This window comes from Phragmites australis, chromosome 19 (genome assembly GCF_958298935.1).
Source record: "Phragmites australis chromosome 19, lpPhrAust1.1, whole genome shotgun sequence".
In the NCBI taxonomy this organism is placed as follows: domain Eukaryota; kingdom Viridiplantae; phylum Streptophyta; class Magnoliopsida; order Poales; family Poaceae; genus Phragmites; species Phragmites australis.
Window position 1 is genome coordinate 24,777,259 of NC_084939.1, and position 112,966 is coordinate 24,890,224.

Genomic DNA, 112,966 nt, shown 5'->3' on the forward strand with positions numbered 1-112,966 from the left:
CGACTCAGCTATCTGTGCCATGCCGACCCAGCCCGCCCACCCCTTGGGCCGTGCCGTGTCGACCTGGCCCACCTACCCCTTGGGTCGTGCCGTGGCTGGGCCATACCTACAGTGTCGTTCTTTGGGTCGGCCTAGTAGGCACGATCTATTTGGACATTACTAGTCAGAGGCGTTGTGCATTAGGTGTTGTGTCGTGGGCGCAGGGTAACACAGTAAGTCCTAGGTTTTGCTAATCTAATCAAGGTATTTTGAATTGAGATACAGTGACTTCAGAGGAAATTGAAGTCATTGCGACTTCAAATCGTTGTGTCTTTTGATCTTAGATGGATAAGATTTTGCTATAGTACTTGTGTGAAGTCGAAGGATCCAAATCCATTTTGACTTCTGAATTGAGAGATGGGGGCTCCTACGGTGCCTGTTGGATGGGCCAGTGCAGCATAGATGGGTTTAGGATACTACCGGGCGGTGACAGGCACACAGAGCTGTCTGGTCTGTGGTGGCATTAAAGAAGCGCGGACTTTAAATTCGTTCTAGACTTAGACCGAGTGGCCAAATATTAAATTGATCAAGTGGATACATTTCTTTATGCGGAAAATGATCGTTCTAGACTTGCTTGAGTTGATCACGACTGGGTTGCACGCATTGTAGAGCAATGCGATCATGCACTATTGCGCCCAGTAACATGAAATTCCTGTTGGCGCTTATTGTCTTATTGAAACCATGGCCGTGTGGCTCTCTAGCCTTTCTCTGTTACCCCTCTGTAATCTGCACTTGACTTTCAGTGTGAGTCGGGGTATGACCATTTTGTCTAAAAAAACATGCAACTTCATTGAGGTCTGCATTATAGGAAGACCATGAAACTTTGTGCTTTGTGATGTGCATTGCAGCGCTAGGCTGTTGCGCGCTGGCATGTTAAATGTAATTTGTGTTACACCAGTTTCAATACTACTTATAGTTAAATGAGTGAAATGATCTTAAAACTGACACAGTTTAGTAATGGTAATAGAGGTGTCCCAATTTGGTTGAGTTCTTTGTTTAATATTGATTTTGGTTCAGATTTTTAAAAGTTGAAAGTACTAACTACAGTATATCCTTGCTATTTTCGTCGTTTTTGAAGGATTTTCATATATTATTTTTTATGTTCGTTTGTATAGAGTTCAAATCATGAGTTGTGAATTCCTTGAAAGTATGAGATATGCCTATATTAGATACATCATTTCCTTCTTATCTCTTATACTTTTAGTTTAACTTTTGTTTTTCCTCCTTTCAGGCCCAAGGAATTTACTTCTGTGTTTTACAGTCTTCAGAGTTGGAGAGTAAGATGGCCTACTACTTAAGATCATTTTTTTCTTTAATTTTATGCAGGCGAACCAATCAGCTATTTTAAATAAGTAATGCTTAGCATTGTATATTTACCTTTCAACATATCATGCAGGCAATATTTGATAGGTTTGACCGTGATCGAAGTGGTAAATTGATACAACAGAACTGCGTGATGCTCTTCTCAGTCTGGGATATTCTGTTTCTCCGACCGTGCTAGACCTGCTTGTGTCCAAATTTGACAAGACTGGGGGCAAGAGCAGAGCGATCGAATATGATAACTTCATCGAGTAAGATCCTTCCTTCAATGTAATAGGTTCATTATTTCTCAATGAATTTACATGTTTTTTGTTCCGTATTCTGGGGAAAAAGAACTTGTCTTATCTAGTGAAAGATCTAAATAGAAACTGGTTTGTTCGTCAATTGGGCTCCTAAGTTTCAGTCGTGTTTTCTGATCCAAAACTAGTGATGGTTAAAAATTGGAAAAATTGAATATATTATATTTGTTTCCATTTTGTCATGTATCACAATCCTAACTCTGTTTGTTTTACCTCATTGCAGATGCTGCCTCACAGTGAAGGTAATGCATCCACCTTACTTCTTCTCCGTGCTCGAAGCAGTCTTAGAAAACTCTTTTGTTCTTATCCCAGAAATACATTTCCAATCCTGTCTGTGCTTTTCTTTGAACTATTTTTTGAACGAAACATTTCTTTGGACTACATTTTCAGGACCTGACTGAGAAGTTTAAGGAAAAGGATACTGGATTCTCTGGGTCCGCAACTTTTACTTATGAGGCTTTCATGTTGACGGTGCTCCCTTTTCTCATTGCATAATGGGGCCCATGTACTTCAGTGTTGAGAGAAAGATTTAAGCATACACAGACGGGCAAGGAGCCCAGTGGTTAGGGCTCTAAGGTGGGAGCCCGATCGGCGGGGGTTCGATTCTCCCGTCCCGCACCAGCCTATGGTCTCCTGGAAGACCGCGCAGATAGGGTCGTGCCATTAAAAAAAAGAATTTAAGCATTTGATGCCTAATTGTATGAAAATGGTTATGCTCGTGGAGTTGTTTAAAGCTTAGATTTAATTCTGGGGATTTAAGCAATGTTGCGGTTTCGCCAACAAGACTGTTGTATCTTAAAATAAAATCTGACGGTTGCTATATCTGGAAGGAATGCTGGGATGGTTTATGGTTATGGGTGGATGGATGGCTCAGAAAATGTGAGCGCTGAGTATATACTTGGTCTGTTTGTTCATTAACTATCTAGTCATCTTCTCTTTGAAATCAAATTGGGTCGGCATGCTTCTTTGCGGCCGCTCGGCAGTCAGGTAAGCACCTTGCCAAATTTATCTCAGGTTGCTTGCTTTCTGCGATCAGCACCACTACGGCTCTACCCCGTTCGACCACAGCTAACAGGGCCAGCGCTACCTGGCTCGAAAGGAGGAATGATCAGTCAGGGACGCGCGTAGTCATTTCATGGTCACTGTTCGTGACATTATCGCTGCAATGGATTGGTTGTTATATTGCTTGAATCTAACAAATTCAAGAGATAAGAGCAGATCATATCGTAGAGTCTAATCAATCTATCCTAACAAATCGTATCCTACCTAAACAGTCACATCCTTCCATAATAAACCGATGTAGCATACACTCTTTAACAATTATTGACCAGCGCCAGTTGTGGCACTAACTGGATGGAACCGATCGCAAAAGAAAAGCGAGCCGTCCATGTTAGCTAGCCCATGGGCATTACAACTCGGAGCTGTAGATCGCATCCTGTAACAATACATACATATCATTTACAGGAATGATTGACCGATGGCAACAAACATCAGTGAAGAAACCAACCACAAGGGAAGGTTGTTTGACCCACACAATTCACTTTACAAGTTCATATTATGCGAGTCTATCTCCCCTTAAAAACATGTTACGCGAGTCTAGAAGGGAGTCTGGCACAGCGGGCAAGTTGATTTGTTGGATGTTGAGAACCACTTGTAGAGGCAGGCACCGTGGAATTTGTGCCTGCAAGTCTTGCACGCCAGCCGCGGAAGGCTGTGGTTGCTCGTGTGGAGAATGCTGTAACAGATTGGGCATTCCTCCACGCCCTCAAACTCCTTGTCAAAATTGCTCTTCCACGTGCGGATCGCCTCTGCTATTGCGCCATTCTGCAAGAGAAAAATAATTTGCTTAGTTAGAGCAACATTCTATTAGAACACCATATACAAATATAATCAAATGTATCTGTCATTCCTTTTTTCATCAGAAGCCATCTACTGTCCTCTTATTTTTGTTCTGAGAGCAAGAAATTACCTGGTTCCGGACGAATGATGTGAGGGAAAGCAACCATTTTCTACACTTTACTTCACTGATACCTAAACTTCTAGTGCATTCAACATCGACATGGCGAAGGGGGTAACAATTGGGGAGACGTATAACAAGATCAATTCCTGTCTCCTCCTTTTTGTATGTAGCAACAATTTCATAAGCTGACCGGTTGACGCTAACTGAGAAATTCTCATCAGCATACACAGAATCCTTAACCTGTAAAGAGATAAATAATTAGTTGCAAGGGCAATAATAAGTCTCCAAGGATCATGTTGGTTTCACTTGGAATAGCATTATCTGATTTCTGGAGCAGTATGTACGTACGTACGGGTGTAGGTCAACAAAATTAGAAGTTACTGAAAACCAAAGGAATATTAGTAGAGGGAGTAGTGTGCATTTAATGCCACTAAGTCTTTTTTTACGGTCAAGGGGGGAAGAGTGTCCCCACATGAATTTTCATTTGAAATAAGGCCTTAGGGGAGACTGGGTTTGTGAGCACAGGCTCCAAACCAGCAGCAGCAAGGAGTTACATTGGGGGGCTAAGTTATTTACTTATTTTACTGTCTAATAGATTATTTTTCTAATAAGCTTCGAGCTGGTTAATAAAAACTCAGTAATGCTAGGCCTTGCCAATAAATTTTAACATGCATGACACTTTTTCACAACGAAAGGCTAAAGTGCATCTTCCCACCAAAAAACATGTACATACCTGAGAAAATTCGTCTAGCAGAAGAGGCGGGCTGCACCATTGTCTGGTAAAGGACTCGATTGAGAATGACAATGAACGGTCTCTCAAGGTAGTAAACCATGTGCGCACAAAAGAAGGTAGCAGTCTAATCATCATCCCGTACAATGACCCTGCAAGTGAGGCCATTTGCCAAGTCCCAACGGGCCAAAGAGATTCCACGTATGGCAGCAATGAGCAAGTAACTATGGCATTCTTAGAAGCTTTGGCAGCAACCTCAGCTTCTGGCATGAGCACAGCATCCTTTTTCTTCCCGCTCGGTGCAGCAATCTTTAGTGGGATATGCTGGAAAATGCAATCCAATATGGACGGACTGATCTTATCTTGTATATATTGAAGGACATTTTCCCTAGTACTGGAAGATGATGGTAGTAACTGCAGGTGGGACAACAACAATGCCCACGCAATGAAGACATCAACCTAGTGAGAGAAAACACCAATCAACTGTTAGCACATGAGCTAAGGGAAATTGCTGCTGAATTTAAAATCACGTAAAAATAGTATACCCTGTCTCGAGCTGTCAGATCTGTTTTGAGAAGTTCAGATGTTGGAAACTCAATTAAGGATGAGAGTTCATCTCTGAGATATAGGGTCTTATCCGAATCTGGCACCAACTTGGCACTTTGGCTTATGTCAGATTGCTGGGCAGATGAACAATTTTCTCCCAGAGAACAATCTTTGACCAGTGAAAGTTGACAGAAGGGATCAGACAGAAGTAGAGAGAAAGCGGCAAGCTGTAAGTGAAATATTGGCTTTGAGGAGAAAAGAATCGAATATAGACCACTGACTGAACCCTTGGTAAGTCCCCACAGTTCCATGGACTCTAGTGCAGACTTTCTAATCTCTGGTGAAGCATTATTGATGAATGATGCTACAAGTTCCCAAAAATGCAAATAAGCATGACGACTGGAAGCTACGACGGATGAAGCCTCTTCACTAAAATAATTTGCAATTGCCTCTGAAACACCAGAAGCCAAGAATAAACGGAGGATACTCTCTACCATCTTGTCATTACTCTCAGCATACTCCCCTGACCTAATAAGCTGCAAACTCTGAGAATTTTCTGCTTCTTGGAGGTTACCAAGATGGTTGAGGTGACACAGTGTAACCAAAGCGGATTCTGCAAAGCTTAATGTTAACTCGTCTGTAGTGCTAACCACTAATTTAAGCTTCTCCAAGGTATCTTCACTTGATTTATGGTTTATTATGGCATCGTTTATGCCATCTGTCATTTCTTCCACAAGCAAAACAGACGATTTGATACACCTGAATACCACACGGAATACAAAATGCCAATCATTTTCCTGAAGTTTTGTCCAGCAATAGCCAACCATAACAGCCGTCAGTTTCACTCCCAGTAATTCAACTGTCGTTGATATCGCACTTTTACTAGTGGACGACAATGACGAAGATGCGCTATTATAGAAAATCTGGTATTTCTGAAACAGTGTCAGCAGTAATGATCTTTCTGCATCACTGATCTCTCGTTCAACCATAACTACTGATTTCTGGGCTCCTCCAGTTATCCTCAATGGGAAGCAAGACATCACCACTTGCATCCAGTCCTCAATATCTGACAAAGTACGAGATCATATTACATGACTGTAAAAGCAGCATTGTACCTGTATCATCTAATAAGAATTCTAATAAAGCATACCTTGAACTGGTACTTCCCTTGGGCTGGATGACAGACAAGAGATGGCCTTATCAAACCAACTCAATATGTTTTGCCCCACCAAATCAGCATACAAAGAATCTTCATTCAATTTCAATTTCTCTGACAAGGGTTTGATGATGGTACTCATAACAAAGGGAAGAACCTTCAGACATTTTATATTGATTGTTGAACCAATAAAAAGATTGCTTAATAGTTGCTCAAAAAATACAAGTGCATCAGATTCTCTCCAAATACAATCATTGGTGTTAGTAGTAAATAACAAAGCCACAAGAGCACGGAGAAAACGGTTTTGAATTTTCTCAATCTCGTTGTCAGAAAGATGCCAAGCATTAAACAGCATCCACTGACCACTCTCATGCATAAGGGCACCGCTTAGCAATGTGTCAAACAACAAGGACACAATGCTGACCTCAAGACATGATTCAATTTTCATGTACTGAACCAGAGAAGGTAATAATGTTTTCAATGCACTCCCCCCTGTCCATGTCCAAGTGCAAAGGATCTCACCAGCCACCCAGGCTCTAGACGAGGAAGAGATACGTGAAGTAATATCAATTGATTGTGATGTGGCTTGATGTAGATTTCCTGGAATACCTAATATCACTTCACTAAAGCCAAGATTGAGAATAAGGCTATCAACAAAAGCAACAAATCGCTGGTGTCTCAGTTCCTGCACCAAAGGAATTATTGATTTAGTCCTTTAGAGATGGTAAGTGACTATCAACTCTCATGAATAGAGTGCCATTTCACAAATTCCAGAGCACAAACCTCAGACAGTTGACAGAACAACAGAAATCAAATAAAAAATAAATTGTTTCAACGATAAATAGTAATATACAACAGACAAGCAACACCTTTAGTTTAAGAAATGACATCGTTTCAAAGTAAGTGTTGGTCATTTGTTATGCTAAATAGAAGCCTGGACTGCAGGTGAGGGGAGGACAAAGAGACACTTACAATTTCATCTGTGATAGTTGGCTCAAATTGGACCTTCGTAGATGGCTGCCCATTTTGTAAATATGGCTTCAACCAGAGCGGCCAATATTCTCCCTCAGATAACAAAAGATCAAAAAAACTTTGCAAATTTATGTGATCAAGACAGGTGAGCTTCAACATGTCCACCACCCACTCTGAACACAAGACTGCTGTCTCATCAACACGTAATTCTGTCATCTGAAATACAGCAAACTTGACAGACTGAGCTAGAATATTCACCAATCTATTCAAAGCGCATGAAGGAAGGTTATTCCAAAAGGATGGACTTAAGCTTTGGAGAAAAGCTTGTATACTTTCTGCAAGGCTAGCCTTCAAATGCATCTCCTCATCCAAATGATCTTTTGAATTTTTGCACATAGAAGCACCAACATCGATATCGTCTTTATGACCTTCCAAATCATTTTTGCCACCAAGAGTTAAAGCCATGCTACATTCCCATTCAATGATAAACAGAGCTGCCAGAATAGAAGGAAACAAAGAATCTTCCTCAGTTGACCCTAGCGAAAACAAGCTACCCTGAAGCACACCAAAAGCAAATCGAGCCATCTCAAAGTTTATTGACAAGGAATGTTCTTCTGGAAGCTTCAAGTGTCCTGGTTCAGCAGGCAACAACAGAGCATATGCAAACCTTGCCCATTCAAAAGTTGATGTGACGAGTACAGATGCCAAATCCTTTGAAATGAATCCAAGAACTTTGCAAACAGTCTCAGCAGAAAGAAAACAAATATGATCCTCTTGATCTGAGCCACCAAGTGCAGCACTGAAATTTCACACATACAATTCAGGTCAAAATCACATCAACAAAAGATTGAACAGACTATCATCGATATAGCAGTGCCCTACTAAGGTGAATTGTTTTAAGTTTTGAGTGTGGGCTGACCTAGATAAACTACAACATTATTGGTTAAGCGGACATGAGTGTACAAGTGTAACAGGTCCGCATTCACCAGAAGTTTTGAAAAACAAAAAACCCAATGCACCTGCTGCGTGGAAACAAAAATGTTCAGAACTGAGCAAATAAAGAAGTAGAAGCACATACCATAGAAAATTAGCATGAGAATCTGCAGCATGCAAATCACAGAAGACAGAAACAGCAGCAGAATCCAATAGGTCATGCCGCCAATGTTCTGGCAGATAACCATTTTTCTGTAAGTTTCTTAGCTTTCCCCCAGCAATTCTTTCTCTGACTTTCTGAAGTAATAGTGTAAGCAATTCAAATGGGTCCTTAATGTTTGAGGTCTTATCATCAACAGAGTGCTTTTGTTTAGCTTTACTATAATTGATGACGGAACTCCATTGGTCAAAGAAGCACTCATCTTGAAATAAGGAAAGCAATAAATCAATCTTTGAGTTGCAGGTGCTATATTTTCCATTCAAGCACCAAGGGAGAAAGTCATCATTGAACACCTCCAGATAAGGCTTGATATCTGATATTTTATCAATTTTCTGAAAATTCTTTAAAAATAGAGGGGTGGGCCCAAATATTTCAACCAAAACTGAAAGAAGCTTAACAAGGCTTGGAGTGTCCTGCATCAAAGCAGAATGTTTTATCAACTTCAATTGCTAAGTAAATTGCACGTCTGCATAGTACAGCATAAATTCAAATCAAGGATAGCTTTCTCTCAATATCTGCATCATATATGTTGGTGAATGATATAACAAAATGGAAGAAACTGGGTTTAGCTTGGCACTAAAAAAGAAATTTGTTTTAAGGTCTTAACCGCTTGTTCTACCTATATGTAAGGAAAGCTACTCTCGTGTCAATAGAGCTTAGGGCCTGCCTTACTGTAGAGATTAATTTCATATGTGAGAAACAAAAAAAAAACAATATAACTGAGTCTCATGACGACATAACTATCCAATACAAAAGAATAAAGATTATGTAATCATCATCCTAAAATAAAGTGACTGGTCTTACCATGGACTTGATAGCTGGCAAGGATTGTTCAACCAGTGGTCTAGCTAATCTTTCCAGTGGCCATGCTTTACCTTTCTGCACAACAAGTAGATCCAAAGAAAGAAAGAAAGACACAAGTTGTTCTACATGATCCTGAAACTTTGACAGCTTCTCCCCTTGTTGAATTATGTCTAAACAGTACCTTAACAGCGACTCACAAGTAACTTCTAGCAAATGATTTTCTGTATCTGCAATCACATCCAGTATTTCAATAATACATTTCTCCAAATCCTGAAGATAGTTTGTTGGGTAGCGTGTGTTTGCCACCGACAGCGAATTTTTGTGAGATAACTGAACACCATCAGTAGTTGCGCCATCAGACAGCAAAAGATAGTCACACCAAACAATTTTGGCAAGTATATCAATTATAAGCTTGATGCAAATATTATCTGAAGAATCTCCTCCAGAATATCTGTAAAAAAGAAAATAAAACTATTGCATAGAAACTTGTGAATTTGCAAATTAAACTCAATGAACCAGTGTACTATTCCAGAAAGGATACCTTGATACATTTTCTAGAAGCCACAAAAAGCTCTGTTTAAATGCAATACAGAAAGCCAAACTATCAGCAGCTGATAACTGTCTGTGGTTCCTTCCATCCCAAAGATTATGCAAAAAATCAAAAACAAATTGTTGCCCCATCCCTGCTTTCGATGGTATAGAGTCCAAAAACTGAACTAGGAGAGGGTATGAGACTTGTTTGGACCCATAGCATCCATTTCGTAGGAAATGCCAAAACCGACTGAGGACAACTTTGTTAATATTGCAATATGACCAAGCCTCTGGGAACCTTTTAGAGAAAACAAGAATTGTATCCCACATAGAAGAGTGACACGACGCATCCTTTTCATGGAATGCACCAAGTAGAGTGGGGGAAAGTATCTTCATGGTTTCTTCACCAAAAACATGAGGAACATGTTTGATATAACTTGAAAGCAGTGAATATGTAGCTGACCGTACAACAGCACTTTCTGACTTGAGGACATCAAGAAAATATTTATGCATATAAAATGCGGCTTCAGCAGAGTTTAGTGTAGTAGATCGAACTTTTGACAGACTCCTATTTTCACTATTGGTACTGTCTACATCACAGTTTTGCAATTTTACTCCTAGTAAAATGTCGATAAGAGTTGCCATAGCCAACAGTGATGATGATATTACCTACAGAGGGAGATTAGAAAAGGGATGACAGGTATTAGAAGCACAGTTGGAACTTACAAATATTTACAAACAGGTATTAGAAGCACAGTATGGGATGAAATGAAGCAATGACCATATTTACGTGCGTGCGCTAAGAGCAACAAAACAAAACGAGTGCTCCTCAGGAATTAGAACTAGTATTTTGAGATACAGACTTCCATCCTTCTTTTTGAAGAGAGAATGGGGCACAGATTATGATTTCTGAAGTATACATAGCATCAGTTGAGGAAACACTAAGGAAAAGAAAGCTGGAAAATCGATCAGTTCAGTTTTGAAGATTGCATAACTGATTTATTTTGTATCAGTTGGAAATATTTTGAAACAGATCGCAGATTAATAAACACCACATGCAGTATAATCCATAAAGCATACCCTCCGATGCATATCTTCCAATTCATCCGTTGGTGTAGCCTTGTCAGACAAAGCTTGTGTTGTTAGCTTCAAATTCTCATTTAGGTAAAGAAATGTCTCCTTCACACATAACATTAGCGCATCCAATCTTCTCTCTGATTGTGGGAATGCCGCCTACAAATGAGCAAAACGAGTGTTAAAACTGAACACGCATGAAAACCGATATAACATAGAAGAATAATGGAAGACTATAGTTGAAATACATCAATGGCCCTCCATTTACTGGTTGTATTCTAGAGTTTTGTGGTGCGCATGTTAATCATGCGCAGCGTAAGGGTGTGTGTTTGTTTTGTTTTTGGTTGGCTTTGGGTTGTATTTGGTCCTCCATTTCTCACAGTTAATTGTCAACAGATTCAATTTGAATTTATTTATTTATTTTGGTTATTTTGAGCACCCTTTTCCAAAAACAAGGGCTTACTTGGATTGGTGGGGATCGTACCCAATTCCTTTGGACAGGAGGAAAACGAACCAACTTTCCTGCCAATCCGAAGTAATCCCTTCCTATCCAAACAAGCCCCCAATGGGTTTAAGTTTACTGCGAAAAAGCATTCCAGATGAAAACTGGCTGCAGCAAATTTAGATGGTCGTTCAGCTGAAGTGACTTGCAGCCAGTAACATCAATCAGAGAAGGAATTATAATAACATCCACCTCAAATGAACGTCGAGCAGCCTGTGCAACCTCAGGAGCAGGGTCAAACTGAGAAAACCACCAAGGACCCATCAAGGACTTCAGATGTGGAGCTATACCCTTCCTAAAACAGTGTAGTAAATGACATCCATTCAAGATTGACCCAAAAAAAAGCAAATTAGATAGAAGGAAAACTACTAAAGTCCTACTGGCCTACTGAGGCATAACATCATTTATAACTGGACCAAGCCAATAGCGTAGCAAAGATAAACAGCATAGACCAGTTGCACCTCAGTTGAAAGAAAAGAGATGGACATACTTGACTGCTGTGACAAGGCTAGACATGGCCTCATGAGTAGCACGACGGACTTCTCTGTTATAGTCAAGCAGCAGTCTCTTGTACTCGAATGTCTAAAAAAGAAGGAAGATAATATAGCATGCATCTTTTTATGGTAATAGCAGAAGCATAATCATGAAACAGACATTACTCTCAGTGCATTGAAGAAACAAAGTACTCAGAAAACAATGAGCTGTCACGAAATAAGTAATCAAAGCACTTAAGTATTAACCATATTGTCCTTTTCCTTTTTTTCACATTAACACATATTCAAGCTTACTAGGAACATAAGCAAATATAAATGTAGAACATGTGACGCAGCAGAAGGGCTGGACTACTGGTTTGTATCCATATGATCCTCATTTAACAAGTCTTAATCCAAAGCTTTCATGGATTACAGCAAAACAATCTACGAATGCCAAAAAAGAATCTACAAGTCCATGCTTCCATTTGACTGAAGGAAACTAGCACATGAGTGTTGTGTTTTGATCAAACACATTGCAAACAATATAAATATATGCAAGACACAGAAAAATAAAGAAGATTACTTTGACACTAGGCGTACTTTCATGCAGATATAAAATGGTACAAAGTAAGACATAATAAAGTTGCCACAAAGAAGCTTGTTTTACTCTTATGAGGACTGTAAGGATAGAAGAGCAACATGAAAATGCAACAGAGTAATTGAGAAAAATACCCATTGTAGAACAATTTGTACAACTTCCTCGCCAGGTTTTTGTGCAAAGAGTATAGAGAGCGCAGATAATGCCTTGAGCTGCATTGAAGAAAAGAAAAGAACTGTAACATGTTATGACAAAAAACTTGTGAATAGCAAATCTGTGAAAGCATATGCAGTGTACTATCCAGAATTTCATGTGTTTTTGCAACATTTTTCTACACAAGAAATATACATAACTTCAAACATTTGACTTTTGAAGTTTCAGAAAGAATTGATGTTTCTGAATGGGAATGTCTAAAATACTTATTTTATTTGCCATGAACTCTTACAGACATCATGAGACTAATCTTGTCTAGCAAACCATCTGTTAATATGCTTTAGGTTAACAATACATTGGCGTGATAGCCATGAAAAAGAACAATGTTGAGTGGCGATAGATAGTACGATGCTGATGTTATGGATGGTTTTTTTTTTAGTGTAGAGAGAGTGTAACTTGGAAGGAAATGATGGGAAAGATCAGACATTATTTGGAAACTGTGACATCTCTTTTGAAAGATAGTGATTGGCTAAGCTACTCTCTTTTATTGCATGAATGTGTGTCAGTAGGGCATCACTGAATTCTTGTTATACAATAATTGATAGACAACAATGGCAAGATATGTGTACTTTAACTAAAGACGTTCAGTACAAAAGCACAAGTGTTATGAAAATAAAATTGAGAAACAAAAACAAAGGCGAGCGAGAAGAATCTGACTAGCAGTCTGACCTTTGTTGTTGGATCCTTCCTTCCTAGCCTTTTCAGGTGCTGGAGCACTTCACTATCCACATCCTTCATACAATTACCAGAAATAAGGTATGAGAAAGTCCATGAGCGTGAAGCCATGAACAGCAAACTAGAACCAGAGCTTGTGAACTCAAAGGCTGTTTGCAGTGGTATGTCAAGTTAGAAGCTGCTGAACTGAACTCTAAAAGTAATGGTTGTAGCGTAGGTGCGATGAAAATATAGCATTGTTAAACCTAAAAAATAGAAAAGGCAATGGATCATTCTGGTCCAACTCCGTATATATGCTAAAACTGAAATTCAATTCGATTATAAATCCCTGCTATGATAACAGGACTTGGGAGTTATTAGATGTTGGTTGGCATATCATCCATTCTTCCTTTGATGTTGCTTTCCTAGATAGAGAGTACCGATTTGGGACCAAAGCAATAAAATTACTTAGGTGATAAATTCTTCTACTAGTGAACTAAGCAACGCAAAGAGACCTAATAGTGCTTGCGAGCAACGGAGACGATAGTAACAGGGGGGGGGGGGGAGAGGAAGCATACAGGGGTAAGGCGAATCGGGGCGTCGGGGTCGGAGGGCGAAGCGGGCTCAACACGGGCGGCGCCGTGGTAGCCGCCGAAACCGACGGTGGGGGCGGCGCCCTGGGCATGCGGCACCAGCGACGCCGCCAGGCCGCTGCTGGACGCGCGGTTCTTCTGCTTCCCCATCGAGGTTGATCGCTTCCTCACCGCCGCGGGGAGAGGTTGCGACCCTGGACTTCTCCGCTCCTAGGGTGTGCTGCGGCCGGATCCGGAGCTTCTCCGACAAGCCTTGGAGGTGACCGGGCCTGCCTGCCTATTCGAGAGCTTTGCGACCTGGGCTTTGGCGTTGGGCTCAGAAACAGATGGGCCCGGGCCGTTTTCACCATTGATGGGCCATATGGCCCAACCCAACCCAACATGCTTACGATTGCCGTCCGGGCCGTTTTTTATTTTTATATTTTGAATATCAAAAAATTGCAAAAACAGGTGTCTATTGAAAAAAGTTGTAAAACTAGACAACTATCGTCCACCAAAAACAGCCGATGGGTTTAAAAAAGTTGTTTCTCATTGTATAGGTAAATGTTTGAGTTGAAAATTTTTGGAAGCTAGATTATAATATCCTCTACGCTACCAAATATTTTTATAATTTTTTATGACTATTTCGATAATGCTTAAATTTTGAGAGCAACGGAACGTAACTTTTTTTTATTCCAACGGGCGACAGGTTTATTTTTTAAAACATATTACCCGTTAGAAAGGCGATAGACTGATAATAACCTAATTATGCAATTTTTCAAGCGAACACTTATTTTTACAATTTTTTTATTTTCAAAATATATATAAAAAAGCTCCGCGTTGGGCAAGTCCGATTCGGATCACTACTGGATGAGGTCTCCGTCCTCTGCCGACTCCAACTCGGGGCCTCGGACACACGCCGCAATATAACTCGCAGCCCGCGCGCGAAATCCTGGTACGATCCAAGAACGAGTACGTCTTGCCCGGCCGGACGCTTCCAAGAACGATGGAGTTCGCGGCGTTCTGGCCGCGGCCGCTCGTGCCGCCGGGCTACCGCTTCACCCCGACCCCGGAGGAGCTCATCCGCTACTACCTCGACCCCTGGGTCACCGCCCGACTCCCCGCCGAGCTCCAGGGCATCGTCTGCGTCGCCGACGTCTACAGCGCCGACCCGGACACGCTGACATCGCAGTTCCAGCGTTTCGGCCACGACGGGAACTGGTACTTCCTCTGCGTGAACCGGTGGAAGGGCGGCAAGGCCGGGACTTGCCGGATGAACCGCTGCGTGCAGGGCGGCGGCACGTGGCACGGCTCAGGCAAGCGGAAGCCCGTCGGACGGTGCGGGTACCGGCAGGGCTTGGAGTACCGTGACGTGGGTGGCAACAAGACGGCGTGGATCATGGAGGAGTTCGGGAGCAGCCTGCCAGCGACCACCGACGGCGAGGGCGTCAAGGTGATCTGCAAGGTGCACCGCTCGCCGAGGGCGGCAGCGGCCAAGAGGTCCCGGTTGCATGGGGAGCACGGTCACACCGCGGGGTCGGCCGTGCCATCACCGGCCGATGTCGGGCGCTCCTACGACGGCACGTCTCAGGCCGCGCCGGTGAGTGCGACGGCAGAGGAGGGACGCCGAGAAACCAACATGGTGGTGTCCAAGAGGCTCCGATTGCCTCATGAGCAGGGTCCCACCGCGGTCTCGGCAGCTCCATCACCGCCCGATGTCGAGTGCTCCTATGCCGTCGCGTCTCGGGTTAAGCCGGTGACCGCGGCGGCCTCGACCACCCGGCAGCAACCCATAATGGAACAAAGCACGGGACACCACCGTGCCGGCGTCAATGGCGGCGCTGGCGCCGCAGTTATCAAAGACGAGCCAAAGCCATTGGAAATGGTGACTCCAGACTTGGAGTGGCAGCAATTTGCAGAGATGGATTATGGCTTTGGGTGGCAGCAATTTGCAGAGATGGACTATGGCTTTGGGTGTACCGCTGATGATGCGCGGCTGAATGAATGGACGGCTAGTACCTTCTCTAAACGTCTTGACCCCAGTGATGGTGTAGAAAAGAACGACGATCCAAGGGGCGATACGGCAGCGAGTTGATAAATTACTGGGATCCACTCCACTGGTGTAGACTGTAGAGTTTTGCAGCATTAGACTGACTCACTGACTAGCTCACCATCACTAGACTGGCTCCAGTTCAAAGCGTTCAGCTCTGTTCAGACAACCTATGGTGGCAAGAGTTGAATGAAGTGTAGCACTGCTGGCTTCAGAAAAAAAAATGTGGCACTACTGATGAAAACTGAATTTCGATTAGTCAAGTAAATGTACCTTTTTTCAAGAACAAAGTAATTGTACTTCGATTAATCAAGGACTTAATTTCCGTGCCCCCATGAAAATAGAGTTCATAGTGTTCATCACCATCTTTTTCTACATATCAGAATCTGGTGGTGAATGGTTGCAAGTTGGGACCATGCATGTAACGAGAAGACATGGAACAATTTGGCAAAACTAAACCTTGACAGTTGTAGGTTAATTATTCCAAACAGGACCGAAAAGAGAAGGTAGCCGTGGTGCATCCGAGGTTCTCATGAATCCGCTAATGCTAGCAAATACATAATCTTCTCAATCACTCTTCTTCAGCTATAAGTTATCAGGACCATCGGGAAGTGGCACGTAGCCATTTGGACTTGCAGAAATTTCACCTGATTTAACTGGTATGCACTTCAGGATGACACCAACGATCAAGCTGACAGATCCAAGACCGACGCTTACCAACCAAAGCTGCCAATTAAGCGGAACAGTGCAGGCAAAAGTGCCGAGAAATTCTATGATCACCACTTGAAATGCTACTGTCGAAGCTATAATTGCAATAAAGATCCAATTGCTGATGATACCACGGAAAACATTAATCTTCTGCATTTCCCTGCTATTTATTTCATTGAATACCTGATGCAATATAATTGAAACATCAGAATCAGATCATATGTTCTGCAAACGAACAGGTTATAAATGTAAGCTGGGGCCAAAAACAAAGCATTTGAAACGACCTTGACCTCAGCATCACATAGGCATTAGGACCAAAAATGTATTGGTAACTCACCTGGCAGAACACAAAGGAGTTGAATACGAGTGTATTGATAACGGATTTGGAATCTGCACCCTTGATGTTCAGAAGTCGTTCGCCACCAAACATGAGACCTCCAAGTACAACCAACTGATATAAACTTTGCCCGATGATATTTCTCCACATGACCTTGGTAATGAAATTCTCCCCTCGCCGAACAGGCGGCCTCTTCATCATGTCATCATTTGGAGGCTCTGTTGCTAGAGCTAAAGCTCCTAATGTATCCATAATCATATTGACCCACAACAACTGCACTGCTGTGAGAGGAGCACTGCCTGTGATGCACGAGTCAAAATATTGTTACTTGAATAGCGGATATCAAGAATCATTAAAGGAACAACCATGGCAGCACAAAAAGAATATTAGAAATGATGATCGCACCTGTAATACATGCTGAGACAAAGTTGATGACTAAAGCAACAATATTGACAGTCAACTGAAACTGTACAAACTTTTGGATGTTTATGTAAACGGCACGACCCCACCTTGCGACGTTTATTATAGTTGTAAAATTGTCATCAAGTACTATCACATCAGCACTCTCCTTGGCTACCTGCAAAAAGGTAAGGTTATACCATTATCTTTCAAGGATCATGGAGAGTTGCGGAAGGACAAGCCAAGCCTTTGCGAGGAGTTCTAAACATCCAGGTATCCAGTCAGCAAGAGATTATGTTAATTTCTGTGAGGCCATAGCAACAAACTATTCAAATGACAGAGCTGAAAACGAAAATAAAATAACTAAATAGGTTATTTTTACCAACTTTTCCCAGCGTAGAATCACTATTTATGTATTCAGCTGTCACTTAATCAGTTGCTGCTAAAGCCACGTCCATGAATGAATGCAAAATAACATAGTACCTCTGTCCCTGCTATGCCCATAGCAAGCCCAATATCTGCTTCATGTAATGCTGGAGCATCATTCGTACCATCACCTGTCACAGCAACCACCTCATGAAACATGCCTCGCAAGTTTGTCACAAGGGTATGCTTGTCCAATGGTAAAGAACGAGCCATGACCTGTCAATGTTTGTAGATAATTAAAATTTTGTTCCAAACTATTAGTGTACCCATAGTCTGAGGAAAGCAAATGCACCTGAATCTTGGGTATCAAGTCCCTCATCTCTTCCGGGCTCTTGCTACGGAATTCTGGCCCTTCTATTGCTATGCCATCATCAGTCAATATACCACACTCTTTAGCTATAGCTTTAGCTGTATTAATATTATCACCAGTCACCATCCTCACAATGATACCAGCAGACATACAGGCCTTAACAGCATCCTTGACTCCAGGGCGCACAGGATCTTTGATGCCAAAAATGGATATTAGAGTAAAACCACCTGTCGGACTATCTGAATCACCATCGAAATCATCCACTTCCTTATATGCCAGGCACAATGTCCTTAAAGCATCCGAAGCAAAAGAGTTGATAGTATCCAAGATATTCTTTCTCTGACCTCCTGATAAGGGAACACTATTTCCATCACCATCAATTATCATGTCACACATTTGCAAAATAATTTCTGATGCACCTTTGCAGAACCAACGGTATGTGCCACTGGGTAACGAGACCAACACTGCCATCTTCTTCTTAACCGAATTGAAAGGCTCAACCTTAACTTTGGTGCACGTCCTATCCTCAGCGCCATGAACTTCTTCCAAGCTCAAGCCAAATTCTAATATCGCCCTTTCTGTTGGAGTCCCTAAAACAGTTTGCTTACCATCCTTTTCTCTGACTACCTCTGCACTGGTGTTCTCAAAAATGCCCTGCAAAAGTAGGCTCAATGTGGTTGGAGAAATGGCAGAATTCAGATCTTTCAAACTATTGTTACTGGTAAGTAACTTTGAGACCTCAGATATCCATATCTTGTCAACAACCATATGGTTAGTAGTCAAAGTTCCTGTTTTATCTGTGCAGATGGTACCAGCAGATCCCATTGTCTCACATGCTGAAAGATGTCTTACAAGTGCTTTATCATTCATTAACTTTTTCATTGCAAATGCAAGACTCAAAGTGACAGCTAATGGCAGCCCTTCAGGAACAGCAACAACAATAATAGTGACTGCTGTTGCAAAGTAGTTTATTATTGTCAATGCATCAGTAGAATACCATTTGGACAAACCAACTGTTAAACATTTTTCAATAAGGAATCTAACCATCAGGACTACAAATGTTAATGTGGCAAACAACAGGCCAATCTTCCCAATGATGGTTGCAACTCCATTTAGCTTAACCTGCAACGGTGTCTCGTCCTCTCCTCCCTCACTCAACGTACTCATCAACCTTCCCCATTCAGTGCGCATACCAACAGCAGTAACCATCATCTTAGCAGATCCATCTTGCACTTTAGTTCCAGCCAAGATGAATGGCTTATCCTGAGAAATATAAACTGGATCGCTCTCACCTGACAAGCTGGATTCATCAATCAAAAGAGAGTATCCGTGAATGAACAGTCCATCAGCAGGTACTTGGTCCCCAATTGATAGGTGCACAATATCACCAACTACCAAATCATATATAGAGATCCTTTGTCGAGAGCCGTCTCTGGTTACATGGATAAATATCTTCTTCTTTTCATTGTCTAGCTCCTTAAACTGAAGTGACTGCTTATAGTCACTGACAGCAGTAACCATCACAACTAACAAAATGCTGAGTATTATTCCCAAGCCATCATACATGCCCTTCGGCCAACCTTCAGATGCGAGACCAACTACAGCAGATATCAAAGCACATACCATAAGAATGATAAGAGTCATGTCCTGCAACGCGTCCCAGACAAACATCCAGAAGCTTCTTGAAGGTTTCTCTGTGTAACGATTGACACCATAGATGTTTTGTCTTGTATCTAAGTCACTAGCCGATATGCCGTGGTCGAATGTTGAACGAATTTTTTTGGATATCCCGTCTACCCTACCATGCATCTTTAAAGCTTTCAAATCATGCTTGCTTGTGATCGATGCCAATTCATCTGGATTAATGGAAAATCCAGCTTTCATAATATCCTGTGTTAGCTGGTACTCTTTCTTTATGGCACCTTCAACATCAGACGGTTCACAAGTTAGATGGAATTAGTAAAGCGCCAAAATAAACAGTAGCATGATAAGTTATGTAGCACCATCGATGAAATTGAACGCAGCCTGCTGCACGTAGAGGACAACCCGAAGATTTTCCTGGTGAACGAAACAAAGAAAGAAAAGCTTTTACTACTTGCATATAAGACATTAGTTCTTTCCTCACATGTAAGATATGAGATACAAGCTACTGCCTGAATATAAGACACTTGTACTTTAGTAACATACTGTAGCATTTCATGTTTTTCAAAAATGGATGTGAACCCACCCTATGCGCCAAAACTAGAGCAAATAATACTGATCCATTAATTAACTCAAGACAAAATGCTGGATTATCTCAGTCAAACAAACAAGAAAAGCTAAATAGATGTGGAGGGCATTAAACTATGACGATTTTAGATATGCGCCGGCCTCATCGACGGGACCAAAGGTGGTACGACGTATGTACTTGTCAGTACTTCCGTTTTGGCCCCTCGCAAGGCTGCTTCCTGGAAGTTTCCTCGAGCGTCGCAGTCAAACAAACAAGAAATGCTCTGACTGCTTTTCCTAATGGTTAGTTACAAATCACAATTAAAAGATCTGATGGCAAGGGGAATTTTGGCCCGGTATATCCGATTTATCGGGTCTTTCCGTGGACCCAGTAGAAAATTTTATCATGTTTACTGATATTTTGTTTAAATTTTATTTGAATTTTGTATGATAATTTCGGTGATCTCCGTAAATTTTATTTACATTTACCGATAAAAACTTTGGTAATATGCACTTCTTAGCAGAAAGGATAAAGATGAATCAGATACAGTTAGGCAGAATGGGTCAGTCGACTTGAAAAGGGATCAGATCCCCGATGCAGTTAGAGTGGAACGGTCATAGTTGGAGGTGAACAGTATTTTCCAGATGTGTACTGTAGTAACGCGACGATTCAGTCACCGTGAACAGTATTTTCACGGTGGGCTAGGTTCTTTTGAAGCAAATATACTGTTTATAGAAGCATCCTATCGAATCCGTCCATTTACGATCCAATATTTCACGGTAAAGTGAAGTCCCCACCGTGGAGCCAGAGGATCTGGATTCCTTGAAAAAGTGCTTATAAAATTACAGATGCAGAAAGTGTCACATGCTGGGCAGTTGGGGAGATGCGGAGGAGAGAGACAGATCGGAGCATGACCTATGGAGGGAGGGCGAAGGGAGTAGAGTGGTGAAGGGTAACTGACTGTAGTGGCAAGCACGTACCTGGATGGAGCGTCGCTTGGCTTCGTTCTGGCTGCGGCGGTCGAGGTCGGGCACCATGCGGAAGCGTCGGCGGCGGTTCTTGACGAGGGCGACGGCGGAGCGCCATCGCCGCTGCGCCTCCTCGGAGGGGTTCTTGGGCGGCAGATCGAAGTGCTCCTTGAGACTCCTCTCCAACCAATCCATCGGTCCCTCCCTTGGCTCGCGCTCCTCTCCCAGCTCCCTCCGGGGCGACCTCGCCGAGGGCTCGAGCGGAGGAAGAAGCAGGAGAGGGGAGGCACCCAGACACAGTGCGGGCACTTCCGGCCTATATGTTGACCCTTGGGCCCACTCAGCCTGCCCATAGATAGCGCGTCGTGCTGACCAAATGGTACGTACGCGTTTTTCTTCCCTCGCTCTTGACCAATCAATGGACGGAGCATCTCTCCTGAGGACCTTGTTAACCTGCTTTTGAGTTCTACGCTCACGAGTGCTCATATTTTTAAGATTATATTTTTAAACAAAATAATATAGGTACACGTACATATATTTAATGATTAAAATACGTGTTATATTACGTAAAATTATATCTCTAATCTTATCTGACAGCTGCCTTGGGATGTCCGTCCGATGGCCGCATGAGGGGCCAGCAGTGCACTTTGGGCCGTCCAGTGCACTCCGTGCGGAAGAGTCGTACGGCGGATGAAAACGAGCTGTGTACGTAGCACGTCCACCTCTTCTAATCACTTTCGTGACGCCCATTACTACTTGTTGCATATGATCGTGACCCCATATGCTCTGCTAATGTTTCCTAGTTGAATAAGTGAGGCATCAATGTTTTGATATATGTTGGATTTTAATGCGGAATTGATCTGAATCTACGTAAACATGGCAGTGGTTGCTCTGAATTGATATGTTGCCAGTAATGCTTGATTGTTTTGGTCCGCCTGACAGAAGAAAACGTTATTCGCGGCGGATTATAGTAGCACCTATTTGTAATTTGATGAAGTAAAACCAAGATAATTTAGTGAACAAGGTTATCCAACCAGAAAATCTCTCAAATAAGTTTGACTCCTTCTGTTGCAGTGTCAGAAATTGTGCAAAAGCTTTTGTTGTTGAGCAAATCAGCGAAACATGAAAGTCTTGGTCTATATATCGAAGACTAAAATTGCCCCATAAAGAGAATAGGAAATCGACAAACCTACCTTAGCACCCAATTGGCCGTGGCGGTGAGGTTGCACGATTGTTCAAGCAACTGCGTTTTTGTCTCTGTTCATATCATATTTATACTATAGCATATAAAATATGCAAAAAAAAAATATTTCATCTAATTTGTCAATTTGCCTTAGTATTCTTTAATCCCTAAATGTTCGAAGGTCGTGCGATTGATTTTTTTGTTGGCACCATGATGGACACAAAAGTCAAAGTTATTTTTATTATTTTTTACATTAGATAGCAATAGCAATTGCAGAAGAACATAGACGAGAGCTGGAAATAGAAGTTGTCTGCACAACATCCAACTAATTTTCGATTAAATCAGTTGAATTTACATTGTTTGATCTAGCTAGCCATCATCCAGCAAATAAAAAGAACAAACCATATTTACTACCCGAATTTGTGAAAGCAGGGGCTCGTATAAAATGCAATGCTTCTATATGATTTTGTTGATGGTTCAGCTAGATTCGAAGACAGGCAAGATATGAATAATGACGGATGTTCACATTATACAAAAAGGCCAAACTTGACTTAAAATCTCCAAATATTACCATGGGGCTTATGGTAGAGATTTATTTATTTCCCTTTTTTAAAAAGATCCATGAGCTCATAAAAAAAGCAAATTTGCTTACTTTTTCCCAAGAGCAGGAGGCCGGGGACAAAATGTAGCTCATATCTTTTTTAAAAAAAGTGGTGTTACTTACAATATATGAAACAAAGATGGTCAAATAGGCTGCACGGCCCGGCACGGTCTGGGCCCATTTGAGGCATAGCCCGTTTAGGCCCATTAGCTAAATGGGCCGTGCCGTGCTGGTTCACGTGCTGCGACTCTAGCCCAGGCACATCCCATTTAAGATCGGGTTGTGCCCTGCCAGCTCACGGCACGGTAGGTCTACTGACTTTTTTTTTCCGTCAGTTTGTCAGCTCACGGAAAATTAGAAAAAATCACAAAAACTTGTTTTTACTCGGAATTAGACACCCGACCTTCTACTTGTGAATCAAACACATTACTATTGCATAACATATCCTATATGGTATTAGATCTAAACAAATTATATAAAAATATGAACAGCTAAACGGGTCGTGCCGTGCCCGCCCGTCATACCGCGGCTCCAACCCAGACACGGTCCAAATCATCTTGCCGTGCCATGTTTGGGTCATATCAACAGTATCGTGCTTAGGACTTACCCATATTACACGGACATTTAGACATATTTAATACGAAAAGTAAAAAATTTAAATAACTTACTCAACAAGTTAGATAGGGATAGCTTGAGATATACTAGACGCTTATAGATGACAAATTATACCTTCCGGTCGCCTGTCCATCTGATCTGATGGGGCCACTGGTCCTGTCCGTCCGCGCGAGCGTGCCGGTGCTCCTGACAGTCCTGTCCTGTCCTGTCTGCATCTCGTGGGCCATTGCATACCAGCGGACGTGGCTTGAGGCTTTTCGCAGCAGTTATATAGGACGGACATGCCAAAAAGGGTTGGCTTGCAGGGCAAGTTTTCATACGCGCCGTTGGATCTTCTGATCGATAATGGCGTGGTTGATTTACTAACGTGAAGCAGACGGACTGGATCAAGCACGACATCTTCCGGATTTTGTATGACTGGCGGCTTCAGCTTGGATGAAATCAAGAAACCAACGGGAGAATCATAAGTACCTCCATGGAATGGAATCATCGATACATACTGAATGTTAACTATAGCGAGCATTAATCATCAGGGCGTGAAGAAGCCAATTAGCTTCGGGACAATGTCAATAATCAGTGCAAGTCTGAAAACTGCAACAGCAGCAGAATGCTTCAGACAAAAGGAGAAGTAAAAGTGGTTAAAGTTTCAACAAAAGGAGAAGTGACTTCTGGTCGAAACACCAAATGTTTCAGACAAAGGAGAAGTAAAAGTAACTAAAGTTTCAACAAAAGCCAGTAGTATTCATTATCGCACCAATTAAGCCAGCTACTGAATACTTGTTAGCAGCTACTACGATAGATCGACCTGAATCAATCAACAGAAAGAAGCTGTGAGATCGACTCGCTCAAGCATTTCCTCTCTTCTTGTTGGAAGTGTTGCTCTGGTGCCCCTCCTCAGGAACCAGCTCGGTTATTCTTGGCTGGTTGACACAAGTTTCCAATCCTCGCCAGAAACGGTAGACAGCAGTGGTCGTTGTCCTCGCCAGGATCGGGCGCAGGCTCATGCTCAGACCCTTCAAAGACAAGCAATGAACACTACTTGATCAACTTAACAATTAGTAGATGCTGAAATGTTACATCGAAAAGAATAATACAGAAGACCTTAAAGTAGAAACTGATCACCTCTGCCGTCGTGTAACAATTGAGAAACGAGTGCAGATAAATCTATAGCAGTGTAACAAACGTGAATTGGCCAGACAGAGCAAATTACCGATGACCAGGAATGCATATATAAGCTAGCATTCTTAGTGTGACTGCCATATTGTTCTCATACAGATTACACATAATCTATATTAAGCATCATGAAAGAACTCCGTCGCGCAAGGAACCGGCCGGCAATGTCAGCTGGTCAGTGCGTGTTGTTGGGGCCGTGTCACCCGCATTCGAGCCTATTCGACGTCGGTTCTCACTAAATTCACAGAAGGGGCTCCTATTTCCATAAAAAAATGCACACACTGAAAGTAGCAAAGTAGCTATCAACGAAGACAAATTCTGTTATCCTTATCTAAGGAGATGCATAATATAATCAAACATGCATCAATAGCAAACGTAATGTGTAGTGACAGATGCGCGCATGATCAAATTAAGAGAAGCTAACTGATCTCGGACATGAAGTTTAATTCCTGCAGTCAGCAGTCAGCACTCAGCAGAGAGTAGCTAGCATTAACGACCGCGCAAGTATACTACTACTAGGCTCGATCGATTGCGTAAAATGCAGCGCATACTGAGATGCTGCACACTGCCACAGGTGGTAATCGATCCGCCAGTTTAAAGTGCGCTCAGCAGCAGGAAACAGTTTGATCTCGGGCAACCAGACCAATTAGGTAGAAGTTCGATCATTAAACGTTAGCATGCATGCACACTGCTTAATTAGTACCCCCTATCAATGGCAATGCTAGCTATGATCGATGCTAGAACAGCGTACGGTGCACTGGTCAACATAGTATATCGATCAGTTATGCAATCGATCGAGAACGTCCGCAGCTGGAAACAGAACCGATGAGCATGCATGCAGTGCAGGATAGATGGCGAGATCGAAGAGAGCAACCTACCAGTTGAAGTTGCAGAAGCCGAACGAATTGTAGAGCTGGACGAAGAATGGCGGCGTGGAAGCGTGGGCGTGGCTGGCAGCTCCCAGGCGTGGACGAACCGGGAGGAGTGGAACACCGGCATCAGCGGGAAGTCCATATGGAACGGCTCGCACTCCAGGACCTTCCTGGCGCGCAGATCGACGGCGAAGATCCGCGAGGTGAGCCAGAAGTAGACGACGTCGGGGTTACGGGGATGGAGGAGCGCTAGCACGGGCGTGGCCTCCTCCAGTCCGGTGTCCTTGTAGCTGTGGTCGTCCCAGATCTCGGCGAATGGCACCCGGTGGTCGAGCTCCCACACCGCGTTGTCGACGAGCGTCCACATGCTGACGACGGTGGACGGCGCGTCGCGGTCGATCTGCACGTAGCGAAGCTTGCCGGCGCTGGGCTTCACGCAGCGGAGCTTCTCAAGGTCGAGACGTGCCTCAGTGGCGGCGGGTGGCAGAGCGCAGCCGTCGGGGAGAGGGACGCAGCGCAGCTCCGGGCTGCGAGCGCAGGGATCGCAGGCGAGGAGGCCGAAGGAGAGATCGACCCACCAGAGGCAGCCGTCGTGGGAGGCGACGCCGTTGCTGCCCCAGTACTCCGGGTAACGCGTGGAGTAGGCGAGCTCCTTCTCGGCCCACCTGCCCTTGGCCGTGGAGTAGCGGATGAGCGTGGCGTGGTCGCTGCCGCCGATGGGCTGGAGCTCGGCGATGGCGTAGTGGCCCGCGCGGCGTGGGTCGGCCATGAGGCCGAGGTTGCCAAGGTGGAGGATGGGGCGGTCGGGGTCGGGGAGAATGCCGGCGAGGCCGATGTAGGGGTTGCAGAGGAAGTAGGACTGGTGGAAGTCGCGCTGCATGGAGAGGTAGAGGTCGGGGCGGTCGACGATGAGGGGGCCCTCGGCGCGGCCCTGGCTGGCGAAGAGGAGGAAGACGCCGGAGGGGTCTACGGCGACTACGCAGGGGTAGTTGTCGACGGTGGCGTCGTCGCGGCAGACCCAGCGCGACATGGTGACGTAGGAGAGGGACGGGGGTGCGACGAAGGAGGCGGGGCCTGAGACGTGCTCGCCCGAAGGGAAGTCCTCGGTCGGGGCCACGCGCGGGACGGCGGCCAGGATGACCCACTGCGGCGGCGGCGCGTCAGACATGGTGGCTTCCCTTCCTGGAGCAGAGGCAGAGGCAGGGGTGTGGCGGTGGCGTGCGTCGAGGAGGAAGCAGGCAAGTAGTAGTAGTGGCAATGGCAAGCGAGATCGATGTGGGGCCGGGTTGGGTACTTGGGTGGCTTTGGTTAGGCTCTGCTTGATTCCTTTCGGTTGGTAGGAACCTTGATGGTAGATTGTTAGATGTAAAAGTTGAATTGTAAAAATTAATATTATTTAATAAGTGAGATTTTGAAATTGTTGGTTTGTTGTATTTGGATATCAAAAGTCGGTAATACCTCTGGATATTTAGGTGACATTTATGTGTTGTTGTTGCTACGTTTCATATTTATCCTACAACAGTTTTTGATCAGCAAACAAGTAAAGTTTAACCAATCTTATATATCCTACAATAGCTCCTGACTGGCAAACAAGCAAATGGATATCAAATTGGAATGGCGTTTACCTTCGAAATATGATTATGCATAAATAAAATAACAAAAGGTACATCATCCATACAAATTTGAAATTTTGTCCAAAAAATAACCCGTTGAAAATAATCTACTCTCTCATAGCAAACAAAGCATTAGCAAGATTATCACGAAAGTCATTCATATCTCCTTCATCTCCTAATGCATTGCCACCGCTCTCTTGAGGTGAAGATGCTTAGGGTACTGGCATATAGTTTTTATCTTGATCACACATATCAAATTCTTCATCCCTCAAAGCACTATCTCAAATGAAGTTATGAAGAGTCATGCATGCAAGTATTATTTTTGTTTGCTTAAGTATAGGGTAACTCGGCAAGTCCAATAATATTCTCCACTTTATTTTCAAAACACCAAACGATCGTTTGATCACATTACGAAGAGATGAATGCAAGTGATTGTATACCTCCTTTTTGTCATTAAGACATGGGCCTTGTTAAAACTCTGGTAAATGGTACTTTGTCCTTTTGTATGGAGCTAGAAAACCGGCTTGATTAGGATAGCTCGAGTCAACAAGATAATTTTTTTTCTGAAAAACAAAGTTCAACATGAGAAATAATATTGATATTGAAGCGAGCGAGATGACAATAAAACAATATGTGACTATGCCATGTGGAGGATGTGGAAACTTATCCGCATACTTGCACAAAGCATCACAACCTCATATCATGTACCGATCCGGGCCATCCGGCAATAATGAAAGTGAACCTCATATCGAAATCACATACAACCAGCACATTTTGAGTGAAATATCCATATTGTCCCACATGAGCAACAACAAATTAACATAACTTCGAGAAAATATTACATAGCAGTAGATAGGTCCATTGAACAACAAATTAACATAAGTTCAAGCAAATATTGTATAGCAGTAGATAGGTCCATTGAACAACAAATTAACATAAGTTCATTAAAATATTTGAGGACTACTAATAGCCTTCCTTTTGACACCACATCTTCAACCAATTGAGCCTTCCTTCTTTAGTTGTTATGGTGCGGAACACATCACGACGTTCAACTTTACAAAAAGTTGGCTAGCCATGAAATGCTCCATAGTTTCTTCACCTGCACCACACTCCACAACCAAGATCATCGCTTCCTTAATGGATTCAGACCTCAATTCACCTTGCATCACCTTCCTAGCTACAACACTATTAGCCTGCATAGTATCTAATATTCCCTTCATTATCTTTACCATGGGGTTCTTTACTCTCTTCTTTGGCTAGTAGCAGTATTGCTACTACTCCCTCTTTTCAATGGATTGGAACCTTCAGCAACGTCTTCATCTTCTCCTCCAGCTCCTTCACCAACTTCTTCACCATGTCCTCCAAAACCTTCACCAACTCCTTCACCAGGAACACCAGAAGAAGAACCATCTACTACTATATGTCGAAACATGATCTCAAGTTCATCTAGACACTCTGGTGGACCATCCTTAAGTTTTTTCCATTCTCCGTGTCCCTGAAAAACATATATAATATTAGGATTACTATGGCTGCAATACAGTAGAATGTACAAAATGGATAGCACTACAAATTTAGTACCTTTGTGTTCTTTATCCACCACGTGGGGCTTGCCGTCATTGTTCCTTTAGCACTATCCTATCCTAGGCCTGTCCGTTTATTAATGCTTATCCAGAAGCTATACAGACCCTTAAACGCATCCCATCGGTTCTTAAGTTGCATTTTAGTGTAACGTAACCTTGTCCTTAATAAGTACTTCCCAACTATGTTCTTATAGCCTCTAGTTGTCATAACACAAGAGGCCTATTCCCAGCTCTTATTTTCTCCACACATATTTCACAAAATGCCATATTGTTTACGGTTCTCCAATCGGCTTTGTCTGGAACAAACTCATCCTTCTATCGGTAAAAAAATTGCAGCAAGCAACTATCGGAGGATGAACTCCACAAGCGGGGATCCGGAGGGACCCCCTTTGAGATTCGACCGGGGGATGATTCTGAGTCTACCTCGTATGTGAAATAAATGGGAGTAAATGAGATATAGGTGGGATGGATGATCGGATGCAGGGGGAATAAATGCTCAGGGGATTTTAGACAGGTTCGGGCCGCGCGGAGCGTAATACCCTACTCCTGTGTGTATGCTATAAATGCTCAGGGTATGTCTCTCTGAGGATCTGCTGTGGACAAGGGATTTTGTCTAGTCTAGAGCTTCGTGCTCCTTGTTCTTCGTCGGCTTGTTTTCGGTGTGTCTTGATCTTCTCCGGGTTCCAGAGTTGTTCGATCCTCTAGCCTTCATTTTCTTCTCCGAGGAGCCCGCCTCTCTTTTATACCCGTCGGGGCGAGTAGCGTGCCCAGAAAGGATGGCGCAAGTTCCAAGGCGCCATAAATGAAAAGCAACCATCATAGGCTGCAGCTTGAGGTGACGGGGAGGGTTGAAAACACGCCCCCGTCCGATCCTGTCACCATCATCCTGCTTTTCGGCGGGTGCTGCAGGGAGGGCCCATCGGACAGCCACCGAGCAGCCCAACGTGCCCGCCCGGTCAGAGCAAGCCTGACACAGCAGGGCGGCAGGCGATATGCCTTGAGCCCTGCGACGTTATCCCAAGGCGCGCCGGATGACGCGCGACGGGACCTGCGCATTAAATGTCCCCATGCCTCCCTACCAGGCAGTGGTAGGGACTGACAGCAGGCGTGGGGGAGTGGTTAGAAGTGACAGACCACGCGCCCTCTTAAATGCAGCATCGGGCCTCTCACCAAATGATACCTCACCGCTGAGCCCCCGTGGGGTCCACCGGCAAGGGGCTCCTCGGGCCCTCGGGGAACTGTGAGTACTCGGGGACTACTGTTCATACCCCCGAGCACTCTCTCCCGGATATGCCTTTTCTTGGTCCTCAGGGAACTCAGGTGCTCGGGGACCAGTATTTATGGCCCCGAGCACTCTCTCCCGGATATGCCTTTTCTTGGTCCTCAGGGAACTCAGGTGCTCGGGGACCAGTATTTATGGCCCCGAGTACCCTCTCCCAGAACTTGACTTCTTAGGTCCTCGGAGAACTCGGGTGCTCGGGGATCACTGTTCATGGCCCCGAGCACCCTCTCCTGGAACTGTGGCTTCTCTTGTCATCGGGGAACTCGGGTGCTCGGGGACCACTGTTCATGGCCCCGAGCACCCTCTCCCGGAACCGAGTCTTCTCGGGTCATAGAGGAACTCGGGTGCTCGGGGATCACTGTTCATGGCCCCGAGAACTCTCTCTCGGAACTTGGTCTTCTCGGACATTCGGGGAGATAATCCCTGAGGGAGGGTGCCACGTGACACTCTGTTGTCCTGGCCTCGGGACTCGGGGACCTCTGGTTCCCATGTCACCGACAGCAACCAATTCAATTAGTTCTAGCATCAGTTCTAGCACCAGGCAACAAATCAGTTCTCAAGTTCAAAATGTGTGTTCGGCTAGAATAGATCATCTACTGATATGAATGTTACAAACATTTCATCAATTCTAGCATCAGGCACATATCAGTTCACGCAACGACTAAACATCAGTCAAACGATTCAATTACCTACAATCCCACATCAGTCAACCAATCAATTAAACTTGTACCTACAAATCATAGTACATCTATACACACTTGTAGCTACAAATCACACATTAGACATAGATCACAACCATGCACAAAATTGCCTTTGGTCTGTTTACCTCAGATGAAGCACGAGCTGCATTTGCACCTTTGCCACAACTGCGGGAGCCAACAGGGTAGGTCGTGGCTCCTGGAGGGGCGATGGGGCGGGCCGCTACGGCTGGAGGTGTGCGAGGCCAGGCCACCACACCCGGAGACGCAACAGGAGGTGCGCCAGACCGGGATGCCTCGCCAGCGATGGCGTCCCTGAAGGTGAGGGCGGTCGCGCTCGGGTAGGACGAGCTCGCACCACGAGTCAAGGTAGGGGAGAGTTGATGAGTGCCAGGAGCCGGGCTATGCGCCATAGTGTCGACCTCCTCCACAAGATCCCATTCGCTCGCACCGGGGAGGCCCTCCATCTCGGGGTGGCGGCGCTAGGGTTTCACGAAAGAGAGTGAGTCGGGAGAGAGAGAGCCAGAGGAGTCGGGGAGAGAGACCGAGCGAGCTAGAAGATGGAGAAAAACAATTCTATCGGATCACTTCCCGATGGCACAGGCGGGTAAATACTGGGCAACTTGAGGACTAGTCTCGTTTCCTCTCTCCACACAATCCATAGAAGCTCCATCAAGCTGGATTGTGGATTCGGCCACAATCCGGGGATTGGATTGTGACAATCCATTTTCGAATCAGCCCGTTTGTTTGCACAATCAGATTGTGAAGCAAAATCCATAATCCACAATCCGAAACAAAGGGGCCCTTAATTTGGTGATGTTTGGGTTCCAAACTTCGAATTCGATCTCGCCATTTGATTTGGTTGAATCCGGATCTAGCATGCAGTATTTTGTGAGGAGCGCCATATTGATTTATAGGCGAACACAATAGATGCGACACTATTTATGTTAATACTATTGTATCACTTTTATTGCACACAGGACCATATATCAAATTTTATCCATCTATTTCAGATGAAGAGCTCTAACTATTTTGAAGTTACCGTGACTTCATTTCAGATCAAAACTAAGATAGATTTACACAACGGAGAATCGAATTAGGATTTCACAAAGTCACAGTGGCTTCACTCCCCACGAGTCGTGCAAGTTTAAACAACAAGGCTAAGTGCTACAATACCTCATAAACAGTAAATATCGGCAAAGTATTCCCGTGCACAGCAGTACCTCGTGAACAGTGAATTTGCCAGGCTGCACATGCTTGTTGCAAAGGATATCTAAGCTGCCCGTTGCTGTGATTGGGCCAAAAACAAAAGCCTCACAACTAAACATGCTAGGAAAGCTCGATCTTGAATTTGTTCTACTATACAATCTTGAATATGCGGCGGTAAGCAAGATCAAAGAGACATTCTAGTCCATCTTCAAGGTATAAAAGTCGAATTCCAAAGTTCAATGGTTTTGTCAATCTAATAAGTTTGATTCAAAAGTTCTAGAAGTTTGTTCAAATAATTTCGATTCTAGGAGTTCACGAATTTTATTTTGAAACTTTAATGAGTTGATTCAAAAAAATCTATATTCAAACAAGTCCAATTCTAAGAGTTCACGAATTTGATTTTGAAAGTTAGATACGTTGATTCAAAAGTTGCGGAAGTTTATTCAGAAACTACCAAATTCGACTCCAGGAGTCATGAATTTTTATTTTGAAGCTACCAAACTCAAGGTTTTTTTTTGGATGGGGCATGAGGAGTGGATGCGGTGAGGCATGTTAAAATTAGTGGGGTTGGCTCATGTAATAATTCCTAATAAATCTTAAATGCTCATATTATGGAGATGTGATTTATGTTGAGTCCCACCCTCTATTAATATTATATTGCTAATAGAGGTAGAGGCAGTGGGTTTCTTCCTATATATGCAAGGATCTCTACCTCATTGGGTACACATACAACATAAAATGCTAATTGAGAGTAGCTATAAAATTGAGAACGCTCTCCTTACGTGAGTCTATATAAGAGTTAGGGTTTTGCCTCTTTCTCTTTCGGTTGTGCTGCCGCTGTAGTATATTCCATGGCATCGGCGTGCACCGGCAAACAGGAGAGTAGGTCTCCGAAACTCTCGCTCTTGAGATCTTGCACCGGGAGAGGACGAATAATGTTTTTGGGAAGCGCTCCATGCAACTGCTCAAGTTTTTCACAACGGCTCGTCTTCCTAGTCGCTTTGGCGCTACTTGCTATCATCGTCAACAAATTCGGTGCGTCATCAGCAGGATCAATCGTGCCGTTAACACAGTGTAACCAGCATCTTCAGCAACCTCCACAACGTAGGGCCAGTACGTAAAAGCCATGTTACTCATACTTTATTTCCTATGATTCCTAATTTTGAGTATCATGACTACAAGATGCAGGAAGTGATTGTATATCGTGGAGCAGTATCATGACTACAAGATGGTTGAAAATTACTCTGTAGTCGAGCAGGCTCATGAAGTTCAATACATCGTGAAGGAACTCGAACTACTCAAGATCAATGTACCCGATAAGTTTGTGGCTGAAGGCATCGTTGCCAAGTTACCTCCTACGTGAAGAAACTTCGCCACTGTTCTAAAGCACAAGAGACAAGAGATTACTGTTGAGAGTTTGATCACGTATCTTGATGTTGTGGAGAAAGCTCGGGCTAAGGATTTGAGTCTAAAAGGAGACGAGGGACAGACTAGCACCAATATGGTACAAAACTCCTTCCACAACAAGAACAAAGGGAAAGATAATAAGCAAAACAAAACTACCATCTTCAAGAAGAAGAAAATAAACATAGCAAAACTGTCTTGTTTCGTGTGCGGTGAGATTGGTCATTTTGCCAAGAATTATCCAGATCGCAAGGGAAGAAAGGCTCCACAAAAGCAGAACTCAAAGAGTGCTAATGTGGTGACCATTGGTGAAGCTGGAAATGGAGCTACAGGGTATGAAAATTTATCTTCAGTGTTTTCAGTATTCTAGTCTAGTAATTAGTGGATTGATATAGGGGCCAATGTTCATGTGTGTGCTGATATCTCAATGTTCTCTTCTTATCAGGTCGTCTATGATTCTTATATCCTAATAGAGAATGGGTCACATGTTTCTGTTCGTGGTGTTGGCACGATAGATCTGAAGTTTACTTCGGAAAAGATTGTGCAACTGAGGAACATACAACACATCCCTACAATGATAAGAATATAGTTAGCGGCTCTCTTCTTTTTAGAGATGGGTTTAAGGTAGTGTTAAAGTCTAATAAAGTAGTAGTGTCAAAGCATAGATAATTTATTGGTAAAGGCTATGAGTGCGGAGGTATGTTCCGTTTTTCCTTTTTGATTTCAGCAATAAGTCTGTGAATCATATTTATGACAATGTTAATGATGATGCTAGTATTTAGCATTCGCGGTTATGTCATTTGAATTTTGGTTCTATGACTCGACTTTCCAGCATGAGTTTAATTTCAAATTTTTCTATGGTCAAAGGTTCTAAGTGACATTGTTGTGTGCAATCAAAACAACCTCGTAAGCCCCACAAGACAGCCGAGAAATTTGGCACCTATAGAACTCATACATTCAGATCTGTGTGAAATGAATGGTGTGTTGATGAATGGTGGAAAAACATATTTCATGACTTTGATTGATGATGCGACTAGGTATTGCTATGTTTATTTGTTGAAAACGAAAGATGAGGCTTTAAATTACTTTAAAATCTATAAAGCAGAAGTTGAGAATCAACTAGAGAGAAAGATAAAAAGAATTATGTCAGATCATGGTGGAGGGTATTTCTCTAGTGATTTCGACTTATTCTGTGATAAACATGGTATTATTCATGAGAGGACATCTCCCTATTCACCTCAATCAAACGGGGTTGCCGAAAGGAAGAACCGCACATTGACTGACTTGATTAATATCATGTTAGACACTGCGGGATTATTTAAGACATGGTTGGAAGAAGCCCTGTTGACTTCATGTCATGTCCTGAATAGAGTTCCTCTCAAGAATAAGTAGAAAACCCTATTTAAAGAATGGGAAGGGAGAAAGCCATCACTTTCTTATTTGCGCACTTGGGGATGCTTGGCGAAAGTCAATGTACCAATAACTAAAAAGCGCAAGCTCGAACCTAAAATAGTGGATTGTGTATTTCTAGGATATGCTCATCGGAGCATTGCTTATATGTTTTTAGTAGTTAAACCTGAAGTACCTGACGTGCATGTCGATATAATGATGGAGTTTTCATGATGCAACATTTTTTGAGCATGTATTTCTTATGAAATATTTACATAACATGTCTAGACTATCTTCTGAGATAATTTCTAAACCTATTTGTCGGTGTATCTGGAACCGGAGGTCCCTGAGTCCCGAGGCCAGGCCAGCCGTCCGCCACGTGTCACCATCCCGTGAGGTTCCTCCTGCGAAGTGAGGAAAGTCTAAGTTCCGGGAGAAGGTGTTCGGGGCCACAGTCCCTGGTCCCCGAGCACCCCAGTTCCCCGATGACCCGCAAAGTCTAAGTTCCGGGAGAAGGTGCTCGGGGCCACAGTCCCTGGTCCCCGAGCACTCCAGTTCCCCGATGACCCGCAGAGTCTAAGTACCGGGAAGAAAGTGCTCAGGGAGGTGCCCGGTCACCCCCGAGCACCCTAGCCCCTGACGATCAGGAGAGCTAAGTTCCGGGAGAGAGTGCTCGGGGACTGCGCGCAGCAGTCTCCGAGCGCACGGTTCCCTGAGGGCCAGTGTGAGAGTGCTCGGGAGAGAGTGCTCGGGGCTGCACGTGGTGGCTCCCGGGCCCTCGGTTCCCCGAAAGATCTGTGCAAGAGTGCTCGGGAGAGAGCGCTCGGGGAGGTAAACAGTACCCCCGAGCACCCGGTGCCCCGAGGACAAGGATAAGCATTCTCGGGAGAGAGTGCTCGGGAGGTGAACAGTACCCCCGAGCGCTCGGTGCCCCGACGACCTAGGAAGGCCCCCGAGGGGCCCGCTGATGAGGTGTCAATCAGTCAGAGGCCTGAGGCCGTATTTAATGAGCGTGCGCGACCTGACATTCCCAACTGCTCCCGCCGCAGTGTCAGTTCCTGCCACGTTGTGGCAGAGAGGCGTGGGGCTATTAATTGCACGGGTCCCGTCCCGTATCATCCGGTGTGTTTCGGGATAACATCGCTAGGATCAAGACATTCCGCCTGCCGCCCTGCCGTGGCAGAGGAACAAGACAGGACGGGCACGCCGGGTTGCTCCGTGGCTGCCCGGTGGGCCCTCTCTACGGCGCCCGTTGCCAGGGCGTTTATGGTGACAAGTGACCGGACGTGCGCCGCGTTTTCCACCTCCCCGGTCACTTCGCCCAGAGGAAATGATGACGCCTTTCCCAGTCATAGTGTCTTGGAACTTGCGCCCCCTCCTTCCCGTTCGGGGCATGTCGCAGCCGGCGAGTGGATAAAAGAGTCGACACACCCAAGAAGGAAGAGAGGCCCGCGATCAACCAAGAATAGACCGAAAGAGAATCCGACCAAAGATATATCCGAGATGTCCAAGAGACCGCAAGCATCGAGCACAGAAGCACCAAGAATCAAACCGTAGTCCCTGCCCAAGAACAGAGAGCCTCAAGCTCTTAGTTAGACACAATATTCTTGTAACCAACAACATCCTTGAGGGACTTCCTCAGGACAGTTATTACATCCACACAGGAGTAGGGTATTACGCCCCCCGTGCGGCCCGAACCTGTCTAAATCTTCCGGTGCATTTACTTCTTTCAGCACTAGGTCATCACCCCCACCACCGGCCGTTGCATTTACTTTCATTCATTTCTCCGACGAACTTATTCAGGATCATCCCTCGGCCGAATCTCCAAAAAGGGGGTCTCTCGGAATCCCTGCGACAGGAGTTAATCCTCCGACACTACTCCACATCTTGAGTTTATTGAACAAACACATGAGCAAAATCCCGAGGAGGATGTCAGTGATGCTCCTAGGAGGAGTAAGAGACAAAGGACTGCAAAGTCTTTTGGTGATGATTTCACTATGTACCTTGTGGATGACACTCTCAAGAATATTTCAGAAGCGTTTGCATCTACAGATGCAGACTACTCGAAGGAGGTTGTTCGGAGCAAAATAGATTCCATCCTCGCAAATGGGACTTAGGAGGTCACAGAACGATCGTATGGTTGCAAACATGTTGGCTGCAAGTGGATATTCAAAAAGAAGCTTAGGCTCGACGGTACTATTGAAAAGTACAAGGCTCGGCTTATGTCCAAGGGTTATACCCAAAAGGAAGGTGAAGACTTCTTTGATACTCACCTATTACGAGATTGACTATTATCTGAGTATTACTTTTCTTGGCTGCCTCACATGGTCTCATTGTTCATTAGATGGACGTTAAGACATCTTTCCTTAATGGAGAGTTGGACAAGAAAATTTATATGGAACAGCCTGATAGGTATGTAGTAAAAGGTCAAGAAGGCATGGTGTGTAAGTTGTTGAAGTCCTTGTATGACCTTAAACAAGCTCCTAAACAATGGCATGAGAAGTTCGATATAACTTTAACATTGTGCTTGTATGTTGATGAGGCAGATAAATGTGTGCTTTTCAGTCAATGAGGCAGATAAATGTGTGTACTATCGCCATGGTGGGGGCGAGGGAGTTATATTGTGCTTGTATGTTGATGACATACTGATATTTGGGATAAATCTTGATGTGGTTAATGAGGTCAAGTCTTTCTTATCTCAAAGATTTGATATGAAAGATCTGGGTGAGACTGATGTAATCTTAAACATCAAGTTAATCAAAGGAGAGAATGAGATTACTTTTACACAATCTCATTATGTTGAGAAGGTCTTGAACTGCTTTGGCTACCAGGACAGCAAGCCTTCTCCAATACCTTATGATCCCAATGTGATACTTTGAAAGAATAAGAAAAGTGGTAGGAACCAACTGAGATACTCTCAGATTATTGGATTACTCATGTACCTAGATTGTGCTACAAGGTCTGACATCTCATTTGCTGTGGAAAAATTGAGTGGCTTTACTTTTAACCCGGGTGATAAACATTGCCGTGCGCTTGAGCGAGTCATACGATATTTGCTTGGTACTATGAGTTATGGTCTTCACTATTCTGGGTACCAATCGGTACTGAAGGGTTATAGTATTGAAACTGGATATCTGATGTTGATGAGATTTACACCACAAGTGGATATGTATTCATTCTAGGTAATGTTGCCATGTTATGGAGATCTTGCAAACAGACCATCTTGACGAGGTCAACTATGGAAGCAGAACTCACTGCATTAGACATAGCCACTATTGAGGCAGAATGGCCGCATGAGTTATTGATGAACTTACCTATGGTTGAGAAACTGGTACCGGGTATCCTTATGAACTGTGATAATCAGACGGCTATTATCCAAGTAAACAGTTATAAGGATAATGATAAGTCCTCAAGGCATGTAAAGAGATGATTGAAGTCTGTCAGGAAATTGAGAAACTACATAGTGATAATCTTGGATTATATCTAAACAGCTAAGAACCTGATAGATTCCTTTACAAAAAGACTATCACGGAGTGTGATAGATAATACATCAAATGAGATGGGTGTGAGACCTATGTGAGTTATATCATAGTGGTAACCTAACCTATGTGATCAGAGATCCCATGAATTAGGACTTGAGAAGAACAAGCTATTGGTCTAACTGTAGGAGAGTATCTTTGTTGTTTGACCCACTCGAGTGAAGATGCAATACTCTCAGAGATCTGTAAGGCAGGTTAGCTATTACTTTAATGTGTTTTGTTGGCTTTAAGTAGCGAAGATGCTGACCTACATGGCATTCTTGAAAGAACACATATATATGAGTCTAACTGTTGGTCGCAGTCTATGAAATTTGGGTGATCTCTAGTAAACTCATGAAGAGACTATGAAGTAGGACTTATATGCTCCACCCGCCGGGTAGCCTACTGGCAGCCAAGTATCAATTATGACTTTAAGTAAAACTGGTTTGCACAAAACTTGCAATTCACGGCATAATCCATTATTCAAGTTGTCAATGAGTATAGCTTGATGTTCTATGTGGATGTTCAACTTAACAGTCTCTACTGAAACACTAGTATATCAAACAACAGTGGAAAACTAGCAATTCTCTATAGGACTTTGAGATCTGGTGGGGGATTGTTAGAATTTTTGGGGCCGGACCATGTAATAGTTACTACTAAATCTCAAAGACCCATATTACGAAGAGGTGACCTATGTTGAGGCCCACACTCTATTAGTATCATATTGCTAACAAAGGTAGAGGTGGGGTTTTTTTATCCATATATATATATGCAAGGACCCTCACCTCATTAGGTACACATACAACATAGACTGTTAATTGAGAGTAGCCCTAAAATTGAGAACGCTCTCATTATGTGAGTCTATATAAGAGTTAGGATTTTGCATCTTTCTCTCTCAGGTGTGCACCAGCGAATGGGAGAGCAGGTCTCCGAAACCCTTGGTCTTGAGATCTTGCACCAGGAGATGGTGAATAAGGTTTTTGGGAAACGCTCCGTACGACTGCTCAAGTTCTTCATCATGGCTCGTCTTCCTAGTTACTTGGGCATTGCCTGTTGTCATCGTTAATAGATTCGGTGTGTCATCAGCAGGATCGATCGTACCGTCAATACAGTGTAACCAGCATCTTTAGTAACCTCCACAACACAGGATCAATACGTAAAAACTATGTTACTCGTACTTTATTTCTGCGATTTCTAATCTTGAGTATAGTAGATCTAGTAATATATTGTGCTTTCGTACGCAATCTAGATTATGCTCTGATGATATGATCTTATTAGTTTATCAGTTTTTGCTTATAAATTATTTATGGATTAAATTAAATTGAAATATGCCTTCTTTTACAATAAGACAGAGGTTAAAAAATGTAGAAGTCCTCCAAAAATAAAGTAAGAGAATATTTTGATACATTGGCACTGCCTCTGGCGGAGGACTTGCATTGGCTCATAAAGGTTGGTAGCTGCATATGGAATGGTGGAGGTGCACTGCTCTGCTTAGGGGTAAAAACGGATTGGATATGGATGGATAATAGTCGTTTCGTATCCTTATCTGTAATTTTAACGGGAAACGAAAACGAATACCGATAGTATCGGAAAAAAATATGGTAAGGACACAAATCGAATACAAATACAGATCTGAATATGTATCAAATGATAAAGACCCCTTAAATTATGTGTATAAAAACAATAAAAATATTAATGCAGTATAACTTCATACATAAGAGAAATAAATTATGCGTATAAAAACAACAAAAATAACAATGTAGTATAACTTCACACAAAAGAGAAATAAATTATACGTATAAAAAAAACAACAAAAATAACAATGTAGCGTAACTTCACACATAAGGGAAATTCTAAGTAGTTAGGGTCGTGGTGAGTTGTTGCCCTATTGATGATAGTCATGGGCTTGCTCTTCAATGGGCCGGTGAAAAATTAAAAATGGATATTGTTCGTTTTGAATCTGACCGGATATCCGTTTTCGTATCCTTATCCGTCGTATCCATATCCGGTAAGACTATCCGCATCTATTTTTCCAGTTATGGAGCAGATATTCGTTTTCAACCCTAGCTCTGCTGCATAGATGCACAGACCAAGGAGGAGGAGATGGCAGTGCCGAGATAGGCAAGTATGGGAGATGCTAATTCTTAGGCATTTGAAAACAGCAAAATTCTCAGCCAACGAAAATTGACCGCCGAATTGTGATCCAACCATCTAGAGGTCATCTTCAACCTCCCGACGCCTTCTCGCTTCCCCGCGTACGGTAGTCTCCAGTGGCGTCCCCACCATCAGATCCACGTCCACCACCCAGTCACACTAATCTCTCCGTTTTGGAGCTCCTCGCCCCAGCACCGGCCCACCAGTTGTCCATCGCCTGGCTCGCGCCACGTAGCATCCCCGCTGTCGGATCCACACCCACCACCCCCGTGCGCTAACCTCTCCGTTTTGGAGCCCCCCCCCCCGCCTTGACACCAGCCCATGGTTGTCCATTGCCTGGCCCGCGCCAACAGCATCCCTGCCGCCTCGCCGCTCCACCACCGCGCCCACCTTCTCTGTTGGGCCGACCTGCTACCTGCCAACCTCCCTCTAAGGCCACATGGCACAAATCCTCACCGGAAAAGCTCACAAACGGAAGCCCCGAACCCTAACATCTCCTCGACGATAGAATTTGAACGTCGCCTAAAATCTTGCACGATTTCGGGGATACGAAGAATAGGAAGAGTGGGCAAGTATAGTTGAGTCATGCCCACTTTTCTTCATCAAATAAGAAAAAAAAAGTGACTTGCGTGGGGAACAACGGAGGCCATGTCTGGTGTTCATGACAAACAAACAAAAAATTAGAGCTTCAATTTGTAAGCCCAGTGTTCAAGGACATGTCTGGTGTTCATGACAAACAAAAAATTAGAGCTTCAATTTGTAAGCCCAGTGTTCAAGATTCAAATGAAACCAGGGAGAGGAAGGATAATTGATCATATGGAAATGGATAGGATTTTTTAGTATAGGTCGGAGAGTTGATAGGGCAACTATTTGTGATGCACATTCAAATAATTAGTTCCTTTGTTTAGACACGAATTTCATACACTATGGTTTATTCATTCATTTCCTTCCATTCACAGCCTATGCTGAAATGATGTAATAATATTAAAGCTGTGTGCATCAAACAATACCCGGAACAGATTTTCAGTTTCTAAAAAATTGTACCTAAGTCATGTTCTTTGTGTGTGTGTGGGGGGGGGGGGGGCTCTTCGCAAATGGTTGGGTTGCAATGAATAAATTAATAATTTGTTACTGAAAAGATTGATATTTTGATCATGATGTCACTCATCTTCACTGCTTTAAAAACATGAATTGGTGGTCGTGATGGTCATCCGTCCACCACCCCCTCACCTGGTTTCGACACCGACAGGTGGGCCATCCCAAACATGTGTTTCCTTGCCTCGCTCATTCCCTGGCTCCCCTGCTCTCATCGCCTCTCGTGGACCCCACTCCCTCCCCATCCTTCCGCCCATGGCTGCGAGCATGCGAGTCGCAACACCAGCAAGCCACTTTTTGGGCCGTCGCCTAGACCCTCCTCGGACTGTCGCCACTTGGGACTCCATCGCCTGTGGGAGCAACCGCCTCACGGAGCCTAATTGCCTGCGCGAGCCGCCACCTCATGTGGCTAACGATGAGTTGCCCTTCTCAACCCCAGCTCCTCCAGCGTGAGCGCGTGGGAGATAAACAGAGAGGCAGAGCGGAGAGGGGTGGCGTTGCTGGTGGCCATCGGTGGTGAGAGCTAGCGGAGGGGTGGCGTTGTTGCTTGTGTGGCATGTGATGGTCCGGTTTTGGCCCGCGCCCTACGTTGCCCCTCTCCTTATCTTCTTGCTATCTCAGACGCCCCTTGCCCGGCCTCTCTTGCTGTAGCTGCTATGATTGTCCCATTTCTTGCTCTGTCTTGTGGGTGAGGGGAGCTTTTCGGAGAAGAAATCGTGTGTGCGTCAGAGATAGTGAGTGGGGCACTGCAACCAACAACTTTTGTCTTTTACTTTTCTTCTCTTCAGCATAGAGGAGTGGTGAACAACTGGAGCTTCAGAGCTTGAGGTTTTCTGTACATGCTACACAGTGCTAATGGTCGCTACAGTTATATGCCTATCAGGTAGAATTTGGGTATTAGAATGCTGTATAGCAGGTGTTGTAACCTTGGTCGTCTGTGTCCTAAACTAAGGATTTCCTTTCAAAATTTGACACTCATATTATAATGACAGGTAGATCACTACGAGTCACTGACACATATAGTAGGATGTCAAATCATTAAAGGTATACAAATTTAGTGTTATATCCTAAAATATCCCAATATAAACATTGCTACAAGGCTCATGTACTATGGAATTATTTCAGCTAAGAAAATATGCATTGCAATCTCCACATAAGTTGAGAAAGGAATATTTTTATGCATTTATAATGTAACTCATATCATTGGGTTTAGGGTGTGACAAACAATAATTATTTTGATTGACCAAATATGTTTGGGTGTAACAAACAATGCTAAAAGGCTAATACGATAGTAGGGAACAATTTTCTGCTAAGTAAATATAGTCATGTAAATGGAGATTGAATTTTATTATGTAAAGGTAAATTATCACAAGATGTCGTCACATCGCATAAGGAAATTTGCATATTTTGAATTTAGAAATTTAGAAGACCCTTATTTATGATCCATAGCAACATACCGGTACTTCAGCTAGTTTCAATAAAATATGAGATCATCTAAATCAATAACTATATTTTAAAATGATAAATAAGAGAAGCTAACTTTTGACGGTGAAAAAAATAAATTCAATTGGCTCGGTCGCGACCCCATCGCACCAAACTCTGGTCCGCAGTAGCATTCCGATCGATCCGGCTCCTCCTCCCGTCTCCATCCCTCGCGCCGATGTTCCTGCGGCGGCTGAGAACGTCCGCCGCCCTCCGCCGCGGTGCGACCGACGGCGGTGTTCTGGCTGCCCTCCGCGCCGAGCTCGCCCACGAGCTCTCCTCCTCCGCCCCCTCCTCTCCCCCTTCCTTCCACTACCAGGTAACTCACCACCTCGTTCGGCCCCACTGCTCAGTGACCCCAATGCCAATCCACCTTTCTCTCACAATTCGCAGGAGGCGCCCGACTTCGCCACAGTGTCGGACGTGCCGCGTGCGCAGGACGTGCTCCTGCGCCGCCGGGCCGATTCCGAGGAGGTCCTCGTGTCGGCGCTGCTTGCGCCGCTGCAGTTCGTAGGCCAAGGAGCGCTGCCCAGGGCCGCGCTCATGAAGGTGTTCGTCAGTAAGCCTGGTGCGACGCCCGTGCTGCGGTTCGACTGCCGCACGTTTTTGGTTGGGGAGGGCGGCGGCGCTGCGGACTATGCTATTGATGCTGTTCGGTACCACTCGTCGCCTGCTGACGATGGAGATGACAAGTATGAAGGGCCGGAGTTCAGGTGATGCTCTTCTGCCGTTGCCCGGTTTTAATTGCTGTGGATGCTGCTATAGTGCTATGCGCGCAATGCGTGAACTGAACTAATAATGTGGGATTTACTGCAAGAAACCCTGTAAAAATAATATTTCTTCCTACACATTTGCAGGATGATTTTTATCTGCATTCTCCTTTTCTTTTTGCGAGGATGATTATCATTCATGTTAAAACTTATCTGTTATCACATCATATTTGAAGATAGCCTATGCTTTCCAGTAAATTCATGGAATTTATAGATAGTTACTCATTGCAGGATTAAAATTGTAAATTGTATTGCATTGAACATCAGCATTTCCTTGACTCTCGTGGCAATATCTTCGGCATCAATTATTAGTATTTTGTTGCACTTTGAAGACACGACATCCAACTCCTTGTGTTTTCTACCCGGAAATCATGGATGCAAGAAAGCTGTTATTGCCCTAATATGGCTCCACTCCTTTCCATTTGGTAGCATTTTGTTACCACTTGGTTGTCATTAACATCTCAAATAGATTTATGGAGTGAATTTAAATATATCAGGGGTTGAATCACTAGTATGGGACGGATAATTATTTTACCTCTGTAATATTTTGATAATGATTCAAGTATTTATACTTGGTTATTAGATCTGTATGTAACCTGTGAGGTGCTTATTTGCCAAAATATTTTAGACCATATGTACTTGTAGTCAGAATTTTAATTTTATATTTACCTTTCTTTCTTGATGAAGGGTGTTGAAAATCCTAGAAAATTTGTCTGATTTAGGTAAGAATGGCCCACAAAATATGGCTACGTAGGCAAGGATCATTGTATGGTCCATCACTTCTGAAATTCCTGTTTGTGCTTGTAATTTCCTATTAAAGATTAATTGTTGCCTTTGTTAGGGAACTGGGAAGTAAGTTTGCAACGTCATTTGTTTATCATTAATGCGCATGATTTAGCAGAACTATGTCTAACCTCTATGATTAGGAACTGGGAAGTAAGCTTTGCAACACCATTTGTTTATCATTAATGCACACGAATTAGCAGAACTATGTCTAACTGAAAGGATAATGATATCACAGAGTGGGGTGAATAGGCGTTTTTGTAAAAGTTCGTACCCTTTGGAAATTTGGTCTAAACTTGCAACGGAAATAAACTAACGGATTTTTCACAAATGAAAAACCTAAATATGCTAGGTTCAACTAGTGCACAATCACTCTAAACAAAATGTGAATATTACAATCCTAGAGTGTGACAAAGGTTATTAAATCTAGTAAGATATGAAACAAAACTCTAATTGTAAATTCTGAACTTACTGTTTATCGGATGTTTTGATACTGTTCATGGGATGTTCTGATATTATTCATCGGAATTTCCAATCAGCGCAAAACAATAGATTTGAATATCACGAAATTAACTCAATGCACATACAAATAAGTATGCAAGCATGAATATCAAAGTAATGCACAAGAATAAGGAAATACGGAGACAAATAATTTGTTACCGAAGTTTGGATATCCATTGATATCCTACATCTCTGTTGAGCAAGCTCGGTCATACTTGAGTCGGGTCTTTTTCAACTATTTTCCTCACGAGGTTGCGCAAATACACTCCTCGCCTCCACTATGGCCAACTCTTTCTCCACTCCGAAGATGGTGAGTCTTGCAACCACTTTCAGGCCTCCTCACAATCTTCACTTGAGAAGATCGTCGGCAATCCACCACTGAGCCGTCTAGGAGATGGTGGTCTCCAAGAGTAACAAACTCCCGAACTTGTGCACGATCAACGCCAAATGCTCAAACACACGCAACTCACTCTATCCTCACTAAGCTACAATGGCTTAATTCTCACAAAATCTTGATAGAGAGGGGAGGGGAGCACTCAAAGGTGGAACATCAAGTTCTAACACCACTTCTCAGCACCACAAAGCTAGCCAAAAAGCCTCCAACATGCTAGGAGCACAAGGGGTATAAATACCTCACTTTGAAAAACTAGCCATTGGAAAGATTCTGCACTGATCTGAACTTCTGATTCCCGTATCGGAACTTCTGATTCCCGTATCGGAACTTCTGATCCCATGTATCCCAACAGTCAAATCCGGACGAAACTCACTCTTGGACCTAGTAAAAACAACACATCGGAACTTCCAATGATTAGATCGAAACTTCTGATTAAAAGCTAACTTCAAACCGAGAACCTCGACTCTTCTGAACATCGGATGTTCCGACAGATCGGAACTTCCGATCATCGGAACTTTGGATCAGAATTTTCGATTTCAACACAGCTGACACCCTGAAAACGGCAATAATTTTTGATCCCGATGTTCGATTTCGACGATTTTGAACTATATGGAAAGCTTATTCAGAGAGCTACACATCCCTACTGAATTCATGATCCCAAACACATTATATCAAAATAAGGAACACTCCGAAAGCCGTTTTGAACACTTTCACCTATTGTACAAAGCTTAATCCTCCAAGATTAAACTATGTACCACATGGAACATGCCAAACACCAATAAGACATAGCAACAACCAATTTTCGCCACTAAGGCCAACAATAACAAAGGGTTAAATCTAAAACACATTTTAGATACCGTGGACTCCTAAAAAACTCTCAACACAAACCATCTCATACTAATCACATAGTTTGAGCATTCGACACAACAATTGAGCAACGCTTTCGGCAGCCTCTCTTGATAGTACGGTTATCGATTCTATAACCTGGTCTCCCACTAAACTCCTTGAGACCGATAAAACTAGAAAACATATTCTAGTTATACCTTTGCCTTGAGCAATCCCATTAGACTTGACAAACACATCATCTAAACCTCAATACTTCTCTCAGCTCTTTAAGGCTCATCATCAACTCCTCTTCTCTTGATGATAACGATCATCCTCACTTCAATCTTGCTCTTCCAGAAGCTTGATGAAGTTCACTTGATTGCTTTCCATGCACCAAACGTGGAAGACTTCTTTCTTTTTATCATCTTCATCCGGTTCACCACTTAGGCATAAATCGCAAGTATCAATCACACAAGTTGTCCACTAAGTTTGTTTTAATCTTGCTGTTTCAACTTGACATTAATATCTCAATTCAACTCATGCCTTCTTATGGAACCTAACCCTAACTCACTCTCAAGCACAAAGCACATGTGTTAGTCAATAAAACCAAATTGATAACTTTATACCTTAAGTCACTTAATCTTCACAAGTGACTTGACCTTCATTCTTTATTGTTAATCTTCACATGGAACCTAACCACACTCACTCTCACATGGATTAGTCCATAAAACACAATTGACAATCTCATACCTTTAGTTACTTATCTCTACAAGTAACTTTGTGTTCACGCATATCGTCAATCTTCTTGAACTTCTCCTTCATCTCATAAGCATCAATTAGAGATCATTAATCTTGATGTATCTATCTTGGTCACATGGTATTCCTCAATGAATCCATGCTCAATATTCATGCATCACTTATGGAATAATCTGCTAACAATTCTCAACACAATTATTAGTTCATAGGTTTGTCATTAATTACCAAAACCACACTTAAGGCGTTGCCACCTAATCCTATTTGAAGTTCATGGTCTGAAAGACGCTTGTCGGTTGACGGTCATGATAGTTGATATTTGTAGGTAAAAGTCGCTGCTAGTAGTCGCATCAACTTATCCTGATTTCCTATGCTATTTTTATCCTAATTTGAGATATCATGATCTTGTAGTTTTGTTCATTGTGTTCAACTGGATTGATTGAAATGGGTTAGCAAAGCTTTGCTCAGTACATCTGTTATGGGCGGCAGATTAGTCTAGGTTCAGATAGAATCCAACTCGATTAGGCTTAGCTGTTGGGTTGTTTTAGATTCGGTTTGTTAGCTAGTTGGATTAGGATTCGGTTTGTTAGTAGGTTTGTTAGCTGGATAGGATTAGGTGGCCGGCTATTTATAGCTGGCATTAGGCATCGTGTATCCTCAAGAGATAAAGAAGCCCCTACTTTATCTATCTCTCTACCTCTTGGCTGTTTCTCCCTTCTCTCTCTGTTCTGCCTCTGTCCTTTCTGCTGTTCTATTCTTCTGCTGAAACCCTCTGCTGATCTTGCTGCTCCCCTGTGCCTCCCTCTCTGCTTCCCCTCTCTCCTGTGCTACCTTAGCCAGGCTCTTCCAATTTGGTATCAGAGATGCCGTGTTCCAATGCTGAAGGATCTAATCTGCAAACCCTAGATGCATTGGCCAAACTTGTGGCCGAATTGAAGGAACAGATGGCTGATATGGCCTTGCAGATGGCATCGATCAACAAGAGAACTTCTGAAACAGCAGACCAATTAGCTGTTTTGCAGTCCAACTATCCATCTGGCTCTTCTCGGGCACTCCAATCAATGGCTGCTGCCCCTGCAGCCCCATCTGTGCAGGCAGCAGCACCATTGGTGCCGGCAGCCAGCTCTCCAGCACCATCTGCGCTGCTGCCTTGCCACACCAGCACCCTCCCCAACCATCTGTGCTACAGCAGCCATCCTTGCCGCCCCATCCATCCATGTCGCAGCACCCCTGCCCTCAACTGCCACCCACCACCACCATCCAACACATCCAATTTCCCCTCACACCACCGCGCGACTCAGGGTGCGCTGAGTGTGTTGCAGATTTGGCCAGGAAGCAATCTTTCTTAACCACCGCAGGGGACGTGGCTGCAAGAGGAGCTGAAGCATGTGAACCTTACCAAGACTCCATGGCTGGTCGTGTGCGTACACTCGCCATGGTACAACAGCACGGCTACTACTACATGGAGAGCGTGAGAATGCATGTTTAGTTCCATCGCTGGATCGTCGATGTCAATGCCTGCCACATCCACTCGTACGAGCACACGCACCTTGTCTTCAACATCGCCAAGATGATGTTGGCTGATGCGTTTCAGCTCGAGGACGAGCTGTTTGTCAAGGGAGGGAGTGATGTTATGGGCGGCAGATTAGTCTAGGTTCTGATAGAATCCAATTCGGTTAGGCTTAGCTATTGGGTTGTTTTAGATTTGGTTTGTTAGCTAGTTGGATTAGGATTCGGTTTGTTAGAAGGTTTGTTAGCTGGATAGGATTAGTGGCCGGCTATATATAGAAGTCCCTCCTTTATCTATCTCTCTACCTCTTGGCTGTTTCTCCCTTCTCTCTGTATTCTGTCTTTGTCCTTTCTGCTGTTCTATTCTTCTGCCGAAACCCCCTGCTGATCTTGCTACTCCCCTGCGCCACCCTCTCTGCTTCCCCTCTCTCCTGCGCTACCTTAGCTAGGCTCTACCAACATCCTAAAAAGGAATGCAATAAACTTAGGGGGTGTGATTCCAGATGTAAGGAATCTGATTGGCCTGTTTGTTCCATATATTCAATGCCTCATATCAACTTGGGTTATTTGGGTTAAATTTCTTTCACTTGTTTGAAGCGAGTCAGCTCTGAACAAGAGTAGTTTGTGGGACATAACCCACCATGTAATGTTAACCTGAAAACTTGGCTTAAGATACTCAATCACTACCAGTTTGTTGTATGACAATGATATCTTGTATTGTCATCGGTCCATTTATTGACCAGAGCATAATGGGAAAAAGAACTAAGTAAGCCAATGCGAAAAGAAAGAGTCTTACTTGAGGAAATTCTTGTCATCAGTGTAGTAGCAGTTGTTCACGAAGGTGGTATTTGTTAACGCTTTAGTGCAATGGCACCTATCTTTGTCTGTGTGCTGAAGTAAAAAGTAAATATGAAATAGTGTGTATGTTGTCTTTGAATAGAGCATAACTGGAATTTGTGCCACTCATTCCTGAACTCAAGCTTATAAGAAGCAGTTTACTTTGTCATTTCTTCATATAAGTTCTTGTAAGAAAAGGAGTTCTATTCTCATATCGATTCACCAAATAGGCATATATGATATGATGTATGTTCTCCAGAACATCAAGAAGCTACGTACTTGTTCCTTCAATTAAAATCCTTAGGAAGTTGGGTTTGTACCTTCTCATTTGCACTCAGTGACAGTGCTTGCCTTTCTTTATGCAGAGATTTGGATCCTCGGTTACAGGCTGCATTACAAGAATACCTTGTTGTCAGAGGCGTCAACTCCAAACTGACAAGCTCACTCCTCCATCACTTGCTTGAGAAGGAGCGAGCCCAGTATGTGAATTGGCTGAAGACTCTGGAAAAAACTTTCACCAAAGATCATTGACCCAATCCTCTGTTTAACTTTGCTCGGAAATCTTTTATTGCTGAGTCAGCTGTATACAACATATCTTGTTGGGCCAAAGCTGGAACAGGTGTTAATTCTATCTCGATGCATTTTCTATCCTCTGATGTGTCCGGTCGGCTGTGATTGCCAGTGGTTGCTTAGAGGTGATCAAGCACCTGGAGCCTGGAGGAGAAGAAACTGTGGAGCCATCTCGCTATTTTGCAGGAGATCAGAGTGAAAACAGCATGGCTCCAAGGTCTTTGCTTCAAGCATGAAAGCAGGAACTGCAACGGAGAACCTCATGACTTGGCCAAGGTGGCGTCGATGCCGAGTTCTGGCCGAAATGTTTCCCCGGATACCTCCGTTGTATCCTTGAACATTTTGATAAATGAATAAAGCTCCTGCTTTTCTCTCATTTCTAACCAAAAAATGCTCATGTGGTACATCATACACGTAACACGTCAATGATCATTCAGAAGTTCCACCCTGATCCTGTACATTAATCATTGTTTCTAGAAAGTATGGATCACCAAATCGCAAGTCTTGTTTGCATAGCTAATGGATCAAAAGGTGGAGACGCGGACCTTTTTTTAGCTGTGGACACGGACATTTTGGTCAGAAATTGCCAAAAACAAAAAAGACCAGCATTTCAGCTCCTTTTCTTGGGGGGCAAGAAAGGAAAGGACTGGGCGTGAGGTGAACAATTGGTGAAACTAAATTCGGTAAAAAAAAAAACTAGTACTAGATCTATGATGAAACCAGTAAAAAAATTACGTTTAAATTTGTTTGAATTTTATCTTATATATCCAATAAATCATATTTATCGATTTGGCTATCTCACGTCGTCGTCCTGCCTCGTCACACCCCTGTCGCCGTGTCGCCTCGTCACACGATCCAATTAGCAAGCCAACCGGACCGTGCCTTGACGGTCCATTTAACCATGTCTGGTTGCAACGTTTCTTTTGTCCGCTGGATAAGAACGTCCCCACCAAAAGCCGAGGCGGTTGCCACGCACAGAGCGGCGGACTGGACCACCAAGGCCGCGTGCGCCTCACGTCGTTTTCGTTTACCACCTCGCAGGGCCGCAGTCCCGCAGCGAACGCCTGATATCGATCCCCAACCAACCTCTCACCCAGCGGCCCTCTATAAATCCACCCGCCCCCCGCCCTTCTGCTCCTCACTGATCAGTCGGTTTTAGATCCTCTCCCCCCCTTTTCCTGGTCCTCCTCGTGGCGACGGGTAAGTCGTGGGCAAGTAGCAATCGGTTTTGGTCTCACGCTTCGTCCTTTGTTCTTCGATTGATTGATCAAGTGCTCTGTGCTCGTGCTGGCTGGGTAGATCGCTTGCCTATCTTTCGCGGTGCTTGATCCGCTCCGTTCGTGGTCTAGGTTGGTTGATGCCCCCGGTGGCCTGGTCTGTTGAGTTAGTTTTTCATAATCCTTGCAATTTGAGTTGGAATAGCGACTGATTGCGTTTTGTTGATATCTAGGGTTATGCAGTACTTTTTTGCTTCGATTGTTGTTTGTTACATGGATCGCTTTCTCAGGTCCCTTTGATTGGTTAGCATGACCGAAACAAGATAACTTGAAGGGTGTGGTTTTGATTTGTCCCTGATCTACATGGTGATTGATCTGTTCAGTTGAAAGTTGTTGGTTTGTTGCTTATGTCTTGCTATTTTAGGATGCTAATTTGTGATGAAAATCAGTAGCTGTTGCTTATTATAGGAGATAATTGGACTGTTCAGAATTCTGCACTTTTTGCTCCTGATCCTATTTCCCTTATGATTTGGATTTGGTCAGTCCAATCAGAAGATTTAGACATTATAGGCGATGTCAGCGCTATGACGTAACATGTTTATTTCAAGGAAGCTAATCAGACTATTTTAAAGGTGGTTGCAACTAAGGGTCACGTCTTGAAGTTTCTGTGGTTGAGATAGGATGCTTTCTTTGGGAGTGAAAACAGTTCTTGATTCGGAACTATTGATATGATCATGGAGGTGGTTCTGCAATGTTGTTCTTCAGTATCACTTTTCAAATCATTTCAAGCTGAAGGTTCCTTTTAAGAAAACTTGGGTATATATTTTATTTTCCTCCTGAAGCGCAACTTGATGCTAGTTCATGGTACCTATAAGGTTGTAGAAGTGTGTACCTTTGAAGCCATCTGTTTGGAGCTTCTTCTGCGTATGATGTGGACGAATTTGTAAGTTGTGGCTGCTTTACCTATTTGCTGATGTTGTTTGTTTCTCTGGTGGTATCTTAAGGTCTTCAGTCTGATTTTGGGATATTGCTTTAACCTGGATCTCTTATTATCTCCAACGACATAGTCTCCACTGATTTGGTTATAATTTTTGGTTTCATGGACACTAGTTTTGGCTTCTGCTATTCAATCATTTGCTGGATTGCACGCTCATTCAAGGGTTGAATCAATCTATAACTTCTGTCGGTTCAGTAGTCTTGTAATTTATGTTGTAGAGTATGCATGATGTTAAGTAAGCATCTTATCTATGTCAAGAGATGTAATTATTACAAGATATGGATATCAGTGTAGAAGGATTTTGCCGTAACCTTTGTGCATTATTGGCATGATCCTACCCATTATAAATTATTTGTGACTCAACTTTGTTATGGATCAGCAAAATTATTAAATATGGTGCTATTGTCTATTTTCTTTACTGTCTTGAGTCTTGGCTGAAGTATGGTATGAGGTTTTTTGTCTTGAGGTTCACGATTATGTCTATCAAGAGTTGTAGATTGTGATTTGTTCAGTCTGCTTGTGCTTGCTGACTAGGTGTTGAGGTTATTGGTTTGCTACTTATGTCTTGCTTAGGATTATAACTTTTGTGATATAAACTAGTTTCTAATGCTTGTTATTGGAGACAAGTGGGTTGTTCGGAATTCTGCAGTGTTTTTGCTTCTGATGTTTCCTTCTTGATAGTCAAGTCTCATCAGAAGGTTTTGCCATGATAAGATATGGTTGCTTAGGTGTGTCAGTTTTACAGCTCTATGATGTCAATTTATTGTTTACTTCACCAAGTTGTACTGGTCAGATTATTTGATGGTGGTTGGCTGGTTGCAAGGTATATAAACAGGTCCATGCCCTATAGTTTCTATGGTTGAGACATATATGTTTTATTTGGGAGTTAGAATGGTACTTGATTCAGAACTATTGGCATGCTGATGAGATGATTTTACAATGTTCTTCAGTATCTCTTTTCACCTTTTCGGTCAGTTCAATTTGAAGGTTTCTTTTAATAAAATTTAGGTGGATTTTGATTGCATTCTCTGAGGTGTATTTTGATGCTAGTTTGATGGTACCCTAAAAGTTTGTAGAAGTTTTCCTTTGTAGTCATTAGTTTGAAGGTTCTCCTGATTTCATGTCCTTGCCTGATAACTGTGGAAGCATTCTAAGAGTTGTGGTTGCTTTACTGATTTGCTGCGGTCATTTCTTTCTCTGGTGGTAGCTAAATGTCTCCTATTAGATTTTGGTACGATTCTTTGATCTGAATTGGCTAAACCTCCGGATGCTATAATCTTCAATGATTTAGTTTTGAACTTTGGCTCTATGGGCCCTAGAGGTTTTGGCTTATGTTATTCCATCATTTACTGTCATGGTCATTCTAGTGTTGGATCAGTCTTTAACCTTTGTTTATTCATTGTACTGTCCTATAATTTATGTTATGCACTATTTTTTTATTAAGCATTCAGGAGCTATAATTAATATGGATGTCTGTATAAAAGGATTGTTATAACCTATAAGTTTAGTTAGCATAATCATGCTTATTATGAATGAATGAATGTAGCAATGGAATGACAACCTTAGCATGCTGAATCTTTCATCCTCATTCAAGTACTAGGCTCTTTAGTTTGGTAAACTTAACATGAGCTAGAAAGGTCCAATATGGTTGTGTGAGTTACATGTTTGTTCCATTTAGCTTGGTTGAGGAATAAACTTTATTGTGTTGTTACTTTGGTACGTAAAAACTAGAAATGTGGATATGTTTTAAATTTATTTTTACTTGCAAGTAAGTTATCATAGATGATGTCTTACATTTAGTCCCTTTAAATTATGGTGTGACTCTAGAAGTATTGATAATTCTGATGTAACATATCATAGTTTCTATGTGTATAATTTAAGAAACTTTTTCTCTATTGCTAGGTCCTTGAAGTCATTTCACATTACATAGCATTTCTCTCAGCATTTTAGAAATTGTCGCTTAACTTTTTGTAGATGCAAACGTATCTCTATTATTGAGTAGTAATCACTCTAGCACATTTTCATCTTCTCACTTTGTTTGTTGCTAATTATCATCCTAATGTCGGAGAGATATAATCTGGATATTGTGCAAATCGTTGTTGTAATTACATAGCAACTTGTGTATATTTTCTTCTAGATCTTTTCTTGCCTGCATAATTACTCTTCATTGTCAAGTTTTTTTCTCTAACAAATACCCACATGCACTTCTTTCCTGAATTGCATTACGTTTGTATTGTTTCTTAAATTTAGGGATGTGTGGTATTTAAATTTTGTTGGCTTGCCATATTTGTAGTTTCATCATTTGTCTTCTTTTTGGCAATGCTTAGTGAAGAGAACTTATCTTGAGAATAATCGGTGGAAGAATTGATATGAACTCTTATTTCTATCTTTACATGTGTAGAGCTTTCTTCCATACCACTCTATGCATTATATAATCTCGATGCTTTATTTTTTGTGTTTATCTGTTCCTAAACCTTTATTTGGACTTCCTTTTCTTTTTCTGTTTGAGTAATGTAACTGATAAATTAATCTAAGTTGTTATTATGTTTATTTTTTTCTTGTTGTCAAGAGTCTTAACTGAAGTCTCGTACATGGTTCACTATCTAGTCTTGACTTGAAGTTCATGGTTATGGAGTATCTGCTTGAAACCTAATCATCTTGTCCTATCTATGAATTCTTTGATGGTCATTAACAAGCTTAATCTGATATTTTGTGATAAGTAGGTATTAGTCTAGTTCTATGGTTTTATTTTTTAGACTTCTTTTAAATAGCCAATTGAAAACTAATCTATTGTGTTCAATAACAATTTGATTATCTTTTTACCAGATGTTACTTGCATTTTATTGAAAGAAGTGTTAGTCTGTTGATCTTGCTGATTAAGTGAACCCAGAACATGTCACTTTGTCCCAATGCTTGAGTGCTTCAAGTACTGTATTTCTAAACTTGTATTTAACACTTCTTTTGATTTAAAATTGCGCGAACTCATCTTAATATCCAACTAGGTTTGTATGTTCCCCTCCAAAAAAGAATTGTATACTGACATTTTCTTTCTTCTGGCTAATTATTTATGATATGTTATTTCTTTCCCTTCTAGGTTGAGGATAATAACAGAAGTCATGTTCTTTAATTTGATCATGTCATTGATGTGGTTCATTTAGTATTGTGGTATATTCTATTGCAAATTGATCTTGTAGAAGAGTGTGTGTTTTGCTGTGTATTGCATTCTGAGTGCTTCGTTGTTGTGATGAAATGTGATCTTTTGTATACTTATTCTATTGTAAAATTACATCAAGTTTTTATTTGATTGTTTTATATGGTCTCTTTTAGTACATAGAAACAGAGAGGATCTGAATGGTTGCACTTTAGCCATATTAACATTGTTGGTTGACTGTTTTGTTGGGTAGAAATTGCATGTTACTTAGATCCATGTTGTACTGTTAGTTTTCTAACATTTTGTTCGTTTGATGTGAAGGAGCATGTCTTCTGATGTGACAATATATACCTGTTTATACGATTGTGCATTTTTATGTCTAATTGTGATTGTGACATGAGTTTGAATAAATAAAATATTAGGCTATATCTAAAAGAATAGCCATAGAGAATTTAGTGCTTCAGTGTTATGATTTTATTTGGTTCATTTGTTGAATTAGATTGTGTTGCTAGTAACTTTTTCTAGTTGCAGTTTGTCTTGCTAGCTGAACTCCATGTTTTGAACAATAAATTTTGTTTGCAAATCAGGAATTTGTTTAAGAAAGAAAGTAGATACCTAAGAGGCTAAGACTTTTCTCTCTCAACCGTGCTATCTATTATGTGGTTCAACTCGAAACAATTTCAGAAATGTTTGTACCCTTGCATATCCTATCAACTGGTACTCAATTACTAACATGAAATTTCTGAATTGTGTATTCTTTAACAGATTAGTTGATTCCTTTCTTCTGTGCCACAATAATGAGTTCATTTGTTAGTTTATTGTACAATTTCATTCATAACTATTTTGGTGCAAACAGCTCCAATATATAGCTTTTGTTGGTACCAGTTTATTCCCTGAGTACCTTTGATGCATGCATTATAATCATGTTGAACCTGCAGTTAGAGTAATTTCTCAACTAAGGATAAGGACAAAGTTCCAACGTACAACCTTTTCTAGCCTTTTTTTCAACCTTTTTCTTGCAAGGTTTTCATAATTGTTTGAGTTTTGTACATCCTAGTGTAACATTGCAACCCTGCTCATTTTTTAATTTAATATCCATTTTCTAATTATTATTGCTTTGATCAATTTACTTGTACTGCTTACTTTATTATATTAGTTTCTATAAATAGCTCGCATGATATGTTTGAACTTGATAGTGTCAACTTGGGAGGGTGACTTGGGACTTGTGATTGTTGTATTTCTAGTCTTATTTACTATATAAGGAGTTGTTGGCTTGCAACATTTGTCATTTCAAAAGGTTTTTATCGTGTGTGCGCGTTATTGCTGTTTGATTCTATTTTTCTCGTATCACCTTATCATTCCAGTGGTGTGCTCGTGCTCAGCTGTTAAGATGATGCATTTGGAAGTGAGTAATGCGATGTGCTTGTCTTATGCTAACAAATTGCGATGTCCTTGTACCGTAGAACTAATGATTTTAGTGAACTCTTCCAAGCCTTTGTAGGGCATTGATCATATCGTTACTCACCTGCTAGCAAACTTGAATACTGATAGATACATGGCTCGCCTATGTGTGATTTGTCTTTCCTGCCATAGAATATTTATTTTTCCTCATGGTTGCATTTGCTTGTTCTGTTCATAGTTACCTTCGTTTGACTACTTGATTTTGCTTGTTTCATTTTCGTTAGCTATTTATAGCTCCCTCTGCTATATGTGGTTTGTAATGATGGCCGACCGTAATGAAGTTCTTTTGTGCTCTTGTTCTTGATGTGATTGGGGGCGCTGGGGGTTGGATCTTTTTCCTTCTCTATTTTCTTTTCTTCATTGTATTTGTGGGTAGGTGTTATAGGTTGTTTGGAGGGTTGAGGGTGCCTAACACTGCAAATGCCGGTCCCAAGCCCGGATAAAATAAAGTAGAGGGGGCACCACTGAACGAGAATACCAGTAGTTTCTTTGAAAAAGTGGTGTGGAAGTTTTTTAGGGTGCGTATAATTTAACGAATTTTTAAAATAATATTATTTTATTGGGAAATTGTAAAATATAATTTAAAATTGAAAATCCTAATTTAAAAATAATATCTTTTCAATTTGATTTTTTTGCAATTTTCCAATAAAATAATATTATTTCAAAAAAATCCTAATTTAATCAAGTAACTAAACTCCAGCATCCACGAACGTGTTACTTTTTGTTACTGCTTTGTTTATCACACAGCATTTTGCTTTGATGTACATCAGAAATATTTGCAAGGAAATGGCTCAAGGTGAAGCCTTGGATTGCTCCAGAGAGAAGGGTCTCTGCTCTAGTACTCTGGTGATTCTTCATGCTCGGCTGTCTCAGTGTAGGATCCGAGGACGAGGTCAGAGTAAAACTGCAGCTGCCTGCATGCGTACATGTAGTGCAGTATAGCCGACGTTGAAGCAATCTTTCTGCAAATTCGGAGGAAAAAGAAAGAAAACATTTATTAGTTTGTCACAAAGAGAGGCTCAGTGTAGCCTTTGGCCTAAATGATCCTTCTCTTTTGTTAGCACTTAGTACTTGGACAGCCTTTGCCATGACTAATTTTTAATTAATTGGAATTTTATAAAACCCACCCCGATTTGAGCTCACTAGGCAAAACGATTAAAAAAACAAGCTTCGTCAATCTTCAAGCTGTATATTTTTATCTTAAGTAGACGTTGTGTGATTACGTACGTGTGGTGATATAAGTATGTGCGTACATCTATTGGTTGTATTGGTTTTTTAAAAAGACTAGCAACCACACACGTGAAATCAATAATATTATGATAGTAACAAAAAAAAATTAACAGAAAAAATAATAATGTATTAATACTTTTTAATGCTCATAGCGCTTATTGATTGCAGGTTTTCAAATTGATTGAAAGTTTCTAAACAATTGACCCGGGGATCAATTTTGATCGTGAATCATTTAATCATGTAAGATATACATGAAAATTATTCAAATGTACTATAACTTATTTATTTTATAAGAGTACAAGAATATATAAGATGAAGCTTGGAATAGGCGGTGCCCTCACAAAGAAAGAAAATGGCAATTGTGTGCCGTAAAGGCTAATTATATTGGGCTCAGCCCAGGAGGCCCACGCAGTTCTGTTCTTCACTATCCCAGACCAATCACGCTCTCAGCAGTCAGCCCCAGGCCCAGCGCCGCCACTCGGCTCCCTCCTCCACTCCATCCCTCGCCGGCCGCCGCAGCGCGTCCAGACCCAGCGAGCACCCCGCGAGACACAAGAGCGCGGAGGAGAGGAGGGAACTCCGAGGAATATGGGGTGGAAAGCGGCGGAGAAGCTCATCAGGCACTGGAAGATCCTTCGCGGTGACAACGTAATCTCTCTCGTTCTCCGCTCCATCCCCCAGTTCCTCTTGCTAGTCCTCTCTTTCCGTTGCGGGATCTCCAATTCACTCTCTCTGCTGCCAGGTGATGATTATCAGAGGCAAGGACAAGGGGGAGGCCGGGCTGATCAAGCGGGTCATTCGGTCGCAAAATCGCGTCATCGTGGAGGGCAAGAACTTGGTAATTTGTTGTTAGCAGTCCTCGCTGGTTATCTGGCCTGAATGCGGAAATCAGTGCACAAGATGTGTATTGCTATCCTGCATTTGGTGGTTACTTTGGAATCAGCACAGTTGCATAAATGGCAGTTTAGTTTGTTGCACGCTGGTTGTATCGATTGAGTGGAACCTACCCTCATTAGCATTGCACTTTAGGTGTTCGTCGAAATTTCCAAATGGCTACAATTGAAAGGCGGTCTGTCATAAATTTTGTGCTAATTCTTCTGAGTTCAGACTAGCGTTGGAGCTGTGCTCATGGTTTATATCTAGTGTTGTAAGTGATTAGATGATGCCCAGCCTTTGTCCCCATTGCACTGCTTTGAGACGGATCATATGAGTTTGGCCTGTAATTACTGAATAACTAAATCTAACTCCTCTCCCCAAAGTACCACACTTCCATCATGTCACAAAGATAGCAAAGTTGGAAGAGAGCACTTACTAATAGGAAGTGGGAACTGAATGGTTGTGCACGTTCGTTGTATCTATAGATGAATGTTGGCCTTAGCTCTACAAATTCGTTAGAGGTCAAAGAATAGCAGTGGCACTTAAGGGGAACAAGCCAACCAATATCTATTGTTAGTACATTTTGTTTGATTGAGGAGCATAGGACAAGTATAAATTCTTGTTCTGTAACAGATCATTTTTTTGCTGCTTGCCTTCCATATCAGCAGTTACAAACTGACATTAAGACCATCTAAGTTTCTTGCTGAATTAACATATTTAATAAGCCCATAATCGATAGATGCTCAATAACCCAATTAGCTTATAGAGTGGTAGCAGACTGATTTGTGTTGTGGAATTGGCTGTGATGAATACCAAACAGGAATGATGAAGCTGTACTTCTCTCATCTTTCTAAATCGTTATGCATTTACTGAAAATATGTTGCACACTTGCTTGTTTATTCCGGTCACTGTTAACTGCAACAAGCAAAGGGAGACTTTCATTGTCTTGTGACTTGTCATGTCCTCTTGCACATCAGAAATTACGTAAATAATTGTTCTATCATCATTTCAGGTTAAGAAACACATTAAACAAGGGGAAGGGCACACAGGTGGTATTTTCTCAATTGAAGCTCCACTTCATGTCTCAAATGTCCAAGTAGTTGATCCAGTCACCGGGTATGAATATGATACCTGACCACCTTTTAGTACCCATAGAGATATTGCTTTCACTTCCATATTTATGAAATCATTTGTTAACACATTGTTTACTGCAGGAAACCATGTAAGGTTGGATATAAGTATTTGGAAGATGGGACCAAAGTCAGGTTCGCTAGAGGAATGAATGCATCTGGTGCTGTGATACCCCAGCCAGAAATTCTGAAGGAGAGAAGAAAACCGAGACCCACATCACGTATGTCTCATAAAAACTCCTTTTACGCTCATTACATGGTGACCCGCATCATGTATGTCTCATAAACACATCTTGCATGCGCACTATACGGTGCCTTCAAGGCACATTAGTTCACTAATAAAAGGTGTGAACCAAACTAAATGGAAATTGTGCTGCAAAAACTAAAACAGACATGAACTAGTTATGTTTATAATGTTTTCTTTATTCCCCCCTTCCTGTTGCTCTGATTTTTTTAAACTGGAACACTATATTTGTTTTATCTATGTTAGATAACTGATTTCCCTGTAGTCACCCTGCTGCAGTTGCTTGTGCTGACGATGTTTGACATGCTATACTTTTTGGGTACCTTTTCTGCACAGGCATGAGAAAAGTAGTTAAGGGGCCATTTGGATTGTAGGATCTTCGTAGGAATATTGGAGGATTTTTCCTACAAGGGCATTTGAAACAAAGGAATGGACCTGCAAAATTGAAAATTCCTATGGAATGCATCCCTACACCCACCCTCAAATCCATAAGAAACCTTTAGCATGAGCTCAAACCTCATATTTTGAGAAGTCCAATGCGTGCTCCCTCTTTCTCTTCTTTCATCCAAAATTCCAAACACAACACCTCTAGCAGGAAAATATCCCTGTATTTTGGAATCCTGTAGGATTCTATAGTACAGGGCATTCCATTCCTACATTTTCCTATTACTGTGTTTTCTAATTCTTGCATTTCAAAGAAGCCCTAAATAAATTATGGAGCGTAGAGGCTCTGATGTTCTGTTTTGAGTACTAGTTATGAGCAAGCTCCAAATATGATATTGGCTGCGTAAGTAAATGAATAAGTAGATTTAATCAGTAGAAAAAACAAACATTTCGCCATATACTGTTTGTCTTTTTTCAAGTGTCTATTTTGTAGTTGCATGCAAGGAAATGCATTCTGTTCATATTTGAGTATTGGTTACATGTCCGTTTTGTGATGGGAAACTGCTCTGTTTTTTTCCACTCATGCAGCTGGCCCAAAGGATACACCAATTGAGCTTGTGCTGGAGAAGACCTACGATGACAAGGCTGGAATTGGTATGCCTGATCTATAGCTGCCGCGTTGGCTGTGTTGAGAGAGAGTTCAGTGTATGTGACCAGATCCTAGTTAAGTTATTAGGGGTCGATGATTGCAAATCTGCAGTTGTACCATACTTCCCTCATAATAATCATGTATTAACGATTGAAAGAGGGATTCTTCATTTGGTCGGAGTTTCCGGTTCTTCAGAAATGCATACTTGAATGTTGGCAAAGATTTGTATCTTCTTAATGAGATATGGATTTATGAAAAGAGATGGAAATTGAACTGGTTCCCGGTAACATGTCACGTCCGGTTTTTAAAAATAACAACCAGGTGTATTCTACATATATGTCAGAATCATATGTCAGAATCTGTTTCATCGTACATACGGTGACATCATCAGAGATAAACAATTCTATATCGAACAAAAATAACTTTATTGAAACAAATATCAGAGTTTTTAAACCGCAGCGGAAGAACAAGAGGAAATTTCAATGAAGGCTTCAAGGCACACCACAGGTAATCGATTGGGGGCAACGCGACCTAGGATGTTCCGTCTTCATTGTAGTCTTCAGCTTCCTTGATCTTCGTGTAGCCTTCTCCAACTGAACAGCATTTATTATTGAAAATAGCAAGTGTGAGAATATATTGTACTCTGTAATTGTAGAAAAGTGTGATATGAGGGCTTAAGTCAAGAAAAGGTTAGACACTGGTTTACTGCACTAAGCAACCTTAACCTATAACTCTCAGAATCAGGTATCCTATTTACTAAGTGTGAAGACACAACTTAAACAAGAGAAATAGCTCATCGAATTTTATACAACTACCAAACTCACCAGATCTTCCATATCCAGCTAACATAACTCACCAGGTAATCCCATTACCTGATTACCGAAACATCCATACCAGAACCCTCATCCCAACTGATCAAGAAGAAGTCCAAACCGCTCTTAACCGTGAGCACAGAGTTTGCACACTTTACCCACGAGTCGTGATTCCCGTTTTGCTTCACACTTCTGGGGTATAAAGCCGAGATCTCACTACAAGGCATTTACAAAGCGTCTCCAAATCCATATACACCCACTAAGGTTTCACCGCTAACAGGGATTTCATCCATTGCAGAGGTCCCCTCTTGTGCCACTCAACCATCCATTGGTGCGTACAGAATAAGGAGGATATTTAATTAATTGGCCAGACCGTACCCATATAAGCCTCGTGGTTGCGCTGTTTAGCCGGGTTACATGCTTCAAAAATCGGTCCTTAGGACCCCACACAGAAATAGACACATTCCTATCATGCGGCACAACACATGCGCCTTCATGCACCATCAATATACCAACCATCCTGTTAGGATACCTATTATATGTTGCTACGAAAGATTACCGTACATGATTCATGTTGCATAATCGTTAGTTAAGTTTAACTTCTAACCCAACCAGGACAACGACTAGCATATCTACCATTTTCTTCCTATGACTCATCAAAGACGACAAGGATAATCGGACAAAAGCTAGTAAACCCTATTCATAAGTTTTCAATTTAGATAAGCGTGCAATGAAGGATAAGCAACTAACTTAAATTCCTAAAATATGTGCAAGATGTTCAAGAACACTTGCCTTCTCCGAAGTGCTACTCAGTGTTATCGAAATCTTGATCTTGAATATTCTCGAACAGCTCCAGGACAGGATCGTCTACACGCGGAGAGAACAACACACTAAGATCAAGTGCAAAATGAAGCTAACACAACAAAAAAACGTGAAGGCAGGCTTGATTACGATTTTTAAAAGATCTGAGCGCAAGAATCGTCCAAATTGAAGTTATGGCACGAAAGCTACGGTTAAACAAATTTTTAAACAGCTGAAAACGATGAAAACTATTTTTCTGAAATTAAGCCTAAATTTTAAAAGGCTTAAAACATTTATTGATTTTTTTCTAGAAATTTATACTAATTTTATTTATAAAAACACATTAAAAGCATTTATTTTACTAAAAATATATTTAAAACATTATTTGAAATATTCTAGATTTTCTAAAACTATTTTCTAGCTAAAAACATTTATTCTTAATATTAAAACTATTTTTAGAATTAAAACCTATTAAAAAAATTTATTTAAACATAAACTATTTTCTGGAATTTTTCTATTAAAAGAAAACATATTTTCGGATTAAATCTATTTTGTGAATTATTTTTCTAAAGGCAATTCCGAGTTATTACGTAAGCGCTAATGTCACTGCTGATCGGGTTGCTAACTCGGCTCTGATCGACTGATTGGACTGCCATGTCGGACAAAATTGCCCACGTGGCGCACTGACTTGGCTCACATAATCCCAATCATCAAAAGGGACACGTGGCGTGATCTAATTGGCCCGCGAAGGGGTATGACTGGATCTAATCGTGGCTGTCTATGTGAGATCGAACGGTTGAGGTCGGGCCTACCTCTTCTCCGATGTGAGGGCGACGGCGGTGAGCTCGAGCAACGGCGGAGGACGGCCGGAGGCGATGGGAATGGCACAACACAGCTCGGACGTTGACGGTGAGCGGTGAAAAAGCATCGGGGATCGACGATGAAACTCGTTTGACGGTTGCAGCGCATCGGGGAAGCTCGAGGAGGCTCGGCGATGGCGCTCAGGCTTGGCGGAGGTTCAGTGGTCGCAGGAGCTCGACTGCGGCGACAAAACTCAATGGAGATTGGTCGGGGACGTCTACGTGCAAACGGTGAACACGGGCACAGGCTCGGGCGGCGTTGGGGAAGGCTGGAGTAGCTCGATGACGGTGACAGGGTGCGACGGAGCTTCGGCGGCGGCGCAAGCGCTCTCAGGTGGAGAAAACTTGACGGGATGCGCGGCTTTGGGCGCGGTATGATAAGAGGAGGCCCGGCTGGGGGTTTGATTTGGATTATATAGACGCGGGTGGTGGTTGCGGAATTCGCGGATATGGTTGAGGGCGCCAACGATCTCGGACGGCCGTTGCAGCGTTGCGCCGAGCGCGGGAGCAATTGCGGAGACCGGCGTCACATAACAGATGCTAGCTGTTCGTTTCTTTACTTTTTAAACCATCTATTGTTTCAGAATGCATCGCTTTAAGGGTGCTTCATGTAGTGGTTCTGGGAATTTACACATTTAATTTTTGCAAGTTTTATTTGTCAAGGTAAATCACACTAGTAAATGATACATTCATGACCATCACCGGTTGGCAATTTATACTTTGTAGATAGTTACTGCACACAGATTACGGAACTTGGCTATTCGCAGAAAAACAATTTGTATTGGGAGCTGGCAAACATATAATGTACTACTCAACATGCAACAAACAACAAGCAGCTCTTGGACTACCCCAAGACTGACATTGGCAGTGATAATGTCATGACATATATTAGGGTTTGCACAGGAGATTTCTGCCCGAATCAATTAAACATACAACGCAGTTACGTTCATGACAAAATGTTGTCTCTGTGATCAAATTTTATCCACAGAAAAAAATTACTAGAAAAAATTACTAGTGTCGCGATCCTACTGCAAGATATGATCCTCAAAAGTGTTCTTCAGGAGCTCCTAATCTGAGCACGCATGAACACTGCTTCCCGTGCGATTGCAGCTGCAAACGGGTCTCTTTCGTTGCGCACTTCGTCGTCCACATGAAGCAAATCCTGCGACGTGCATGCGTGCTGCTTCGTGCCGCCATCAGCTTCGGCCGTCGTTGAGCCCGCAGAGTTCGCCGCCGTTTCCTCCTCTGCTTCGTCTGTCGGTAAGGTGTCTTCAAGAAACTTGACCAACTCGTCGTCTACCTCTGCTTCGTCTGTCGGTAAGGTGTCTTCAAGAAACTTGACCAAGTCGTCGTCTTCATCTTGGGCCGCAGCAGGGGACTCCATGCAGAAGGGATCACGTGCTGCCATCGGCGAGCAAGGTGCTCGCGCCATCAGGGCCAGAGGGGTCTGGACGGACGGTGGCTGAGGCGGAAGTTGGCGAGCTGGCGCTTGCTGTGGCATGCTGCAGGCACGTACCGCCGAGGGAGTCCGCAACGGCGCCAGTTGATGAGGCGGCGCACGCGGCCGCGGTTGTGCGTACGCCATCGTGCGGCCCGGCTGTACCACCGGACGAGTCTGTACGGGCGCCGGAGGCAGAGCCGAAGCAGGTGGTCGTGTCACCGAGGGAGTCGACGAAGGAGCCGTACCGTGGTGAGGCACGCACGGTCGTGGTGGTGCGTGCGACGTCGTGCAACCGGGCTGCACCGTCGGAGGGGTCGGGACGACGACAGCACATCGCGTCCGCTTGGGGTGCGGCGGCGACTCGGCGACCGGCGGCGGCGCTGGCGTCTTGGGCGCCGCCTGCGCGATGATGGGCTCCTCAGGCGCAGGTTGCAGGAAGACAGCAGCGGATTCTTGGCGCGCCTCGGAGTCTGGAGCAGCCCTGGGCGACACGTAGACTTTGCAGAGCACGCGCTGTGTGTCGCCGACGACGGCTTCCTTCAAGCAACACGAGTACTCCTCCATGAGCCAGTCGGAGAACACGTCGCCCTTCTTGTAGCGGAGCTTCTTGACCTCGCCGACCTTGGCGCCCGCGCCGTCCAAGATGACCGTGGTATGCTGCGAGCTCCAGGAACCAGGGCCGGCGACGCGCACGGCGCCCTTGCTGGCCTTCCCTGTCTTGTGCGGCTGCAGCTTGCAGGTGGTGAAGAAGAACCGGTCTCCGGTCTTGGGCAGAGGGCGGAACCGGCGGGCGAGGGCGCCGGGCTCGCAGGCGTAGACGTCCGCATGGTGGATGGCGGGGCGGACGGCCTCGTGCAGGGGCGCGCCGGCGATGAGGCGCGGCAGGTAGTAGGTGACGGCCTCCTGCGGAGACGGGTTGAAGCGGAACCCCAGATGGAAGATCTCCTTGCGCGGCGGCGCCATCTCGATCCCCACGACGCGGAAGAGAAGAGATGGATGGAGGCACCGGAGGGGAGCGGTGCCGTGGATTTATAGGCCAAAGCACGCGCTGCGGGAGATCCATACGCAGTTCGGTATCGAATCGGACTCGAGCTGAGGCTTGGCGTAGGATCCAAGTCGATCTCCTGCTTGTTTCCTAATCTGTTGCCATGTTTCCTAATATGCATCTCTGCTCTGCTCGCCGGCGGCAATGGATGCTCATTTCTCTGGGCGTCAGGTGGTGAGGGACCGAGGAAGACCAGAGCATGAGCGCGCCAACGCCGACGACCATGTCGCCTCAGACCGCCCCTCCCCAGCTCACCTTTGAGGTGTTCGCCCTTCGCCGTCGAGGCCGAGCCAGCATCCAAACGCCGAGTACGCCTCCAACAAAGATTAAAGATGGCTATAAGATAGGGTGGTTGTGAGCCCATATAACAGTTCATAACCGTCACATGAAATTTTGAAAGAAGACGTCTAAAATTTAGCATCCGTCATAATTATGCACTGTTGTTGAAGTCTTTGGTCTTCACCACGTGCAACACCTAGACTCCGTGGACGGTTGGATGCGGCTTGAGGAATACAGCGTCGCCGTTCGACGGCCGGGATGCAGTACGAAGCTTGCCGCCGGTGTGGTTTGTTTGAGGCCCGTCAACGTCAAGTCGTGCGGCGTCGCCGGCTCGGCGCTTTGTTTCCAATTCCACCCTTCTTCCTCGCACCGCGGCCGCCTCCGCAGCGTTTGATGTCAAGAAGGCTCCTGCCCCGCATCACCCCGCTCCCGCGCCGCCGCCGCCGCACCAGCCACAACCCGCCGAACCCACCCATCACCCCGGCCCTCGCGCACGTCCTCGCCACCCGATCCACCAACCCCACCTGGGCGCGCTCCCTCGCCGCGCTCCTCCCCTCTCCGCTCTCCGACGAGCGCCTCGTTGCCGCCGTCTCCTCCCTCGCCGACCCCGACCTCGCCCTCGCGCTTCTCTCCTGGTCCCAAACCCACCACCGCCATGCGGGCCCCGCCGCCACACCTCTCGCCCACTCGGCGCTGCTCAGCCTTCTCGCCCGCTCCCGCCGCTTCGACGCCGTGGACGCCACGCTCCACTCCATGTCCCTCGCGGGCGCTGCCGCGGCGCCCACGCGCGCCTGCCTCGGCGCGCTCGCTGCCGCCTACGCCGACGCCGGGATGGACGGGAAGGCCGCCGAGATGTGCGAGCTCACCAGGGAGCGGTACGGCAAGCTCCCTGAGGCGGCCCACTGCAACCGCGTGGTCAGGCGTCTCGTGGAGCGCCGGCGCTGGCAAGACGCCCGGAAGCTGTATGACGAAATGCTTTCTGAGGAGGGCGGCGCGGATAATTACAGCACCTGCGTGATGGTCCGAGGGCTGTGCTTGGAAGGGCGAGTGGAGGAGGGGAAGAAGCTGATTGAGGCGAGGTGGGGAGCGGGGTGCATTCCGCATGTTGTGTTCTACAATGTGTTGATCGATGGGTATTGCCAGCGTGGCGACATGGGGAGGGGATTGTTGCTGTTGGGTGATATGGAGACGAAGGGATTCTTGCCAACCGTGGTGACATATGGAACTATTATTAATTGGCTCGGGAGGAAAGGTGATTTGGGGAAGATTGGGAGTTTACTTTGGGAGATGAGGATGAGAGGATTATCCCCAAATCTGCAGATTTATAACATTGTTATTGATGCATTGTGCAAATGGCAGTCAGCATCACAGGCAATGGTTGTTCTGAAGCAAATGTTTGCAAGTGGGTGTGATCCGGATATCGTCACATTTAATACTTGGATATCAGCGTTTTGCCGGGAAGGGCATGTTCGAAAGGCTGAGCGACTTTTGAGGGAGGCCATTAAGATGGAGCTGAAACCAAATCAGTTAAGCTATACTCCTTTGATTCATGGCTTCTGCATCAGAAGAGAAGTAATGGTTGCATCGGATTTGCTTGTCGAAATGATGGAAAAAGGACATACTCCCGATGTGGTCACATTTGGAGCATTAGTTCATGGTCTTGTTGTTGCTGGGCAGGTCAATGAGGCCTTGATTGTCCGGGAAAAGATGGTAGAGAGACAGGTGATGCCTGATGTTAACATTTATAATGTATTGATTAGTGGTCTATGCAAGAAACAGATGCTTCCTGCCGCTAAGAACCTTCTTGCAGAGATGCTTGAGAAAAATGTCCAGCCTGATAAGTTTGTGTACACCACTTTAATTGATGGTTTCGTTAGGAGTGAGAATCTCAGTGACGCAAGGAAGATATTCGAATTCATGGAAGAAAAAGGTGTCTGCCCTGATGTTGTTGGCTACAATGCTATGATTAAAGGATATAGTCAGTTTGGAAAGATGAATGAGGCAATTCTATGCATGAGCAGCATGAGGAAGGTTGGGTGCACCCCAGATGAATTTACATATTCTACAGTAATTGATGGCTATGCTAAACAAGGTAATATTAGTGCAGCCCTAAGGTTATTATGCGATATGATGAAGCGGAGATGCAAACCAAATGTTGTTACATACTCATCACTAATGACTGGCTACTGCAAGATAGGTGATACAGACAAAGCAGAAAATTTATTTGCAAATATGCAATCTGAAGGTCTATTTCCTAATGTTATACACTATTCAATTCTAATTGGTAGTCTCTTTAAGAAAGATAAAGGAATCCAAGCTGCAGCGTACTTTGAACATATGCTGCTTAACCATTGCTCTCCTAATGATATTACATTGCATTATTTAATTAATGGGCTAAAAAATTGTATGCCTTGTATAATCAACTTAAACTACAGCAGCACTGTTAAGGTTCACAACAAGAGTGCCCTTTTAGATGTATTTAAGGGATTGGTTTCTGATGGATGGGACCCTAGGATTTCAGCACACAATGCTATTATCTTCAGCCTGTGTAGACATAATATGCTTGGGAAGGCACTGGAGTTGAAGGATAAGATGGCTAACAAAGGCTACTTGCCAGACCCTATCACCTTCCTTTCACTTCTTTATGGCTTTTGTTCTGTTGGAAAACCAAGGAACTGGAGGAGCGTCCTTCCTAATGAATTTCAGCAGGATGAATTCGAGATAATTTTTAGGCACAAGACGTTATTCGATCAGCATGCAGTTAAGCCAGTTAGCTGCGAAGTCTCTAGGGTTTTACAGTTATATGTTGAGGAGTTTCAGTCCCTACAACAACCAAAGCAGAGATTTGCTGGTTCTTGACTCACGGAGGCATGGTTTGCCTGGCTTTTGGAATCAAGGTGTAGCTTTTATTTGGATTTTGACTTCAGAAACTGAATACTGAGCAGAATAGCATGATTTAAAATGCCAAAGCAAAGTTGCTGACGGAGAATTTCCTCCAGCACTGATTTTCAAGACTGGCAGTGCTATTAGCAAGACAAAATACCCAGTAAAGATCTTCCCTGAAGGTAATAATCTTGATATATATAGTTTTAGACAAGTTTAGACAAAGCTTGTTACAAAATCTTTGTTTATTGCCAAATATTTCGTGGCAACTGACAACCATAGCAATGCTGCTTGTATGTGTCTGTTAAATTTCCATTCTTACAACAACCTGTAATTTTTCTTAAAAAAATAATGTTTTCCATTCTACAGGTGTATTATACTGTGTTTGAGAAGGAAAAAAAAACAAGTGTATTATATCTACAGTTTACTTGTTGGGCAAAGGCTGTTGCATAAACTTCAGAGGACTGCCGGATGGCACCTCATTGTTTTAGATAGTGACCATTTGAGTCGTACTCTAAAGTTCTGGCATGTCACATTAAGTTTTTTTGTGGATGGCCAGATAAAATGTGAGGATATTTGACCAGCCTTCCTGACCAACACTTGAACTAAGCATGGATACATATTTTGCTTTACCCTTTCTATTTGCGTGTGTATATTTATAGTTTTCAGTTGGGGGCTTGGAGCTATTACCGTGGTCACATGCTATGTAGCCTTCCATTTACTGAGATGCACTTGTATACTGTATAAGCTATTACCTTTTTACCATCCTATTCACATTGTTCTAATTGCCTAATGTCTTCCAGGCTCCAGCATTTGTCATGATATATGATTCATCAATTCTGGTTCTCTATGAATAGCACTATATTGTAGATCGCTTATCACCCACCATCTCATCATCATTGTTGTATACAGTGCATGTAGAGGAGTGGCACATATGTGAATATATACAAGATTTGGAGATATATGAGAAAGGAGACTGTGGCATCTATTTTTATTATCCCATCCTGATGCTACATTAACTGCCGTTGATGTTTTCTGTTTGTTTTAATTTCTCAATAATTGTCCCTTATCAGTTAAAATCCTACATATTTTTTCTCATAGAGTTGGTCCTTCGCTCATTGCCCTATTGCTAAATTCATTTATCAAGGTAAAGTGTATAACTTTTTTCATCTGTTCCATAATGGCAGGCATTGAAATGCAAAATGACAGAATGATCGGCTGTGAGGGAATTAGGATTGCAAGTGTTAAAGCTCATGAACATTGAAATGCCTTGATAACCAAATCCAATCAACTCTATACTGCCCTTGGTATTTACGCATTGGGCTCCTGCCTCTCTCTCTCTCATTGTTTTGCAGGTAAGCAAATCGACCTGCTTCCTGATATCACTGAGAACTACTTTTTTCCCCTGTAGGGCATTAGCTTAATCAGAAGTTGCATGTGCAGATACTTCTGTATATAGTTGCTGACCATACTGAGTTATTGACCGTATTACTCATTATCACGAGAGGCGCTATGACAAACAGTTCAACGTTGTATCATCACTAGGCGTGTGTTTGGTTCACCATACCTGGACTGGATGGGATCGCCCTGTCCAGCTTTTTGCTCTCGCCGGGTGTTTGGTTCACCGTCAAGGGCGGATATGGCCATCCATTCCAAGAGAATATTCGTTCCAATCCTGGATGACCTGATCCGGCAAAAAAACCCGGCCGCCGCAGCTAGCGTTTGTCTGCCTGTGTTTCCGTGTTCATGTTTTTCATTTAAATCTCGATTTTATATGAAGTACAAAAGTAGTCTAAAAATTCAAAATGTTTTAATGAGTAAACTAGAACTCACTAGCAATCCGTTTTAATTGATTTGATCCAAAATGTCTGAGCCAGTATTTAATTAAAATTCTTAAAAAAAACTTACTTTTATAACTTGTAGTAATTTTTAGTGCCTCAAAAAATTCTTAAAAATATGGAATAATTCACTAATATTCTTTTAATGTGATGTACTAATTTATAAAAATATTTTTAACTCAAAGTGAGTTATTTGTAATGCTTCATCTATATATATTTTTATCATTTTATGTGATATTCTCTTTTAATTTAATTTGACTTCAAACGAATTTAAACATGCACAAATTCCTCCAAATGCTTATGAAATGCATATAAACAGAAAACCGACTCATCCTATCCATCCAACTAAATAGAAAACTGACTTATTCTATCTAACCTAATCCCACAAATCAAACAGAAAACTAGTTTATCCCATCCAATCAATCAAACAGAAAAATAATTCATTCCATCAAAAAAACAGGGATGACACTATTCCATCCAACCTTGCATTCTAACTAAACACGCCCTAGAAGCAGAAGCCCCTGTGTATCAAATCTTTTGTTTTTTGGTACATATTTGCTAATTGGATTTTTTTTGGGTTTCATCTCCATAAGAGTGCCTGAGTTTTTTTATGTTTGGCTCATCAAGTCTATCACAATCCTACTCTTAACCCGGATTTGGGACCGGCTATGTTGGTACAATGTAGACTTTGTTGTTGTTGTTGTAGTATTTGTCAATTGGAGAGAGAAAAAAACTCGGTGACAAAGGGAGTGAAAGTTATTTTTCCATTTCTGACTAATTTCTTCATAGCTTACAACCTGAATCTTTATTGCTGATCTAAGCATGTGCAATGTTTGCTATGTCTATAGCAGTGGAATTTCGATTTTCACAGGGTCTACTCAGTTGCAGATGTGCGCGATGTCCCTTTTCTCTCAGTAAAAGAGAGAAAGCTGTTCATTCGTCTTAAGAATTTGTCAAGCATTCATTTTATTGATTGAGTTTAGCCTTACAGAGGTGAAACTCGAAAAGAAAAAATAATTAAAAGATGAAATAATCAATTTACAAACGTTATTGTCAACCCAAATACACCATGAAACCGATGCTCTGGTCATTCAGCACTTCCAGTTCCGGCCACCACCGCAAGCCCCTTTCCATTCTGAGCGTTATGGAGAGCACATGATCGGGGACACCGCCGCCGGCATCCTTCTTGACGTCGACCACAAACTCTTCGAGCACGCTCCCAACGATGGACTTCATCTGCACGTACGCCATCTCCTTCCCCAGGCACATCCTCGGCCCTGTATGGAACAAGGTGAACCGGAACGGGCTCTCCGGCCGGAACGCGCCGTCCTCGCCGAGCCACCGCTCCGGCTTGTGCTCCGCGCGGTCCTCGCCCCATATGGCCACGAGGCGCCCCATGGCGTACGCGCTGTACGTCACGAACCGGCCCGCGCCGACGTGCGTGCCGTCGGGCAGCGTGTCGTCCGCCGCGCACGACTGCGAGTCGATCGGTGCCGGCGGGTACAGCCGCATCGACTAGGTGAGCGCGGCGTGCAGGTAGTGCATGTCCCGGGGCGCGTCGAAGCCGAACGGCTCGCCGGGACGCGTGCCGGCGGACTCCCGCACCGCGCGGACCTCGTCCGCGATGCGCGCCACCACGTCCGGTCGCGACGACACGAGCCAGAAGAGCCACGTCAGCGCCGAGGACGTCGCCTCTCGCCCGGCAATCAGGAAGCTGAGGACGATGTCTCTGAGGAATTCGTCGCTGTGCTCGTCGCTCGCCACAAACATTGACAAAAAGTCGTCTGGGCAATTGTTTGTGCTTGCGATCTTGTTGACTAAGATAAGACCTTGCATCGCATTGCAGGCCAAGGAAGGTCAACTGGGCAATTGTTTAATCCGATAGAGGATAATAGAAATGTTTCAGTGGGAGCCTTCGATTGAGGAGAGAAAGAGCTTGGCCAGTCACATGGTAATTCAGCTCATTTCAGCCACTGGTATAGCTCTGTAAACTAGCTCGGGTGGAGGTACCACCGTACCATGCTATCAGCTCAGTTTGAAATTCGGATATTGAAGAACGAATGAATCATTTTCACGCACAGTGATTCTTTTCCTTCTTTTTAGATAATGGAATAAATAGTATCCCGGACGTTACATCCAAATATGTACAAATCCGATACTTATAGTTTTTGTTATGATGTAGATTTCATCTACCACATAGCTATAATTCACCAATTAAGCAAATGAGATTTAACAAATAGAAAATATCTATCATCAAACACATATTATATTGTTGAACCTTCACCCATACTTGGTGAAGATTTCCATAATAGTTTTGTCCCAAAGGCGACGTATTGCATGCATTGTGCCCCCGCCCGCTGCAACATTGCCTAGAACCGTATCCTAATTTTTAGGGGAGTTTAATTTTCCATACATATAGGTTATGATATATGACATCAGAATCTATCGCGGCCCTATACATTGATTGGACATAAAATTGTCCGTTCTAATGCAATGACCATCTTAAAGTACCAAGTTGCTCATTGTTTGTTTGTTTGAACATAAGCAATTCTGGCCACTAGATTATGCTAGGCTTACAATTGTTTTCCACCAATGGTAATTCTATTGCCTTTTTTCAGTCTTTCCTATTTTTTAAACTGATATGGCTTACGATGTCTTACAAATGTAGGCAGTAACCAACCAGCTAAAGTTAATCGGTCCAGTTATCCTTAGTGGAATATTGCGATCCCTTGATGGTTCTTCCACTACAGAAACAGGTCTTTCAACTACTTATCTGCTTTCCTTATTCAGAGCTGAACGTTGTTGATCTCTGAATTCCTTTTTTCTTTGAATTGCTTGGGAGCTGGCATCTTTTTGATGGCCGAGTTTGCCATGTTGAATAACTTGAGAAACATTATGGTTTGTTGATTTTCTTCATCTCCAGATTCCATCCGTAGAGATACCAAAATATTTGCGTACCAGGCTATCGATTTGCTTGCCTCTCGCATGCCTAATTTATTCAGGCATGATCTTTTCTTTCACTTTCTTGGCCATGTTTCATTGATGCTATAAGGAGTGATTTTTCTACGTCCATTACATTGCAATGATAAAACTGACATGGCTATACGACTCTTTACATCTTTGAGATTGGAGGATCAATCTCTTGGTTTGACGATTCAGGAGGCAGCTACCTCCCTTGCTACAGCATATAAGGTAGTTCTGCAGTGCAGGTTGCCTTCTCTGAAGTGTGCTGTCATGACATACTGTGTTCGTGGAGATGATTGTGAATTGTGATTAATTGATCATTTTCAATTGTAAAATATTTTGTTTTGACCGTTGATACAATACGTAAATGCTAGCTAATGTTGGGAAGGGAAAATTCCACTAGACCATGCGTACGCATAGCTTATCAAGATCGTTCATTTACGTTGAAATTTATGCTAGATGTGTAGTGAAAAAATTATGAGGTATGTGACACAATCAACGAATATATGAGTATTAGGTGGAGGGATGTACGTCCGAGATAGCCCGTATGACCACACTCCCATGTGGTACATGGACGGATTGTAATGTCTAAGGTCCAAACATGGTACAGACAAGGGAAATATGACGTTGTTTAAGTTTTTGTTCTTTCCACCAAAAGTTTTAATATGACGTTGTTTGTCTTCAGACACCCAGCTTAATCAGAGGGAAATTCTTTTTATGTGCCGCTAGAATTCCCCTGTCCTAAACTGCCATTGCAAAGTTGATACTCCCGTTCATGCTGCCTGGTCATTCTAAAAAATCTCCCTGGAGTAACCATGACGATGGATTGAGGCAGCTATCTGTGAAACATGTAAATCTATACGTGAAATGCTGCCAACGAAATGACCCTCCTGAAATGTTGTGGTGATGATTGTACATTCATTCTGATATACAATATAGTACAAAATGCGGTAAGTTCTCCCTCCCTTTTGTCACGAGAGCAGGGCAAGAAAAGACACATGCTTCTGTTGTGGATTTGCTCTGTTCTCCTTATCAGAGATATTCTGTCGGCAACGCGAAATTATGGGCAGCAAGCAACTTTTGTGAATTTTTTTTGAAATAATATTATTTTATTAGAAATTTGTAAAATTATAATTCAAAATGGGACAATTGCAAATATAGGTGCCAATTGACACTTCAATTGCCGACTAGTCCCATGTTGGTAAAATGGATGAGTGGTAAGCTACCAAAGATTAGATTCCTGACCCGTTTATTTTCCATGGGCACACAAAGGAGGAGGTCCAGAGTACATTTGGCAAAAACTATATCTTCCACGAAGGATGCTGATTTTCAGGATCGTAAAAAGGGCAGAATACAAGTTTGTGTAAATCAATGTTTCCTGTGTACTTTCACTTAAATGGAAACTGAATTGAGAACGTAGACGTTCGTATGATCTTCATGCGTAAATACGTGTGATTGACACCAACTGATGCATCTTCTTTCAGGTTCCCTAAAATGATCTTAAGGGACTTCAGTTGGCTAGCTTGCGCAGAGCAGTCGCAGTCTTCGAGCCCAATGGTCTGCCCAGATGTTTGGAGATGTAATCACCGGCCTCCATGAGCTTGTTGAGGTCGACGTTGGTCTCTATCCCCAGGCCATGGAGCATGTACACAACATCCTCGGAGGCAACATTGCCGGTGGCGCCCTTTGCATACGGGCAGCCTCCGAGGCCTGACACTGATGAGTCCACTATGCTGATCCCCATCTGACGAAACAAAGAAAATCTTAGACTGAGGTGAGCTCTTTGTGAATGTTATGGACTTACGGTGGCAAGACAAAAAAAAGTGTATCTTTACTTACTTGAAGGGAGACTAGGATGTTGGCAAGGGCTTGGCCGTATGTATCATGGAAATGAACAGCAATCTTGTCTACTGGAACAAAGGACATGACAGCTCCAAGCATAGCAACTACACTACCTGAACACAGACAACGTAACAAGGAGCACAGATATCCCAATGAGATATACAACTCATAACGTTTTTTTTTCTGGGAGATAGAAGATAGGGAAATCATATAACATATTGGAAAAATGCAAACAATTAAAACTATAGTATTACGGCTCATAATTAGCAGGTGATATGTTGTGCTTCGCCTGTTCTTGGTTAACATCATTTTAGCATGTTAGGGGAAAAAAAGTTCTGAAGTGGTATCAAATGTAGAATTTTGCTTCTTCGAACAGTTTCCACACAACTGTCAAGTGCTAACTGCTGACAGAAAAAAGTACTGAAAACAGTCGGATGAAGTGCTGAAAGCATTGACTAGAACAATCAGTACCTGGTGTACCAACACCAATTGTGTCTCCAAGTGAAATCTCCGAGCAACCCATGTCGTAGAGCTCCTTAGCTACATATGCCACCTTCGATGGATGGATTGTGCCTTCGACGGGGCAAGCAATCACACATGAAACATACCTAGTGCAATCCGAGGAGGATGAAAGATTTCAGACCAGGTTGCTCCAAACAGCTTCAGCATTCAGCTCTCCATTTACACTTGTTTCAGGATAAGAGACCAAAAGCTTATCTAACTTACCCGCGGATACATATTCCATGTTTCTTGGCAGCAGCAGTAACATCACGGTACCGAACAAGGCTTTCCTCAATAGTACAGTTAATGTTCGACTTAGAGAAGGATTCAGAGGCAGATGCAAAAACTGCAACTTCTTTTGCACCAGCTGCAACAGCAGCCTCAAATCCCTGAAAAACACCCATTCATCACTTTAGATCGGGTCCTTTAGTAGCAAATATGCATAGCACTGTCGACGCTGTGCAGTAGAGTTCTGAAAAAAAATGATAAAGAACTTACTCTGAGGTTAGGAGTTAACACTGGATACTGCACATCTGGCACCTGCTGGATCCCTTCGAGGACTTCCTTTGCATCAGCTAGCTGCAGTCTCCAAACTGAGCTAAATAAGAAATTTTCATGTCTTGTTATGGAAATATGTGAATTACTGTATTCGCCAGATAGCTCGATATGATTTAAGTACATCACCTGTGGCACCCATTTTGGGGATACAAAACTTGTGGCTTCAACTACTGATAAACCTGCAGCCACTAATTTGTGTATCAGCTGGATCTTTACAGATGTTGGTACATTGTTTTTCTCATTTTGCAGACCGTCTCGTGGTCCAACTTCAACTATCTTCACAAACCTTGGTAGATCCCTCAGAACCTGAAGACAGATCGTTGATCAATGGATTAAAGGAAAGCATGGTGGTGCTATTATCATGATGCTTTTTCTAAATTTTACAGTTGCACTTATTTACCTTATGATGGAAAACAGGATTTATAACACACACAATGACAATGAACAAAATCATATAGCAGTTCGGTCCTATTTGTGCACTTTAAATTACCTTGCGAGGAAGATCTCTAAGCTCCACTCCATCACAGGATGAATCGGCATTACGGCATTGCAGATGCCATAGTTGAGAATTGCCATGGAAGATCATCTGAGTGCTACCGTTGCAGGAGTTATTGTACCTGAGAGTGAATCAACAAGTTATTGTACCTGAGAGTGAATCAACAATATGCAATTTTTGCATCATTCCTTCACTTGGCAATTTTTTTAAGAAAAGCAATTAACAAAGGACATTTAAAAAACAATTAATAAAGTGATAATGGTCGTCAATTTTACTTGAGTGATTGATGCCATTGTGCACCTCAATTGTTCATAATCATATGCCTCTAAATATTGAAAACTTTAAAAGATACGGGGGACACCTTTTTTACATGGAAGCTAGGTTCAGGATAGTAGAACTTACTTGCCATTGCTGCGGTCATCAACTGTTGCCCTACGACAAGCACTTGGCGACGAGAACCGCTCAAGTCTGTTAATACTCAACTTTGGCAGGTCTCCAAGACCAAGTGGCTCCTCAAGGCTTGACATTCTAGGAACATAAATCGAAATTATAAGATCTTTGAGTTACGCTGCGCAATGAATATAAGCTCTGACTCTTATTAAAAAAAACATGATAAATTAAAAAAAAAACAGTAGAACACCCAAGGGTATGAATTCAAAGCATGACAAATTGAACGTTTTTCGCAAGCCAAATAGGTCATTGTGCTTGCATCGACAGAATTGTAAGGTCGAATGCCCAAAAGTCGAATAATTCCTCTGTGTGAAATGCACAAATTCCAACATTTGCTTATTAATCCTGTTCGATAGTTGTTGGTTTGCACTACCCTGTCCATGTCTTACTTAAGTTCGACAAGAAAGCTGAAAATCTTGAACAGGAACATCTCCTATCCTCCCTTGATGGCGCTACCAAATCATCTCAATCCACCGATGCAGTTTCGATAACTAGTCGCAGCGAGATCTTTAAGAAAGCTCAGTGGAGAAACGCGGCAGCAAGCATGACATCCCGAGCAAAATCAAGCGAGAGCAAACAACGAAGCGGCCGCGGTAGACTCGCATACCTCGATCGATGGATCGATCGGCCGCGGTAGACTCGATGGATCGATCGGCCCGCGGCGGAAAACCTCTTGTTTGGTGGAGTTGGGTTGGTCGGGGGACGGCGGAGGGCGGAGATGGAGAGGTAGCAGCGGCTGCCTCCGCGTCGTCTGGAGGAAGGAGGAAAGGAAGCAAGCAACCGGTGGCCACGGCGCCGCCGCGTGGGCCTGGTCCACGCCTCGAGCGCTCGGGGGCCCACGGTGTCAGTGGGTGTGGAGTTATGAGCCCAGGTGTACGGAGTGGGGTAGGCGGATAGACGGGTACTTTTCAGTTGGGTGAGCGGCCAGGCCCACACACCCAACATAACTCGTCTTACCGGGTCTGTCTAAAAAAAATCGTCTTAGTGGGTCGGGCTCGGAGCAATATGTATCCACTAGAAGCTTCTCATCGAACGGTTCGCCCGTTTTGGCCTGCGGAACCTTTTACAGTGAAACAGCGCATTAACTCGAAAAAGGGTTCAGTCTGTTTAGATAAACGCTTCGAATTTTTTTAACAGTAAGATCTCATTTGTACGATATTTATTAAAAGTCTTGGGGCGGAACAGTAGGACTCAACTTCACCGTGGAGTTAAACCCGACGCTCCATGTGTGCCCTTGAGAAAGCCAAGAAAACTCCGAGCTGGCGCATACCCGTACGAGCATCTACGCTTAAACACGGGCTGACTTGGGAGTGACGTTTCGTCCTTACCAACCGAGCTGACGCTCAGATGTAAACTCTTAGGTCTCGATGCAAATAAGTGAATGGGTCATCGGATGCAGAGGAACTAGTTAGCGGGCATATTTACCTCTCTCACTCCCTCCATTTTTTTTCCTTTTTCTTCTCTTGATCTAACCCTTGTCATTGGACTCATTTAGATAATGAGGTCCAATTTGCAAAGATGTATTTATTATTGAATGGTACTCCAATAAAAATGAGGTCCATTGACTATTAGAATCCATGGAGATCTAATCTTATTAGCGGGATCGTATCTATGTGTGGCTGGGTTTTTTTTTCGCATTTTCCAGTAGAGATGAACGATTTATTAAATTTTTAGTTGAAATGAATAAGGAGACAATGATTAAAAATTGCACATGCGCAACCGTACGTGTTGAAGGTGATGACAAAACGTCTCATTAGATGGAAAATAGTTTTGCAAGACTATTGTCCCAAACTTGGTGATTTATACTAAGGCAATATATAAACTTTTACACTTTTTTGATCTGTTCTAAACTCTTTCACTTTATATAAGCTGATTTTCTTTTACATGGATGGTATGCACGAGGTGAGGAGAGTAAAAAGTACCAACAACCCAAATAAAATTTATGTAACTTTAAAAGGCTAGAATATGAATTTTATGAGCATGAAGAAGAGAATGGAGTGTCTATTCTCTCCTAGTCACCATTGAGCCATAAATCATCATTGTTCCACGGATATTCACCAACACATACTATCAATAGCGCCTTATAATTCCTCCTATTGGTATCATCGCTATGGCATGCTTCTAAGTGTCATCTCTTTCTTTTGAGGCGCGTCACCTTGTCATGGTTGATGGCATCCTTCTAACATAGCTCCTTTTTGTGTACTCAATTTCTCAAGTTGTTAACAAGTGCGCTATTAAGATAGTATATACCTATGTTGTTGATCTTTTTTCTCGCTTCATATTCACGAAGCTTTACAAAGTCAAACCTTTCACTTTCTAGTCTATTTGTTCCTTTCACTTTGCTAGTCTATTTGTTCCATTCACTATGCTAATTCCTACAAAATACATGTTTTCTACGCTGAGGTGATTAATAAAATTTAAAAAAACTATGGAATGGTAAGCATTCCCTCTGGAAGAACCAATATATGAAATGTTTTTCTCTCTATTATGCTGAACTCATAGATGACCACGTGATATTTGTATACTTACGCAAAATTTAAATTTTGGACGAATTTCAAATGAACTGAAGTGGCTCAGTTAAAAAGTATGTTCAGGCAGAGATGGTTAAATGGATCACTCGGGCCGATCCGACACAGACCCAGCTCGATACGGCCCAGCTACTGTAACGAGCCGTACTGTGCCGGCCCGCGTGCCTCCCCCTCGGCCCACGACACGACCCGTCGGTCACCGTGCCGTGCCAGGCTGGCCCGGGCACGACTTCGACCCGACGGCACGGTTAGCCCGACGGACACGATCGGCCCGATGAGCAAGTTGCCACAGGTGGCCCGTCAGCACAGCCAGCCAGAAAAAATAAAAAATAGCTATAAAATTTAAAAATATATAGAAAATAGATAAAAAAATAGCTACAAAATTAAATATATATAAAAAATAAATAAAATATAAAAAATAGTTACAAAATTAAAAAAAATATAGAAAATAGTCGAGACTATATGTGTCAGATCGGATAGTACCTGTCCTTGCTGGACCCATGCCAACCTAGACTAAACCGTGCCCGTGCCGTCATGCCGGCCCGTCTCAGCTCGAGCCATATTGTGGCTAGGCCGTGCCTCGGATCAGCATAGTAGGTATGCCTATTTAGACATCTTTAGTTTGAGGAAACCCTAAAAACCCTTTTCCTGCTCCGCCGCCCCGCCCCTCATCCCTACAATGGCGATGGACCTCGACGAGCCGCTCGACGCGACGGCGGCCGCGGAGAAGGGCGAGGCGGCGCTGCGGCAGCTGCGCGACGCCGACCCGGAGCTCTACCTCTCCCCGTCCGCCGACCTCGCCGCCGCCGCCCGCGCGGCCTCGCAGCACATCTACTCCTCGCTGGCGCCGCTCTCCCCCGCGCAGCCGCCTCCCCTTCCCACCCTCCTCGCGGGGCCTGCCTTCGACGCCGAGCAGATTTGGTCCCAGATCGAGCTGCTCGCCCGCCCAATCCTCCCACACCTGCGCCGCCAGCTCCGTCGCCTCGAGCAGCAACCCCCCTCGCAACCGCCTCCTGTGGTGGCGCCTGCTGACGCTGAAGAGGAGCTGTCAGAGGAGGACGGAGAAGGTAGCGAATCGGAGGGGTTGAAGGAGGAGTTGGAGGGCACAGATGATGAAGAGGAAATGGACGAGGAGGAAGAAGAGGAATTGGAGGGGAAAGGGGTTGAGGACAAATTCCTGAAGATAGAGGAGCTGAAGGAGTTCCTGGAGAAGACGGAGGAAGAGGAGTATGGTGGGGGTGTCAAGCGAGGAGAGAAGAAAAAGGCTACGAAAAATTGGATGGAGGAAGAGAGTGACGAGGATGAAGATGAAGACAACGACGACGAGGATGAAGACCAATTGGATGTAAGGATTTTGTGATCACTCTCTCACACAACTGTAGCAAGATATTCTTTAGCTCTTGTATAGAAAACAAAGATATAGAACCACAATTACGAAGTAGCTCAAGAATTTCTGTTAGATGCGAAAGGGAAATAAAACAGCAGCTAGAGCTAGTTCAGGAAATGCAGAGGATAGGTGCTATTCTGCTGCCTGAATTAATGGGCTCGTTTGGGAAGTTACAATGTTCGATACTATAATATTTAGGTAATCATATGTTAATCCAGATTTTGTTCTTTAGATACAATACTGATGTCATTAGCTGTAGTTGGAAGATTTTGAAGATGATGATGAAGAGGGTGCAGAAGATGGCAGGGATCTAATGTAAGTCTTTTATGCTAGTTTTCAAGTATACTATTTGATAATTGACAAGGTGCAAATCGTTTTGGATTAGACACTTATTCATAACATTGAGCACTTATATACTGGACTTGAGCTATATACTAACTTTAATTGCACTACAGTGGCATCATTTGTGTGAAGGTTATTGGTAAAAAAAAAAATCATATAGATGGGAGTGGCAGTCATTCGGAGTGAATAATGCTCCTTATTTTTTTTCTACCTTACCATTTTTTTATGCTCGATATGCCTGATTGACTTGTTTGATACTTTGATTTCATTTCATTAAACCATAATAGATATCTGGCTCTTCTTGAGGTGAATAGCTTTGGAAGGGGCAGAAGCAGAAGCAGAAGAAGCTAATTTCTTTCGTTAAATTCTTCTTTTTTTAACATGCATATATTTGTCCGGTAAAACCTCTCTAAATTTCTTTAGGTTGCACAAACCGAATAAGCTTAGCCAGTATATGCCCAGCCTTTGGTGACAGTTATGCATTTGCAAATATCATAGTATTTGGCGTTATGATCTAAATAGCGAAGGGCCTTTTCAGGTACAAAGATTTTTTTGAGAAAGGGCATAATCAGCAAGTCAAGAAGATAGATGGTTCCAGAAAAAAAGTGCAATTCGAGGATGAACTACATGAAATTGAAGTTGATGCCAGTGAAAATGATGATGGAAATGTTGGTCCAACGTGTAGTATACTCATTTCAGTAGAAATGTGCACATATACTAGCTTTTCAACGTTTTTCCTTTTCTGCAGGATGAACAGGGCCTCTCAACTCATGAAAAGGAGCACCTGAAGATGCATGCTAAAATAGAGCTAATGGAGAAAGCTAATCTTGAACCCAGTACGTGGACCATGCAGGGAGAGGTAATAAAGTATACATTTTTTATTCAGTATTTTTTAAAAATGATATATATTTTCAATTTATACCATTCTGCTGGTAATATTTCATTACCATTTAAATGTAAACAAACTAAACGTTTTTTTTCTGGTAGGTTACTGCCTCCAGCAGACCCAAAAATAGTGCCCTGGAAGTGGACCTTGACTTTGAGCATAATGTACGACCTGCCCCTGTAATCACTGAGGAAGTCACAGCTTCTCTTGAAGAGATGATAAAGAAAAGGATTGTCGAGGTACATGTATTTTTGGTCATGTTCTTGGTGCGCAACTTGGTCAATGGTAGTATAGCAGATCATAAGTTGCACTCGAGCAAATTCTGAGGAATAGTTTGGGCATCTCTTTCGTTGTTTCTGTTACTAATATTTAGATAGCTTGGCTTCCTGGTTCCTTACAGGGTCACTTTGATGATGTTGAAAAGCCTTCTCTCTTGCCATTTAAAGCTCCGAAAGAGCATAAGGAGCTGGTATGGTTTTTCTTTTGTGCACCAAGTAGAACTATTTCATGGTAACCGTAAGATAATTGTGCAATTGCTATCTTACGGGTCTATATTGTTCCAACAGGATGAAAGTAAGAGCAAGAAGGGTCTTGCTGAACTCTATGAGGTTCGCAATATCAGATTATGGTTATTTTATATCATAACAGTCTATAGTTAAGATTAATGATACTTACAATTCATTCACTGTTGTTGTTTTTGTTCCTCCAGGAAGATTACACACAAAAAGCAGGCCTTGCACCTGCCCCACTTTCTATTTCAGATGAACTGAAAAAAGAGGTGAGTAATTAATTGCTTTACTAGAATCTGAGGAAAGATTGCTTATCTATTGTTGTAGTGTTAGTCTACTCTTTATCTCACTTGTGAAAAATCTAGTACCTTGTTTGTGGCGATCTGAAAACAAATGTCCCTTAAAGAGCAATCTTTTCAATGCTTTGTCTGTGAATTCATGGCAGATGTTAATATGTTCATGTAGCTTAATGAGTTATTTTATTCTTCTGCTTATTTTGATCGCTACAACGTCACCATTTAGATTTGGCGCTGTGGCTAGTATTCTACATGATTTTCATGCTATCAAGAAAAAGCTTTTGATATTGGTGATCGGCTATGGTTTATTTGCCATAGGACAGCAATCAATCATAGTAGGGCTATTGTTCCGAGCGATAGCTCGGTTGGTAGAGCCTCCAGTTGAGAGGCCGTCCACCCGGGTTCGAACCCAGGTGCTCGCAGGTAGTGTGAGTACCTCCCTAAAGGGTTCGGTAGCCCTCTCTTAAGGCAAAGCCAAGTGGACGTCGTCTCCCAGCGGTCAAGTTTTTTTATTGTTTTTTTGCTGTAGATTTCAGGGTTAATTTTTGTATAAATAAGAAGAAATTGGGTTCCTTTTATCAATAACTATGGTTGTATATCAATAAGCATATATATAGGCCAAATTTGGTGCATTATTGACCCTTTTTTGCTGCACAATTACTACATAGGTCAACTTATATGTTTGTCCATTACTCTGTTGGTGCTGTATGTTTTTTTTTGTGTGATTATATGCTTGCCAACATGATTTTTTGTGCTGGCCTTGTGATACTTGATGTTAATGATTAACTTCCTTCTTCCACTTAGGCAAATACTTTATTTAAGAGAATATGCTTGAAGTTGGATGCACTATCGCATTTCCATTTTGCTCCAAAGCCGGTAAGGATAGCTTTGAAATTCAGATTTGCAATCTTTTTTGCATTAAAATTCGCTCCCTTTTTTCCCGCATGAAGTGAAATCTTGTCTTTTCAGGTCATTGAGGATATGTCTATACAAGCAAATGTGCCTGCTTTAGCGATGGAAGAGGTACAAAATCCCTTCACTTTTTTCTGTGAGGTTGCTCTATCTGAGCATATCATGTAATGATTTCTCTGTCTTGCAGATTGCACCTGTAGCCGTTTCAGATGCTGCAATGCTTGCTCCTGAAGAAATTTTTGAGGGAAAAAGTGCTATTAAAGAAGAGACAGAACTTACACAGGCTGAGCGTAAAAGAAGAAGGGCTAACAAGAAAAGGAGATATGCAGGTAATTTTTCATGTCCTTAAGAGAAATGCCTTTCCGCTCTCATGCACCCTACGTTTTTTTTTTAAAAAAAATCTCCAGAGATAGTGGATAATGCTCTTTAACAGTCTGCAGTTCAAGCGAGTATCAAATGATATTTTGTTTCCCTTTTTTTTTTTTTCTGATACAGCATCACATAAGGAGAGGCCAGCCAAGTTGCAGAAAGATTAGAACTCAATGTCTGTGAAACACCTACAGGTCTCCCTGCCTGCCATCCCAATATTGAGAGCTGGAAAGAGCTCAGATTTTTTCCAGTTTTGGCGTTGTACACGTTTCCTTTACAATACTAGTCTTTGTGCGTGTTATCAGTTTGCATCAAGTGCGAGCGTTTATAAGCACACAGGATAGGTGTTGAGATTTTCTGCAGTGCAATTTTGAGAATGCAAAAGGAGCGTGCAATTCCTTTGCAAAAGGGAAAGTAACATGTAGAATAGCGAGCTGATCTATATGTTTGTCGAGTCCATATTCCTTGTCCCGTGATCACGTTCCATGAATTTTCCACAAGCACGATAAAGCTATTTTTAGTAGATATTTTAAAAATTTATTCTCGATAATACTATTATAATATTTTCTAATACTATTATATTATCTTTTTTTTAATCTCTAACTGTTACTCTATTTTTTATTTTTTATTACTCTTCTTTTAAACCCACCGTATTGGGCACTGGTGCCTGTGCGTGCCGGAGGACCCGTGGAATCGCATCTACAAATCACAGAGGCGTCATTGCTGATGCGTGGATAGCATTTTATACTGTTACGAATGGACATAACTGTAACAAACAAAAATAATTCCAAGGCAGCAGGCTAGACGAGCAAAATGACGGTCATGACCACGTCCCAAGAAGATCTTCTGGTTCTCGTGACAGAAACCCAACCTTGGCGTGCAACGGCGCTCGTTGAGCGGACAAGGCATTTTGTTTTAGGAAATGATCAGCCGCGTGGTTGCACAACGAATATCTGCCAATCTGCCATGGCAATATGGCATCCAATAGGCCCAGCGTTGCATGTTACAAGTTGCGATGGCTGGACCGAGATCTTCTGATGTTGATATCACGGTGACTTCGTCATTAACACGTAAATTTAATCCTACGTGTCAGTGACCAACGTTGAAGTCAGAGAATTCCGATCGACGATGGCTTCACATGCTTGCTCTCCACTACACTAAAAAATGCCTCCTCGTCTCCAACCATTTATTATCCCTCCGATTCCCTCTCATTCCATTACAGGCAGCTATTGGTGTTTGGATTCCGGCCAATGACGGCAATGACTGGCGTGTCGACCATCGGCACGGCAACCCGAAACCCAGACTTTGTCGCCGGCGAAGGAGACCGACGCCGAGAAGCTCAGGTCCATCGAGATGACCGCAAATGTCGACGCCGTGCAGGAGCGCGTGCTGGCAGCGATCCTCGGCCGCAACGCCGAGACCGAGTGCCTCTTGGGCGCCACCGACCGCGCCACTTTCCGGGCCAAGGTGCCGGTGGTGACATACGAGGACCTGCAGCCGTACGTCCGGCGCATTGCCGACGGCGACCGTTCACCCATCCTGTCGGGGTCGGGGTACCACGCTCCGAGTTCCTCTCCAGCTCCGGCACGTCGGGCGGCGAGCGCAAGCTGATGCCCGGCATCGAGGATGAGCTCGCCAGCCACCAGCTGCTGCACAGCCTTGTTATGCCAGTCATGAACCAGTACGTTGAAAATTAATTCTGCCAGCACATTATTAGTAACCAATTCATTGCTAAAAAATACATAAGGATAGACGCGGAGAGATTCTTGCATCCACATTAGTTAATTAAGTTGCACTAAAGTAAATCTATAAATATTTATTGGTGTTCCACATCCATCTCTAAAAATGTGTTTAGAAAATATACGGATAATAGAACTTTGTGAAATACCTATGATTTAATATTTAGATGTGACCGATATGCGTATACTAAGCATGTTTCCTTACTGCGTTCCTCTACCGAATTAAAGTCTTGCACAAAGTTATTTATCTTGTTCTTTTCACATGTTCACTACATTCGTCAATATGGCCATCTATGGTATAATCTTTTATAGTTTGTCTTTGAACTCCGTAACGTAATTAGAAGAGATACCTAAATTAATGTTTAGATGAAAAGTATAGGGAACTTTGCAAGGTAGCAGCGTTTTGGGTTAATTTTGTTATAATGATATATATGGGTAATTTAAAAGCAAATATTTGTTTCTTTTTGGTACAGTGCCACATAAGCAAATAATTTAGATGTACGAGCTACAGTGCTTGCAGCGACAACAGAAAACTGAGCAAACTACAAAAGATACTCTGCAGGCAGGTTTTGAGTTCTTAAAATGCGTCGATGCACGTTCTGTCTATATGAGAGCGTGCATGTCCTTCACTGAATGTGCAATTTTGAGCATGCACGTTCTGGAGCTCAAAGACAGCTGTTGCAGAAACTACATCACTCACCACCTCATGCCACTATAGTCTATTGCGACAACGTGAGCGGCATGTACTTATCTTGCAATCCTGTGCAGCACCAACGTAGGAAGCACGTCTCGCTTGGTGATGTTAAAGTTCTTCATGTGCCGTTTTCGTCGCAATTTGTAGACATCTTCACAAAAGGACTTCTGGTTTCACTATTCGATAACTTTCGCTCCAGCTTGCACATCTATCCGAGTCCAGACAAGGTTTATAAATTTGTTTGGCGAATAAAAATCGAGACCTGACGGTTACTGAAAAACCGTGGTTATCGCGATAACAGTTCGAAATTCGGTAAGAATTCATACAAACTTAATTGGGCAAATTTACAAATTGGTGCCAAAACCCAGCCGAATTGGACTATCGGTTACTAAGCGAATTGGACCGGCAACCGAACAGTTTCTACGATTTATCGATCGATTTTGATGATTACCGAACTAATCGAAATTCGAGCATTTTTTATGATAACCGGTTGAATTTTGGCGGTTACCGAACACATTATTTGAATTTTCATAAAATTTAAGGAAAATAAAAAACATTAAAAATAACAAAAAAAAGTTAGAAAAAATAGAAACAAATATGACATGAGATTTGCTATGTTTTGTTTAATCATACTATCTACTCATTACATATATCATATATAAGGGAAAAATTTTGTAAAAAATAAGGGAAAATTTTGACTGACCTTTACTATATTTTAGATATTTTTAAGGAAATATCTCTAATAGCAATACAAGCATGACTATATAATTGTTTCATCGAATATATGCATATATTACATAATTAGTACTCAAATTAATAAACTTGTCGAATTGTCTATACAAAAGCTAAAAACATAATCACAGCCATCTATCAATACTTATCAAAGTGACGATCGATATTTAAAATGTAGTTTGTATAGTATCCACACCGATATTTAAAATGGGAGAAGATACCGGGAATGATCAGTGAAATCCGGGTGGAAAAGCCCTAGATTTTTACAAAATACACCTTTATATTTTACAAATTACTCCCTAACTTAGATCATAATTAGTAATCACGATCCAATATCTTGCAGAAAACCCCTTATTCTTATGCAAAGAGGCCCCTCATTTGGATCGCGATTATTAATCGCGATCCTATTGTTTGCAGAAACCACCTCATTGAGGTCGCGATTCTTATCCGCTCCCACACGGCGGACTTCCTCGGCAGGGATGGCGAAGCCCCGACGGCAGTCGGTGACGAAGGTGGCGGAGGCGAAGATGGCGGAGGGGAATACGCAGCTGAAATCGGCGGCGTACGAGGCTGTTGCGGCGGTGAAGACGGTGATGGCGTCGTCGACGTCGCCGAGAAAGAGGCTGTTGCCGCGAAAGAGGTTGTTGCGGCGTACGAGGCTGTTGCATCGATGAAGACGGTGATGGCGTCGTCGACGTCGCCGACTCACCGGTGAAAATATATATTTTTTGCATAGACACAAGGTGAAAATATTGATGCAGGATTTCCAAGTTGCAATTATATGGTTAGTCTACATATATCCTATGTATTACTGATCTTAATCGCACGATAAATTTAGCAAACAGCAGTGACCGCGTGAGTTCATTTTAAGATTGCGGCCTTGAAGCAATCATGTTTTCTGCTCCTGGTGATTTCGCAGTTGTTCATTATACTGCAGTGCATATGCAAGTTTTATGGCTAGTCTGATTATCCCCCTGCCTCCGTTTCTTTATTCTTGTTTGGTGATCATCACTCTTCATAGTTTTGTAGCTCGCAATGTCAATCATACCGGGATTCAACAAGGCTTTACTATGATCTGGGAGGACGCCTACCTGCTTAATCCCAAGAAGGTACTCTCTGCTACCTTATGCTACTTTCATCTTTTTTCATCACCGGTATAGGGTCGGTGCCACTGTGAATTTGCATCATATATTCAGTTTTATTATGTTGTCTTTCTATGGTCCATCGACCATGGTTACCGTGTGCCACATGGTTTAAACGCGAAGTTCTTTGCATGCTCCGATTTCAATTTAAGTAGCGCTTTGCGAGCTTCGTATGATTGCTTTGTGACGAGTATCATTGCGCATGCCAAAAGCCATCGTTTTTAATCTGAATCCCAAGCCCCAACGCCATCATTCTGCAGCCACACTGATGCAGCATACTCATGCATTGTGCTCTAGGACGTTAGCTTTTCAAAGCTTTGTAGTACGAACAAAAAGCTATAGCTAGCTGGAAAAGCTTTGCATTTTTTTCTTAGAAAAGATAGAATCTCTTCACGAAAATACTGGATTTTGTCGAAAGGACCATGTTACGTTTCAGCACTGTATGTCAGCAATTCGCCGAATACAGTACCTTAACTCCAGCTCCTTCAGAAAGCACTGTATGACTTAAAGTCATGGTATACACAAAAACATAGAGGGAAGATGAAATTTTACTGAATCATAATCGATCCAATCAACGAGGTTAACAATGCCTTACAGATTAGATGATTGCCATTGCAAATATCCATTTTGTTTCTAAATACTATTGCTCATCAGAATTCTAATTCTTCAATCTGAATTCGCTATCACCTAGACACCAGAGATGCTATTACTATCAGTTGAAGGATTATCTACTACTGACCTATGATCCTAGTTCCTAGTAGGATCATCCAAACAAAAAGGAGCAACAGTCATGGATTTGCACCCTTGAGATGTGAGAGCTTAGAGCCCCAGCAGAATGTAGTAGACAAGGGTGATGGGTAAAGCAATCAGCATTCCGAAGATCACGCTGCAGCAAAGAGAATACTATGATTATTGTCACGAGTCATGAAACACATGTTAGCAAGAATGATGGTAATGATGTATGAGCCCAACGCCTTATTAGAAACTAGAGATTCCATGAGTACAATAGTTGGAAATTTTAAAAACATTATCATTAGAAATCATATAAAACTTGAGTGCGTGATGATGTCTGATTTTATATAACAAGAAAGGTAACCAGGAAACATGGCCAGAGATTCTTAAGACCAAAGAGCGATAAACATGGCAGAATCTAGTGAAGCCGAAGTTGATGGTACTAAAAAAATGAGGTATGTTAAGAGATGAACATACGCTGTGCTCAGTATGTCAGGATGAACGTTGTACTCCTTAGCAAACACAAACGGCACGATCCCTTGAGGTAGAGCAGCCTGAAAATAGAATGACGATTCGAAGTTTTGGAATTTTTTTTTTTGTGCAGCACACTTGTTTGTCACACTAGTCACCAAGATGGTGGTATACCTGAACAATGGCAATGTGCAGAAGAACTCCGCGCAGCCCGACAGCAATGGAGGCGGCAGCCATGACAGCCGGACCCATGAGGAACCGGACGGCCATGGAAAATGCAGCAAGGGTGTTCCCACAGGCAATGATCCGCGGCTGCAACGCCATGAACAAGCCTGAAAAAAAAAGCAAAAATTAAGTGCCTGCAACTATGCATGATCCGGCAACAAAAGCATTGAGCAATGCAAAATCAGAGATCTACAAACCTAGACTGAACATGGCCATCCCAAGCCCTGCATCCGACAGGATTGCGATCGACCGGGCGATGATTGCGGGCATTTCAATCCCCCACCTAAACAATTTAGCACACACCACACAAAGATCAACACAAGTGCAGGTATGACTAATCAAAACATGAGACTGTGAAATTGAAAAGAGCTTGGTTGACCTGTATGAGACTAGGGACCAGATGACACCAATGAGGCTGGAATAAGTGTTGGGGTTCCTGATCAGCTTCCTCCAGACCATGATGAGGATGAGCCTCGTCATCACGCTCGCCGGCGGCATCGCGGCCGGCCTCTCCTCGCCGTCGTCCTTGGGGTAGAGCTGGGCGGTCGAGTTGGACCCGAGCTTGGACAGGGTCGGCCCACCCTTCTCAGCACCGTTCCCGTTCTTGTTCCTGCCGAAATCGTCACGGCCATACTCATCGTAAGCCTGGGCTCCTGTACAAGCATGCATCAAAAATGAAATTTTGGTCAGGCCAACTCAAGCAGTAGAAGATTAGTAGCGAACACTTAAACTTCGCTAATTCATAAATTTCAGTGTCATTGAACATTGTTAAGAGCACAAGATGTGAACAAATTAACACACGAGTACACAAGAAAATTTAGTTTTTTTCCCAGAGAGAAGCAGGCCAGTGTGATCCGGACCGTTGATCGATTGATCGGATGGTCGACAGTAGACTACAAGAATCGCTAGGAACCAAACAGAAATATCCTTGTCACAGGAAAAAAGTTACCTTTGGCGAGGACGTCGCCATGGTCGGCGCCGGCGCCGAAGACATGCACCGCGCCGGCGCCGGCGCGCTCCGACACTGGCGAGGCGCTGGAGCTCCAAACGAACATGTGCAGGTCATTCCTCTTCGCCGTCACAGACTGCAGCTGTGGCGAATGGGCCCCGGTCCCGGTCCCGGTCGCGGTCCCGGCGCCCTTCTCCTCGTCTCCTCCCTTGCCGCCTCCCGCGATGTTGAAGAACTCGGCGTGGTTGAAGCTGGATCCCCGTGGCGTGGGGTTCCGCGACGACTGCAGCGAGTAAATCTCCACCCCGGAGAGGTTGGACACCCGCGGCTGCATGGACTGCGAGTGGGAGTGGGAGTGCGAGCACGCGGCCTCCGACCGCGAGCTCGTGGACTTGCGCACGGTGACCCGCATCCGGCCGTCCTCCGCGACCTCAGCCTCCGCCTCCAGCTCACCCTTGGCGAGGGAGACGACGTCCGAGTCGACGCGGAAGGAGACGATGGACGCGGCGGTGTCCGGGAACTGATCCATGACGAGCATCCGCGCGGCGCGGTACTCGAAGAGGAAGAGCATGAGCGTGTACCAGATGATGCACTGGAGGACGACGACCTGCACCATGAGCGTGCCGGAATCTGCGCCGTACATGCCCCTGAGCAGCGGGATGCCCATGACGAGGGTGTTGGGGAGCGTGGAGAGGGAGAAGAGGGTGATGACCCAGTCCAGAGACGCGCGGCGTGGGTAGAGGCGGGAGGCGAGGGTGAGGAGGGCGAGGACGATGAGCTTCTGGAGGGTGTCGGCGGCGAGGAAGCGGAGGTTCATGGCGAAGGGGTTGTTGGTGGAGATGAAGTGGAAGGAGAGGAGCGGAACGGCGAAGAGCGCGACGAAGCGGTTGATGCCGGAGCACTGATCGGGGGTGAAGATGCGCCACCAGCGGACGGAGCCGTAGGCCAGCGTCATGGCCACGTAGAGCGGCACCACCGCCGTGAGCACGTGGTACAGGTCCAATGCCGTGATCATGGCGGCTAGCTGCGATAGGCGGAAAACTCGAATGCTCTGCCCCGCCTTTGCTCGGATGGATCAAGCTAGAAACGAGTTCTTGCTTAGCGAGGACGAAGAAATGGGCAAGGAGACGAGCAGCGTGAGTGGTTTGTGCTAGGACACGGCGAAGGAGTGCAAGAAAACTGCAACAAATGGAGGCGAGCAAGAAGAGCACTTGAGGATCCCGATTAAATGGAGGTGGTGTTCTGGGAGTGGGAGGATGTCCTCTCGAGTAAGACAGGAAGAGGAGAGGAGGAGACACAGATGAGGGAGGCAAGCGGGTCAGGGGAGAGCAAATGCAGGGGGGGCGCAGCTTTGGGCAAAAGCAGCACTCGCAGCAGAAGAAGCACGGCGTTGTACAACAAACATTGCAGGGCAGCAGAGTGCAGCAGTGAACGGAACAGTGCGGTTTCCTCAGCTGGCCGGCTTGCACTGCATTGCCGCCTTGCCGGTGCGAGGAGGGGGAGTAGAGTAGGCACGCGCGAGCGGCGTAGAAGTGGCCGGAGAGAATTGAATTGAAGGGTGGGGGCGGCACGGTACGCCACGGCTGGCGTAATGGCAGACAGGAAAGGCGGAGCATCGCATTGGGAGGTGTGGCAGTGAGAAGAAGAAAGGGCCAAGGGGCCCGGTCGGAGAGGGAGAAGAAATTGTCCCTAGTTGTAGCGGCAGTAGCCCTGCGAGTAGGACTGCTGCAAGCACTGCGCCTATCTAGCTGCTGCCATCACGTAGAGAGAGAGTGTGTGTGTTTGTGTATGGGAGAATCTCTCCAATAAAGATCGAGACCACTTTACGCAGTCTTGGAGTTTGGCGCTTGCCCTGCCTCTGCCTGGGGGAAATTCAGGAAACAGCCCTGGTTTCCTATGGTGTTCGGGAAATATCATTTCAAATCTTGTACTATTCGTCAAACAGCACTGGTTTTACCAAATAAATTAACAAAACAGTACTCCACTTTTTTTTTACTCTCCTAATTATTTCTAGTCCTTTCTTCACATATAAACTAACCAAATTACCAGGTTGCACTTCAAGGCATCCTGGCCTCCCTTTCTGCCTCTTCCGTCCATTTAAAACAAAGGAATTAAAAAACAATACAAATAGAAAAATAGAGAAAAAACGAGTTTCATTTTAAACAAAGTTAAGCATAACAGATTACATATTACAAATAGATCCACTTCGACATATAAGCAGTACAAATGAACTATTACAAGTTTTATTTCAACGAAATACCATACATAAAATTGCATATTACATATTTATAATCAAGTTTGTCATTCAGACATCACAAGAGAACTACCAAGGTCCATAGATCACAAAAATATCACACAAATTCATGCATTTCGTAATACTAAGACTATCTCCAACAGATACTTTAAAAATTCATCCACTATAATATTATTATAGCATTTTCTAATACTATTACAACATTTCATATTTTTTTCATCTTCAACAGCTACCCTATTTCCTATCTTACATTACTCTCCTCGTCTTTTCAGCCTCACAATCATACTCTATGAAAGTGTTGACGATCGCTATAGTAGTCCGCAAATTTGAAGCACGCTCCCTCCCGGCTGTATCCTTGTAGCAGGTGATATGGCACCTGTTGGAGACGAATACGGGAGCCAAAGATCGGTAAAAGGACATTACAGTATCGAGCACAGTAATACGGAGAGGGAATACCGATCCTGTTGGAGCTAGCCTAAACCATCATATTTACCCTAGTTGTTGATGCAACACCTACTTTCTGGGATAGCAAAAGGAGGCGCTTAACTGGGGTAGTGGCGGTAGATAGTCCTGGAGCATACTCTTGGCCTTCCTTAACAAAGTACCATCCTTCGGGTATTACTTATAGGAGAAATACTTTCAACAGGCACTATCCTTGGCCTTACCGCCCTGTTCTTTGGTTTGGAAGGTGCCTTCCCGCATACAGATAATATCAGTTAAAATACATTAGTAAAAAGAGTACATATTATTTTTTACTATAGTTACCTCTTTTTTGGACCATTGAGTTCGCAATTAGGATCATGCTGTCCAAATTAACCACATGTTTTGCACTTGTTTTGTTTCCTTGCACCTGGTTCATGGCTTGCCTTAAATATGTTCTTTCTCTTTCTTCCTGGTCTTGTTTTCAACTTGGGCGGTAATAACTTAAAACCCAAGTTTACCTTAGGCTATTTAGACTTGTCAATCATTACTGAAATTGTATCACTATATGCAACCTTGAACCTCTCCACATAGTAATATTCATGAACAAATGATTCTAAGTCAACATTTCTCTCTGTTTGTATGAAAGCCAGAGCATGAAGACAAAGCTTTCCACTCACTTGCCATTCTCTACAGCTGCATGTGTGTGCATGCAAGTCCACAACATGCCACCAAGGTGTCATGTCTTGGTAATTGCTAAAACTCTCAGCAGTGGGCATACTTTTGCAGACCATCATATTTCCTAAATCTCTAGTCTTAGCTTTAAGTTGACTCTTAATAGCAGGAAGAATGATACTAGCGAGCTTATTTGCAATATTTCTCCTCTTTTTCCATAACTCCATTGTAATTTGCCTCAACCTGTCAACTAAATGAACAATTGGCAAGTTTTTTATGTACTTAATCCATGAATTGAAACATGCAACTAGATTATTGTTCGTATAGTCACATTTTATCTCAGTGGAGAACATAGATCTGCTCCATAAGAGATTGTGATGCTCATTCATATAATCTAAAACTTCAGGACATGCATCAAGAATTTGACCAAAATAGAAATCAAACATCTCTGGCCTATATGCCCTAGCCACCGGCCACATATTCTTGTCAAAAACTTCACTATGGTACTTCTTCCTGAAGTTTGTCCAAAAATGTCTCATGCACTCCCTATGCTTAATGCTAGGGAATACTTTGTTGACTGCACCATCCAGACTGTAAGACCCCAACTACCAGGATCTCCTGTACCTCCTATATCAGTCCCTGGATTACGTAGCTGATACGCACAGTATAACAATTGCAGTATCACAGTCAAACTTCGTATGCAAATAGTAAGGTTCTGGATACAAAATGCATACAATTCATACCGAATATTACAAGACTAGCTTAGCGGCCAACAACACGTATAACGGAAGCAAAAGCCCAAGCCATAAGCAGCGAGGGTGCGAACGCGACTTCAGAGACTACTCTTCATCCCCGACTTCACCTCTGGCGAAATCGGCATTGGCTTCTTCATCTGAATGACAACAAGAGTGAGTACAAAAGGTACTTAGCAAGCCCTAAACTACTTCAAGGTGTTGATAGATGCATAAAGGATTTATGTAAGGATAAAGCTTTACGGTTTAGATTTAAGCGTAAAACAGTTTATGCAGATATCTCATTGTATCAACTAAGATCGACTTCAAAACATTTTAAGTAGTTTAAAAAAACCAGTGACGAGCTGTATCTGGGGTTTCTCGGTCCTGGGAGGGGCTACACCTCACTTCGCAGTCCCTTTTAATCACATCTGGTGTACCTCTAGTACTACACAACTTCTGGCGGATTGAGCCAGCAACCTCATCACACGGACATCTAGTTCACACACTTACTCATCAAGATGCACGCACCCAAAGTCTAGTAAAAAAGGTTCTGCCTTCGCATGTTCATGACCATGAACACGGCTATTCGAATAGATTTACACTCTGCAGAGGTTGTACAGCTTTACCCACGCGATATGCTCAGCCTCCAACAGTAGCTAGCGGAGGAGCAAATCATACCGAGACTCTCCAAACACCTTTCCTACCAAGCTTTTCCATGAGACACGTCAAGTGCCAGAGCTGCATGTTCTGAAGGCAAGTATCCCTTTTTAAGCCTAAGCCGGTCCCTGAAATGTCCAAAAAGCAGGATAGATGTACCCTTAGTTGCTCGTTGCTCTCAGCCTCCTGGTATGATGCTCAACTAAGTCCGGTGAAGAAAAGTCAAATCCTGCCCATACAGGACGCATGGTTGCACGGAGTCGCTAAGGCATGGCTGCAAAATGACTCGATCGTTAAATGGACGGGCCATGCATCTTCGTGGGCAATGAATACCATAATGTAACTTAAGGCCCCAAGAGTATCCTCCCTGGAGGACCACTCTACCTGCCCGCGCCAAAACAATTTTCACCTATTTTTACACATCACCCTCCATATCTCACATGACATCAAGGATTTCACAACCATTACGGAATTCACAACCATCAAGGATTCATGGTATATGAGTTGTTATTAATAACAGTAAATCTTGTCTATGAGGAGAGGTGTTTTAAAAGCGACATCTCCGGGGATACGTATTCAATCATAAGCATGCTAGATATCATGACTTCGTCTGACATTAATATAGATAACGACAGGTAATCCTAGGGTGATATGTATTCTAGATGGTAATATTCAAGACATAGCATGTGTTTAATAGGATTAACTATTACAAGTAGTTTTATAAAAGCGTAATACATAGCACATGCGATAATAAGTCTGGTTTTAGTTGATCATGTATATTATTTGAAAACATAGGTTAATTATGATCATTGAGATAGGACTTGCCTTCTCCAGAATTTTCTTTGAAGTCTTGATTGTAATCGGGATCCTCCCCGCTCCTGACGCTTCCTTCGCAGCACTCGCAGAACTCTGGTTGCCCTGAAATCGCGACTACGATCAATAACGGTGATACTAAAGAAGAATCAATCAATACCAAATAAAAATCCAAATGAGCCCTAATGTATACCATAATGTGACAGACGAGTAGATATCGATTTTAGATGAATTTTGGTGAAAGAATCGCCGAAATCGGAGCCAGAACGGATAAGTTATGGCTCTCGAAAGATTTAATCAGAATTTAAATCGAAAAATTAAGAAATGACATTGTTCATGGGTGGGGCCCATGGGTAGGACCCATTAGATAGTAACCTATCCCCACATGAACAGTGACCGGTGAGACCCATATGAACAGTACGTGTTTGGGCCGAATGAGCTTGGATGGGCCGTATTCAGGCCTAAATGGGCCTGGATGGGCCAGGACGGGCTTGGACTGCACAGTGTCGGCCCACTCGGGTTTGGACTGGGTGTTTTATTGGGCTACGGGAGGTGGGCCAACCCACGGACTCCTAGGGATGTCAACGGGGAAATTTCTCGCGGGGAATGGGTAACCATCCCCGCCCCGATTGGGGGAAATTGTCCCTGTCCCCATCCCCATCCCCGTCTGCGGGGGAGAAAATTCTCCCATTCCCATCCCCGCGCGGGGAATGTATACCCGACGGGTTCCCCGTCCCCGCTACGCTAGCACGGTGAAGGACCCGCTGGCTGACGGGCTTTGGTGAGTTGGGCTTTAGTTTGGCTGTTTCTTGCATATATGGGCCATGGGGAGTTTAAGTATTTCGGGGAATTGGCCCCGCGGAAAAACGGGGACGGGGGATAGGGAACCGTCCCCGCCCCCGCCATACCCGACGGGGGAGACTTTTCTCCCATTAAACCCCCCGCAGGAGAGGGGGGGAATTGGCCCCATCCCCTAATAGGGAAATTCCCCGTCGGGGAACGGGGATCGGGGCCCCGTTGACATCCCTATGGACTCCCGGCCTTTTTGTAGTCAGGCTAGCCTGGCTGGCGAGCTGGCCGCTGGGTCGAATCACGGCCCACTCAGCCAGGCCGAGCCACGCCGGCTTGGCTGGCTACAGGCGCCCGGGCAGCAGCCTGGTCACGCGCGCGCGTAGGCGCGCGGAGGCACGCGGCGGCGAAGGGGGAAAAATGTCACAATGGGGAGGATTTAGCGGCGGAGCCGCACCGAAGTGCTCGCCGGCGGCGCGTTTCGGCTAGAGACTCACAACGACGAGTGGACGCCGAGATTCTACGGGATACGACGGACTTAGAGGGAAGCTCATCGACGGCGGCCAGTGACAGAGGTACTACCAAACGATGGCCGGAGGAGAGCGCAGAGGCGCGAAATGATTGGGAAGCACCTCCCCTTCACTGGGAGGTGCCAACCTTCAAGGGAAGGAGGCCTAGCGCCTCCAGGTAACACGGCGCAGCGACCGACCGCACTTATGGAGAAGAAATACGCCGGCATCGATAATGGCAACGATGGCGAAGATCCAAAACACGGTGGCGCACGGCGATAAGCTACGAGGGAGCCCCAGGGACACCTACACACTACCTACGTAGACGCAAGAGGGAACTGGGAGGCTCACCGAGCGCAGGAACGACGATGGGCAGGGCGGCGGTCGGTGATTTGTCGAAGGGGCGGTGGCGGCGCCGCTTGGCTACTGGCTCGGGTGGGCTCCCGTCGGGCTTCCAGCGATTGGACGGCGTTACAAGGACGACGGCAAGGTCCTGAAGCTCCTCTGCAGCACGTGGTCGGTGGATTGATGACGATGAGGTCGTAGCGGCGGTAATGGTGACAACGGCAGTGGCATGGATGGCGAAACAGGAAAGGGGACGAGAGAGACCGGGCATGTTATTTATAGAGGGAAGGGAGAGGCGGTGCGCATGGGCTGGCGTCGCGGGGACGTCAAGGGTGAGGTGGCGCCCCGCGCCCACCTTTTTCTCTGGGGCATGAGCCGACTGTTTCGGCCAAGCATGGGCTTGGTTGCGAAAGTTGTGCGTGCAGGGCATGGGAGGAGAGAGAGAGCGCATAAGAGAGAGAGAGAGAGAGAGAGAGAGAGAGAGCGAGGAAGCAAAGGCTAGCCGGGCGCGCGCGTGATATTTCCCAGAGGAACGACGACCGGCGAAGGTATCGTCGCGCTGGAAGGGGAGAAGGAACGAGAGGGAGGAAGGCGCACGGCAGATGGGCGACACGTGGACGGCGCAGCGAGGGTGGGGCATGGGCGAGCGCTGGCGCGCGTGTGAGCGTGCGGTTAGGCCGGCAGCCCGGTGGCGTGAGCCGAGCATTGGCGCGCGCGGGGGTGAAATGGGCCGGCAGCGCGGGAGAAGAGGGAGAGAGGGGAGAAGGAACGGGCCGGCTCGGTGGGCCGGGAAAGTGAGAAGAAATAGAATTCGGCCCGAGAAGAGAGAAAAGAATAATTGGGATAAGAATAAAGTTTAAATTCAAATTGAGTTATTTGAACTTGGATTTGATTTTGAATTTAGATCAACTTCATTTAGAATATCTGATCTTTGGATCTCGAGATTTTTTGGAAGATGATTTGAATTCAAGAATTTGAATTTGAGCTGAACAGAATCTAAGAGTAGGTTTTGAAATTGATAGACATTCCATTTCAAAACCACCACAAAAGGAACCATAATAATCTCAACCAAAGCATATGAACCGTCCTAATGCACGGATTACTCTGGAATTGGCTCTAGTGCTATTTGGAACACTTATTCAACTTAGCACATCTAATGTACATGAAGGTATATATATACATCCACATACTTATCTCCTTAACCTTAATTAGATTAATAAACCCTAAAAAGTTTTAATTTGGAGCTAAACTTGCAACCAAATAAACATGTTCAAACTCATGATGTTACACAGACCCTTCCATGCATCTGATGATGTTGCTAGTGCTAGAGGATGTCCTATTGTCTTCTTTTGCTGCCTCATGAACCAGCTCTAATTGTCTTTAGATTTTGAGCCAGTCATACCCTATGCAACAGGGTACATCCAATTGTGCCCATTTAGAGCACAAGCAACTGCTAACTGCCAATTGTACCTCCCAGTCAAGGCAGTTGAGTTAATACCAAGGTAAGGCCTACACCCATTTTTGAAGCCATCAATGCATGGCTGCAAAGCCATGAACAACTTGTCAAACTGAACATCATTTCTACTTATTTTGGTGTCGATCTCCACAGTTGATCTAGGACACCTAGCAAGAAGTTCAGCTCTAAAATAGAACAATGATTCAAAATTGTCATCCTAACTCCCATAAATCTTATCCAAAGATTTATGTTCGTCTGCCCATGCAGTCCCATAGCTAACCTCAACACTATAAACCTCATCGAGTTTGTCTTGCAAACCCTTTTCTCCAAGTTTTGGATTCTTTCTCAACCAAGCAACAACCTTCTCAGCAATCCATTTTTGAGATGCCATTGAGGTATCTTTAAAATCTAGACACATAATCATGGCCATAGGGTATCTTTTAAATCTTATAAAAAAAGAAGTTACAAAAAAGTAATCAATTTTTATAGTAAAGAAAAAAGTTACAACAAATTATAAAAAAGAAAGAAGGTATGAGTAATACTACAATAGTTGGTGGACGCCACAATTTGTGAACCACAATTCTCCACTTGCACCCCTCTACTTTGCATTCAACTCGATACCTTGTCTTATTAATTACCACTTTGTGCACCTCAAACTCTAACTTGATTGCATGCTATCTCAAAGCTATCTTGAAATCATGCATTGTAGGAAAAGATTCGCCAACCTAAATATTAGGATTTTTTGTGTCAACTACAATGTTAGCTTCACTATCTGCATTAACATTGACTAGAATTTGTGCCTCGCAAATCTCTACATTAGAAACTTGTTCCACTCGAGAGGCCTCGCTATGCTTCTTTCTAGCTACCTCCTGAGTGTCATCTTCATCGCTCAGTCTTAAAGCAGCATAAAATTGTTCATCATCGATAAAAACATCAACATCATACATCATAGCAGGATCCACATCCCCTCAGGCTAAGACTGATTTGCATTCTTGCTGCATGACAATTTCCTCAACAATTTCTCCCCTATCCTCTCATAGCCCAATTTCAGCTTAATCTGTACAACCAGTTTCAACACATTGCTTGTCCAGTACATCTGAAATGCATTACAAGATCAATGTTTGTGACAATCTACAGAAGATACTTATTTTATTGGTCCCAAAACTAACAAATCGGCTCCTGACAACTCCCCTAAATTGTTTTGGTTTCAAGATCATGCATTAAATGTTGGACTAAGGGTCTATTTGTTTGGGTTTCTACTAGCTTCTGCTTCTCAAAAGCCAGAAGCCCAAACAGACAGTCTACTTTTGCTGTCTTCTGTTTGTGGTCTCTGATAAGCAAAAGTAGTCTTTACTACTACAGAAACCATAGAAGCCAAAATCAGTCTTTTTACTAACTTCTACCAGCAACAGGCTTCTAGAGAATCAACAATTTGTAGAATCCCAAACAAACATGCCCTAAGTAGCCACCACCTATATTCATGGACAACACATGATCTTTATCCTCAAACTCAATTCTACTGCCATCATCAAGGATAGCTGTATAGCCTAGAATCATAGCACACAAACTAAATTCCGTTTCTCTATCTTTCCTATGCACCAATAGAGGAAAAATATTAAAATCAGATCGGGAGTGGACGTGAACTACAAAATTAGATTAGGAGAGGGGGATGTAAACTAACCCTACAGAGGCGCTATCACTTTTTCCATTCAACGGCCCATCATCGGCCGTCCTGTGGTTGCCTATCCCACCATTGTTCGCGCTGTTCGTTCCCTTTTGGTCGCCACCCATGCCATCAACGCCCATCTTGCTAGCGCCCTTCACGTCGCCATCGTCCTGGTCTCCTTTTCTTGACTGGAGCGGTTGCCTGAGTAGCTGTCACTGCCTGTTGTCTAGGCTAAGTCTCCGGGGTTGTAGTGATAGAGAAATAGGGGTCGAGTCTTGGGGAATGACTCGAGAGAAGGTAGAAGGATAAGTTGGTCATTGGGTTTGGGTAAAATGATGGGGAAAATAGAATAGAGGGGATAATAATGTGGGGTGCTCTTCCGTGAATCAGTTCGTTTCATACAGTGTTGTTCCGTGAATTTCATCATTCCGGGTGCTGTTTCCTTAGCACCACTCTAAACAAATGTTGTTTCATGAATCCCCCCCCCCCTCAGGATGATCCACCACTTGAGTGATACTGGTACTAGTTTTAGTGAATCACTCTCGATTTTGCGTAGTTATCTATTTGATCCCTTCACTGATGGGATTTAGGGTGACAACAACGAAGGCTAAGGTTAGTTCTCGTTTGCCTAGATCTCTTTTGTTTGCACGTGTTTGGTTGTCCAAATCTCCTTCAGCTTGGCTAGATGGATGCGTATAATCTCAAGAAGAAGTGTGTTTTAGTTGTTCATATCCATTGTTCAAGACTGACCCAACAAATATAAATATACAACCAAATCCTAACTTAGAAGTAAAGCTCGATTCGAACTTCACTCCGTAGCTTGGTCTGGTAGATACAAGCTCTGTATCTGTTCATACAGTCAGATTGACTTATAAGTACCACAAAATCATTTTCCTAAAAGTAACCAATCATAATCTCAATACTGTTACATCCACTCATATAATTTTTAATTGAATCAATTAAATACCTTTTCTTTTAATAAATATAACTTCACTGCTTATACATATAACTCTATCAAACCTGAACCAAACACACCCAAATGCCCGCTCGATCAGCTCAACGTGCCGTGCTGTGTCTACTGCTCTCTGCAGAGATTTTCTGCGATTCTTTGCTTGCAAGCTGCAGCTGCTGCTCACTCACTCACTCACTGTTGCGTGTGTACGGAGCTGCACCTGCATACATGGTTCTTTGACTAGCTGCGTCAGCCTCGCTCAGCTCAGCTGCCTGGCTCCATGTGCTCTTTCTTTGCGTGCCGCGCTGAGCGATCCAAGACTCTGCATCTCCGCCCATCACAAATTCACACGTATACTACTCCCACCATGATCTGCTTACTTCTACTAGCACACGTACAAACACCTGTTGGTTACTCGTAGGAGTAGACGGTAGCTACCGTGCGGCCGATGAGGACTACTGCAGATGAACAAGTGTCCATCCGGTTCATCGTCCGCATTTGAGCTCTGCCGATCAGCGTCTCTACTGGCTCTGCACGCATGCTTACGTACTGCTTCTAGTAGAGACGCCTGCTCCCTCGCATCCAGCGGCGGACCTACGGCCGGTGCTAGAGGGCTCTAGCACGGGCTTGATCCAAGTGGCCAATGTATAGCACCCCCATCCCAAGGCCCATACCAAGAGTTCCTCACCTTGTCCGTGTGCTGATGCGTGCTTGTCTTCTCGACATCGACTCCCGTCATTCCACGGCGGCGGCGGCGGCGGCACCCCGCACCGAACCATCGATTGCCGGCCTCCCCGCTCCGTGTGCTCCTAGCTCCCTACGGCCCTGCAACGTAACCCCGGCGGCAGATCTCGTCGCCCCGCAGTCCGGGCCCCCGGCCTCCCCAAGGCTGCAAGGCCAGACCCGGAGGCGGAGACCCCGGGCGGCCAGGGCCAACGCCAGTCCGGCAGGCCGTGCTCTGCTCCTCTCCATTTCTTCGATTCTGGTGAATGGTGACTGCCTGACTAGTGTGGTGTCTGATGAGTTGTCAGCAGTGTGGTTAGTGCAGAGGGGGCCTAGGGACAACAGGAGAACAGCATGCGATGGCGATGAATTTTGAGTGTACACATCTCGATCATATGCGTAGGTTGGTTCATAAGATGAGTACGATGAGAAATAATCATTTCAGTTTTTAAAATATTTAGTTAGATAGATAAGATTAAAGATATCTAAATAATCATGTCTATTGAGGCGGTCTAGGCAAGGGCTAAGCACGATCTGGTCTGAGCCAAGATGAATCGATACGGCACAAGGTCACAGGTCGTGTCTGGATCAAACGCGTGGCACGGCTCGGCCCGATTGTTTTGGGTTAGCACAAGTATGACACGGTCGGTATGGCACGGCTTGGCTTGATTGAGTCTAATCATATAGAAGAAACTCTAAATGATTTGAATTGGGTGAATACAATGTATGGAGAGTTAAATAACTTCACCCACAATAATGTATGGGAATTGGTAGAAAGATCAAGAGATTAAATTGTGATTGGCACAAAATGGATTTTTTTAAATAAGTAAGATGAAAAAGAAATTGTTAAGAAACAAAATAAGATTAGTTGTAAAAGGATATACTCAAGTCAAAAGGTTTAGATTTCGGTGAAACTTTTACTCCCATAGTTAGACTTGAGGCTATTAGAATCTTGCTTTCTTTTGTTTCATCTCATAATATCAAGTTATATAAAATGGATGTGAAAAATGCCTTTTTGAATGATAAAATTAGTGAATTTATCTTTGTTGAGAAACCTTCCGATTTTGAAGATCCTAAAAAGCCAAATCATATATATAAACTCTCTAAAGCTCTTTATGGCCTTAAACAAGCCCTAAGTGTATGGTATGAGAGACTTAGAGAATTTTTTATTTCAAAAGGTTTCAAAGTTTAGAAAGTTGATACTACTTTTTTTTACTAAATCTATTACAAATGATTTCTTTGTCTGTCAAATTTATATTGATGATATCATTTTTGATCTACTAACAAAGATTTTTGTGAGAAATTTAGAGAAATAATGTTTAGAGAATTTAAAATATTTATGATTGAAGAATTGAGTTTCTTTCTTAGACTTCAAATCAAGCAACTAAAAAATGAGACTTTTATTGGCCAATCAAAATATTTGAAGGATCTATTAAAAAAATTTGGTATAAAAGATGCGAAGCCTATCAAGACTCCTATGGCGATAAATGGTCATCTTGATCTTGATGATGGAGATAAACTAGTAGATTTAAAATTTTATAGATCTATAATAGTAGATTTAAAACTTTATAGATCTATGATAAGTAATTTGCTCTATCTCACAGCATGTAAACCTGATATCATGTTTTGTGTGTGTATATGTGTAAGGTTTCAAGCATCACCTAAACAATGTCATTTGATGGCCGTTAAGCGTATTTTGAGATATTTGAAATATTGTCCTAGTATAGTTCTTTGGTATCCAAAAGGTACTAAATTTGAGCTAATCAAATATTCAGATCCTAATTATACGGGTTGTAAAGTAGAAAGAAAGAGCACATCCAAAAGTTACCAATTTCTAGGTAGATCCCTAGTTTCATGGTCTTTCAAGAAACAAAATTTCATAGCACTATCTACCTTCGAAGCGGAATATATTTCTGTGGGTAGTTGTTGTACTCAATTTTTATGGATGAGGCAAAGTTTGTTAGATTATGAAGTTAAGTTCACAATAGTGCCTCTTTTGTGCGACAATGAACGTAAAAGTAGTCACAAATCCGGTCAAACACTCAAGAACCAAGTATATAGATATTCGTCATCATTTTCTTAGGAATCATGTAAGCAAAGGCGATATCCTAGTAGATAGTGTGAGGACCGATGACCAATTGGTGGATATCTTCACCAAACCTTTAAATGAGATTCATTTTTGTAAATTGAGAAATGAACTCAACATCATTGACTTGTTAAATGTTGCTTGAAACAATGGGCATATAGTGTTTGTGCATTTACATGTCCTAGTAATCATACAATAATTTACACGGTCATATTGCTTATGGTTATTTACTTCTTGAACATGATAAATTATTACAATATTTCAATTCAAGTTTTTTCATCTAAGTTTATAGTTGAATATGTTGCATATGGTTCTATCTCATATCTTATCTCTAAAGATCATAGGCTATCTCAATATCTTGCTTCCTAGCTCAATTCTCAGAAGTTTTGAGTTTTCTGGTTCTAGCGGTCCGACTGCCAGAAGCCCGATCTGACCGCCAGATCTATACAGAGACTTTTTCAACCTCTAAACTCCAGCAGTCTGACCGCCCCTAATCGTAGTCTGACCGCCAGCTCTTGATATGGCCGAATCATTTTCTCTCTTTATTTTCTCCTCCGATCCCCATCTCACCAAACCGAGTTTTTCTTCTCTCTCTCACGAACACATGCTCTCGGTGCCAACTTAAGAAAAACTCAAATCCTTCATCCTCAGTCGATCCGAGACCATCCCCAATCCAACCGCGGACTCCTCCGACTTGTCTTCTCGGTATTTCCTCGATTCCTTCCCTTTTTACCATGGATTTCAAAGCTTTTGAAGCTTAAGTTTTGAAGGGTATGATCTATCACATGAAGCATGGATTTGAGATAAAACTTGTTGGAATAAGTTGCTAGCATCTATATTAAGTTATTCTCAAAATTTGATTGGTTGGAACTTCATTTTTCATCGAAATCCACCATTTGGATATGTCTGCGCACTCATGGTCAGACCATGGCCTGTGTCGGTCTAACCGTCAGTAGCGGCATAATCTGTTTCTCTCACTGTTTCATCATGCATCATTCTTTTTCTTTGATCTAATTCCTTGTGGCATCTCTTATAATCAGTGAAAGTAGAAGTTGCCTTGGGAGGAGGTTGAAAAAGATTGTGACCGGTCGGGGTAAGGCTAAGAAAAGATTGGCGGAATTGGATTCCAAGGATGATCATTGGGACTTCGATTGGATGCCTTCTTAGAATATTGGTGAGGAAACCTCATCTTTTATTGGTAATATTGATCATGACATGGAAGATGTCAGTGATGAGGATCTTGAAATTAATCATCAATCTTATGTTGGGTATAGAAAATCTTAGACTTTAACTGAATATACTAGAGCTTGAAACACTTATCAGTATACTCTAGATAATGATGCTACTCAACCACATCTTCTAAATAAGAAAATCGACGAACAAAAGTAGATTGATTAGGTGTATGTGAGAAGTCAATCTAGTATAGATGGTTTAGCTGATATCTTTCTAGAGCTAGGTCTTCATGAGTTTGTGAGCTTTAAATGTGATTGGAATGCAACTGTCATCAGACAATTCTATGCAACAATTGAGATTTCTCATGAGTCTCAGAAAATTCAGTGGATGACAGGGTCCAGAAAATTTGAAGCTTTCTTCAGGGATTTTGCAAGTGCTGTGAGAATCCCTTATGATGTGGTTTATGACTCTATTGATATAAACGATGAAGATTGCTTGTCACGGGATGTTTGAAGCACTTTTTATGAGCCTTTGGGTGTTGTCTCCAAAGTCACCCTTAAGACAGTGACTGGGTTGAAAGTGCTACCTAAAAATATCAATAAAGTAGTGAGAGCCACTTTTGCTCCAAAAAGTGGAAACGGTGATGCTATTTGAGATCATTGTTGGAATATCATCAATCATGTCATGTACAGAAGGTTTGATGTGATCAAGTATATATTGAAGGCTATTGATGATATCACAGTGAGCATAACTCCAAATCTCTACTTTGCTACATATATCATGCCTCTCATTCTTTTGAAGTCAAATTTCCGCCAAACATCTTGTGATATAAAACATATGGGATACAAGCCTTTCAAAGTGAATTCCTGTATTCTTCATAGAGGTCAAGTAAGTCAGGGTTTTTTGCAGCTCAGGGAGGTCAGGATGAGAAACCTCAGCATTATATTTCTCCTTAGCCTCAGCCAGCTCCAGAGCTAGTTCCACCTCAGTGGACACCTCCAGCTGGTTTCTTTAATCCATATATAGCATCTATTCAGCAGGGTTTTCAGCAGAGCTTGGATGCTTTTCAGGTGAACTTTGAGCAAACCTACTATCAGCCTACTCAGCAGGATATACCTCTCGCTCGTGAAGACATTGCAACTTTGTATTCTCATAACCAAAATTTGAATAAAATGTTTAATACTTTGTCTCCTTGACAGCAAAGTCTTCAGCAACAGTTCAACAATTTCTCTGATCACTTCTACAATATCTATCCGAGGCCTCTTCCACCTCCTCCTTAGAATGATTAGATCTTTTTTTTACTTGATATCAAATGGGGAGAAGTTGGAAGAAGTGAGAAAGAGGGAGAGTGAGAGATAATCTATCATAATATATCTTTTCATCTTTTCTATGTATAAGACTCTATCCTACATGTAATGTGATGAACTATGTTGCATCTTTATTTGTTTTTTGTTTGCATGAGAACTATATGATGGACTATGTTTAAGTATTGTAATATGTTGAATTATGTTTATTTGCTTATCTTCGTATTATTATCTATCGATATGTTCTAATTTTGTTGGATGTTTTGAGGAAAATGTTTTGAATGATATATTTGTATGGAAAATCTCATTGATTATATCATTTTCCTCGGATCCAAGAAATCAAGGTAAACTCCGCCAATTTTTTTTATTAAAATCTATAACTTGTGTCATGTATCTTCTCTTTAATATTGGCCACAAATGTATGGGAGCTTACCTTAACATGAGTTTTTAATAGCATTTATATCCTTTAATTTCATATTCTTGAATTTTTTGCTATGGAAACTCACCACCGAGTCTTCTTTATGCCATGTGCTAAAAGTGGACTCAAAACTTAATTCACATCACTTCTTAGTATTAGTATCATCAATTACCAAAAAGAGTGATATTGAAGTATCTAGACCCCTATTTCGTGTTTTGGTAATTAATGATATAAAGAAATTTATGGACTAACATGTTTATTGAGTTATGAAAAAGTTAGTCACAAAGGTGTTGCGAAGCTAGAAGAAGCATGCGTGAAAAATATGAAAATGGTAATTGTGGGGTATTTTTTTTGCTGGTTAAAGGATATTAGAGAAGAAAATTGACTGGATTGATAGGATAAGTGTTATACTATTAAGAGAGATTGATATGCGTTTACTTGAGACATCTAAAGTGCCACAATTACTCAAACTTGCAGTTCATATAGAGTGAGAAATTTAGTTTGAGAGAAACAAAAGAAAGATGGCTTTTTAGTGTTTCTGAGTTGTGGCGATCTGACAATCGGAACATGCGGTCTCACCATTGTATAGAAAAGATTGTTATGTTCAAGTTTCAACTGCCGTGGTCTGACCGAAGGGCCTTGCCGGTCTGATCGTTGTATAACCATGTTTGAGATGTGTTCGGATCTTAGTCCCATTCTGACCGTGACGCGGCCTGATCCGATCGCCAAGGAACAGAGGGGTTCAGACCCTCTGCTCTGCCTAGCGGTCTGACCATAGGGCATGGCCAGTCTGACTACCTGGGAACAGAGAGTTTTGGCACTACATTTCCTACTCGCGGTCCGACTGAGAGGGCTAGCGGTCAAACCACTAGCATGTGTCCGAAGTAATCATCACGACTTTATAGCCGTTGAACGGCTAACGGTATGATCACCAGTTGACCTGCGATCTGACCGCCAGTGTCGTAGAAGTGTCAAATCAATAGAAATAGTCATATTTTGGATTGTGTCTGTCGGAGGATTAACTCCTGTCACAGGGATCCCGAGAGACCCTTTTTTAGAGATTCGGCCGGGGGGATGATCCTGAATAAGTTCGTCGGAGAAATAAATGGAAGTGGAAGTAAATGCAACAGCCGGTGGTGGGGGATGATCGACCTAGTGCAAAGGGAAGTAAATGCACCGGAGTTTAGACAGGTTCGGGCCGCACGGGGGCGTAATACCCTACTCCTGTATGGATGCAATAACTGTCCTGAGGGAGATCCCTCAAGGATGTAGTTGGTTACAAGAATATTGTGTCTAACTAAGAGCTTGAGGCTCCTTGTTCTTGGGCCGGGACTACGATTTTGTTCTTCATGCTTCCGTGCTCGATGCTCACGGTCTCTTCTTCGTTGATTCTTTCTTTGTCTATCTTCCGTTCCTTCTTTTCATTTTCTGTTCTCTTCTGTGTGCCGACTCTTTTATGCACTCGCCGGCTGCGACATGCCCCGAACGGGAAGGAGGGGGCACAAGTTCCAAAACGCCATGACTGGAAAAGGCGTCATCATTTCTTCTGGGTGAAGTGACCGGGGGTGAAAAACGCGACGCACGCCCAGTCACCTATAACCATAAACGCCCTGGCAACGGACGCCGTAGAGGGGGCCCACCGGGCAGCCACAGAGCAACCCGGCGTGCCCGTCCTGTCTTGTTCCTCTGCCACAGCAGGGTGGCGGACGGAACGCCTTGATCCTAGCGATGTTATCCCGAGACACACCGGATGATACGTGACGAGACCCGTGCAATTAATGGCCCCACGCCCCTCTGCCAAAGCATGGCAGGAACTGACGCTGCGGCGGGAGTAGTTGGATATGTCAGGCCACGCGCGCTCATTTAATGCGGCCTTGGACCTTGACGGGCGGACACCTCATCGGTGGGCCCCTCAGGGGCCTTTCCGGGTCGTCGGGGAACCGAGTTGTCGGTGTATTCAGAACCAGGGGTCCCTAAGTCCCGAGACCAGGCCGGCCATCCACCACATGTCACCACCCTGCAAGGTAAGAAGAAGCTAAGTCCCGGGAGAAGGTGCTCGGGGCCGCCGCCTCTGGTTCCCGAGCACCCTAGTTCCCCGATGATCCGCAGAGCCCAAATACCAAGAAGGAAGTGCTCGGGAGAGAGTACTCGGGGCTGCACGTGGCAGCCCCCGAGGACTCGGTGCCCCGAAGGTCCCACCGAAGTGCTCGGGAGAGAGTGCTCGGGGCTGCACGTGGCAGCCCCCGAGGACTCGGTGCCCCGAAGGTCCCACCGAAGTGCTCGGGAGAGAGTGCTCGGGGCTGCACGTGGCAGCCCCCGAGGACTCGGTGCCCCGAAGGTCCCACCGAAGTGCTCGGGAGAGAGTGCTCGGGGCTGCACGTGGCAGCCCCCGAGGACTCGGTTCCCCGAAGGTCTCACTCAAGTACTCGGGGGAGAGTGCTCGGGGCTGCACGTGGCAGCCCCCGAGGACTCGGTTCCCCGAAGGTTCGCGCAAGATCATTTGACGACCCGAAGGGTCCCGTCGTCAGGGTGTCATCCAGTCAAAGGCCCAATGCCGCATTTAATAGGCACGCGCGGCCTGACATCCTGACATCCTGACATTCTCAGCTGCCCACGCCCCAGTGTCAGACCCTGCCATGCACTGGCAGGAGGGGGGCGTGGGTCCATTAAATGCACGGGTCCCGTCCCGTTTCATCCGGATGCCTCGGGATAACGTTGCCAAGATCGAAGTGCTCCGTCTGCCACCCTGCCATGGCGGAAGAACAAGACAGGATGGGCGCCCCGGACACATCTGAGGCTGCCCGGCGGGCCCCCTTTATGGCACCCGAGGGCTTCCACAGTGGCGGGTGGTCGGATGCGCGCCGCATTTCTCCACCGCCCCTGTCACTTCGTCGAGATGAAATGATTACGCCTTTCTCCGTGGCACCTTGACATTCGCATCCCCTCTTTCCCATTCAAGATATGTTGAGGTCGGCGCGCCTATAAAAGGAAAGGATGGAGAACACTAAAAAAGAGAGGACCCCCCGACGAACAAGACCGAAGGAACCGAAAGTGTGTGAAGAAGAGGACGCAGACGCTCGAACCAGCTCAAGCCAAGCTAGAACACGAGAGCCTCAAGCTCTTTGTAAACGGCTCTCCCCTTAGAACCAGATACATCCTTGAAGAATTCCCTTCAAGGATAAATATAGAGCTCACACAGGAGTAGGGTGTTACGCCTCCGTGCGGCCCGAACCTGTCTAAACCCCGGTGCACCCATCTTTTCCTCGCATTAGGGCAATCATCTCCCGCCAACCATCGCATTTGTTTCCGTTCCCGCTTATTTCCCAAACAAGCTTTTCCAGGATCATCCCCCCGGCCGAATCTCTAAAAAGGGGTCTCTCGGGATCCCTGCGACAGGAGTTCACCCTCCGATAGCTGGCGCGCCAGGTAGGGGAGACTCCGTTCTTCCTCGTCTATGACGCCGAAGCAGTCCTCCCCTCCGAGCTCACTCTGGGCTCCCCTCGAGTGCATGCATACTCCGAGGGTGAGCAGGAACATCAAAGGCGCGACGACGTGGACTACCTGGAAGAGCGCCGGCGGCGTGCTGCTGTCCGGGCGGCTCGATACCAGCAGAGTCTGCGGCGTTATCATCTGCGCCATGTCCGGGCCCGGTCTCTCGAGGTGGGGGACCTAGTTCTCCGACGCATCCAGTCGCGCGAAGGAATGAATAAGTTGTCCCCTGTGTGGGAAGGTCCCTTCACCGTGATCGCGGTCCCTCGGGCAGGTTCTTTCAGGTTGGCGACGGAGGAAGGACAGCCACTCCCGAATCCGTGGAACATCGAGCATCTCCGACGCTTCTACCCGTAGATGGTCGTGCTCGCGGCTCAGGTCAGCAAGGCCGGGGGTTTCTCCCCGCCCGAGCAGTCTGAAGGCTTCGCCCCGTGGGGTAAGTCGCTGTCGCCCAACCTTGTAAATATTGCACATTAAGTATTTCAATAAGCAATCGCTATGTCAAAATACTTTTTCTGGATTCCGTATGTTTAATCTGTCTGGTGAGGAGCTCGGTTGTGCAAAAAAAAATCCGCTCTCTCTCTCTTTTTCCCCGCTGACAAAAGAATCCCGATCGGTATGCATGTGAGCTGTCGCTACTGACTTACGTCCGCCATGGTAGGCTGTGG

At 43.6% G+C, this 112,966-nt stretch overlaps 10 protein-coding genes and 2 pseudogenes across 12 annotated transcripts; 6 read left to right on the plus strand and 6 right to left on the minus strand.

Moving 5' to 3' along the window:
- LOC133900296 (calcium-binding protein CBP-like) overlaps positions 1-2,153 on the plus strand; it is a 3,575-nt pseudogene extending 1,422 nt beyond the window's left edge.
- An 825-nt stretch (positions 2,154-2,978) lies between these two features.
- Positions 2,979-13,878, minus strand: LOC133900920 (E3 ubiquitin-protein ligase listerin). Of its 2 annotated transcripts, XM_062342209.1 has the most exons (15): positions 13,603-13,878; positions 13,040-13,102; positions 12,292-12,369; positions 11,577-11,668; positions 11,279-11,381; positions 10,591-10,743; positions 9,521-10,179; positions 8,980-9,430; positions 8,101-8,588; positions 7,023-7,821; positions 6,045-6,735; positions 4,894-5,960; positions 4,352-4,807; positions 3,628-3,858; positions 2,979-3,482 (listed from the first exon to the last, which is right to left on the minus strand). In XM_062342209.1, exons 1-15 carry the CDS (start codon positions 13,765-13,767, stop codon positions 3,255-3,257), a joined length of 5,724 nt encoding a protein of 1,907 aa, XP_062198193.1. In that variant the 5' UTR covers positions 13,768-13,878; the 3' UTR covers positions 2,979-3,254. The 2 variants fall into 2 exon arrangements, with proteins under 2 accessions (XP_062198193.1, XP_062198194.1); XM_062342210.1 differs by lacking the exons at positions 11,279-11,381; positions 11,577-11,668; positions 12,292-12,369; positions 13,040-13,102; positions 13,603-13,878 and adding an exon at positions 11,048-11,164.
- A 724-nt stretch (positions 13,879-14,602) lies between these two features.
- LOC133900297 (NAC transcription factor 32-like) lies at positions 14,603-15,691 on the plus strand. Its single transcript, XM_062341392.1, has one exon. The coding sequence runs from the start codon at positions 14,603-14,605 to the stop codon at positions 15,689-15,691; it is 1,089 nt and encodes a 362-aa protein (XP_062197376.1).
- A 352-nt stretch (positions 15,692-16,043) lies between these two features.
- On the minus strand, positions 16,044-21,311 carry LOC133900921 (probable calcium-transporting ATPase 8, plasma membrane-type). The gene is made up of 7 exons (XM_062342211.1): positions 21,016-21,311; positions 19,830-19,884; positions 17,809-19,748; positions 17,574-17,732; positions 17,097-17,268; positions 16,692-16,990; positions 16,044-16,537 (listed from the first exon to the last, which is right to left on the minus strand). Exons 1-7 carry the CDS (start codon positions 21,196-21,198, stop codon positions 16,232-16,234), a joined length of 3,114 nt encoding a protein of 1,037 aa, XP_062198195.1. The 5' UTR covers positions 21,199-21,311; the 3' UTR covers positions 16,044-16,231.
- A 2,936-nt stretch (positions 21,312-24,247) lies between these two features.
- Positions 24,248-26,646, minus strand: LOC133900298 (uncharacterized). The gene is made up of 3 exons (XM_062341393.1): positions 25,454-26,646; positions 24,951-25,024; positions 24,248-24,415 (listed from the first exon to the last, which is right to left on the minus strand). Exons 1-3 carry the CDS (start codon positions 26,613-26,615, stop codon positions 24,248-24,250), a joined length of 1,404 nt encoding a protein of 467 aa, XP_062197377.1. The 5' UTR covers positions 26,616-26,646.
- Positions 26,647-42,970: 16,324 nt separating this feature from the next.
- LOC133900903 (mitochondrial acidic protein MAM33) lies at positions 42,971-49,893 on the plus strand. Its single transcript, XM_062342182.1, has 3 exons — positions 42,971-43,190; positions 43,265-43,584; positions 49,609-49,893. Exons 1-3 carry the CDS (start codon positions 43,050-43,052, stop codon positions 49,772-49,774), a joined length of 627 nt encoding a protein of 208 aa, XP_062198166.1. The 5' UTR covers positions 42,971-43,049; the 3' UTR covers positions 49,775-49,893.
- Positions 49,894-58,317: 8,424 nt separating this feature from the next.
- Positions 58,318-61,431, plus strand: LOC133900962 (uncharacterized). The gene is made up of 5 exons (XM_062342261.1): positions 58,318-58,517; positions 58,612-58,707; positions 59,758-59,861; positions 59,960-60,096; positions 61,092-61,431. Exons 1-5 carry the CDS (start codon positions 58,458-58,460, stop codon positions 61,172-61,174), a joined length of 480 nt encoding a protein of 159 aa, XP_062198245.1. The 5' UTR covers positions 58,318-58,457; the 3' UTR covers positions 61,175-61,431.
- A 5,141-nt stretch (positions 61,432-66,572) lies between these two features.
- Positions 66,573-71,029, plus strand: LOC133900894 (pentatricopeptide repeat-containing protein At1g52620-like). 2 transcript variants are annotated; one of them, XM_062342167.1, is made up of 2 exons: positions 66,573-69,455; positions 70,461-71,029. In XM_062342167.1, the coding sequence occupies exon 1, from the start codon at positions 66,649-66,651 to the stop codon at positions 69,247-69,249; it is 2,601 nt and encodes an 866-aa protein (XP_062198151.1). In that variant the 5' UTR covers positions 66,573-66,648; the 3' UTR covers positions 69,250-69,455; positions 70,461-71,029. The 2 variants fall into 2 exon arrangements, with proteins under 2 accessions (XP_062198151.1, XP_062198152.1); XM_062342168.1 differs by lacking the exon at positions 70,461-71,029 and adding an exon at positions 70,077-70,449.
- Positions 71,030-72,164: 1,135 nt separating this feature from the next.
- On the minus strand, positions 72,165-72,947 carry LOC133900299 (cytochrome P450 CYP94D108-like; annotated as a pseudogene).
- A 2,346-nt stretch (positions 72,948-75,293) lies between these two features.
- LOC133900776 (uncharacterized) lies at positions 75,294-78,763 on the minus strand. Its single transcript, XM_062342011.1, has 9 exons — positions 78,530-78,763; positions 77,875-78,000; positions 77,467-77,593; positions 77,103-77,282; positions 76,917-76,997; positions 76,644-76,807; positions 76,389-76,525; positions 75,915-76,030; positions 75,294-75,819 (listed from the first exon to the last, which is right to left on the minus strand). Exons 2-9 carry the CDS (start codon positions 77,997-77,999, stop codon positions 75,586-75,588), a joined length of 1,164 nt encoding a protein of 387 aa, XP_062197995.1. The 5' UTR covers position 78,000; positions 78,530-78,763; the 3' UTR covers positions 75,294-75,585.
- Positions 78,764-81,050: 2,287 nt separating this feature from the next.
- LOC133900427 (M phase phosphoprotein 10-like) lies at positions 81,051-85,610 on the plus strand. The gene is made up of 12 exons (XM_062341571.1): positions 81,051-81,795; positions 82,097-82,152; positions 82,718-82,847; positions 82,928-83,038; positions 83,167-83,304; positions 83,466-83,534; positions 83,632-83,673; positions 83,775-83,843; positions 84,675-84,746; positions 84,840-84,893; positions 84,970-85,111; positions 85,278-85,610. The coding sequence occupies exons 1-12, from the start codon at positions 81,130-81,132 to the stop codon at positions 85,316-85,318; spliced, it is 1,590 nt and encodes a 529-aa protein (XP_062197555.1). The 5' UTR covers positions 81,051-81,129; the 3' UTR covers positions 85,319-85,610.
- Positions 85,611-89,898: 4,288 nt separating this feature from the next.
- On the minus strand, positions 89,899-93,308 carry LOC133900991 (probable auxin efflux carrier component 1b). Its single transcript, XM_062342289.1, has 6 exons — positions 91,836-93,308; positions 91,266-91,539; positions 91,084-91,169; positions 90,836-90,993; positions 90,668-90,744; positions 89,899-90,344 (listed from the first exon to the last, which is right to left on the minus strand). Exons 1-6 carry the CDS (start codon positions 92,848-92,850, stop codon positions 90,278-90,280), a joined length of 1,677 nt encoding a protein of 558 aa, XP_062198273.1. The 5' UTR covers positions 92,851-93,308; the 3' UTR covers positions 89,899-90,277.
- Between the last annotated feature and the right edge of the window lie 19,658 nt (positions 93,309-112,966).

What these genes read in the sequence shown, in the direction of transcription:
- LOC133900920 (XM_062342209.1), bottom strand. Translation starts at nt 13,767, where the DNA reads ATGGGGAAGCAGAAGAACCGCGCGTCCAGCAGCGGCCTGGCGGCGTCG. An exon ending in TGCCAGCTATCAAGTCCATG is followed by an intron (nt 8,589 to 8,979) that starts GTAAGACCAGTC and finishes GCTTTGATGCAG; the next exon opens with GACACTCCAAGCCTTGTTAA. An exon ending in CATCATTCGTCCGGAACCAG is followed by an intron (nt 3,483 to 3,627) that starts GTAATTTCTTGC and finishes TTTCTCTTGCAG; the next exon opens with AATGGCGCAATAGCAGAGGC.
- LOC133900297 (XM_062341392.1), top strand. Translation starts at nt 14,603, where the DNA reads ATGGAGTTCGCGGCGTTCTGGCCGCGGCCGCTCGTGCCGCCGGGCTAC.
- LOC133900921 (XM_062342211.1), bottom strand. Translation starts at nt 21,198, where the DNA reads ATGGATTGGTTGGAGAGGAGTCTCAAGGAGCACTTCGATCTGCCGCCC. An exon ending in CCAAGCGACGCTCCATCCAG is followed by an intron (nt 19,885 to 21,015) that starts GTACGTGCTTGC and finishes TTCGTTCACCAG; the next exon opens with GAAAATCTTCGGGTTGTCCT. An exon ending in ACTCCTTTGTGTTCTGCCAG is followed by an intron (nt 16,538 to 16,691) that starts GTGAGTTACCAA and finishes ATATTGCATCAG; the next exon opens with GTATTCAATGAAATAAATAG.
- LOC133900298 (XM_062341393.1), bottom strand. Translation starts at nt 26,615, where the DNA reads ATGTCTGACGCGCCGCCGCCGCAGTGGGTCATCCTGGCCGCCGTCCCG. An exon ending in GGCTTCTGCAACTTCAACTG is followed by an intron (nt 25,025 to 25,453) that starts GTAGGTTGCTCT and finishes TGCTGACTGCAG; the next exon opens with GAATTAAACTTCATGTCCGA. An exon ending in CATCTGTCACTACACATTAC is followed by an intron (nt 24,416 to 24,950) that starts GTTTGCTATTGA and finishes TTGTCTTTGAAG; the next exon opens with GGTCTGAGCATGAGCCTGCG.
- LOC133900903 (XM_062342182.1), top strand. Translation starts at nt 43,050, where the DNA reads ATGTTCCTGCGGCGGCTGAGAACGTCCGCCGCCCTCCGCCGCGGTGCG. An exon ending in CCCCTTCCTTCCACTACCAG is followed by an intron (nt 43,191 to 43,264) that starts GTAACTCACCAC and finishes CACAATTCGCAG; the next exon opens with GAGGCGCCCGACTTCGCCAC. An exon ending in TATGAAGGGCCGGAGTTCAG is followed by an intron (nt 43,585 to 49,608) that starts GTGATGCTCTTC and finishes TTCTTTATGCAG; the next exon opens with AGATTTGGATCCTCGGTTAC.
- LOC133900962 (XM_062342261.1), top strand. Translation starts at nt 58,458, where the DNA reads ATGGGGTGGAAAGCGGCGGAGAAGCTCATCAGGCACTGGAAGATCCTT. An exon ending in AGATCCTTCGCGGTGACAAC is followed by an intron (nt 58,518 to 58,611) that starts GTAATCTCTCTC and finishes CTCTGCTGCCAG; the next exon opens with GTGATGATTATCAGAGGCAA. An exon ending in GTAGTTGATCCAGTCACCGG is followed by an intron (nt 59,862 to 59,959) that starts GTATGAATATGA and finishes TGTTTACTGCAG; the next exon opens with GAAACCATGTAAGGTTGGAT.
- LOC133900894 (XM_062342167.1), top strand. Translation starts at nt 66,649, where the DNA reads ATGCAGTACGAAGCTTGCCGCCGGTGTGGTTTGTTTGAGGCCCGTCAA.
- LOC133900776 (XM_062342011.1), bottom strand. Translation starts at nt 77,999, where the DNA reads ATGTCAAGCCTTGAGGAGCCACTTGGTCTTGGAGACCTGCCAAAGTTG. An exon ending in TTAGAGATCTTCCTCGCAAG is followed by an intron (nt 77,283 to 77,466) that starts GTAATTTAAAGT and finishes ATCTGTCTTCAG; the next exon opens with GTTCTGAGGGATCTACCAAG. An exon ending in ACATCCTAGTCTCCCTTCAA is followed by an intron (nt 75,820 to 75,914) that starts GTAAGTAAAGAT and finishes TTGTTTCGTCAG; the next exon opens with ATGGGGATCAGCATAGTGGA.
- LOC133900427 (XM_062341571.1), top strand. Translation starts at nt 81,130, where the DNA reads ATGGCGATGGACCTCGACGAGCCGCTCGACGCGACGGCGGCCGCGGAG. An exon ending in AGGATGAAGACCAATTGGAT is followed by an intron (nt 81,796 to 82,096) that starts GTAAGGATTTTG and finishes CATTAGCTGTAG; the next exon opens with TTGGAAGATTTTGAAGATGA. An exon ending in TCCATTTTGCTCCAAAGCCG is followed by an intron (nt 84,747 to 84,839) that starts GTAAGGATAGCT and finishes TTGTCTTTTCAG; the next exon opens with GTCATTGAGGATATGTCTAT.
- LOC133900991 (XM_062342289.1), bottom strand. Translation starts at nt 92,850, where the DNA reads ATGATCACGGCATTGGACCTGTACCACGTGCTCACGGCGGTGGTGCCG. An exon ending in TGGCGACGTCCTCGCCAAAG is followed by an intron (nt 91,540 to 91,835) that starts GTAACTTTTTTC and finishes ATGCTTGTACAG; the next exon opens with GAGCCCAGGCTTACGATGAG. An exon ending in CCTGACATACTGAGCACAGC is followed by an intron (nt 90,345 to 90,667) that starts GTATGTTCATCT and finishes TCTTTGCTGCAG; the next exon opens with CGTGATCTTCGGAATGCTGA.